This window comes from Urocitellus parryii, chromosome 12, assembly GCF_045843805.1.
Source record: "Urocitellus parryii isolate mUroPar1 chromosome 12, mUroPar1.hap1, whole genome shotgun sequence".
NCBI lineage: Eukaryota > Metazoa > Chordata > Mammalia > Rodentia > Sciuridae > Urocitellus > Urocitellus parryii.
In genome coordinates this window covers 68,436,057-68,580,235 of record NC_135542.1, presented here as the reverse complement: position 1 = coordinate 68,580,235, position 144,179 = coordinate 68,436,057, and the positions used below count along the sequence as shown (strand labels likewise).

Genomic DNA, 144,179 nt, shown 5'->3' with positions numbered 1-144,179 from the left:
CTTAAAATGACACAGTTAATGTTATCATCAAATTGCATTATTTCCATTGACTTGTCTGTTTCTCTTTCTGGACTGTCAATGTTGAACTTATTATTTTTGCGTTCTTTCCTTTTTTTTTTTTAACCAATTAGGATAATTAGGATAGTGCTTGGCTAAAGTGACAGAAGAGCTGATATAATAATGGCTTAAATAAGATAGAAGTTGGCTACTCCCTCAGGTAAGCACCATGTGGAAGTAAACAGACCAATGATGGTAGGGCAGCTCTGTGATCATCAGAGTCTTGAGTTCCTTAGTCCTGTTGCTCTGCCATCCTAACTTATGGCATCCACCTTATAGCCCAAGATGGTTGCCTGAGCCATCATGTTTACATTCTAGCTGTCAGGAAATAGAGAAGGATGGAAGGAGAAAGATGTCTCTCTTCTTTGGTTACTACTTCTCAAAAGTCATAAATGACATTGTGTGTATCCCATGAGCCAGAATTTGACTATATCTAATTCACAAAACCAAGAAAATACAGGCTTTTCTGTAGATACCATGTGACCTACTACAATACATGGGTCCTGTCAGTGAGGAATGAGTAACAGACCCTGCCATGATTATTAAACTTTGCAGTGCTGATCACAGGTGCAACATGGGCTATGAGATGGATTGTTTCCTCATGGCCCTATAGTGGGAGGCTCTTGAGTGAAGATTGGGCATGAGCCGAGCTGGGAAAGACGGGTGAGGTTTAAGTAAGCAGAGGAACTGGGCAAGGGCATTCCAGGCAGGGAGGGAACAGAGCTTCTGAGACAGGAAGCACTGAGAGTCCACTGGGCTGTCCTGACCAAGCAGTGTTGGTCAGACAGGCTGGCTGAGTCTTAAACCTGGCAGTGGGCTCAGTCCTGTGCTGTCCATGTGGTCAGCGTGGACTCATTTAACGTCCAGTTTTGGCCTCTGAAAGATGTGCTGAGCAACAGTCATACAGCGAGGATTCCATGAGATGAAGCAAGAGAAAGCCCTTTGTAACCTGTACCTTCCCACACACTTCAGATGCTCACCAAAAGACAAGAAGCATCTGTCATCATGACCCAGGCCAAGGCTTGGCAGGGAAGGCTGCAGAGTGCAGGGCTGGGTCAGCCATGGTGCAGCCTGCCACCCCACAGAGGGGCCAACGTGGATGGAAGGCTGTCTTAGTCTACTCCAGATGCTATAACAAAAGACTGCAGGTCGGATGGTAAACAGCATGGAATTCATCCTCAGGGTTCTGCAACATGGGAATTCCCAGATCGTGGTTTGGCTGATTCGGTTTCTGGTGAGAGCTCTTCCTGGTTTGCAGATGGCTGCCTTCTGGCTGCGTCCTCATGTGGTATGGCAGAGAGTGCTCTGGTTTCTCCCTCCTTATAAGGGCACTAATCCCATCAGGTGGGCTCCACTCTCATCTAAACCTAATTACCTCCCAAAGGCGCCTCTTCAGATCCTCTCCCGCCAGGGGATGGGAGACACAACCGCGCAGCTCACAGCAGACTTCTGACTCCATCTGAGACTTGCCCTGGCCCGAGGGTTCCTGTCCTGTCCCTATGCACTCAGTGTGGCTGGCAGTCTTCTGCTCTGGCCTGATAGAAGAGTTGGGTACGAGCTACACTGGGGCCTGTCTTCTGCTGGGTACACAGGGACAGTCCTGGAGGAGGGGAGCTGCCGTGGCAGGGTGGGTGACCCTGCAGCTGCATTCCAAGGTCACCTGGGCTTCATTGCACTGATGAAAAACAAATGATGACTTTTCTATTCTTTTCTTTTTTCTTCTTCTCTCCCTCTTCCCTCTGTTACCTCCTGGGAGATTGTCAAGCGGGTTCCACAGCCTGCAGGGATGAGTGCCGGGGAGATCCAGGGAGGGTCAGGAGAGACAGGGACAGGGTGGAGAGCATGGAGAGGGGCAGTGGGTGGCAAGAAGAGGGGACACAGTGTAGACCCAGGAAAAGACGAAGCCAGAGGCAGCAAACAGGGGCCCCAAGTGAGGATCCCGAGGGAGAGACAGAGAGACCAGGGGGTCTAGAAAGTGCAGCAGAGACCCCCTGTAGCAAGGCAGCCAGGCCAGGAGCCAGGGGCAGGGGACAGGAAGCAGACAGAGGCCTTGTCTGTCTCAGGGGCCTCTTGCCCCATCTCAGGCCACCCCAAGGGAGGAGGAACCACAGAACCAGGGCAGAGCCACCCACTGGTGTCTGGGTCGCCCACATTCCTATCTGGCTGCCCTCTCCTCACCTCTAGGTCAGGGATCAGGGCCAAGGGAGAGTGCGGCAGGCCCCCAGGTCCTAGCTGACAGGCCAAAGGTCCCCATAAACTGGGGATGGGGCCCCTCAGATCCCCCAGGCTGACCAGACAGCAGTGCCACATTGCCCAACACTTAGGACGCGCCTGTCACAGTGATGTGCTGCTGTAGGGAGGGAATGGGGTCAAAAGGCATAGAAATCACTCACATCCTCAGAATGTTAGAAGGTCAGCTCCGGGCACCCTCCTTTCCTGGAGTGTGGTCTTCCTGAACCAGAGGCGTGGACCCTGCTTACCCACCAAGCAAGTGCTCGCCTGACGCTTCCCTGAGAGCAAATCCCAGGCTGGCCGGAGGGCAGGGGGCAGCTCTTCTGGAAAGGGAGTTCCGTGTGCCTCTCCGTGCACCCAGGGGAGCCCAGCCCTGGAGGAGCTGTGTCCTGGACCAGGCAGGGCAAGGGACACTGTATTTGTGTATGTGGCACAGGGTTCTGGCTGTCAGGGAATCTCAGAAATGAGGACAGGAAAACCCACAGCTGGGGAGCCAGGGAAGGAGAGGAAAGCAAGCAGTCACTTGCAGACCTTTGGGGACGGGACAGGGCAGGCCTGGCCCCTTCACATGGGCTCAGGAAGGTCAGTGTCCAGAGCAAGGTCCCCTGCACAGGCCCTGAGGTCTCCTGGGAGTGAGGTAGAGGTTCCCCAAGAAGTGTGGAGATAATGGCGACGTTTTTTTAAGTGGAGATGAGAGAGCAGGAGCTAGAATGGACGGGGCTCAGGACCCTCCACCTCTGCCACGATGGGGCAGCTCGTTTTTCAAAGCATGGTGGCCAAGGGCCTTCCCTCCCTCCCCCAGGCAGGCCTTGCTGTTGGTGAGGAGGTCACCTCTGAGCGGAGCCCCTGCTCTGCCTCCCTGACCGGACTGACCCACCCGTGTGAGATTCTTGTCCTCTCTCTTGTTTTCCTCTGTTTAATCTACGCCCCCTCCTCCGCTCCAGCCACCCTCAGCTCCTGATTCCTTAGTGTGGACAGATGTGGCAAGCACGGTCCTTCCATGCCAACAGGGACATGTGGTCTGATGTGGGGGAGAATATTTTAAATCTGAGTTGTCCTGGAACATGGGGCTGCCAGAGCCACAAAAACGCTGGATCCTCAAAGAGGGGACAGGAGGTGAGGGTTGGAAAAGATGGTGAGGACAAGGATGATAACTCCACTGCCAATGTCCTAAGGGCTGGCCTTAGAAGGTTACTGCTGCCAACAACATGGGGCAGCCCCTTGTAGGTCCCAGAAGCCCCGCTTGCTGTCTTGGGACACCCCTCCCCCCCCTGCTCCCAAGCTCCTGTCTTGGCACCAACAGCCACATGTCTGTCCTCCTCTTCCTCCTAGACAGCCCACTCCGCTGCCCCGAGTGCGCCACATGCCAAATGCTTTTCTCCGTTAGGAGACACCCTGCGTGGGAGGGAGAGGCAGTCAGTTTCCTTGTCTCCACACCTTGGGCTATGGGGACAGGGAGTGGGGCAGGGGACAGGGTAGCAGGGCAATGAACTCCATAGCCATTGCCAATGTGCCAGCCTGGGCTTGGTGCCCTAAAACCTGGGCATGGCTGGCTGGGCCAGGCCCCTGACTGAGAACAGTGGCCGTTAGGGTGGCCAGTGAGTAGCCAGAGTGACAGCTTGATGGCCATCCCCACTCTGATGCAGGCCCTTTATTTGTCTAGAAGATACAGATGGAGGGCCCCTGGGTTTTCAGGCGTGGGAAGGTGGAAGGGGCTCTGCTTCCCCCGAGAGCCTGAATGAAACCCAGCGTCTTTAGGACAGCACATCCCTTGAGGTCCCTCTTTCCAAGAAGGCTCCTGCCAGCTCCCTTGGCTGGGGCCCTGGTCCCTGCTCTGATCTGCTGGACCAGGTCCTGGAGGTGGCTCTGCTGATCTCCTGACACCAGCCACAGCAATTTCATGCATGAAGAACTACTGGGGCCTCTGAAGGGTTCTGGGAGATTCCATGGGGTGACGCCTGGCCGCCAGGACCTTGAGGCAGGGTTCCTTCATTTGCTCTGTAAACGTCCATCGAGTGTCCGCTGTGTGCCAGGCTCTTTTGAAACTGGGGATGAGGAGTCCAAACCCTCAAAGAGCTTCGTGGCTGACAGGTGGCACAGAAGCAGCCCATGATTAGTCAACCATGACTTGAGCTCTACAGGGAGAAGAGGGTCTGGGAGCTCCTGGGGGTGGTGTCTGGGAAGATCCTCGGTGGAACAGGACCCCCTACCACCTACCACGCTGCCTGAGGGGAAAACTGGGAGGATCCTTCCAGGTAAAGGGACAGCTGGAGAAGGGTCTAGAGGCACTTTCTAGAAAGGATTGCCTGAGCAAGTGATTGGGGATTTAGGGGTTGGGGGGTCAGGGATAAAGCTGCAGAGAAGAGCAAAAGCTACTCCCAAGGAACCTGTGTGTTTATACCTGTCTGGAGTCTCCAGCCAGAGTTGTTCTGGGCCCTATTCCTGCAGGAAACCCAGTGGGAAATGGTTATTTCCTGCCTGAGAGCAGAGAAAAAAAAAATAGTCCCCACAAGGCCTGCCTACCTGCCTACCCCAGGGTCAGAGTCGACTCATGCTGGCTCGGGTGGCAGAGAGGAGGGCAGACTTTTCTCTTTCGAAAAAAAAAATGGCTTAGTACTTTGCTACTTTAAAAGGTAATATATGCTCTGTGTAGGAAAGTCTTAATAAGGAAAATGAAATCATATGTAATCTTCATACGGAGATGACCGATAAAACATTTCGAGTTTGTTTCCTCCAGTCATTTTTTTTTAAAAAATGTACTTTTAGTTTTGTTACATAGTTGAGATAAAACAGTACAGGTAAGGGGCTAGGAATGTAGCTCAGTGGTAGAGCACTGTCCTTGCATGCATAAAGCCCTGAGTCTAATCCCCAGCACTGCAAAACAAACAAACAAAAAAATGTGTGTGATTTTCTTACCTACCTGTTTCCTTAACATATGTACGTTTCCATGTTATAAAAATGCCCCACACTTTAAGGGCTGCATAATATTCCATCATGTGGCTATGTCACAGATTACTTAAGTTCCCTCCTAAGTACCTTCCCATGGTGGCTTGTCCTGGGGCTCTCTGGAGTTCCCTCTCAGGCTGTAAGACTCCAGGTCTCACATCACCAGGAGAGTAATGCTCCAGTCAGTTAAGATTCAGAACTATCTGGGAAGCCTGGGAAAGGCCCAGGTTTCTGGAATCAAAATCCAGATGTGGGGTTGGAGTCTGCTTTCTTACGAAGACACTGGTGCAGACCAGTATTTGGGAGGTGCTGTTAGCTCTTTCTAGAGCTAGCTCTTAGCTCTTTCTAGAAACTTCCAGAGTTGAGATGTCTCATTTTAAACTAGACAAACTAACCTGGCAGGATTGTTGAGAAAAATGATTAAAAATTTCAATGGTTAAAATCTTAATGATTTTTTGGGTCATTTAACCATTAAAGTGGTTCTTTGCCACAGAAAGCATGCGAAGAGTGCCCAGTGGCTGATCTAGGGTGTCTTATTGAATCCTCACTCAACTTCTGTGAGTCCTGAATTAGGGCCTCCATTCTCCTTTCCATGTCTCCCACCAGCACTCGTCACCCCCAATCACCCACCCAGTAAACCCACCTTCATCCCAGGGTTTTGTCTGCTAAACTTCAGCCTGGGGAGGGTGGCTCTGTTCCTGGTTCCCCTGTCCCCCAACAACCATGTGGCAGGGACCAAGGAGTCCCAGGAAAAACCCAGACTGTACCTTTTGTATGTGTTCTTCCTTCCAGAAGGTATTGAGGGTTAAATGGGGGCACAGGTATCCCCAGGAAGGTGCATTAGGGGACTGGCATGTTCCTGAGGCCTCACAGGAGGGAAATTTCCCAGGTAACTCCTGCCCTGCATTTTGTCATCATCCCTTCCCATCAGGGAGCTTCCCTGCCCATCTGGTCTCGGTCCCCACTGTTGTGCCTGACGTCCTGAGCTTCTAATCAAAGACTAGTCAGGCCCCTGCTGCATACGGAGGCTGGTGCGAGCGCTCTGGGAGCACCAAGTAGAGATACTTTCCTTAAGCACTTCTCTGATTAACTCCTGTTCTTTTCTCAGTGGCCTTGTGAGATAGGTCCTATTTTTATCTTTGTTGCAGGGGGACTCTCAAGGAGGTTACTAGATGACTTAAAATCACATGGCCAGTAAGGGAGAAGTTAGTCCCCACTTCTTGCCCTTGAGGGGCTTGCAATCTGGTGGCTTCAGCGAGACCCTGGAATCCTAGCAGTCACATAGTCCTGACTGTAGGGCTCAGGAAACCACAGGAGGAAGGGATGCAGGGGAGGAAGCCTTGGGGCCTTTAGAGGGAGGCAGTCCCTTGCAGGCCCACCCCTGGGTTCTCCAGGTTCCCTAGGAATACACCCTGCCTCCCTCCCTCCCCAGACCTAACTCCTCTCCCTGGAGCCACAGAGCAGTGACTTTTGCTTCTGGCCCATGGAGAGCTTGGAGACACGTCAGGGCAGTTCAGGTTTCACAGTGACAGGATGAGTGACTGTCACATCCCCTTCCTTACTGCCCCCTAATCTCTCAGCCTCAAACTGTATCTTTTGTACATATTCTTCCTTCCAGAAGGTATTGAGGATTAAGTGGGAAATGGCTGTGGGAGCTCTTTCCAGCTCTAAGTGGCTCCCAGGCTTGCTCAGTCTTCAGAACTTAGCTCAAGTCCACTGCCTGCAGGAAGGCCTCCCTGACCACACGGGTCCGCATGGTGCCTGAAGCCTGGAGGCGCCTGTATTCTGCAATGTGGGCATGCACTGTTCTGCTGTGTTGTCAGTCCTAGAGAGCCACGGGGATGTCAGACAGGGGCTGGCATCTGCCATACTGCCCCCAGCACCACCCCCACCCCTAGCTCATGCTGCTCCTGACTCCTGTGCTTTGGGACTTATGGTTTCCCAAATGCTTCTACTGGGATCACTGGATTTGGGGATCGACTTACCACTGAGGCTGATGGTTGGAGGAGAGGTTTTCTGTTTTGTTTTCTTTTGTTTTTGTTCTTCTTACTATACTGATGAGGGAAGCAAGAATGAGAAAGGTCAAGAGACCTGGCCAAGGTCACAGACCCAGTAAATAGATTGCAATCAGGGCTCAGCCCTGTTTTTGATGCTCCTCAGGCTGGGTATTTGCTGAGAGAGCCCAAAGAAAGTGAAACAAAGCACCATAAGTGTGTGCACTTGACCTCCCATTTGACCTTCTAAGTGGATTTTGGTCTTTGCTTCCCCCAGGTCCTCCTCCCGGCATCCCCAACCCTTCCCCAAGCCCCTGCCTCAGCCAGGGAGCTAGGCAGTGAAGCTAGCCAGAGACGCTCTGAGCAGGGATGCTAGACAGACCCTACACCCTACACATGTCTTCAGGCTCCCGGGTGGGGCTTTGCTCTTGGCAGGACAAACAGTCCTGGTTCTGAAGGCCCCAGAGGCTGGGATAGAGTTTTAAATAGCTAGTGACAGGCGATTGTGTTATCAGTGCTTGATTGAATCAGGTTTAATTGTTGGTTGGTGCTGAAATGATGAATGAGATGCGGTTTTAAATAGGAACCATAAGTTTTTCAATCTCACCCTGGGCAGGAGCTGCAGCGGTCTGGTCTCCTCCTATCCAAAGGGTCCCCTGAGGAAGAGGCAGTGGAAGGCTGCCTGGCCTGCTCCACCTGCCTCCCGGGGGTGGGAGGGGGCTTTGAGTTCCAGGATGGAGAACCCAGAAGGGCCTGATGAGGCCTTGATGATTCAGTCCATCCATCCATCAATCAAGACATCAATCAATGAATCATTTTCCTTGCTGAGCCTGCCCATCACAGGTCCCGGGGTAGATCCAGCTGCTGCCTTCTCCACTCCATTTGTACTTTCCATAGCAGAAAGTGCTTAGAAAGGAAACTGGATTCGGAATTGGAGTCCAGGCTTGCATGTCCTGGCTCTGCTCCCCAATTAGTTGTCTCCAGGCCCTCGTCTCCTCGCTGCCAACCTGAGGAAGGATTTCTCTGCCCCAGAGCGGGGCTGGGAGGGTTCATGAGATGGCCTCAAGAATATTAGTGCTGGTGCTGCTGAGGAGCTCAGGAAAGACACACTTAATTTCCTTCCCAAACATGCAGACCTGTTGGATTGTTCCAGAAAAGAATCTACGGGGGAAATGTGAAAGCTTTGGAGAATGACACCAATTCTAGCCTCCTGAAACCCTCTCCCTGGATTTCAAGTGGACGTGTCTGTGCACAGCTTGCTGAGCGACCCTCTGCTCTCCAGTAGGAGTGTCCCTGCTGAGGCATGGGCCACCTTTCTCTCTGACTCCCACCCTCCTTGCCCCTGCCCTCCAGGTCAGCAGCCCTGGATTCCCTGTGGGCCCCGGTGGTCCTTCCTGCACCCACATGCCTTACTCTTCTTGTCTGTCTTGTTTTTTTGTTTTTCCTAATTTTTTTTCAATTGTAGATGGACACAATACCTTTGTTTATTTTTATGTAGTGCTAAGCATAGAACCCAGCGCCTCATGCATGCGAGACAAGCCTTCTACCACTGAGCCACCACCCCAGCCCTGCTTGCCTTTGAGAGGTGTGCCACCCGTCTTCCGTCCTCAGCTGTCTCTTCACTTTTGCCACCCCTAGGGCAGGAGGTTTGAATCACTCTTGTAATAGTATGAAGGTTGGGAGACTCCAGCTGATCCCAGGGAATGGGCAGTGGCAAAAGATGCCCTCCTAATGTGGGGGTGAAGATCATTTCCCCTCCCCCCGGGCTGAAGGTTTGACATTGAGTCTGATGAAATAAACTGACAACAGACAGTTCCCAGGAGAGAAGGCATATGAGTTTATTATGAGCAAATGAGCTAGTGCACAGAAGTCACAAAATATGAGGCTCAGAGAAGGGCCAGATGGTTGAAGTTTAAATAGCAGTCTGAGCTTTGGAAAGGAACAGGGGCTTGGGTATCTGGGGGGAGGTGGTGACAGGGTAAGGGAGGGTAAGGAGAGGAAATGCTGCCCAGAAGGACAAAGGCTGTCCTCATAAGAATAGATGGCGGCCTGTGGCGAGTCTCTCTGGGTGAGGTATCCTTGGTCTCCATTTCCGGTGAATTGAATGCGATACCAGGGAGAGGGTCCATGACAATTCCTTCCTATGGAAGGAACTTTCCTTAGTCAGGTAAGGGAACCTCAGAGAAAACCCCTCCTTGTGCTTCAGGAGGGAAAAGGGGGGCAAGAGACAGGAGCAGCAGGTCAGAGAGACCTTGGTTCTTTTTCAGGGCAAAGCATTTGACTTGCCAAATTGTCATACTTTGGTGTCTTGTTTTCTGGGCCCCAACATTTTCTTTTTCTTTTAGCATAAAAAAGTTATTAAAGGGGGCTGGGGTCCAGAGAGATGCTTTGTAAGAGTGAAACATAATACCCCTAAAAACCTTGGGGAAAGAACTGGAAGGTCAGGAGGCAGGATCCTGAGCAGGGGAACCAGGGTGCCCGAGCTCCATTGATGCATGTGTCCCTTCCTCTGTATGGTCACTTGCTCCCCCAAACACATGAAGTTGGCACTACAGGAACACCCACCGTTGTTGGGGAAACTGAAGTAGCCCATAGAGGAGGCGCTGAAGCTTGGCAAGCCTGAATAATATTGATGACAAAACTATGATAGCTGCTACCATTGACTGAGCTGATTATGGGAGGGCACTGGGAGAAGGGCTCCTTAGAAGTCCTCTCATTGAATCCTGATCCACCCAGCAAGGTAGATATGATCAGCTCCATTTGGTGGAAGCCAAGAGATGTGTCCATGGCCCCGTGGCTAAGAAGTGGCAGGATCAGGCCTTCAAGAGCACCACACCAGTCTGGAGATAGGAACAGGGATGGCCAATGGTCATCTGAGGTCCCCTCGATGAAGAACAGACCTGGCCAAGGGCAGAGTTCCAGATTTCTGCCCTTTGCCTGGTATTGGACTGAGGACTTATGGGATCCCTGGGTAAAAGGGAGGTAAGTTCTAGCTCGATCCCCAAAACCATTTTAGATGAGACTTTCCTTGGAATTCAGGAACACCAGAGGGACTCAAACCAAGTCTAGATGAACCTGTGCTCCGAGTGTTGCTGAAGAGACCCCTCCTGTGTCTGGGAACAGAGCTTCTCAGAACTGGAAGACCATGTACAGGTTCTACTGCTGCCTTCCTTCCTCCTTGACCTTGACCAACTACTTAACCTCTGAGCCATCAGAGCCCCATTTGTAAAACTGGGAAAATGAGGCCTTTCTCAAGAGGTGGTCCTGAGGATTCTGAACTGTGAAATAAAAGGTGGGAAGCCTTGGCCCTGGGTTGGCATTTGAAGCTGGCTGAACCTAAGCCAGAAGGAATCTAAGCCAGGAGGAAACCTGCACCCGAAGGCTCTGACTGGCCCTTGCAGCTCTGCACGTCTATGACTTCAATCACCACTCCAGGTGGACGTGGGCCCTGATTGTGTGGTATCTGCCACAGGAAGCCAAATACCCAGGTGAGGAGGCCCCTCACCTCCTGGGGCTGCGGGATCAGCAAAGAGCGCCCAGGTTAACTGCAGCACGTGGCCTCGGGTCCCCTGCTTTTTGAAGGGGAGCACGGAGAGAGGAGGGGCAAATCTTCTGATCCGCCCAAAGTGGAAAGGCAAGCTCTTATCTCATTTCCTTGTCAGAGCTCCCTGGTCAGCTATGACTGTGCTCTGGACAAGCTGGGGAGAGTACTGGGGACAGACAGAGCCAGGACCACATTCTCCAGTGCTCTTCCCACAGAGGCGTCCAGAGGAGGGGAGTCAGGCCCTCTCCGGTGCCAAAATAAACTTGCATTGTTTCCAGTTCCACAAGAGGCCTGGAGTGAAGCTGCGTTTGCCAAACCCTAAAAGGAAGGCAGGCTGAGGGAGGGGAGGGGTCCTGGATCCGGAGAGCACCCTCTGCGCTTTCTCCTGACTTCCAGAAAACTCCATGTGGGCAAATTGGAAAGCAAATCCCCTGGGGCTCTGCAAGAACCTGGGCTTTTAAAGGACAAAGATGTCACTCACTCCCATTTTTTTTGACAGTTTGCTACACATTCTGTACTTTACTATAAAGTTGTGTTAGTGACCTGGGTTCCAGTTCTGACCTTGTCACTTTAACTGTGTGTCCTGGGCAAGCGAATAACTTCTCTGACCTTCTGTTTCTGGTAGGTTAAATGGAACTGATAACGGTAGCACTTTCTGAGGGTTGTTTATAAGGTATGTAGGTAAAGGGCTCCTAACATGCATGGTACACACATGTACTCGATATACATTAATTCTTATTATTTAGCTGCAATTAATAAGAATATCTTTCAAATATTTCTGACTTTCTGAGAGGTTGGTGTTGTTATGTAAATGTTGCATAATGTAAGTGTTATGTAAATGAACCTTGGAAACTAAGGCTCAAGGGAGGTGGAGGCCCCTTTTCAGGGTCTGACATTCAACAGCAGCAGGCTCAGGATTCAAACTCAGGTCTGCCTGGCTCTCAGGCCCACACTTGTCACACTTTATTTGAAAAAGGGGCCTCAAAGGGCTTCCTAATATGGATACAGGGTTGCTTCTAGGCTGAGGAGCAGGAAAAGCAGCAAAACCAGAGATAGTTGGTCATCATTTTTAGGGCCCAACTGTTCCCGAGACTTTATAGGCTCAGCCATGATCCAGCTAGACCTGCCTGACTGCTAAGGCCTAGGGTTCCCACTGCCAGACCCTGGAACATTCATCTGGAGTAAGTGCCTGCAGCTTGGGCCCCACTCTGAGCTTCTACACCATAGGACCTCAGGCTCTGCACAGCTGGCCTCCTGTTCCTGCATGGATAGCTATTGAAGCTGAGCCAAAATATCCTGGGATTTGAATCCTGGATCTGTCACTCGCTAGCTGGGTGACTTGAGGCATGTTACTTGCTTTCTCTCTGAGCCTCGGTTTTCTCATCTGTAACACTGAAGCCATAGTATGTAGCTTTCCAAGTCCCCGTGAGAATACACAAGACAATGAACATGGCAGGGTCTGGAAGGTGTCACCTCTCCCTCCTCTCCTTCCCACCCCTTGAGATGGGCGCTCCCTGACTCTCCTGCTTGCTCCTGACCATGGGACCACGGAGCCCGGGGTGGAGACCTAATTTTCATTCTGATATGTACTCTGCATGTCATCCTTAATGAAAAATGAATAACTCATGTGTTCGTTTCATTAAGTGCTGCCCCCACAAAAAGTGTGGGCTTGTGCAATTCTCCAAAGACTGTCAACTGGAAGATATCTCAGAATTCCTCGTAAATCAAAAAGTTTCATTTTGCTGCCAAGACTGTCAAGTCACTTTGTCTTGGATAAGGCAGCAGGCAGCGATGGGCTAGGCTGGCGTCAGACCTGCCCGATAGCCTGGCCTCTGCCAATTACCAACTCAGGACAGGAGCAAAAAGCTTGATGTCCTTGAGGCCTCTGTTTCCTCTTCTAAGAAATGAGTGGTGTATGTGTGTGTGTGTGTGTGTGTGTGTGTGTGTTGGGTCCTTTAGGGTTCCCTTCCTTCTCCTTTTCCAGTTTAAAAATTCTGGAACTTGATCTTTCTTTCTCCCTCAGCCTCTTTCTACTTTCTCAGCCTCCGCCTGCTGCAGCCCCTTCCCATTCCCCTCCCTCTCCTCCCACATTCTCTATCAATCCTGTCAATCAGGTCAAAGCAGCCCAGACTGGAGAGAAAGAAAAAAAAAATCTATGCATTCCTGGCAGACGACAATCTTCTAATGCCCCTTATTGCAAAAGCAGCCCTTCCTTGGGGTGAAAAGAAGGGCAGCCAAACTCTGTGTTTCTATTGTGGGGTCTAGGGAGGGGCAGGGGAACGCTTGCTCGTGGAGCTAAGGATGAATAAGTTTCAAAGTCAAAAGACGGACCTGTCTCTGGCTGCAGCTTTGGTCAAGGCTCCCAGGTCAGCCTGGGGCTTCATGGTCACCTAGTGGAGCAGTCTCCTCATCCCCCAAAGGGGTCTGTGGGCTGTAAGCGGGGTGGACAGTGCATGGATAAAGGTCCTTGGGGTGAAGGTCTGGAGGGAACTCAGTCTTCTAGAAACCACAACCAGAGCTGGCCTCCTGGGGCAGGGAGACAAGGGGAGGACAACTAGAATGTTTCGATTTCTTTTTTCACTGGCCCATCTGATGGAAAAGAAGAGAGATAAATAAGGACCAAAGAGTTACTAAGCACAGGGGTTGGGAAGGAGAGGGATTAAGGAAGAGAGGAACAAGAGCAGGGACAGAGGAAGGCTGGGGGAGAAGCAAGGGAGGCAAAAAGGGAGAGAAAAACATAGAGGAGGGAAGGAGAAAGGGAGGGAGAAAAACAGTCAAAAAGAAAGGAAAAGGGAAGGAAAGATAGTGAGGAAGAAAAACTGTTTCCCAAAACAGTCTTCACTCATCTGAGTGTTCACTCTCCATGGTGGGGAGTGGGAGTGTTCATTGAGGACCAGCCTGGAGCTGCGGTGCCTCCCCACAACCTACACTTCTAGGTCAAGCTGTGCCCACTGCTCCTACGGCCTTCCAGGCAAAGGGGGTTCAGAACCCACTCTTCACACAGTTCCTGGGGCACTGTTTACACAACACAGAGGGAATCAGTGTCCGAGAGTTTTATAAGGAAGTTGAAGTCTCTATGTGGCCGGCAGTTCCCCACAGTTTAATTAGACCGAGATGTGATGGAACACTCAAAATACAGAATGCATTGTTCTGTTCCTGAAGCCATTAAATACGCTATAAGTCTCCATTTCTATTGAGAGGCATTGAAACTATAGACAAATTTTGGGAAACTGACTCAGGCATCCATGGATATAGTATACCTCTTTATTTATGAGAGCATCCTTTAATGTCATTTAATAAAATTTAATAATTTTTATAGATCCCTAGCTAAAATTTTGTCATATACTTTATCTTTGGTTGAAAATGATCACTTTTTAAATTTTCATTTTTTCAATGGTTACTGTTCATATATTGAAATAAGCTTATTTTTTGCATGCTGATTTTATACCTGGAAATCTTGTTAAACTCTTACTTGGGTTAATACTATTTCTAAACTCTTGGATTTTCTATTCTTTCAATAATATCTGTAGATATTTAAAGTTTATTTTCTTTTTCTTGATCTTTACCCTTAAAGTCTATGTTCTTTCTTTTTTTGAAATGAGCAGGACCTCCAGTACAATGAGGACAGAAATAGCAATAACAACTAAACTTGTTTTGTTCTACATCTCAAAGACAGAAATTGGACAAGGTGATCTTGAGTCTCTTTCAATGCAAAGCTCTTGATTTTCCTTATGATCATCCTTTATGTTAAGGAAGAAAACTTTCCAGGCAAAGCTTTCTAGAATCTTTCTCCTGGTTCAAGATAAGAATCATAATTTGTATGAATTTTGATAGTTTTATGTCTGCAGCCTGAATCTAGAAGACCCTGGAGTCTTATTGCTCCAACATTTTCTATTTGTTGAGTCATTTCCTTCCCAAACTTGATTCTTCCCCAAACTCCCAAACCATTTCTGGTTCACTGTCTGAATCATGACTGATCTTCAGAAGAACTCTTATGACTAGGAGATTACTATTCATATCCCTTTTTTGAAAGGCTTCCTGACCTTTCTCAGGGTGGGAGACAGGGACGGTGCCTTTTGTCCCACATCCAAACTCTGCCTGGAAGAAGTGACATTTGCTATGCTCTATGCTGGTTTCCCTGGGTGTCTGAACTCCATCCAGGCATACAAACACCAGCTACAGCCTGACTGGTCTCATCAGGTTTAGCCTCCTCATCAGAGAAATTCCTAAAGTTCTAGCCTGGTTTTTATAGAGCATTGATGTCAATAAGGGAAGAAAGTTTGCAAAGTAAATACTGAAGATAGCATTTATCATGCCACTCAATGTGTCCTGCACAAGAATCCAAAGAATACATTTTTTTTAAAATTTAACATCAGTTTAGTTGAACTCACATGTTTCTGCAATGGGGTTATATTTCTTGTAATTATTTTGAGATAAGTTTTCATATCCTGTAAACTTTGTCCTTCTGAGTTTTCTTATAAATGTAAGAAAGAAAAAGATTTCTAAATTACTTTGACTCTCATTTAACATGTTAAGAACTAGACCTTAGCCAGGTGCGGTGGCAATCCCTCCTCGGGATGGTAAGACAGGAGGATCATAAATTTGAGACCAGCCTGGGTAACTTAGCAAAACCCTGTCTCAATATAAAATTAAAAAGAACTGGGGGTGTAGCTCATTAAGCAGAGCACTTGGTCAGTCAGCATCAACACATACACACACACACATACACACACACACACACACACACACACACACACACACACACAAGCTAGGCCTGGATAAGCAGCTCTCAACATTAGGGAAAAGCCTGTCCTTTATATCCTGGTGGAATGTGGAAAGAAAAAAGGAAGAGGAAGAGAGAACTGTCATTATCACCTACCCCATTGGTAGGTCAGAGCACAGCCTGGCAAGTTAGGAGTTTTTCTTGGAACAGAACCACCATTTGACCCACCTATCAGTTTATACTCTAAGGACTTAAAATCAGCATACTATAGTGATGCAGTCATATCAATGTGTATAGCAGCTCAATTCACAATAGCTAAACTGTGGAACTAACCTAGATGCCCTTCAACAGATAAATGGACTAAGAAAATGTGGTACATATACACAATGGAATATTCTCAGCCTTAAAGAAGAATGAATTGATGACATTTGCAGGTAAATGGAAGCAACTAGAGACTATCATGGTAAGTGAAATAAGCCAGTCCCAAAAAACCAAAGGCTGAATGTTTTCTCTGACAAGCAGATGCTGATCCATAATGGGGGGAGGGTAGGGAAGAATGAAGGAACTTTGGATTGTGCAGAGGGGACTGAGGGGAGGGGAAGGGGATGGGAAGGACGGAAGAACGAGACAGACACTATTACCCTATATACATGTATGATTATACTACTGGTGTGACTCTGTACTGTGTACAGCTAGAGGAATGAGAAGATGTGCTCCATTTGTGTAATATGTCAAAATTCTTTCTACTGTTATGAATAACTAATTAGAACAAATTAAAAAATTAAATAAAACAATGTATACATTCAGTATTCGATCAGTATACAATCAATGTATACAATCAGTAAATCTTGGGATATTTTTTGTGTTGAGCAAATGGCAACCAAAAAAAAAAAACTGATTTATTAGAATAATAAAATGTGTTAAGCTCTTTTGAAAAAAAAAAGTTAGGAGTTTTTGAAATATACAAAGCATGATGGTGACCTTGAGCATCTGGGCCAGAAGGGCTCTCACCCAGGCATGCTGGGTCTGGGGGGATCACCCACACAACGGCACATGGTGGGCAGGAAGTGGTAGGCAGAGGAGCCTGAGATAACACCTGAGCAGCTGCCAAAAGAACCAGCAGAATGGTGGTAGTGACCTGGTGACAGGACAAGTGGCCACCGGGGCAGCTGGCAGGGACCAGGGCTCCAGGGATGGGGAAAGAAAGATGGGGCCATCCCACCCAGAGTTCAGGTTCAGGGGGCAAGTTAGGTCAGCCCCCCCACAGCTGAGAGCAGTGAGGATCCAGGGTGCACAACAGGGACGCATGGACTTGTCCCTGACTGCTGTAGGAATCTGGTCATCACCTGCCACATTGGGATTGAAGATACAGAGAGCAGTCTCCAAAGGTTGAGACTTACCCGAGTCATCCAAGTTACCTAGGAAAGATGGTTTTCATTCTTCCATCAAACTGGAAATTTACCAAAGTGGGCAACATGTAGGAGTCCCCCACCCAGAGCTGATCAGAAAGATTAATTATAAAGAAAAAAAGTTAAAACTACATTTTCCCCATAATAACATTGTAGAGTAGATATGCGTGTCCCACTCCACATCCTTTGTATGAAGCTGAGAATTCCTTATCTCACCAGGGTCTCTTTCCAACTGCACAGTGACAGCAAATCTCCCTGTCCCTTTGTGCAAAGGGGACTGCTTGTCCTTCACTTGTCGGGGGACCTCTTTGTTCCTGACTGCCTCCTCTGTAAGAGGGGCTTGTTGGGCTGAAAGACCACGTGCTTGCGAATTTGACACAGGGGATGGGAAATGTTGGTTTCCTTTCTTCATTTCCATAGAGTTTGGCTCTTCTATTTCTAGTTTAGTGATCTTCCTACATATCTGGTTTTCATTGTGAGTCACCTTCAAAATTCTCTTTGGAAGTAGGTGGGGTATAAATTTTAAATAAAAATTCCTTCTTACTTCCTCAGCATTTAGCACAATGCCTGGCTCTGTGCTCTCAGTGCTTGTTTGTTGACTGTGCCGGTAAACGGCTCCCTCCCTTTCCAACCTCCGCCCACCACACTGTCCCACCCGGTCCCACGCGCTCTTTGAGTCTGCAACTTTCCTTCCTTTCTTCTCCCTTAAGATTCTTCTTTCCTCTACGGCCTGTGCCCCTCCAGCTGTCGGTGAAAAAGGCGCCCACTCACTGAGCTCCCCACAGCCCTGCCCGATCAGGACAAGGACAAGGACTGAGCCTGGCCAGTCTGACCCTGGCAGATCAGGAGGCATGAAGCCTCCGTGATTTGCAGGGGATTTCTCTGCACTGCTCCAATCAGACCTTGTAGGGAAACATCTCTGTTCCTCAAGATGTGGGCTCAGCCTCTGCCCTTCACTCCAGGAAATTTATGTGAAGCCCCCTTCCTCAACCTTCGAGAAGATGCCAGAAGTAGGGGAGAATAATAATGAGCCTCAGAGATGGAGTTTGGGGAGTTAAAATCGCATATCCACTAAGAGGGTGGAAATAGAACACATTTCCTTCACTAGCCAGACATTGGAGTTCTTATTATCTGCCAGGCACCAGGACTTGAAGGCAATAGCAGAGCACTCAAGAGTTAGTGCGTGTGACCCCTGGTCAGGCGGAGGCTGGACCAAGTGCACGCACCTGCACGCTCCGCACTGCATGGCGCATCTACTCACCGAGCACCTACTGGGCTGCGCGCTGGGAGACGGTCACGAATAAAACATCCTCCCACTTATTCGAGAGAAGATAAAAAGAAAATTGCCCCACGATGGGTTAGAAACTGTAATTTAAGAAGAGAAGCATGTGCAAGTTTATTTATGTCCTATTACCAGCTCCTCCAATCTCCACCCCCGCCCACGCCCCCTCAATCTGTTGCATTCAGGGATTTGGGGCTTTGAGCATTTGAATGAATTCAGCAGATTCAATGGAAAGACAGGGTTAGAAGGAGAAGATAGAAGAATGGGGTGGAGAGAGAAATTATAAAAGAGAGCCCGTGGTGGAAGTCAATACATGAATCTCCTGGAAAGGTACCGGGTCAGACAGACCCCATGTTTGGGGCATGTTTGTTGAGTGCTTCCAGGACCAGGTGCTATTCTAAGCCTTTTACAAATTTTAGCACTTTAATTCTCCCGATTACCCAGTGAGGCAGTTTTTAATCAAAAACTCTATATTAAGCTGGTTGACTGCCTGTAATCCCAGCCTTGGGTGGCTGAGGAAGGAGGATCACAAGTTCAAGGCCAGCCTCAGCAACTTATGGAGGAGACCCTAGGTAACTAAGTGAGACCCTGTTTCAAAAATGATTAAAAAAAATAAAATAAAAAGGGCTGGAGATGTGGCTCAGTGGTTGAGTTCCCCTGGGTTAAAAACAAAAAACAGACAAAAAAAAAAAATCTATATTACTGATGAGAAGCCAGAGGCTTAGAGGGGCAATGATTTGACTAAGGTCCTACTACCAAGAGACAGTCTCCTGCTGGGGCCTGCACTTGTCCAGTGGCCTCTGCACAGGTGCCTGTGACACTGCGGGACAGGCAAGGTCGGGTGAGCTATGCTATATGAGTATGGTTTGTTGGGGTTTAGACTTGGTGGGGTTTGAACCTTGGCTAACCATTGCTAATCCTGTGAACTTAGACAAGTTGTTTGTCTTTTCCGTGTCTCAATTTTCTCAATGAAGTGAGACTTGAAGATCTTGAAGATGCCACTACCTCATAGTGTGATCGTAAGGATTTAATATGATTTGGTATCTGAAGGGTAGATCTTGGCTGACCAGACAAGCACTGACAACTGGCAGGCAGCCCGGAGGGGATGATTTGCTTCACAGGTGAGCTCCCCACATCGCCCAGGCTTTACAGACACCCCATGGACTTAGCACTAGCTCCACATGGGCCTCCAGCCTCCGCACCCTCCAATGAGGGACCCAAATGGGCCATGCAGTGGGAACCACAGAGAGATATAACAACAGACAAGTAACTCCCTCCAGGGGGCCTGTCCCCAAACCAAATGTGAAATGTGCCTAAGTACAATTGGGCCTGACCCATGGACACCCTAGAATGCTGGAAGATATGGGCCAGACCCTGCCTCCAAATGGGTTACAGTCTGGCTGGGGATGGAAACTCCTACATGAACCAAGGAGTGGGCCAGGTGGGATCTTTCCCGTAGAGATGCAGTCCTGGCCATGGAGAGCAGAGTGACTGTTGAGCAGTGGGCCATAAGTAAGTGGGCAGAGCAGACAGGGAGCAGGCTGAGGGGCGGTGGGAGGTGACATGCATGTGGGGTGCTGACTCAGCTACTCCAAGAGCTGGTTTCTGGCCCCTTCCTGACTGACAGTCAGAACTCCGTGCTGTTAACCAGGTGTGAAAGACCCTCTCTCCCTTTCCTCCTTTTGGTGAGGGGCAGTTCTGTGGCCAGGCGGGAGGTCTTCCTCTGCAGAGCTGCTCTGGGCCGGGCTGACTCTGCAGCATGTGTGTGTGTGCAGAGCGCATCCTGCAGTATGCCAAGAAATGTGCCAATGAAAAAGACCTTTCGAGATGTGCTCACGCAGCTGATTCTGTCCCACCTGTCACAGGAGGCACAGCAGCCATCTGGTAGATTTGCTGTTGCCACCCCTCCCATTTCATTTTTAACCACAGATTTTCACAGTTTGCCTTACTTATTTAAATCTGTTATTTAGGAGGACACGTGTGTTGCTAAGTAAAGAAATGGTGGCTTTTGCCCATTGAAGCCTGTTCTTTCCGTTCTCTGTAGCTAGCTGAGCTTCCATGAGGGGCCTTCGGGGGCAAGCCTGGGTATCCATTGACCAGGCTGGATTTAAGATTGGGTCCACCCTGGGTGCTCAATACTTGAGGTGGGACTCAAAAATAATGTGACTTGTCTTCAAGAGTAACAATGTGACCCCAGTTTTGGATCTCTGCCACAGGAGATATTGCTCCCAGCTGTAACCTGGGAATGGCACTGTGTTCAGATGCGATGTTCTTGAGGTCATGCTGCATAGCCAGACTACTGATTCAGTAATTCAGCACCTTTGCCACCCACTATTCACTGGACAACTGGTGATACCTTGGGATGGAAGATGAAGTCCCCACGTTCATGGGACTGACACGTTAGTGAGGAAAGATGGACCAGAAAAACCACTGACAACTATTAGGTGCTGTGAGAGAGGGAGACAGAGAGTGGAGGATAGAGGCAAGGACCTGGGGACAAGGAGGGCCTCTACAGAATTGATGCAAATCTGGAAACTGGAGGGGGAGGGAAAGCTGTGCAGCCTGGTGGGAGGAGAGCCTTATGTATGTGGGGAGCAGGAGAACCTGGCCCTGGGCTCCATCTACTCCCTGCCTGCAGGACCTGCCTCCACCCTGGACCCATCCTCTCCTGCCTCTCCAGTGCCTCAGGAGTTGGAAGGAACAGGCCTGGTGTCCTGTGCATCACCAGCAGGTGTCCTGAGGGGTCTGGGTCTGCCTGCTCATCCAGCCATTTACCTGGTCAGAGTCTTAGAGGAGTTCCAGATCCTCCCCAGCCCCATGTGCTCCATTTCACCTTCCCCTGCCTTACTCCCAACCCCACCCCGCAGCAGAACTCATGGCCTGCTGTCCCCTTCATGGTCTCTGATGACCTTGCTGTAGGCTCCCCATCCTGATCATTTCCACTGAAGCCACAAATACCACTCATTGCCTGGCCACACCTCGGCCTTCAGCTCATGGTCAGGGATGTCCCACTGCACACCCTCCTCTCTTCCCGGAGCATCTGATGACTTTTTAAGGTCTGTTGGAATGCTTTCCTTCCTCCTTCCTCTGCTCCTGGCACTGTACAGTCATGCTTATCTGTTGCTATTTGAATGTTTTCTTGGTTTCGGGGACAAGGTCTGTCACCTTTATGTTTGCATCACAGGAGCTAAGGCAGAGTGAATTTTCAATAAAGGTCGTTGAACATATCGTCATGAGAGCCTTAGAATAAGGATCTCCTTTATTTACTAGTACTTATGAAAGCTCTTTAAAAACACTGTCCCATTTTATGCTTACAGCACAGTATAAGATTAAGTAACGAATTGCTTCACAGGTAGGAAAATGGAAATAGGTTACAAGATTTATTCTCAATCATACACAGATTGGTAGGAGAGCTGGGGCATAGTCCTAATGTCCTCACTCCTGCACTCTTCATCAACCTGGAGTTAGAGAAAAACCAAATTTCTCAGTAATATCCCTTAAGGTGTAAGTTGAGTGTGCACACCTATTATGACATAACTTTTAAAAGGTGCATCTTAAGATGTGGTGTAAGAGCCTTTTGGCCATTTATTCACAAAGCTTTTGTTGAGCATCTGTTGAATACTGAACTCAGCACCTGGAAGACATCAAAAAATTACAAGTTTCTCCTTTGTAGTGTTTACAATTGTTCAGAGCAAGGGACCCAGCATAACACAACAAATGGAGAATGGGAGTCAATAGGACATAAGGCACAACTGTGTGGTAAGAGCAGAAGCCCTGGGTGCAGCAGGGTCGCTCCAGGAAGGCCCTGGGAGGAAGTCCTGGGAGGTCACTGCCACCGGAAAGGAGGAGTGAGGGCCAAGAGGAGTGGGAAGGAGAAGCAGGGGATGGGAGGGTGCAGAGGAAACAGGGTCAGCCAGGGTTGGAGAGGAAGGCTTATTGGGGGCCCTTCTCTACTGCCTCTGTCAGACCCATGTTCCAGGCAGGGCTCAGCTTCTCTCCATTCTGTTCTCAGGCAGCATGAATGCATTTCAGCAGCTTGTTGACCTCGGAGACCTGCGGGTCAGTGTGAAGCCGATCATGCCAGAACATATCTGGATGAGAACACTGGCCTCATCAAAATGCCCTTTGACTTGCTCATGGCTTGTAGAGGCCATCAAGTGAAAGATCACCAAGTCTCACTTTCCCCCTCATGGGCCAGTTCTGGAGCTGGCCCAAGCTTGTGAAAATATTTATTATATTCCAACAGATTTTCTGGGGGAAAGGTTTCCACCCCTTTTCATCGGGTCTTTCAATGTCAGACAGCCCTTATTCAGCTCTAGCCTGAATGTAACCTCCTGCTACAGCATGAGCCAGTTGTCCTTGGTCTGATCCTCAGACAACCCATTGAGTGAGATTCCAGGCTGCACAGCATCATATTGAGAGTGGGTGAGTGGAGGAAAGCAGAGACAAAAGAATGGGGCAAATTCCAACAATTCCTGCAAGACCCACAAACAGATTGTGGTAGAAATTACAATCACATGACAGCCACCACTTGGTGAGCACTCACTCTGTATTAGGCATTCTGTATGTACTTAGCAATGTCAAGTCTCATGATAGGCAGGCGTCAGTATGCCTGTTATACAGACTAGGAAACTGGAGGTCAGAGACAAGTTTCCTTGCCTGATGTCACAGAGGTCAAGGGTCAAGTTCATATCTAAATGGAGGTTTATGATTTCAACTTTATACTGAAAAACCAGCCTCTGTCTCAGAGCAAAGCCTGTCCAAGGAAGGGACGTCACCTTTGTCCTTGGAAAAACCCACAGAGCATTCCTAGGCACATTCCCACCCTGCTAAGTTGTTTATCTACAAATAACAGGAGAGATCTGCTGGGGCAGGTGTCCCTGACTCAGTCAGGCTAGGTGGGGATCCATAGCAGCCCCCTAGCAGCCACCAATCAGCATGAGACTGGGAAATACCTGGGATGCCAGATAACCCTCCCAATGGTTTATGGTGGTTGATAACGTGTTGGGAAACCATGTAGTTCAGCACGTATACCCCTCTTGGCTTAAACCAATCAGTTCAAATGAATACCCCTTTTGTACTGACCAATCACCCCTACCCAACTTGTTCCCACCAGTGAATGTGCTAATCATGTTTTAGAGTTGTTATTTGATTTTCCCACGGTGTGTGATGATTTGCTATGATGTATGTGAAGTCCCTGCCCTCTCCAAAGAATGTATAAAACTGCTGCAAACCCTGGGCTCGGGGCCTCTCAGTGTCACCAGTTGCTGTGTGTGTGTGTGGAGGATGGAGCTAGCTCGCAATAAACACCTCTTTGCTGCTTACATCGATCTTGGGTCTCTGGTGGTCTTTGGGGGTCCCGAATTCGAGCATAACAATACTTTTTTATCTATTTGAAAGGCATTGGCAGAGCATCTCCTATGTGGCAGGCACTGTTCTACCCATCGAAGACCCACACAGAGACAAACACTTGGGCAAGTATCTCTGCCTCACTCGTTTCACAGAATCACAGCCACAGTGGAGATGGAAGAAATGTGCCCAGATGGGTAAGAGAGACCTAGAGACAATTGATAGGCTCTTGATCACTGGGGAAACTGACAGTCAGCACCAGGTATCCTGGCTCTTGACCTCTCTTTACTATAAGAGCATCTTTGAAGGTGACCCTTTCCTAGGCAGTCACAAGACCTTTTTGTTTTCTAAATTCCCTAGCCAGGAAGTCCTTCTCACTGCTTTGGAGGGGTTTTTCTTCCCTGGGGGGACCCTTGAGAGTCTGCCCTGGTGCACAAATCTTGCAGAGAGGTATGCTCCTGGACCTGGAGCTTCATCTTCTGCAAGTATGTAAATGCACAACATTGCTATTTTTTTAAAATGCATGATTATTTATGAGGGATTTTCCCCCTGGGGTTGCCCCATGGTCTGAAATGTGAACATGGCAGCAGGATTGGATAAATGTTTAGAACTGTAAGTACAACCAGATGTGTAGATGAGGGTGAAGAAACACAGCAAGCTTTTGTGAAGGATGCAAAGCCTGGATACCAGTCTATTTTTTCTCTCTCTGGGGAAATGAGTTTACTACTGGGAAAAAAAAAAAAAAAGTGCAGGTGACGGTATTCCCTGAAAAAGAATACCGGGTCCATGAACCCTGTGTGAAACTGGGAGCTTGGTCCCACACCCATTCACCCAGCTCTCAGTGACAGCTGATGTCAGTCAGGCACTCACCATCTCCCTCCACCGATCACACTCAGGAAACTGATGCAAAAGCCAAGGCTCAGTTTGACTGAGTAACTTGGACAGAATTGTACAGGTAGGGAGAGGCAGGCTTGAGATGCAGACCAAGACAGTTGGGCTTCAAAGCCCACTTCCCTTCAAGTCACCACATTATTTCTATAGAGCAGTCTCTATGCCCCAGGAGCTGGCTGGCCAGGGGCAGGAGGGAGACCTGCAGGATTTCTGGAAAGCTGGGAGGCTCCATCCATGGCAGTGGACCATAAGAAACACCTCCTGACAGCGTCAGCAGCCAGTGATGAGATTTCAAAGTAATATTCATCCTTGATGGATTCAAAGCAAGATGCAGATGCTTTCAACAAGATGAGCATTGCGTGTGCCAAAATACATCCTTGCTAAGTTCTCGAGAAATAAGCGGTGGATGCTTTAAGAATTCCAGACTGTTACCTGGAGGAGCCTGGAAACCATTCAGGCTGGAGGAGTTTAAGTTGTACCTTGGAAGATGGGAGGGATTTGGAGAGGAAGTTGGGGTGAGAAGCATACAGGGCTGGGTGTGTAACGAGAGCAGGATGCAGAGGGAAATTAAAGAAGTTGTGTTGGGGAAGGTAAGAAATAACGTTTGTTCAGCACTTTTGTGCCATGAATAGCGTTGGGGGACCTGCACATATTATCTCACTTATTTAAATCAACTACTTTTAGTTCCAGTTTACATATAAGAAATGCACATATTAGTGCACGGTTCAGTGAGTTTTTAGTAAATGAATATATCTGTGTAATCATTGCCACAATCAACGTATACGTTTCCATCATTCCCCAAAGAGCGCTCAGTGTTTTTTTGCCGTCAGTCACCTGCTCCTTCACTCCAGCCAGCCAACCACTAATCTACTTTCTAGCCCTGTAGATTAGGTTTGCTTTGTCTAGATGTCATGTAAATAGAATCACCCAGTAAGTGTGAGTAAGTGCTCGGTCTTTTACCATTACAGATGATGTTAGCTGTGGGTTTCCCTAGACATCCTTTATCAGGTTGAACAAATTCCTTTTTGTTCTCAGTTGGCTGAGAGTTTTAAAATGAATGGTGTTGAATTTCATCAAATGTTTTTCTGCATCTATTTGACATGACTGTATGATTTTTTTTCTTTTTTTTACTTTGTTAAGATGATGAATTCGTCAGTTGATTTCTTTTTTTTTTTTTTTTTTTTTTTTTTAAAGAGAGAGTGAGGGAGAGAGAGAGATTTAATACTTATTTTTCGGCGGACACAACATCTTTGTTGGTATGTGGTGCTGAGGATCGAACCCGGGCCGCACGCATGCCAGGCGAGCGCGCCACCGCTTGAGCCACATCCCCAGCCCTCGTCAGTTGATTTCTGAACCTTAAGCCAATGCTGCTGCGTTCCTTGGATAAACTCCACTTGGTTACAATGTATTATGCATTTTTATATATTGCTGGATTCTCTATGCTAAAATTTTGTAAGGATTTTCGTGTCTGTACTTATTAGTGATATTGGTTAATAATGATCTTACAAAATCTTTTCCTGGCATTAGTTATTAGTAAACCTAGATTCAGAAAACGAACTGAGAACATTCCCCCCTCCTTCATTTTTTGAAATAGTTGTGTAGTATTTCTAGTGGTTTCCTCCCTCCCTCCCTCCCTCCCTCCCTCCCTTCCTTCCTTCCTTCCTTCCTTCCTTCCTTCCTTCCTTCCTTCCTTCCTTCCTTCCTTCCTTCCTTCCTTCCTTCCTTTTTCAGAGCTGGGGATTGAACCCAGGGTCTTGAACATACTGGGCAAGAGCTCTACCACTTATCTGTACCTCCAGCCCACAAATTTAATTTTCTATTTCTTCTTGATTTGATGTTGGTAATTTGTGCCTTGCAAGAAATTTATTATTTCCTCTTCATTGTTAAATTTATTTAAAATTGCTCACAGTATACCCTTAATGTTCTCTTAATTTCTGTAGGATTCCTGATACTGGTCATCTGTGTTTTCTCTCCTTTTTTTCTTTATCAGTTCAGTTAGAAGTTTACCAACTTTTTAAAATTTTTTTTTAAATTTGCAGTTGGACACAATACCTTTATTTTATTTATTTTTATGTGGTGCTGAGGATCGAACCCAGGACCTCGCATGTGCTAGGTGAGCACTGTATTGCTGAGCCCCAGCCCCAGCCCAACTTTTAAAATATCTTTATTAGTGCATGATAGTTATACATAATAATGAGGTTCATTTTGACATATGTATACATGCATGGAATGTATTTTGCCCCATCTCAATCCCTAGTACTTCCACTTTCCCTCCTCTCCTTCATTCTTTTCTGTCTTGCTTCTCTTTATTTAGTTTTTTTTTTAAATTGATGCCTTACAGATGCACACAGAGGTGGGATTCTCCGTGGCATATTCATGTATGTACATAACGAGTCACTTTTTCTCTGCAATTTCTCCTTTTTCCTGTTCCTCCTCCCTCCTTTTCAATCTCCTTCCTCTACTCCAGGGTTCTCCCTCTGTTTTCATGGAATCCCCCCCTTTTTTGTTTCCTTAATTGGCTCTAGCTTCTGCATATGAGAAAAAAACTTTCAACCTTTGACTTCCTAAATCTGGCTTATTTCACTTAGCATGATGTTCTCCAGTTCTATCCATTGACCTGCAAATGCTGTGCAAATTTATTGATATGTTCAGAGAATACTTTAGGTTGAATATATTCTATTTTTGTATATTATTTTAAAAAATTCTTTAATTTTTTTTTTTGGTATTTCAATACCTTTACTTTGTTTATTAATTTATTTTTATGTGGTGCCGAGGATCGAACCCAGTGCCTCACATGTGCTAAGTGAGCGCTCTACCAATGAGCCACAGCCCCAGCTCTCTAAAGTAACTTTTGAAACTACAAATATCCATCAAGCACTACTTAGTTGCCTCTCACAAACTCTTTATAGGTGTATTTGAATTTTCATTTAGTTCAAATAAATCATCCTTGTGATTTTTCTTTGACCTATGGGTTATTAGAAATGAGTTTCAATCTTATTTTAGCAGGGCACACCTGTAATCTCAGCTACTTGGGAGGCTAAAGCAGGAGGATCACAAGTTTGGGGCCAGTCTGGGGACCTCAACAAGACCCTTTCTCAAAATAAAAAAAATTTTAAAAAGGGATGGAATGTAGCTCAGTGGTAGAGTGCTTACCTAGTATGTATAAGGTCCTGGGTTCAATCCCTAGCTCTGAACTTTCAAAATTTCCAAGCATTTGCATACTTTCTATATGTCCTTACATTATTGATTTCTAATTTAATTTCAAATTGTGATGGTCATTCACATTAGTATTATTAATACTCTGGATTATTGAATCCTTTTAAGTTTTTCTTTTTTCTTTTAAAGGTTTATTTATTTCTGCTATCAAAGAACAGAATTATGACAGTGTAATTTAACAATCCTAATTGGCTTCATTTTAAATTTTAAAATCAGGTTAACACTTCATTCCATAAACAGAATCAGTTTTCCTATGAGCTAAGCACTCATCAAAAATAATTTGATGAGTTAACATCAGATTATTTATTTTGCTTACACAAAATAAGGACAAGGGGACTTCATTATTTTGCCAGTTGAGAATGGCTGTTCTCCTTCCAATCCAGATTTCTCTTGGAGGACCAGATGTATCAGCTTGGTTTGATTGACTCCACGTTTTGTTTTGTTTTGTTTTTCCCCTCGAATATTGTCTCTGTTGAAAAAGTGGCTTCACCAAGAAGGTGGCAGCAGGAAAATTTCAGAATCCAAAGCTTAAAAATAAGTCTTGGGCAGTGTGGGGTTATTTTCTGTCTCCGGGGGAGGATCATCCTGTGTCCGAGGCCTAGGGACAGAGGCAAAGTCCCCAGCCGCCCATCTAGGAGATGTCACTCTCAGTAGCATCTGGTGTCCTGACCTGTGCTTGCCCAGGATGACAGTGGGTAAGGAGCAGCAGGTCACAGGGGCCCCCTGCCCTCTGGGAGATAGAGCTCTCCCTGGGCAGACCCCCGGGCTGAGGGTCAGCGGTCACGGGAGAATCAACAACTGTTCCTGTCTGTGGTCCCTGAGGTCCTGGGGCAGGGATGCAGGAGGCAGCCAGTGTCACAAGATGTCACCATCCCCAGCCAGGCCGGGTACCTGGCTAAGCGAGGAGGAAGATGGTGTCCCTCCTCAGGGCCTGGCCCCTGCGCTGGTCTCACTTCCTCCTCTGCACTGCCTGGAAGGGGAGGAAGTGACACCCAGGGGAAGGCCAGGAAGTGAGGCCACCTTTAAATTCAAGTTCAGGGTATGACAGCTCAGTCTGCCTCCCAACAGGCCCCATACTCAGCTCCCCTTCATGGGCCACAACCCTTCTGAGAGTCACGCCCTGCCCTTTATAGGCACAAGGACCCAGAAGTTCCAGGGACACATCCATGTTTAGGCCCTTGGATCTGGAAGTTCCTCAGGCACACGTCCATGTTCAAGCCAGGATACGGAAGTTGATGGGTGCACATCCATATTTAGGCCCCAGATCTGGAAGTTCCTTTGGTGCACTTCCATGTTGAGAATCTAGGATTCAGAAGTTCCTCAGGCGTCCATGTTTAGAAGCCTGGATCCAGAAGTTTGTCAGGTACACGTCCATCTTTGGGCCCTCAGATCCGGAAGTGCCTCAGGCGTCCATGTTTAGGCCATAGCATCCGGAAGTTCCTCAGGCGAACATCCATGTTTAAGCCCCTGGATCCGGAAGGGCTTCTGGCGTCCATGGTTAGGTCCCCGGATCTGGAAGTTCCTCAGGTGCACGTCCATGTTTAAGCCCCAGGATCCGGAAGTTCGTTGGGTGCACATCCATGTTTAAGCCCCCAGGTCTGGAAGTTCCTCAGGCATCCATGTTTAGGCTCTAGGATCCAGAAGTGCCTCAGGCGTCCCTGTTTAGGCTCCCTGGTCCAGAAGTTCCTTAGGTGGGCGTCCATGTTTAGGCTCTAGGATAGGGAAGTTCCTCAGTCCTCCATGTTTAGGCTGTAGCATCCAGAAGTTCCTCAGGCACATGTCCATGTTTAAGCCCCCAGGTCCGGAAGTTCCTCAGGCATCCATGTTTAGGCCCTCAGAAGTTCCTTAGGTGCACATCCTGTTTAAGCCCCCGGATCAGGAAGTTCCTCAGGTGCACATTTAGGCCCCCGGATCTGGAAGTTCCTCAGGTGCACGTCCATGTTTAGGCTCTCTCTCTCTCTCTTTTTTTTTTTTTTACCAGAAATTGAACCCAGAGGCACTTAACCAATGAGCCAGATAGATCCCTAGCCCCCCCCCCCCCACTTTTTTTTTTTTTGGTGAGATGAGACCGGGTTTCGTTAAGTTGTTTAGGGCCTCACTAAGTTGCTGAAGCTGGCTTTGAATTTGGGATCCTCCTGCCTCAGTCTCCCAAGCCGCCTGGACAACAGGTATGTGCCACTGTGCCCAACCCTTTTAAGTTTTTTGTGACATACTTTCTGTCCCAGTATATGTTCTATTTTGGTAAGTGTTCCACGTACACTTGAAAAAGTACATGTTCTGTTGTCAGGTGAACCATGTCAAGTTCACCGATAGTGTTAAGTCTCCTCTGTTTTTCCTCATTTACTGATAATTTGTTCTATGGGTTGCTGAGAGAGGAATTTTTAAATCTCCAACTCTCATTGTGGATTCGTCCATTTCTCCTTTCAGGTCTGTCAGTTTTTGCATCATGTATTTTGAAGTTGTCTTATTGGGGACATAAACATTTTGGATTGCTTTGTCTCCTTGATCAGTTGAATTCTTTATTATTATGAAATCTTTCTCCTTTTTTTTTTTTTTTTTGTACCCAGGGGTGCTTAACCACTGAGCCACATCCCCAGCCCTTTTTATATTTCATTTAGAGATAGGGGATCTCGATAAATTGCTGAGGCTGGCTTTGAACTTACAAATTCTCCTGCCTCAGCCTCCTGAGCTGTTGGAAGTGTTTCTCTTTATCCACAGTCATATTCTTTGATATTAATATTGCTGCTGTGGCTTTTTTTCTGATTAGTATTGTGCCCAGTATTCGTGTATAGTACATCTCTTCCTATCCTTTTCTTTTAACCCAAATTTAAGTTGATTTCTTGTAAGAATTATATAGCTGGGCCTTAATTTTATATTCAGCCTGACAACCTATGCTTATGAATTAAGAGTGTTTAGATAATTTACATTTAATGTAATTATGGAGACATTCAGGTTGATAGCTAACATCTTCTTGTTTTCCATTTGTCCCATCTATTCTTTGTTCCCTTTTTATTCTTTTTGGGTCTTCTTTTGCATTAATTGTGCCTTGCGCTCTACTGCTGAGGCACAACCTCAGCCCCTTGCATGAAATTTTTATAATAGCTATTTTTTTTTACCTCTACTATTGAATTGATGACTCTACACCTTGTTCTGTTTCATTTTTTAGCCCTTGCTCTAGGGCATAAAATATGCATCAGCAATGTATCACAGTCCCCTTTCTAATCTTATACTAATTCACATGCAATATTAAAAAACCTTCCAATATACTTTCATTTTCCCTTCACATACTTTGCATTTTGTCATATACTTTACTGCTGATGTGTTCAGAACGCCAGAATACATTATTTTTCTTTAAATAATTATTTTGAAAAGAATTTTAATCCGGGGGTGGGGAATACCCACATATTTATGACTTCCTGATCTTTTTGTTGATTCGAATTTCCATCTGGCATTATTTTCCTATTGCCTGAATAACTTTAATATTTTTAGGTCCAGACCTACTGGCAACAAATGGCGCTCATCTTTTGACTGTCTGAAAAAGTAATCATTTCACCTTCATTTTTAAATTATATCTTTGCTAGGATTCTGGGTTAATATTTTTTTTTCTTTTAACACTTCAAAATGCATTCCATTGTCTCCTGGGTTGCCTTGTTCCCCATGAGTCTGTAATAAGTTTTATCTTTGCTCTTTTGTAAGAAAAAAAAAAGTGTCTTTTGTCTCTGGATGCTTTAACGATGTTCTCTTTGTCACCGTTTCTAGCTATTTGATCATACCGCATTGTAGGGAAAGACATTTGAATCTATAGATTTTTGTTGTTCTCATCAAATTTGGCAGGGAAAATTGGCCAGAATTTCTTCAAATACTTTTCTCCTTTCTCCTCTCTTTTATTTTTCTGGAACTCCAATTTCATGGGCACTAGACTGCTTGACATTGTCCCTAAGTCACTGAGGCTAGGCTGGTTTTTTCCTTTCTTTCTCTTATTCAGTTTATATAGTTTCTAAAAATATATTGATATGTCCTTAAATTCATTTCTATTTTTTTTCCTATGGTGTCAAATCTGCTGTTAACCTCAACTAGGAAACTTTTCATTTCATATATTTCTCATCCTTTGAAGTCATTTGGTTCTTTTTTATCTTCCATTTCCTTCTAATGTTTTTCTTTAATTGTGTGAACTTTTTAAAAAAACTTTTTTGTTTCTTTAGTTGTAAATGGGCACAATACTTTTATTTTGTTTATTTTTTTATTTATTTTTATGTGGTGCTGAGTGAGGCTCGAACCCAGTGCCTCACACTTGTGAGGCAAGCGCTCTACCAGTGTGGCAAGTGCTCTACCACTGAGCCACAACCCCAGCCCCTTTCATGAACTTTTTATAATAGCTATTTTATGTTTCCTGGGTGCTATGTTCATCACCTCTTGTCCTTTATTGACTTATTTTTATGTCTTCATTATGGATCCCATTTTCCATTTCTTTGCATATCTCATCATATTTTATTGGGTGCTGGATGTTGTGGATTTTATTTTGTTCCATGCTGGATTTTGTTATGTTCTTTTAAAGAACATTTGTCTTAGTGCTAGCAGGCAGTTACATTAGTTTCAGATTAGATTGACCCTTTGGAGGATTGTTGTTTTGTTTTTGTACTGGGGATTGAACCCACAGGTGCTCAACCACTGAACCACATCCCTAGCCCTTTTTATATTTTATTTAGAGGGTCTCACTAAGTTGCATAGATCCTTGCTAAGGCTGAGGCTGGCTTTGAACTTGTGATCCTCCTACCTCAGCCTCCCCAGCTGCTGGAATTATGCCACCGTGCAGGCTGGAGGATTGTTTTTAAGCTTTGATGGCCTAAGGCATGACCCTTCTGTGGTTTCTACTGAATGACTCAAGAGGTCACTGTGGACTTTCTATTCTGCATGCTTGAACTCAGATATCTTCTAGTCTGGTGTGGCTTCAATCTCCCTGTCCTTCTTTACTCAGTCCCATGGAGTGCCACCCTATACTCAGCTTAGTGTTCAGAGACAAATCCAAGACTCTGCAATGTTTGTCAGCATATCTTCCTCCTCTCCAGCATGTTGTCCGGCAAATTCCAGCTGCCTCAGTCTCCTCCACTCTAATCTCTGTCTCCTCAACTCAGTGAGACCTCTGTGCTCTCCCAGGATCCCCCTCCTGACAACAGGGTCCCAGAAGTTGCCTCCAGGCAGAAACCTGAGGCAACCACAGGGCTCACCTCACTTGTTTCTTGTCTCAGGTACCATAGTTCTGTGCTATTGCCTCATATCTAAGCACAGTTGTTTACAGAGTTGGCTCATTTTTGCAGTTGGTTATGGTGGGAAGCAAATTTTTTTCCAAGTTTCTTCCACAGGACCTTCATTATTTTTAAGGAAACCAAATATAAGCACATAGAAAAGTATGGAGAAAATTCAGTCAGTCAGCATGTTTAAACTTTTCAATAGGTGCTTCGGATATTTCTTTTGAAAAAATAAAGTATTCCAGCTAGGCATAGTGGTACGTGTTTGTAATCCCAGCAACTCAGGAGGCTGAAGCAGGAGGATTCCAAGTTTGAGGCCAGCCTCCACAACTTAGTAAGACCCTGTCTCAAAATGAAAAATTCAAAGGACTGGGCATGTAGCTCAGTGATAAAACACTCTTAGGTTCTTATCTCTAGTATCAAAAAAAATATTTCAGATCAGCTCAAGTGCTCTAAAAGTCTCTTTTAATCTTTATAACAACCCTGCCAGGAGGGGATAATTGCTTGAATTTTATTCAAGGACAAAGAAACTTTTTAAGGATGGCCCAGCTGGTCATCGGCAGAGCTGGGCATTGACCTATTTAGGCCATCTTCAGGCTGCAGAGATAGACTGGCTTGAGCTGTGTGCAGGAGCAATAAAGCATCTGTGCCGACGGGGAGCCGAGGAGGGTTCACCCAGGGCAGTGAGAGAAACCACTGTGGATTAGCTGGGTAAACCCACAGTCTTGACAGGCACACGGGAAACTGGCTTTCTTCTCTGAGTCAATGATGAGTGAACCTCTTGAATATGCATATGACTGGGCTTTTGAAAGGAACTCCAAAGCAACTCTGCTTAGCCAGGGCCAGATGGCTGTGGAAGGACGTGAATAGCCAATAGGTACGAGTGAACTCATTTCAGCACAGAGGATTTTCGCTCCATGCAGACGGGAATCAGGTTAAATAAGGTTCCCTGAAATGCAGTCCTACCATTAACTGAAGTGACCACTTTTAATAGGTGTTTTAGTCAACTTTTTCACGGAGGTGACTAAAGGACCTGACCAGAACAATTATAGAGATGGAAAAATTTCTTTAGGGGCTGATGGTTTCAGAGGTCTTAGTCCCGTAAAAGGCGGGCTGCATTCCTCAGGGCTTGAGGTGAGGCTGAACATCATGGCAGAAGAGTGTGGCGGAGAGAAGCAGCTCACAGGATGATCTGGAAGCAGAGAGAGACTCCACTAGCCAGATACAAACATGTACCCTAATTCCCACCTCCTCCAGCCTCACCCTGCCACTTCAGTTACCATTCAGTTCATCCTTATCAGGGGATTAATTCACTGATGAGGTTAAGGCTTTAACTCATTTCTTCTCTACCCCTTCCTGCATGGTCTCACATGTGACCTTTTGGGGGACACCTCACATCCAAACCCTAACAGTAGGTATCTGTGCCACCACTGTAGAGTGGTCGCTGATCCGGTGACCATTTGCTTTCAAAAGGTCATCTCTCGGCTCTCAGGTCTATGATGGGACTTATTTTATTTATTTATTTATATATGGTGCAGAGGATAGAACCCCGGCCCTCACACATGCCAGGCAAGCGCTCTACCACTGAGCCACAAGCCCAGCCCCAAGAGATTGTTTTATTATCAAATTCTAGTAGTTGGGGAGGAGGTGAAAGTTATCATGCAGGTGTGCAAGGTCTCAGCAGTGCACAGGAGGTGTCATCTGGAGCCCTCCCTGTGTAGCAGAACAGTTCTTTTTAACCATGGATCCTGATTAAGCAAATGATGCCATGGTTTGGACATGGGCTGTCCCCACTAAAACTCATGTTGAAATTTGATTGCCATGGTAAAGGTATTGGAAAGTGGGACCTTGAAGAGGTAATTGAACAATGCAGGCTCACACCCTCTTGAAAGATTGGGTTGTTCTCTTGAGCCTGTATTTGAGGAATGAGTGAGTTCTCTTGAGAGTAGGTTGCTGTGAAGCCAGCCTGGCACCTCCCCTCATCTGCTCTCTCTTCTGCATGTGCACACTTGTCCCCTCTAGAGCATGCTCCTGCTATCTGATGTCATATGCTTTGTTATGCTGCAGTATGGGACACTTGCCAGGGGTGGCTGCCTGATCTTGAACTTCCCTGCCTCCAGAACTGTGGGCTCAATAAACCTTTCTTATTTATAAATTATCCCATCTCAGGTTTCAGTTATAGCAACCTCAAATGGACCAAGATAAATAATAGTCATGGATATTAAGGAAATATACTGGTTTGTCTCACGGTCCCTTCCCTATTTTCCAGGAATCATATCTTTCTCTCACTAAGCAGTTTCCAGGTGAGCAGCCATATTCTCATGTGGCTTGGCTCTCAGTGGTTGGAACAGTGATTGTTTCAAGCTGAGTCATGACCCTTCTTCAGGACTTTTAGATATGAACTAGAATAACATTCGTGTCTCTCTGGGGAAGGAGCTGTGGGCTGCCAATCTGGTGGCTGCAATCTCCACATTTCCCTCTCTGAAGAAGCAGAGAAGGTTGGCAGACAGAAAGATGGTACAAGTACTTTAAGAGGTGCAAACATGAAAGATGGAGAGCCCACACTATGGCCAAGAGCCTGCTTTACCTGCTCCCAAAGCCCAGTCAAAGGCTTGTCTCTGGGTTCTATGAGACATAGCAGGATGGGTTTTGTTTGTTTGTCTGTATTTTGGTCTAGAACTTGAACCACTGAGGTACATCTTTAGCCTCCCCTTCCAGGGAGAAGCCCCCACCTTTGTTGGAGACAGTCTCACTAAGTTGCTGAGGCTGGTCTCGAACTTTTTTTAAAAAAATATTTTTTAATAGCTGTAGATGGGAGCATACCATTTATGTATGTATGTATGTATGTATGTATGTATGTATGTGGTGTTGAGGATTGAACCCAGTGCCTCACTCATGCTAGGCAAGCACTCTGCCACTGAGCTATAGCCCCAGCCCCTGGCCTCGGACTTTTGAACCTCCTGCTTCCTGAGTAGCTGGAATTATAGGCATGTACCCCCATGCCCAGCCACCAGAATGATTTTTTTTTAATCCTTATTTTGTGTAAATTAGTTCCATGTGAAATTGCAGTCAGGTTTCACTATCCATGGGCTCTGTATCCCTACATTCAACCACTGCAGACAGAAAATGTTTGGGGAAAAAGTTGTATCCGTAGTAAGCATGTGCAGACTTCTTTTTCTTGTCATTATTTTTCTAAACAATATAACAATTATTTACATAGTATTAGCAGTGTTGTTAGGTAATATAACTAATCTAGAGATGATTTAAAGAATATAAGATGATGTAGGTTATATGTAAACGGTATACCATTCTGTATAAGAGACTTGAGCTTTCAGGGTTTGGGGCATGGTATGTGTGGGGGGCAGTTCTGGAATCATTTCTTCTGTGGATACCAGGATGACTGTATTTTTTTTTCATTTTATTTTATTGGTTGTTCAGAACATTACAAAGCTATTGACATATCATATTTCATACATTAGATTGAAGTGGGTTATGAACTCCCAATTTTACCCCAAATGCAGATTGCAGAATCACGTCGGTTACACATCCACAATTTTACATAATGCCCTATTAGTAATTGTTGTATTCTGCTACCTTTCCTATCCCCTACTATCCCCCCTCCCCTTCCCTCACATCTTCTCTCTCTACCCCATCTACTGTAATTCATTTCTCTCCTTGTTTATTTTCACATTCCCCTCACAACCTCTTATATGTAATTTTGTATACCAATGAGGGTCTCCCTTCATTTCCATGCAATTTCCCTTTTCTCTCCCTTTCCCTCCCATCTCATGTCTCTGTTTAATGTTAATCTTTTCTTCCTGCTGTTCCTCCATGCTCTGTTCATAGTTGTTCTCATTATATCAAAGAAGACATTTGGTATTTGTTTTTTAGGGATTGGCTAGCTTCACTAAGCATAATCTGCTCTAGTGCCATCCATTTCCCTGCAAATTCCATGATTTTAGGATGACTGTATTTAACAAAAATAAAATCCTATCAGGTATTCCTTATGGATCACATACATAATCTCACCTAAGTCTCATGCAACTCTAGCAGGAGATACCAGGGGCTGTTCAAAGAATCCCCAGGGGGCTGGGTTGTGGCTCAGTGGCCTTTGCCTAGCATGTGCGAGGCACTGGGTTCAATTCTCAGCACCACATATAAATAAATAAAATAAAGATCCACTGACAGCTTAAAAAAAAAAAAAAAGAATCCCTGAAGAAGGTCAGACAGTTTTCCTGGGGCGGGGACTTTAAAAGCAGGGCCAGTTTAGCTGGATTTGTCTGGGATCAGGGATGCCTACAGGCAGAAGGTAAGTGTGTCCATTCCTTGATGCATTAGTTTTAGCTTTGGAACTAATGAATGTGACTGTTAAAACATCTAGGTTGTTCTTACTGGGGTATTTCGGATAACGCAGAACTGTCCAATGGAAATACAGCATGAGTCACATATATAATTGTAAATTTTTAAAGTATAAAAAAATAAAGTTAATTTTAATAATATATTTAGTTTAAATTGAAGTACCCAAAATATTATCATTTCAATATGTATTTAATATACAAAAATTCTTAATGGGGTATTTGGGATATTTTATCTTTTTTCTTTTCTTGTCTTCAGTCTTCGGGATGCACTATGTTATTTTTTTTTCTTTTATTTTTGTTATTGTGGATTGAATCCACTGGTGCTTTACTGAGCTACATCACCAGCATTTTTGTTTTTTATTTACAGACAGGGTCTTGTTAAGTTGCTTAGGGGCTCACTAAGTTACTGAGACTGGCCTTGAACTTGCAATCCTCCTCCTTTTGCCTCCCAAGTTACTGGGATTACAGGCATGCACCACCATACCTGACCTCAGAGTGTATTTTATACTTAAGCCATTTCCATCTGGCCTAGCCACATTTCAAGTGCTTGAAGCCATACTTGGGGGCTGGGCATGCAGCTCAGTAGTAGAACACTTGAATAGCATGAGTGAATGCCCAGTACCTTAAAAAAATAGTAAAAAGAGAGCCATAAGTGATGAGCCAGCTGCCATACTGGACAATACAAATGTCTAGCATTGTCCTTGGCTTGCCCTTGATGAGCCAATGGGGCTCAGAAACAGTTTCCCCCTTGAGTTGGCTTAGGAAAGGGGGATTTTGTGCAAGAGTATATTAAAAGGAGCCAGGTGTGGTGGCGCATGCCTGTAATTCCAGTGGCTCAGGAGGCTGAGGCAGGAGGATCTCAAGTTCAAAGCCTCAACAATTAGCAAGGCTTTAAGCAACTTTAGTGAGACCCTGTCTCTAAAAAAAAAAGGGCCTAGAGATGTGGCTCAGTAGTTAAGTGCCCTTTAGTCAATCCCTGGTACAAAAAGAAAAGAATATATTAAAAAGGATGGAAACCCAGAACAGGCTTTGGCCTAGGTGGCTCTAATGAGTTGTGACTGAGATAGGAAAGCTAGGGCCACATGCCCATCTTGCCAGAAACCCATGTCCCATTATCCCTGCTCTCTAGGTGTCTGCTCCATCCTTCTCTCTCTGCCTCACACTCCTCCATGCCTTGGGCTGCATGTGACCATCATGTGATTACCTGCTTTTCTTAGTTCCTCCCCATTTCCTGCACCGTGGCCTTTTGCTCCCACTTCAAATGTCAACAGCCTCTTAGTTTCCTGAACTTACATCCTGAAGGAGGAATCTTAGAAGCCTAGGTACACTAGCTCAGTGGCCTTGCAAGAGGTGTACCCTGATTTGTTAGTTGTAGCTGAGACGGGAGGAGGGGCAGATTCTCTAGAGGACTGGCTATGGGAAGATGAAACAAGGTCAACCTTCTTCTCACATCTGTTTTCTCAGTGGGAATACAGAGGAGGTGAAAGCCATGTTTTTGAGGATTCAAAGATGGCCTTTCTCAACACTATCCAAAATGTTGTTATCTCTCAAGACTAGATTAATACAGTAACAGAATATTAGCGAATTCACAGAGAAGTAGTTTCCATGGGGTACCAGCTGGACTCAGATTTGGGAGTTTGAAAAGAAGCTAAGAGACGTTCATTTCTAGGTCATCTCTGCCCTCTTGGATGCATGTTCCTTGACATGCAGTCTAATAACAACTACATATCGTTCATAATTTGTTTTGTTGAATCCTCACTTTTTGGGGAGGATGATGGGAAGGTTAAAGTGAAATGCCAGTCAGGAAGGGTGGTAATTCACTGGAGGTGTTGGATACCACAGAGAAGCAGGCATTACCCTGCTCCCCAATCAGGAGACCACAGGCCCACCTCTGTGATACTGAGTTTCCCCATCCACAAGCAGGCCCTGCTCCATGAGGAACTGAGCAGGGAAGGAGTTGGAATTCACCATAGATGGGGCAGGGCCCCTGCTTCCAGCTCCAAACATAGTCTTGCCAGGAAGGCTTGGAGCCACTCCCTGGCCTTGGAGCCACCCTGGGAAGCAAGAAGCAAAAGGCTCTGAGTCAGGGCATCCTAACTGCTGGAGGGTATCAGAATTCTGTGAGAGCTGAACCTGACATGGGAGAGAGTAGGCCACCTCACCCAAGATCAAGGAAAGGAGGAAGCCCAGCCCTGGTCATACAGCATCAGCGAGACCAAACTTCATTACTATTGCTTTCATCATCCTAACCAAGGAATAGCACACGAGACATCCTCAATTACAATTTGAAGCCACAGTAGGCTACAAAAATACACGTCAGTCAGAGTTGGACAGTTGTCCAGGCCTTAAAAGGTTCAGATGCCTTTCACACCTGTGAGGCACGTGATCCTGAGCTCAGCCCCACGTCACCAAGTTGCCCTCCTCACAAAGAGCTGAGCACTGAGGCCCTGATTTCTTAGGCACCAGCCAAGTTCCAGTGTTCTATCCCAATGTCCCCATCTCTACAGCCACCTGAAAGAATTCGAACTGAAAATCTGCTAAGAGCTTTCTTTTGGAGAGTCTGGTCAGTTACAGTGGGTACCAAGAGGACAGCAGCCCATGGACAGAAAGTATGCATCCAGGTGCTTGCTTTCTGCCACTCCAGGGCCAGCCCAGACCACTTTTGGAATGGTGCTGATTTCCCCAGCAGAAGGAGGGCACCCTTGGGGTCCCGCTGACCTCCCCTATGCTGTTCTGCCACAGGAGTGAAGCCATACCCATGCTTGTAGGGTGATCCCACAGCGGGGTCACCTAGGGCACATTAGCCAGCATCTCACAAGTGGGAATATTAGCTCTTGCCTTTGGTATGCACAGGCTATTAGATCAGTACAAAATGCAAGAGCCATGTAGGAGGCTGGGCACTGAAACTGTAATGACAGCACTTGTTGAAAAGCCATTTAACCTGGAGAACATATTTTATTGCCCACAAAAGTCTGGTCTTCTCTCAGGAGTAAGGACAATGGAAATTCCTGAGCAAAAATGTGAAACAAGAAATACCAGACCCACAGCAAGCCAGTAAATGGCATTTCCAATTCCACCCTTAAAAACCTTGGCTGAGCTGATGGGTGAACGTGGCCTTGCTGGCACCTGCTCTGTGGCCTGCTGGCCCAGTTCCCTTTGCTGACAGAGGCAGGTTCCCAGTCCTGATTCCTCCCCCTCCCCCCACAGGTGCCCACTGTCCTCACCCTCCCTCTTCTTCCTGGATACCTTCCATGTTAGGCTCCTGTTATCCCCTGCCTGAGTCACCAGATGAGCATGGGGTTGTGCAGTGGCTTGATAGACCTCTGTATTAGGATTCTCCAGAGAAATAGAACCCGTAGGAAATATATAGAAAGAGCTTTATCACGAGGGATTGGCTTATGGGATTATGGCAGCCACAAAGTCCCATAATCTGCCATCTTCCAGCTGGAGGCCAAGGAAGGCCAGTCCAGCCTGAGACCAATGGCCCAAGAATCAGGGGAACCAATGGGGTTAGTCCAGTATGACTAGGAAGGCCCGAGAACCAGGAGGTCAATGGTATAAGTCTCCATCCAAGATGGAAGGCCTCCAAACTAGGGCTCTGAGAAGAAGATGTAAGTCCCATCTCAAGCAAAGAGCAAATTTGCCATTCCTACACATTTTTGTTCTAATCAGGCTCTCAATGGACTGGATGTTGCCTGCCCATGTTGGGAAGGCAGATCTTTACTCAGTCTACTGATTCAAATGCTATCTTTTCCAGAAACACTATCACAGACTTACCCAGAATTCATGTTTTTCCAGCTACCTGGACCCAGTTGAATGGACACATAAAATTAACCATCACAACATGTAAAACCCTTGCAACTATGGTATAGATCCGTATCCCTTATACCTTTATGCTACAGTTGCTATATATTGTATATCTGTCTATGTTATAAATCTCATAAGACAATATTATTATATTTTAAACAGTCAAATTATAAATTCAGAGGAAAAAACCCTTTTTAAAAATTCACCTACTTACTCACTATTTCTAATGCTCTTCGTTCCTTTCTGATAATTTAAATTTAATGGATATCATTTTCCTTCTGTCTAAAAAAAATGTCTTTAGCATTTGTTTACACAGGTTTGCTGGTGAAAATTTCTCTTTGTTTTCTTTTACCTGAAAATGTCTTTATTCTGCATTCATTCTTAAAGGATATTTTTTCCTAGGCATAGAATTCTGGGCTAACATGCTTCTTTTTACCTCTTCAAAAATATTGTTCTACTCCCTGGCCTTCATGCTTTCTAATGAGAAGTCACCCATTGTTATTGAGAGGTCATCTTGCTGTTCCCCTGTAGGTAATATGTTGTTTTTTTTCTTTCTAGTTCTCCAAAGTTTGTCCTTTGAATTGGCTTTTGATAGTTTGCTCATAATGTATTTTAGCATATTCTGCTTTATGTTCTTTGAATACTTTGAATTTATAGATTTATAATGTATAGATTATTTATAGATTTCACAAATCTATAGATTTGTAGATGTATGAAAGGTCAAATTTAGGAAATTCCCAGTCATTGTTTCTTTCAACTTTTTTTCTGCCTCATTCTCTCTCCTTTCCTTTTGGAATTTCAGTTGCACATATTTTAGATTGTTTGATATTATCTAATAGATCCCAGAGATCTTCTCTGAGGCACTGTTGAAAAATTTCTATGGATCTATTGTTACAGAATATATATATATTTTTGTTTGTCTATATTTATTAGCTGAAATTTCCTGTCTTGGTTCATTGGGAGCACATTTTCTTTAATTTCATTGAGGATAGTTACTTAAAACGATGACAGCTGCTTAAAATTCTTCTCTGCTCCCAGAGCAGTGGCGCATCTCTGTAATCCCAGTGGCTCAAGAGTGAGGCAAGAGGATCACAAGCTCAAGTACATCCTGGGAAATGTAGCAAGATCCTATCTCAAAACAAAAAATAAAAAAAATAAAAAGGACTGGGGGTATAGCTCAGTGGTAGAGCACCCCTGGGTTTAATCCCCAGAACCAAATAAATTAAATTAAATTCTGGTCTGCGAATTCCACATCCAGTTCATCTCCTGTTTGTTCTCAGTGAATAATCATTTCTTTAGAAAATGTGTTCCATTTTCTTGATTTTATATATGTCGGGTACTTTTGGATCATATCTTGGACATGAATGTCAATTAAGTCATACAGATTGTGGAATATGTTGGTTTTCTTCTCTGAAGAGTGTTTTTTTTTTTAAATATTTCTTTCTCCTTTTTCACCCCTTTCTTTAAAGCAGGCAATTATTTTACTTGGGCTCAAACTGTAAAATTTTGGCTGGCACCTGCAATCTCAATCCAGATCTTCTGTCCTCAGCTGAGCTACTTTGAGTCACTCCACATATGTGTGGCTTAGGGGTCAAAAGAGACAAGGGAAGGCAACTCGTTCCCTTCTGGGGTCCCCTCCAGAAGTTGTAGTCCCCCTGTATCCAGTCTTCTGCTTTCTTTGAGAGAAGGTAGCTGTCCCCCTGCACTTCCTTGCAAGGGCCACACTGACTCCGGGCCCCAGTCTAACACTCCCCTCTTCTAAGCCTGGGCTCCCCACAAAAGCTGCCTGTTGACTGCCTGCCTCTCTCCACACTCTAGGCACTTCAGTTAGCTGTGTTAGTTATTATTTTTATTCTGTTCAGGATTTATAGTTATTCTCTGCAGGAGGATTGGTATGGTAGAATCAATATCAGAAGTGGAAGTTCTTGAGCTTAATTTTTAGCCCAACTTCTAGCTTTGTGACATCAGGCTAGCTGGTTAGCTTCTCTCAGCCTTAGTTTAGATGTCTGTAAACTGGCCCAATAAGAGCACTTACCATGTAGCATGTTATGAGGATTATGGGCTGACGTGTGAATTTGGTGCAGAGCAATAAAGGGTTGATGTTTGTGGACTCTTTGTGTGCCCCATGGTGGCAATTCAGTGTAAGAAAACACCTTCTGCTCTAATAGGATGCTCACCTGTGGAGCAGCTGCTGCGTACCCACATGGAGACAAAGGTGATAGCAGAGACCCTGCTCTCAAGGGGCTCGGTTCTAGGTGAAGCCCACAGGGTGGGGAGCAGCACGTGCCTTAGGAAACAGACAGTGAGTGCGCACAGAGAAGAGGGGGAGGGAACTCACACTGCAGCACACACCTTCCCTTGAGAACCTCACAAATGCCTTTTCCTGTATCTATAGGCGATTTTACTATGAGGTTTTCAAGAAAAGGCTCATGCGGCATGAATTGAATAGTTTTACACTCTGACAGCACATATGTGTTGCATGAATTCTCAGACACACTTTCTCACACCTCTCGTGCTTCCTAGGATTAGTGAAAGGCCTTCTTATCAGCCCTTCTGTACAACCATTGGACAATAGGCAAACATCAAGTGCATGGGTAAAACCTGTAGGTAAGGGAGCCAAATTCGGCTTCATACAGCACTTAATCCCTGACTTTTACTACTACCCTTCCTACCCCAGAGTCCAGAACATGCTTGGTTCCCAGAAAAGAGTCAAACTGATTCCCTTTTTATCATCTGGGAGTCAGACTTAATCAGAAGCTCTGAGCAGGGGCCCCCCAAACTGTGTACCCTGAGTTGAAAGCTTCCAGATCTACTCCCCCCACCCCCATCTCTTTCCACTGTCCTGAAATTCAGTTACTGCTGGACTTGAAAACAAAGGTATAGCATTGCCTGTTAATAGGTCCATTTATTAATCCAACACAGCTTTAGTACTTCTTTTTTAGGTGCTGGGTATTATGGTCAGCATATGATTTACCTGGAAACCATTTTTCAGACCTTTCCCATTGTTGGAGATGTTTTGGCCAGAAGAAAGATATTACAATAAGCAAACAAACAAAATAAGACAGATATAGTCCTTTCAGAGGACTCGGGGAATGGCCAGGGAAAGCCATCATTCAGCTTTCTACATGCAGGACTATTGAAGCCTACTGGGTCAGGCATCATGGTGGATGCTGGAGATACCAAGATGAACACAATACTGTTCTTGTCCTCAGGTATTCACAGCCGTGAAAACGGCATGAACCTTGAATGGGCTATAATGCAACAATAAAAGTTATAATGGAGGTATGTATAGAATATTGAGGGAACCCAGAGGGCTTGGGGTGGTGTCTTAGAAAACAAGAAAAAGGAGGTAACGGAGGTTTGAAAGGCAGATGGAGGTGGGGTGGCAGGCTAGGAAGGGAGAGAGCAATGAGCACAGAGGCAGAGATCTGAGAAAGTGAGAGGTATGTTCAGGGACTGTGGGAATCCTAGAGTGTCTGGGGCACAGGGTGCCTGGGTGGAGAGTGTCTAGAGGGGAGGTGGTCATTGGCCGGCCCACAGTGTCCCTGTGTGTCAGTCTGCATCTGGATTGTATTTTGAAGTCCCAGGAATCTATGGGAGCAGTGCCTTGTAGAAATGGCAAGAGGGGCAGGCTGAGCAAAGGGCAGGCCTGGGCAACCAGGGCAGGGCAGAGACAGAAGGTGGGAGAAAACCAAAGATGGCTTCCATTGCCTTCCAACCAGGCCCTCCACCTGGAGGCACAAAAGGAACTCTTGTCTTTCCTGAAGAATTTTAGGGTTGGTGGTGTTTTATACAAAACACCACCCTTTACAGCAGGAAGTTCTTTGCAGCTGGGGACTGTCTACTGACCATGCTTCCCATGGAGAGATGGCAAGTCCTTTCTGGGAGGGGGATCTAGACCATGTGCCCCAATATTCCTGGTCACTTTATTTTGACCACCTCTTTCGGCTGACCATGACTCACCCTGGAGTTTCCCTCCTGCCCCCACTCCTTGGTCCACTTTTCTATCCTCGCTAAATTAAAGGTAACTTGAAGGTAAGAATATGAAGAAAAAAAAAAAAAAAAGAACCATCCAGTCCTTTCCCTTCAACTCTCCAGCTCTGGATACAGCTGTCTGCACAGCCCCAGCCACGATCCCTGGAGCTTAACTCTACCCTCCTCCAGCTTTAGTGCCCTGTCCAAACCACCAATTCCAAGGAAGAAATCCTGCGCCCTGTTTCTATTCAGCCTTTAAGCCCTTTAAAGTCTCATCTTTTCTGTGAAAACCTAAAATTCCTTCCCATATCCTATTCTTACTGTTCAAAACCTATATTCAAGGGCTGGGATGTAGCTCAGTGGCAAAGCGTCTACCTTGCATTCACAAAGCCCTGGGTTTGACTCCCAGTTCCAAAAAAGACAAAAAAAGAACTCCCCCCCCCCAGACACACACAAAAAAAGATTTTTAAAATCCTGTATTCAAGCATTGGATTGCATTATTTAACTATACTCTTTCCTAAATTCTTTGATTCATGCAATAAATCTTGCAAAAAAATAGTCACCAAAGTGTAGGGATATGTATCTTTTGCATTCTCTGCGGTATCTAGAGAGTGTTGGGTGCATGACATGTACTCATGTATTTTTGCATTGAACCAAAGGAAATATCTTTTATCAGAAATATTCAAAATGTAAAGTGATTAAATTCCGACCGCAGACAACAGCTCCTATTGCCTACACTTTCTTCTTTGAAGGAAAAGAACTGATCATGAAATGATCTAGACGAGCAACACCTGGGAATTTAAATTCATTCATCAAACAGAAGAACAGCTATTTCTAGTTGTTAATGAGGACGAATGGGCTTCCAGAGCTGTACTGCAAAAGTGGAAGGATTTCATGGCTCCAAGTTAGAGTACCATTGTTCTTGAACTGTTAATCCTGGGACCTATCAACTATCTTATTTCATCCAAAGTGCAGGCAACTCCTGAAGTCTAATTTTAGGATCTAAAAGGTACACTAAATGATGGCAATGTAATAGACCCTTCCCTTGGTATATTTGAGAGAATTTAAACTCATTGAAATGGATGACTTCCTGGACCATTGAATTATCAAGTGTAGTCTGGGGACTCCCTCTCAGGAGATCTGTGTGGTCAAAACTATTTTATATTGAGGCTAAGACATCGTTTTTGTTTTTTTTTTTTTTTTTCACTTTCCCTCATGAGTGTAGAGTGGAGTTTCCTGAGGCTGCGCGGTGTGTAGTGACATCATTGCATTGGCAACTAATGGTACATGTGCTTTGTGTACTCTTGTTTCCTGGAATTTTTCCAGATGGTAGGGTTAGGATATAAACACATGTACTTTCAGAGGTTAACTCACTTTGCTCTTAGTACTTTGGCAATGTTCTTAACTATCTTTCACTTTACCTGCTAACATTTCTGTAACCTCACTCTTGTTTAATATATTATTGTTTTGAAATTCCAAAGCTTCCTGGCATCTATTTGTAAACTCAACAGGAAAAAGTATACTGTTCTTTGTTTCTAAATTAATACCTTTAAGTTTTTAAAAAACTTAATAACTCAGGGCTGAAGATATAGCTCAGTTGGTAGAGTGCTTGCCTTGCATGCACAAGGCACTGGGTTTGATTCCCAGCACCAAACAAACAACTTAAAAACTTGTCTAAAATTATTACTTTAGATTCGGTATTTTATACTAAGATAAGAAAGAATTATATACCGCGTATTTTTCTTATCTTTAAGACTGGACCACTGCCTTTGAAACAAAAGAAAAATTACTTTCTAAATCTTCACCTACTTTTTCCTTGACTCGTGGAAGGTGGATCAACTTCAAGAAACTTTGTGAAGAAATAAAAATACAATGAAAGAAATCTCCTCCTCCCCTTTATTGATGATAGTAATTCCCCTCATTGGGGCTTATGCAACAAAACCATTTAAAATTGTCATCTTGAGACTTATCAGAGTTTCAAGAAAAAGGAATATTTTAAATTGTAGACATGATGAGTTCTTCAAAGGCTAAAAATTACTTCAGGTTTTCAAACTAGAAATCAAAAGGATACTGAAGATTCTTACAGGGCAAGTTTCTATATTGCATTGGCTGGAGAAGGAACATGCACTGGCTGAGAAAACGAAAGACTCTGCCTGGTCAACACAGTTGAGTGCCTGCTGGATGGAGAGTTAGTGAGAGAAACCAGTGCCAATTTCCCCAAACACAGCGACTTGTTAAACTTTAGATTTCATTGTAAGCATGAAGACTAAGTTAATATACCATTTACACATTTGCACTGGTGCCTTAAAAATGGACAAAGCTACAGATGTGGCTGAATTTGCTGCTGTGTTTATATCTGTTCAGATTGGCACAAATTTTTTAGTATTTTTTTACTGTATGAAATAGTCAAAACATTGGGTAACTTTTTCAAATTCTATGGCTTATTCTAACACAACAGTGTTGAAGTTTGCATTGATGGTGCCAAGGCAATGATGGGAAAAAAAATACCTTAGCATGATCCAAGGCAGTGTGCTAGGGGTTAGGGTACTGTTTGCTGCCATGTTGCAGCAAAAACACAAGAAAGTCAGCTTCTCTTAAGACTGTCCATGATAAAGCTGGAAAAATGACAGACTTCATTAAATTTCAACTCTTGAGTATGCCTCTTTCTAATATTCTGTGTGACAAAATGGGAAGTCCACATAAAAGTACCCTGCAGCATCCTAAAGAACAATGGTTGATGCTAAGAAAAACTCTTGTGTAATTGAGTTGCAAGGGAACTAGCCCCTTTTTAATGGATCACCATCTTTATCCGAAAGAATGGATGAGAAGATCTTATTCCAACTTAGGTATTTTGGCAGACATTTTCTTGAAAATGCCACTTAAGGACAACAACTGGCAGTATAAAATGATAACATTTGAGCTTTCAAGTACAAATAAGAATTTTGGAAAGATTTTTATCCAATATTATGAGTTTCTCAACATTCAGGGATGAGCTCAGTGGTACTATTATCAAGTGGGATTTTCATGTTGTATACTGAAAAGAGTAAAAATTTGGAAAAACTGCTTAACTCAGTGCACTAGTAGTTTCCAAATGACCTGTGTATGACACTACAAAAATGTATTCAGATTGCAAGACATACTAGTGGATTTTAATATAATACATTTTCAAAGCTCATTGAAAGGGTTTCAAGTTCTACTTTGCAACCAGCCTGTAAGCAAGTACCATTTGCCAAGATTTGTTCTGGTATCACTGAAGAATATCCACAATTATTTAAAAAGGATATTAAAACACTCTTCTTCTTTCCAACTACATACATATGTGAAGCCAGGTTTTCTTCATATTTTTTTTTAACCAAAGCAACACACTGGAACAGATTGAATGCAGAGGCAGATAAGAATATCCAGCTGTCTTCTATTAAGCTAGACCTTAAAGAGATGGGCAAAGATTAAAACAATGCTGTTCCTCTCGATGAATTTTGTTTTACAAAATATTTTCCCTCAGAATGTTATTTGTTAATGTATGATGGGTTTACTTACTGTTGGTTTTAAAATAACAAATACATATTGTATAGAACAAATGTATATTTTCTCATTTGTGTTTTAATTTCTAGTATGATAGATGTTGGTGATTAATTTCTAGTAGGGTAAATTCACAAATAAAAGATTTGGGGATCATCAATAATTTTATAAAGTATCATGGGGGTTTGATACTAAGAGTTTGAGAGTGCTGCTCTAAACTAGGGAACCTAGGAAATATTGGAAATGGGCTCAAGTGACTGAGGTGTGCATTGGTTATGCATCAAGACAAAGAGGAGAGGAGGCGGACACAGGCAGAAGGCCATGTAAGTGCCACCCCTGAACGTCGACTTCTTGTTATGATCAGAGGGGACCAAGGACAGCTATTGGAAAAGCTAGGTCATGTCCTTTCTTGGAATCATTTGTTGGACCCAGACATTGCTTGGTAAGCATGAAGATATTCTTTTTCCAAGATATGGGATTCGGAGAGTCCCAAATGGATATATTTTTTAACCACTTAAATACATTTAACCAAAAGAATTTCAAATTAAGTATATTTGGGGCCATTAGATTTTATCCTTTCCTTCCATCGCAGAATAAAATAAACAGGATAAAAAAACTACATAAAGCTTTTAAACCTAAAAGAACTGGAATCGTCTAAAGAACAGATCAGTGATGAAGGGATTCCAGTTTTTATACCTTTCCTTAAAATGTTTCTGGTTTAATTATACAAATCAACATAGTATTAGGTTTCTTGAACTGAAACCAGGACGAATGATTTAAGGTAGGATTGAACTGCCCCTCTGAGGACAGGGCCAGAGAGGTGTGGTTTGGAGTTCTCTCCTTTCACCTCGACCTTCCTTCCAGAACTGACAGACCAGGGAGAAATATGTGTCCCTGCATGGAACAGCACGTGCCTTCTCACCCGGTGGGGCCCTAGGGCAGCTTGGGCAGCACCAGAACTCAGAAACCCTGGATGTCGAAGTGCTACTTCTCCTGTTTGGTCAGAGATACTCCTTACAAGTGTAACATAATTTTCAAAACATTATCTTAGGATTTTTCCAGTGCAGACCCCACAGGCAAGACCCTAAACACTTTGCCTTGGAGAATGGAAGCACCACTCCTGTATCCATCTGCTGTAAATAGAAACGCTAAGGGGTGACAGTCAGTCGTGTGGACTTTTACTTATGTCCCACTTGACCTGTCGCTTCTAGGAGAAAACCCATGTGTTAATAGGTATAAATACTTAACCTCTGTGTAGCAATATACTCCAGGTCCACTGGGTCCCTCTTCTCAATAAAGAGGAGGCCTTCAACTTCAAAGCAAAAACAACATCTTCTAAGCCTCCAGCAGTTCTAGAGTCCAAAGTTGTGCAAAGTTGTGAATGCTTAAAGGGGTACATAACCAGCAGAATAATGTGACAAGGTCCAAAAAGGTTGGGTCCAAGTTTCAAAATTAAGGTCAGGAGAGATTTTTTAAGTATCAGGTAGTCAGGTAAAGTCAGAAGGTTAGAATAAAGGAAAAAAACATTATGACTTTATTAGTTTTTGACATAAGGCAGAGAAGATGAGCAATGTTCTTTAATTCTTTCAAATAGAAGATTTAAGTTTTAGGGCAAAAGCCCATATGTTATGCTGTTTAAATATGTGCAGATACTCAAATGTTTTATTTATTTATTTTTAGAATTCTTTAATATTTATTTTCCAGTTCTCGGCGGACATAACATCTTTGTCTGTATGTGGTGCTGAGGATCGAACCCGGGCCGCACGCATGCCAGGCGAGCGCGCTACCACTTGAGCCACATCCCCAGCCCAAATGTTTTATTTTTTCAACCAGTATTTACTGAGGGCAAACCATAAGCCAAGCAACGGGCTGGATTTTAAGGATACAATAAGCACCAGAACGGCAAGGTCCCTGTCCTGAAGGGGCTCATAGCAGCAACTGGAAATTATTCAGTGTGTAACTGGGGAAGGGACAAACAGAAACTAGATGAAAAGGAGCACTACAGAACCTTTCTAGAAATCATGGAAGAACCCAAACTGCTTTCCAAAGTCTCGTGCAGCAGTTGATGACAATGCAGATTTCCCACAGGTGACCCAAATGTGATGATTCAAAAGTGGCAGTGCAAGATGGCTCCACTGCTCTTACAGCTACTGTGGCGTGTCCCTTGCTGTGTGTGTTTCCTAGTCCTACTCTCAATGCCAAGGTTCCAAGGCAGAATGGAGAAAAACAATGGAAGCTTTCTATGTTGCTGGTCACATATCTACCAGGTTGTAAAAACATGAACTAGATTTACAATAAGTTATACTTGTAATGATTCCATACGTAAATTCTTTCACTCGACGGAAAACTAAAGCATTTTAGGAGCACTGAAATAAAGATTTGAGTAGAATTATGGTTTGTTTTTTGTCTGCTTACCATTTTCTAAGAAAGAAGTTTTGTAGATTTTTTTTCCCCCATGAAGATTTGGATTACGTTTCATCATTTTAACTATGTACTTCTAGAAAATTCCACATTAAACAAACAGTATAGAGAACTGCCAGTGGACTTTACATTTTAGTTAAGCCTTCAGCAGAAAGGAAGACTGCAATTTTGGTCAGGAATCGTCTACTACACAGAGATGAGTATAAAGATAAAGAAAATAACATTTATTGGGCACTTACTATGTGCCAAGCACTGTGCTGTGCACTTCTCAAGGGTTATTCAATTTCCCATTTCCACAGCACAACAAAGTAGGTAGATGAAGAAAGCAAGCCTGGAAGAGTTAGGGAACTGACCAGTTACTAGGTTGCTGAGCTGAGCTACTACCTAGGCAGTCTGACAACAGGTACACATCTATGAAATCTGAGTGCTTCAGAGAAAAAGATTGTATAAAGAACAGCTTCTTTCTTAGCTTAAAAAATTATTTTAAGGGTTGGGGTTATAACTCAGTGGTAGAGTTCTAGTTTACATGAGGGCCTGGGTTCAAGCCCCAGCATTGCCAATAATAATAATAATAATAGTCCAAAAATTTCAGTAAATCTGCTGTTTTACACTAACTCATAGTCACAAACTACAAATGTCCTTTTTCCCAAATGCCATAAAGTTCTGAAATTAATGATTGGTGCTTTATTTGCTATTTTTAATTTGAGATAATTTCCAAAATATGATTCTGTGAGGTAGGCAGGCATTATTTTCTCAAGGATAGGAAAACACAAGGGTCAAGAGAAATTCTGATTTGACCAAGATGACATGAATGGCAGGCCTCCAATCTGAACCCTGGTCTTTAACTCTACCATACCCCAAGTACCTAGAATCTCATAATCTCATTTGATGTTTATTCAAATGTTTATTATTATTATTTGCTTTGTTTTTTGATTAAAATGATAACATTCAGTACCAGATAATTTAGGGTTGTAGTTTCATAGTTACCTCCCACCACATGAGATCACCACCTAACATTTTCCACCATTCACTTATTCTGTGTATTATCCATGGCCTCTCTATTTGCCAGAGGAAGGCCATCATGTTACTTATCAACTTGTCTCTTTTTAAAAGTTACTTGGGTGGGCAATTTTGTGCTCACACTGCAAAAGGGCACAGCACCTACCTGTATCTACATTGTGTCCATTTAACATGAGACTATGGGTCCCTGAGAGTCTCTTCACTCACTTAATAAGGAATGAAGAATGAGTAATCCTATACCTGTCCATGTCCACTACAAGTCAAGTTCAATAAACTGACACTATGATCACAACATATAGCATCATGTTGTACTCTGAGTATTTCTTCATTTCCAAAGCAGCATTCTTTCACGTTTTTACTGAAGTTCAAAGCAGTTTTAAGGTATTAGTATAAATTACTTTCTAAAAAATCTCTCTCTCTCTCTCACACACACACACACACACACACACACAGAGATGACAAGAAATTAACCGAAGAACTTTGGAGAAAAACAACAACAACAACATGCATATATTTAAAAAATATCTCTTAACATGAAAAGGAGGAAAATTATTTGGGCACTAAGTTTGAAAACAAAATTAGGGAAACAGATAAAAAGGGAAAAATAGCAGAGATGTGCCCATTTGATTTTATCATCCACAAGCATTCTGGATATTCAGGTAGAAAACACAAATCTGTATTTTTCATATGAAATTGACTCCTAAACCACTTTTTAATGTTCCAGATATGGGATATTTCCAATATTCTAATTTTAATGAAAAAAATTTACTTTCCATTATTTAAATATCTAGTTGTACTCTGAGTACATATGACAGTGTATTTTATCTTAAAGCGCAGCCTGTTCAAAAGGAATTCTTTCAAGCTATCTATCTTTGTTGGACAGCTGCGGCGTGTGTAAAGAGGATGATCCAAACGCACTGACAAAGACATCTCATCCTACTACCAGGAAAGTATTTCAACTTAAAACACACACACACACACACACACACACACACACACACACACACACAGAGAGAGAGAGAGAGAGAGAGAGAAAGAGAGTTATGTTTGAGATAAAGAGACAATGAATAAAGAAATAATAAATGATATTAATGGATGACGAGAAAGCTCATCTACCCAATCCCTATTATTACACTTGTACTTTTTTCTGAAAAAGAACAGATGCTGACAAGAAAGAATCAATGGTCTGAATTATCAGAAGAATTTCTGAAGAATCAGAAAAATAGTCACTATAAATATGTTCAAATATCCTGTCTGGATTGTCTCCCTGACCCAAGAATAAAGACTTTCCAAATAAATAATAAAAGTGGAATTAACAGAGAAGTTGGGGAAAATAAAAGGCATGCTGGAAGATGAGTGAAGTGATACCTATCTTTAAATAAGGGGAGTTGATGGTTCCACAAACTGCTGACCCAAGAACTTGACATAATCCTGGGGGACATTCTAGATAACTAAAATCAGGGCTTGTGATAATTTAGAAAAGACCGTGGTAATTTTCAGAAACCAGTATGGAGTCACCAGAACAATTTATGTCATATTAACCTGACCTTATTTTCCAGAAAAAAATAGCTAAATGAGAGATTATGAAAATATGTAGACAATCTAGATTTTACAGGGAGATTACGGAGGGTTTTCATGATATTGAAAGAGAATAGAGATTTCTATACATCCTCCATCCCCAGACCTTTTTTATTTTTTAAACTTTGAGACAGGGTCTTCCTGAATTGCTGAGTGTCTTGCTAAGCTGCTATGTCTGGCCTGAAACTTGCCACCCTCCTGCCTCAGCCTCCCAAGTGGTTGGGATTCCAGGTTTGGTCATAGTGCTGGGCTAGATTTTCTCATTTACTCATTTAACAAACACTTCCTGTGTATTAAGCACTATCCTGGGCATTGAGGATAAAATAGCAAAGACTGTCTCTAGAGGGACAGTCAAAACTGAAAACGCCAAATAAAATATTAGCAAGTTTAGTAATAAAGACTAGGAGTAATACAAAGGCAGGCAGGGAATAATAGGGGGAAAGTCTTAAATTGGTAAGATCAGGTCTCTCTGAGGAGCTGACACTTGACACTTAACTGTAGGTATAAAACAGGAGAATAATTAATCTTGCTGAGGAAGACTGGGAAGATTTTCAGGAGGGGCCACCCAGGCATAGCTTCAGGGTGCGCAAGACTGTATTGGAGTGTTTGAAAGATGGCCAGGTGACACAAGAGCAGTGAGCAAGAGGGAGAGTAGCACTGGATGAGCCTGGAGAAATGGGCAAAGGCACTCCCCAAACACCACAAGGGAGAATATAAATTAAGGAAGATTCTAGTGGCCTGTTCTTTTGACACCTTTCAATGGTTTAGAATCTATCAGTTAAACAAGCTACTGCCACCATTTTAATGGAATTCAATAAAAGAAAACAAAGGGAAGATATATTATTTTGGCTGACAGAATTGGTATCTCAAAAGCATAGTCGAGTAGATAAGAGCTTGGCTCTGGCCTCAGTTGCATGTTGAAATCTATTTCTGACATTTTCTTTATGACCTTGGGCAACTTACCTAACCCCTCTTAGCCAGGTATCAAAGACAAGTAGAAGATTAGATAGGCATAGCTCAGGGAAACCTTGCATGTTATATAATAATCAGCTTGCTGCATCAGGTTATGTGTGGCTTGCTTGCTGGACCGGGAAAGTATTCTGGCAGCTCTCCCCCAGGCTTGTCTTAAGGACACTGCCCAGGATCTGACAAAATTATCTGTAGACCAAATGTAGGCCCTTACATTTATTTTGTTTACATCATCACTGACCTGTACTGTTTCCCAGACTGACTGTTCCAAGGATTAAGAAATTTAGCAAAGTAAATTCTAGAAAATAATTTCTAACCTTTTATTTCTATTATCATCATTAGGAAAGAAACTGCTAGCAGTTAAGATGATATTTAAAAATTTACAAATTTATATCAGTCACAGGGTTAAAACTACCATATCAAAATATTTCTGTTCTCTTAATGCTATTAAAATTTAATACTGTCTTAATTATACCTAAGGACGCCTAAATATGTTTATAAAATTAGGTGATAAAGCTTTAAGGTATTCTAGTTTCATTTTTAAAGAATGGCTTAAAAGGTTTAACAAAGGTACGATAATACAGTTAACTTTGAAAAATAAAAGCAACTAAAAAGGTAGGAAGTCCATAATTATATGTACTTTTAAATGGGAAAAGAATTAACCATTCAGTATTGTAAAGAATAAAAACCTAAAATCTTGGGGTTTTGTTTAGAAAGGGATATTTAGTAAGCACATAGAAAAAGAAATGTTTGGCAATAATGTTATTGATATATATAAATGTAGTATCTAGCACTAAACAATAAAATTTCAAAGCTTTTACACTTAAGAAATTGAGAAACACTACATCAATCATATTAGCATTTGGGGGGTTAAGTTCAACTCAACTCCCTCTTAAATTTAGTTTGATACCTTTCCTCAGGATTTTTGTCAAATACATTTTTTATGTTACTTTATATTTGACCTAATTTTCCTATTTTTTCTAAGTATGACTAAGAGTGAAGTTTTTCTTATTAGATTTAATATTAATTTTTTTCTTTAAAATCTTTCAAATGCACATATCATCCATGTTTTATTTAAATAGTATATGCTATTTATATTAAATGTTTTTTAAAGGATATATCATTTATATTAAATGTGAGAAACAGCTCGGCTTATGATTTGCTTAAATTTGGAGAAATTGACAAGTATAATTGAAATATCCTGGGCAAACTGCTTGCTTTTCTTACCAAAACTGCTTTTCTTTGGTAACTTCTCTGAGATCAGTTTAAATCAGGTGACAGAACTTCCTCATTTTTCTTTCCTGATGGTTGTGTATCTTATAGCTGCTAGCATAATTTCTAATTTTGCCTTGCTTAAGAACCTAATCAGTCTAGCTGAGACAAATGCTGCAATCTGGGGGGACTCTCCCACCTCAGCCCTGCCTTCACCACCTGCCCCGCCCCTCCACTGCCCCCCTGTCTTCTCCACCATCTTCTGCTAAACCAAACTCTTCAGGCGTTCTTGATTCCACTCCAGTCACTTGTTTTTCCTCATCACAAATGAAAAGTTTTACATTATTGTTTACTTCATCTATTTCCATATATTTGGCTGTGTCTCACCAGCTTATAAACTCAACGGAGGTCACAGTCTTTACCTTCCACCGAAATTTTATTTCAAGAATCCCTTGATAAGCAAGCCTTTCATCTCATTTGTTCTGACTGGCCTGCTCATGTTGTAAGAAACCCAGGCCCATACTACACGAAGAGCCTAATCGGGACAATATCTGAGCACACTCTCAAAAGGTGACTGAGGCCTCCGTCCCTCTTTATGTATGTACATGTATATTTTCTATCTATATGTTTCTGAATCTATATTTTACAATTCTCTCCTTTCCTCTCTAAATTTGGTCTCTTAACTGTTAAAATTACTTGTGAAAACAGTGGACGAGAACAAAACAAGTGCTGATAGCAGTTACCTACAAAAAAAATTACAAATGAGCCTTGGGAAGTGCAGGGGCAGGACTGGTGGCAGTAGAGAAATTGATATTGTACACTTTTCTGCTGGTGTTCTTCATCATTAGATTCATAATGAACTTGTACTTATCCTATAAATTCATACTAAATATATAAGATACTAAGCAAATTAGAAAGTTCTGAAATTTGGTGCAAAGTTTGTGATTTCAGTGTTTTAAACATTTTGAATGACAAGTCCTATATTGAAAGTAGGTAGTTCTAAGGGAAAACCAAAACCAAACCTAATACAGAACCCTAAATTGACAAACCAAATGTTACATTACTTCCCTGAAATACTTAATCTCACGCAAAATCCCTAGCTGTTGACATCCTCTCCTATGGTGTCAAATACTATCCCTGTCTCTCCATATTTTGTTTTCTCCCCTGAACTATAATCACACATCCAATTCCCTGTTCATCGTCTCCAGTGGGATAGGAGGAATCTCAGAACTCAGCATATTTAAGGCAGGATTCAATTTACACTGTTTTCCAAAATCTCAGCTGTTATCACCATCCTTGCTCACACCAAACACTGTAGTCATTTTTTAAAAATTTCTCCTCTTTTCATATCTAATTTACCACCAAATCCTGTGAACCTTACCACTAAAGTACACCTGAACCTGACTTCTCCCCGTGACTATTGCCCCAGCTCAGGTTCCCACAATCTCTCACCTGGATGACTGCAATGATCTTTATTTTACCCCACTACAACCTATTCTTCACCCACCAGAGAAACATAAATCAGACCATCGTTATTCCCTTATTTAAAACCTTTCGGTAGCTTCCTATTACACTTGAAGAAAATCTGAATTCCTTACTAAGGATTTATAGTCATGCACGATCAAGACCTTGCCAATCTAAAGAACCTCTCCACCTACCACTCCCCACTGGACTTTTCTGGCATTTTCTTTCTTAGCATAAAAACTTGTTCCTGTTTTGGGGATTTGGGTTTTGTTGTTCTTTTCATCCAGAATACCCTATTCTCTTGACACGGGTATAATTTTTCTCTTATCATTCAAGGTTATTATTTCCCAGTGATCCTATAAAATCGTGCCCTGATAACCACATTTTGTCTTATTCAGTTTCTGGGATTTTGTTCATATTTTCTTAGCTATGAAAATGAAACAAGCTCCAAGAGGCAGTAGCCTTTTTCTTGTACCCCAATGTACACCCATTATCTAAAACAGTGACTGGCACATGGGTCTTCAATAAACCTTTGTTGAATGAATGGCTGAAAGGGCTAATATTCAATCAAGATTCTTGAACATGGAAACAGTTGCCCCAACTCATCCACACACTCCAACAACCACCTCCCACAAAAATTTCACTTCAAATCTCATAGGAATATACTATTTTTAAAAGTCTATATTCTTTATCAGTTATTGCAAAAAACAAACAAAAACATGAAACCACTTGAATCTTACATACTCAGTTTTGTAATGAACATATACCGAGTAGCATCATCCCTTTTGAAACTTTTCCCACTTTTAAGTCAGTCCTGTGTGCATTTTTATTGAATTCCATCGAAGTATAACAGCATGTGTTGGTAAGTAAGTGAACAAGCGGGTGTGATTCGCCCTTATGCTAACATACTCTCAAGAGATGGATTTGGCTCTATCTTTTACTTAGGATTCTGACTTACTCATAGGCTCTTTACTGTTACCAAAAAGCAATTTTTGTTATTTGCTATAAAAATAAGGTTTAAAGTCAGTCTCAATAAAATGTTCAGGTTAATGTTTAGTGCGCCAGGGAGCAAAAGAAGCTTTGGGATGAAAATGAATAGCAACCAGGATCAAAATGTCAACTAAAAAAGTTCATAAACTTTGGATTTTGTCAACATGAAGCCTAGAATTCAAGTATCAGTTTTCATGGTTTGAGCCATTACAATCTTATAAAAACTTTCTAAAAGACCATAAGAATATAAATTGGCTTGTGAAGAACTACTTGGGATCAACTTTAATCTAAGAAATATAATTATGACTCTTGCTATTTCTTTTTAAAATTTTTAAACTGTTTAGCCAGAAAAGAAAATCCTGATGAATTTGTTTCTCTCTCTAAGATGACTATATTACAAATAATACTACAGTGGCAAGGCTAAACTTTAGGAGGAGATAATAAGTTTTGAATGATACAAGAATATTTCCCAGGGTTGGAACTGTCACTCAGTGGTAGAATGATTTCCTAGCATGTGCAAGACCCTGGGTTCAACCTCCAAAATCCCCCGCCCGCAACACACACACAAAAAGAACATTTCTCAGACAATATCTATAGAATAAGGCCTCTAGATGATTTTGTATCAGATGACAATATTGTTGTCCAAAATAATAATACCATAAATGTATATGTATATATACATACATACATAAATGTTCACATACATATGTATACCTATATATGGAGATATGGAGGGAGAGACGGAGGGTTAAGGGAGAGAGGCGTGTGTGTGTGCATGTGTATGTGTGTAGGGGAAGGGAAATAATCAAAGAATGAGGATATCAAAGCAACTCTTCTACCCTTTCTTCATATTTCACTATGAAGATGTGCCCCAACTTCTGAAGAATTTTCTGGTTTATAATAAATTGCACTTCAAAAAGACCATAAAAACACAAATTTAGTTGACAGGCTACAATGGGATTCAGAAAAAGACACAGTGAATAGACTTAGGTGCATTTTCATGCTGGTGATTTTTCTTTTTTAAAATGTAAGCCACTAATATTTTAAGAAAAAAGTTTAACCCAAAAGTTGCATATTAATATTATACAAACTGAAACATAAGTGACTTTTTGCACAGTGTATACATGCTTACATAAACTCAAATAGTTACACATTTAAAACAATGTCCATTTAACATTATGAAAGTTCTAAAATACATAAAAGCATTAATACTTTCTATAAAACTACAATTAGAACATCAATTTGCTACAAGCATATAAAAACATCAAGTGCTTTCTTGGAGTTTCAAGTTACCTCTTCATAACACCATCTTACTTGCATATATAGTCCTTCTCCAAAAATCAATATGGACTTTTTTTTATTTTCCCTCAGAGGTTTATTTTCCAGGTACATTATAAGCTCAAGAAAACGGACCTAACAATTATGCAATATAATTATGTCATAACAACTTAATTGCACATAAGCTTTAAAGTAGGTTTGGATGAAGTTCTCAAACACTTTGGTATATGTTCTTCAGGGACTTATTAGAAATAACAAATTAAAAGTCCCTTCAATTCCCATTTTACATTAAAAATGGACAAGTCTTTGGTTAAAGTTCTATATTTTGGGCATTTATTATCAATTAAAATGGTCCCCAAACCAATAAATGGTGCTGATGTATTATTACTCTACAAGACTTCATTTAACCTGTTTCTGATGCAGCTGGATGCTATAAATATTCATTTACTATACTAAGTCATTGAGTTTCAATCTTTCACTTACAAGCAGAGAAATTGATAGGTTTATCATTTCTCTGTAAATTTTCTGTTGTAACCTAAACTGTACAGTAATTTCCAGTAACTATAGATACTGTTCCACAGTATATGTGATTATGATTAGAAAGATGTAAAGCATTAAATTTAGAGTTAGCTTATTCTGATAAGTCAATATTAGACTGTAGGTAAATCTGCATTAACTACAGCAGGTTGCCAGATAATGCTTATTTAAAAACCCCAAACCATTCCATGTACAAGAGAAACTGTTGCAAATGTATGAAACAGCAGATATACAAGGAGAACACCAAACATACTTTATTAGCACAAAAAAGCAGCCATAACAAGGCACAGCAAGCAGAAACATACATTAGCAGTCAAAAGGTTAGTGTTGCATACAGATATAGCTTTTGTTTTTTTTGTAGCCTTGGAAATAGCTACAGGGATGTAAAATAACCTTCAGTAGCAGCTGGTAAGGAAACTAAGGAGCACTCTCCAGCAGCACAGAGCACATTAACAAAAAGACATGAGAATGGGATTTGGCTACTATAGTGCAAAATGTCTAGGACAGAATTGAAAATTCGGTTCAATACTAAGAAGCAACCACTAGAACTTGATAATACTTCCCAAAGCGCTCACTCAAGTTGTATTACATACTATTCTAAGTGACAAAAAGGTGCTAAGTTATTTACAGATACAATGGTTGTACAGTACCTTTTAAATCTGCAATTTAGATTTCAAATTTTCCCATTAAGAATTAACTGCACTGAAATTCTATTAAATTATACTTAAGTGATTCAGCTATGAGAGTTTACAACAAAGATAAATACTGCCATCCAAATTATTAATTATAGTTTAACAATATTCTCAACACCAGCAACCACTGTAGTTACTATTATCTGACTTGTTTGGGCATCTTCTAGTCTCATTTTCTTCATGGTTCACAAACTCATCCTGGGCATAGGAAAAGATCCAATTTTAATGGAACAATGTTTAGACTGAACACATCAACTTAAAAAACAAAATCACACGCAGGACTACAATTGCAGCAGCTATTCCAAATGCCTGCTTTGAGTTAAAGCACTCATTTAAAAAATGAATAACTAAGGCCTTTAAACAAAATTCTACTACTAACTTTATAAGTCTGAAATTTTAAAAACAACTATTTAGAAAACCTGGTTTACTTAACAGTACCTTTTGCAGAAGAGAAAAGGAGACTGACTATAAACTATGTCAACACTTAAGTGAACTGCACTATGCCCTTGTGGCCAGAAAATTGCATTTTTTTTTCCCCTAAAAGGAAGGCAGTCTTTTATTTATTTATTTTGGACTTCCAAAGCTTGACTTATAGTAACTACAAACATCACTACTTTTGGAAGGTTATAAAAAATTCTTAGAAAAAATAATTTCAAACATTAGTCAACTGCTGAAATACTCATCTACTATTAATTTGTTCTTTAATAAGAAATAGAATTCTTCATAGCAAATGCCCCAGAGTTGCCTCCATTAGTTACTATCGCCATTAAAAACCAAACTCAACTAAATGGGCAAATGTTTTTGTAGCCTTACTGAACACCTGCAGCTCTATCCTGTTGTTTCAATAGGCACCACATTTGTCTGAGTAACAGTAGACTGCATCTGACAGAGACTAATAACTAAGCTTACACACCGTATGAAAAACCAAGCACTGACACTGTGCTTCCTATACGTGTACTGTCTGATGCACATGAAAGCAGATCTAGTTAATGCCCTTTGGGAACAGAAGAGTTTATTTCGCCTTGACTGGTTCTCGTTCTAACCAGCGAACCCTAACTTTTTGTTTATAATGATACTCTTTTAAAAAATCCTGTAACATGGATGGTAGAGGGAGACCATCAATTCCATCATATGTAGTGCACCTGCAGATCACTGCACGGCAGATATACTGCAGGCTGAAAGGAAAAGTCCTGTTCAGAGATATTGTAAGCAATGGTTCAAAAAACATGCACGAACTGGGATCTTTATAATGTTCTAGAAGTCCTGTTACAGTGGAGGAGTGAAACACACATGGGTCATGGGCATCGAAACTGAAGTTGTGGTTCCACTGTTCAATCCGGGCATGCAGGGATCTGTTGTAGCGGCGGAAGCTCACAGAGAAGAGGTAGTCCTCTTGTGCAGAGTCCCTGAGCAAAAATGTGCCTTCGGGTTTCCCTTCCAGTAGGGCTTCTGCTTCATATCGGTCCATCACACCCCAGTAACAAGGATTCCCGGTAATCTGAAGCAAATCCGGCACGAGGCAGTGAATGTAATCAATCTGCGTGTGAACTTTCCACGCTCCCTGTCTGCTAACATGGGCATGGCTATCTCCAGATACCTGACGTTGTTTCTGCCTCCGCGACTGCAAACACAGGGTGGTTGTGTCCTCTTCCGAGTCACAATTAGTTTGTGGAATTGCAGAACTGTCCCCACTTATTTCTGTCATTCCAGGAGCTAACTTTGGTCCCAGTTTATATAATGGATTAACCTGTGCAGTAGCTTCAAATGTATGTATTTGTGCATTGGGAGGGGGGTCCACCCCTTCTTCAATACTAAGCCGTCTTCTCTCTCTAAGTCTATCTTCCTCATCTTCCGTAGAAACCAAAGATGGATCAAATGTATCAAAAAATGTTGAATGTGGGCTCACAGGAGCTGTATGCTGTTTAATCAAATGCCATTTTTGAGCTAGATCTGAGCCAGCAGGAAAAGGACATTTCTCAAGCATTAATTCAGAAAGATGTATTTTTCTTTTATTGGAAAAGAGGGGCTTTGATTGCTTGCTGTAAGTTCTCATGGGAAAACACAAGCCCACAGTATCCTGAAGCCTCTGTCTCAGAGAGCGGCTCCCCAGGGTTCTGCTGGGAACACTGTCCATGTCGTGTGCAGAGCTCACTCCATAGCGCCGCTCTCGCCTTTGAAGTCCACTGCGAGTTCTACCGAACTTTTTATCAGTGTCCAATGAACTCTGGGTCTTTGTGGAACAGGAATGTTTTTTCTTCCCTCCCCATGGGGCATGCCTCGAGTAGGAATCTCTTCGTGCAATTCTTGCTCCGGGGGTGACACATGAATCATTATCTTTCTCAATGCTTATTTCAACAATTTGAGGAATTTCAGTGGCACAGTTTTGGTTTCTCCTTGAAGAATTCTTGGATGGGCTTAACCCCAGTTGTAAGGCAATATTTTCTCTCAAAGGACTGCTTTGTTGCTGAGGAATCGAGTCTCCCAGACTGATGTTTTTCTCTTTGACAGACAAACATCTGTTGGAATTCATGTCTACGCTCTCACTACGGCTTCCTCCCTCATGGCTGAAGAGATTCTGACACCTGTATTTGAAGTTATTCCACATTTTCCCCACTTTATCCATTGATTATAAGACCTAAAGACAGAATAGGAAAAGGAGAAAAACAAATTAACCAAAGTGGCATGTGAAAAGAGATAAGGCAGTAAGTACTCTATGCCCCTTAGGCAGTCAAGAATTTGCCTTACATTGCCCCTGAAAGCGATGAAGCAAACTTTCTGTTTGGTAGTAGGTAAGCCTACCAGGTCCTTCAGAGGCAAAGGCCATGAATTCAGCCAGTCATCACTTTCCATTTCCTTTCAGGTAGAATACTCAAGACTCAGATGAAAGGAAACAACTCTTCTCAATTAAAATCTGGTTTCTTTCCCCAGGCATCAACCTGATTTGATTATCGCACTAATTTTTGTCTCCCTACCTTGAGTAACTGGAATATTGTCCCAAATACTTCAAAGGGAAAACAACATTGAAACACACTTGTATTTAGCTTTTCAAAAGTCATAATTATCAGGACAACATCTGTGCCAACACATTAAAATAAGTTCCGCCAGTTGCAGTGGTAAACACCTGTAATCATTCTAGTGGCTTTGGAGGCTTGAGGTAGAAAGATTGCAAGTTTGCGGCCAGCCTCAGCAAATCAGTTTGGCCCTAAGCAACTTAGTAAAACCCTGTTTCAAAAAAAAAAAAAAAAAAAAAAAAAAAAAAAAGATCAAAAGGGCTAGGATGCAGCTCACTGGTGAAGTGCCCCAGGGTTTCAATTCCCAGGGCCAAAAAAAAGTTTCAAACCCTTAAAGTAGGAATTTTCCCAATTTCATTTATTAACTCCTTCCCTGAGGTTAGTTAACAGGTTAATCACTTGTTAAAACCCCATATCTTCCCTTCCCATTCAATAATATATCACACTTAATCCACAATTTTGAAGAAGCAGTGTTAACAGGAAAATAGGAGGAGATAGAATATTTAGGTTTAAATAGAAAGGTATCTTTGAGTTTCTAAATTTTTAAACCTGGGAGAAAAAAAATAATAAAGTAACAGAAACAGAATTATGTTATGACACTGTAGGGATTGGCAAAAAAAAAAAAAAAGCAAAACCTTATGCAATTAACAGTCTGTATTCTTGCTTCTTTTGGGGAGTGGGTGGAGCCTGAAGCAGTTTCATGGTACTTTAAAAAATGTTTTTAAGACAGGCACACACTATTATCTCATTCAATAATTGGAAAGTTGATATTTTTAGAAGAAATGGCAAAATCTAAACATATGAATTAAACATATATGGATCAACTGTTTTGTCACATCATAATAGCAGAGAGCTTTGTAAAAAGGGTAACTTAAAAAGGTGTCTAATTTGTCATTTAATAAACATGGTACAACTTTTCTGTTTTTTTTTGTTCATATTTATCCTCTTACAAGTTAGCATCAGTATTGGTAAACAATTTGAGTATGCTTCTTATATTGGCAAGTCATCAGAGCTGATGTTTCTATAATTTGGATTAATTTTCTCTCATAGATACTTGTATTTTCAAGAAGCTAACTAGAATGAAGAAAACATTAAAATATATTAAAATATATCTTTTGGTTAAATTAATATTTATTGTGACCATGTGAATATTGTACAGAGTTAAGCCATTTTCTTTTCTTATGCAATCATTTGTTTTCCCTAGAATAATTGCCTAAAACTTTTTGGTTTGCTTGCTTTTTTCTTTATCTATTGAATTCTTTAACAGAATTGTAAGATAACTCTCAATAAGGTCAAATGCTGCCTACAAAGTGCCGTCCTATGACTTTCCTTAACCATTATTCTAGCAACTCCTTTTTCTTCTCATGAAAATGTTCTATTTCATTCTCATGTTTTCTATTCTTTCAGGAAAAAAACGAGGTTGGAAATAATTTATTGTCAAAATTTTGAGGGCCTCACCCTAATATTTTCTAGTGTGGCTATTGAAAGGTCTCAGACTACACCAATTCCCACTCTTCTGTTTAATTTTCTGAAAATTTGTAGCTGCTGCTTGCTGTTCCTCCTCCTCCTCCTCCTCCTCAGTGTGGGCCTTTTCCTTTAACCACTGCCCTCCATCCTCCCTTTTCAAAGTCCTTTCCATTAGACACTACACCTCTTTGAATAGTCTTTTGATTATCTTCTATATTCTTTTCTATTTTGCATTTATTTTCCTTTTCTACATTCTGGTAAATTTCTTTCACTTCAATTTCCAACAATTCTATTTTAGTTATACTTCTTCCTGACAAAATTTAATTTCTAAGACCATTTTCTTGTTCTATAAACATTCATTTTAATAGCATCTTATTCTAGTTTCTTGGATGCAACATCTCATTTCTCTGAAGATACACACTTCTTCAATGTTTTCTTCATTGTTTTTCCTTTTAATACCTTCAATATACCCCCCCCCACCTCATTTCTTCTTAACATCTTTTTTCTCCTTGAATCTTTAGGTCTGTTTTTCATTTTAGAAGCTTCTGACAAGTGTCTGATGCTTCCTGACTGTCCATCTGCATTACAATGCTGATTAGAAGCTCTGTCTGCCTGGGTGAGGCTTCTCAACTGTTGGCTTTACTACAAAGGAAACAATAAATTGGTTTTTATATTAGCACCCCCCCCCAAAAAAAAAAATTTACTAGCTAGTAAATTAACTCAAGAGAGAAATCCTCTGATTTCCTGTATAGGTCATAGCACCTGACTACTATGTTATAACAACAGGGAAATAGGAGCCATTAGGTTTTATCCTCAATATTCAGATTTGCACTGAAATCTGTTTTTTCTAAAATTATGCATATTTTCAAAAGGTATCCCAACCTTAGCTTTGACTGAACATCTTAGATTAAATTTGCCAAGCTATTAAACCTTTAGTTTTACCCAAAGTAAAGGAAGAATAGTCTCCTGGCTGTTCAGAGTAAAAGATATGTGGGAATCTGATACATACAGATTTTCAGCCTTCCCTGACTTTATCTTTCGAGGAACTGGCATCAGTTATTGGACCATGTTTTGAGTAGCTATGGTTTAGAGCTGTGCTGTCCAATCTATGTGGCTATATTGATCCCCGAATTGTGGTTTGGTTCACATACTGAAACTGTAATAGTTTAAATAGTAATTGGCTAAACATATTGCTTTTTATTTTTACTTTTTTCATTAGTGCTACTAGAAAATTTTAAATTACACTTATAGTTTGGATTATATATCTACTGGAAAGTACTACTTTAGGGCTGCAGTCTGCAAAATACGGACTGAGAGACAATCTGGTCTACAGCCACATTTTGTGTGGACTGAAAGAATTGGGTTTTACATTTTTTAAGGGCTTAAAAACAAAAACAAAAAAAGAAAATCTGACAGAGACTACAAGTAGGCTGCAAAGCCTAATATATTTTTTATCTTGCCCTTTTCAGAAAAAGTTTACCGACACTAGTCAAGAGTAAGCGTGTAAGATAATAAACTATATACTACTCTACACGGAAGAGCCATATTCAGGAAATCCAGAAGTCTAGCTCTCTTCTCCAAGTTTATAAGATAAATTTTGTAGTTCTCCAAAAAATATTTTTTCTGATGAGCAAATTAAACCTGAAAAATGACTGTTTTAGAAAATGACCAAACATAAAACCACTCATCTTATACAGCTGTTTATAGGCAGAAAACAGCAACACTCAACCCTTGGTTCAGGTTCACAGAGTGTGACACTTAGTTATTTCTCTATTTCTAATCTGGAGATTGTTACCAGATTGCATTGTGACAACATTGTCTCATTTAAAGAAAGCCTATTATGCTTCCATACTCCTTGGGGAAAGAAAGTGGATTTTTCTTGACATGGGAATGCTGTGTGGGCAGATGCATTACTGGAAAACAAAAAATACTTACAGTGATTCATAGAATAGGTCACTTAAGAATCAAGGCATTTCAGCCATTTTAATATTTATGATTTTAAAGTTTAAGATTTGAGGTTCTTTTGTTGTTAAATTTTCAGATATGCATTGTAGGACAGAGTTAAAATCCTCTGAGGTCTAAATTACAACTCTATTACTTTATAGTTTTACATAAAATTATACCGGACTAAAAAAGAAGGGTTAAATTTCAATTGTATTGACTCTACAATGAAAGTTTACCAACCATTGTGATCTTTCACATTTCTATACAAGCTTAGCTATCCTTAAAGCTATCCAAAGCAAATTTCTAAAAGTTAAACTTTCCCCCAGGGAATCATAATTGAGACTGGTTTTATAATGCTTTTGTAAGTTAGATGACTTTTGTTGAAAAATTGTATTTAACAGGATAAGCTATAAATCAGAATTAAGGAAAATTAGAGGTCAAATTCCATTACTACACAAAATATTTAAAAGTACAGTTAGTCAATGGCCTCCTCAATGCCAAGCAGTATCTATTACAAAATTTCCACAAAACAAAATAATCGAAATATTTCCCAGTACTTCATTTCAACAGAATATAATGCAAGATTTATTGGATAAAAAGGAATACTATAACCCAATTCAAATCCTTCCTCTACTATTCAGCCCACATAGATTGCTTCACCATGGTAATATTTTTCTAATACAAAGATCTTCAATCACAGTAACAAAAATTGGGACATATGAACTGATTAAAGTATTTCCATGTCAAATTCAGGTACAAGAGGCAGTTTAGGAAACTAAAGTTTTATTGATATTTTGGTGGCATTTCAATAGTGCTTGGAAAAAGAAAACAATATTAGTAATATTAAGACTGACTTAATATTTCTTGGGATGTTTAGCCATCAGAACTATTGCTCCTTAAAAGAATTTGAAAACCATATGCTTTTTTTTTCTTTTTTTTTTTATTGGTTGTTCACAACATTACAAAGCTCTTGACATATCATATTTCATACATTAGATTGAAGTGGGTTATGAACTCCCAATTTTTACCCCAAATGCAGATTGCAGAATCACGTCAGTTACACATCCACAATTTTACATAATGCCCTATTAGTAACTGTTGTATTCTGCTACCTTTCCTATCCCCTACTATCCCCCCTCCCCTTCCCTCACATCTTCTCTCTCTACCCCATCTACTGTAATTCATTTCTCTCCTTGTTTATTTTCCCATTCCCCTCACAACCTCTTATATGTAATTTTGTATACCAATTAGGGTCTCCCTTCATTTCCATGCAATTTCCCTTTTCTCTCCCTTTCCCTCCCATCTCATGTCTCTGTTTAATGTTAATCTTTTCTTCCTGCTCTTCCTCCCTGCTCTGTTCATAGTTGCTCTCATTATATCAAAGAAGACATTTGGTATTTGTTTTTTAGGGATTGGCTAGCTTCACTAAACATAATCTGCTCTAGTGCCATCCATTTCCCTGCAAATTCCATGATTTTGTCATTTTTTAGCTTTTTAAAACAATCTATTGTGAATTATTTATACACTGTATTGGGACCTGGTCTGTATTATCCAAATTGATAGCTATTTGCCTTAATACTATTTAATATTAGAGTAAACCATATAAAATTGCTCAGGGATACACTAAAACAGTGTGCATAACATAGTAATACAGTAGACCATGTGTACGTCCACTCAGAAAAAATGTGGAATCCTGATCTAATATGCCCAGATATTTCTATTCCCATTGGTTGACTTTAGTGAGTTAGTTATGGTAGGCTCCAAACCTGTTTATGCTATTTGTATTATTATATTATTTAATTAAATGCTAATGAACATAGTAGAAAATGAGAGGGTTGGAAGTTTGACCAAGGTGAATGTCTTTGAAATAATGAAAATGGTGCCAAGTATTGAGAATAAGACAAAGAATATACAAGGATTCTACACTTGGAAAGCATCAGAAGAGTTTAAGTTCTTGTTCTACTTAAAAAAAAAAAAAACCCAAAATGGAATATTGGTGATACATTATAGGTATAGTTTCTGCAAGATAGAAAATATGAATCTGCAACTAGTAGACTTACTTTCAAAGAAAAGATCTTGGCTCCTTAATCAAGACTGACAAATGAGCAGGGTTGGTGGCGCACACCTATAGTCCCAGTGGCTTGGGAGGGTGAAGCAGGAAGATTGCAAGTTCAAAGCCAGTCCCAGAAATTTAGCAAGAAACTGTCTTAAAATAAAAAATAAAAAGGGCTGGGAATGTGGCTCAGTGGTTAAGTGCCCTTGATTTCAATCCCCAGTTTAGGGGTATGGGGGGTGGGAACTAAAGAATGAATATATAGGTAGAGAAAATATTTAAGGTATGTATTCCTTTTTATGGCTTTTCTCAACAATTATTTAATTAAAATTAAGATTAAAATTTGTAGCCAAGATAGAATAGCATAATGTCCTCATGTTAACAGGAAGACGTGACCTCTTTTGGGTTGGTGAACAAGGAATTCTCTGAGGAGGCGATATTTCAAAATTCTGTTCGGAAGAATGAGTAAAATGAATTAGGACAGAGTTCTACAGGCACAGAACAGCATTAACAAATGTCCTGAAGCCGGATGTACAAGGCTGAGTTAACTAACGCGGTTTAGGTAGGAAGGGGAAGAGCACCAAGATGAAGTTGCAGTAGGCCTTGTAACCCATAAGAGGACAAGAATGGATGTTTGTTGGCCCTGCACTGAAGACTATTGCAGAGGTCCAAGTATGAACTCAATTAAGGTGGTAACAGTAGAAATGGATATAGAGATGTTTAGAAATATAAATCTATAGGATTGATACTGACTGAAAATGCAGAATGAGAAAGGGATTTGTCAAAAATAATAGTTTGGGTAGATGCATGGACAGAGATGCTATTTCAGAGAGAGAGAACAGTGTTGGCAAGTGGGGATTTGGAGAATGAATGAACTTAATTTTTGAAATAATGCAGTTGTGGTTATCATGGGGACATCTAAGTGAATACTCATTAGTCTACTGGTATATATTCATATAACAGAATACAATATAGTAGGAATGATAAACTATAATAGCTACTTGCATCAAAACATTAACTTCAAAAACAAAATGCTTAGAGAAAGAATAATAGATGAATATATTCATTATGAATAAATCTGCTTTTAAACAAGCAAAATTCAAAGTATGTGGTTTAAATATACATACATACATAATAAAAGTATGAAAAGCAACAGACTGTCAAAAGTCATCAAACAATAATGGATGCTTCTTGTAAAGAGGGATATAGAATTAGGAGAAATACTCAGGAGAGGCTGTTTTTCTATTGTTTAGCCTGGGTAGTAGGCTCAAGGTTTTTGCCTATTAAATATTCTTTTAGACTGTCCCTGATGATTTTATCCACTCTTTCCTATATATGACACACTGCATAATAAAATTTTTACAATTACACAAGCCACACCTTTACCACAATAGAATAACCAAATATTGAACAATTACAAAAACAAAATTTAAGGAAAACAAAATGCTCTCTTTTAGAGTAAAAGGGTAACTGAACGTAAAAAGCTATTTAGAAAATAGCATATGGGTTTATTTTTCTAAATGGAAAATTTATGACAGTTAATCAAAATGTTCTTACTCTTTAACTTGGTTACTGTAAAGACAGCAATGTTAAAAAACCAAACCAAAAAAAAAAAAAAAAAAACCCACCAAAACCAAGTTGGTCATGGTGGTGCATCCCTATAAACCCAACAATTTAGTAAGCTGAGGCAGGATAAAAAATTCAAAGCCAGTCTCAGCAACTAAATGAGGTCTTAAGCAACTTAGACCCTGTCAAAATACAAACTAAAAAGGACTGGGGATGTGGTTCAGTGGTTAAGCACCCCTGGTTTCAATCCCCATACCCTCCCAAAAAAGTTCCTTGCATACAGTACAGAACAAACTATTTTCTTTTTTTTTTTTTTTAAAGGGCCAGATAGTAAATATTTTAGGCTTTGTGGGCCATATGATCTCTATGGCAATACTGAATCCTACCATTGCAGCATGAATGCAACCATAGATAATATATAAATAACTAAGTATGGCTACATGTCAGTAAAACTTCATTTCATAATTTTCACTTGTCACAAAATGTTATTATTCTGATTTGTTTTAACCATTTAAAAATACAAGATACATTCTTAACTCATGGGCTGTATAATGAGTTAAGAGGTAAGTCATATTTTACAGACACCACAGGTATAGCATAAAACCTTTGATATTATGCTTATCAAAATCAACAGTCACTCTATAGAACAGTTTGGGGATCCATACTCTAAGCTCATCTTAAGTGCATAAAGATAAAAGTGCACAGATAGTTACTAGGGCAAAACAGTGGAAAAACTGAAAACTGTTTCTTGCAAAAAAAGAAAAAGAAATACACACATTAGAGAAGAATTAAAACACCATATAAACATACAAAAAAATCTAATCCTATACTTGAAATTCCACCATCCAGAGATAATCACTGATAATATTTTGGTGGATACTCAGATGGTCTGTTTTATGCAAAAAGCTTGTAAACAATCTTCTCTTACAACTAAAAATCTTCATGTCTATCTTATCCTCCCCTGCCACCCCCGCTTTTTAAAATTTTTTGTAAAATGCCTTTTTGTGGGGCAGGGGGGCTAGCTTTGTCAGAGATGGCATTAGAAAAGTAAAAGGGAAACACTTCAGGCTTTTATATATATATTTTAAATGATAAATAAATCCAAGAGTCTCTAAACTGAGCCATAAAACAGATAAACCTTTTGAAGCTTAATCTTGACAAAAAGGAATGATGATGATGGTAGCAACAGCTGCAACGACATTTACATTCCTGGGTGCTAAGCTTGTGCCATGCACTGATAAATGCATTTTTCTTCTCCCAATAAACTTATAAGTAAGTAACTATCTCAATTTTATAGATGTAGAAACTAATATACCTGAGAGATTAATAACAACCTTGACTTCTATTTCTTGCACTATTATCAGTCTTCTCTGGTTTTCTACCTCTTCTTGAATCAATTTTAGAAACTTTATCCTAGCAATGTCATTAGCAAGTTCTTTAAAACTCCAAAGAATCCATCATTCCTATATCTTTTCAATTATTGGAGAACATAAAGACAGAATTTATCTGGAATTAGTACACATACAGAACCTCTAATAAATAATAACAATAAAATATGACAAAGGTAGCACATGCACGCTCAAAAGAAAGTCACTGGCCTATTTAATAAAAGAATATTTTGGCTAAAAGAATGCAGAGTAAAAAGTATATTCCCTTGCAGTAGCAAGTGTTTTGATTTTTACACTTGATGCCTATCTATTATGAAACCCATAATCCTTTATGTAGGCCTATATACCACTCAGAATGTTCTGGTATTGTTGTAAATAATGGATCTAACTACGTTTTACTGCTTTTCAAGAATATTACTTTTAACCACATGGTCAGTTAAAAATATTTGTAACAACATAATTTCAAGGAATGAGGTTTTAAAAAGAAGAAAATAAATAAGACATAGAAACAACTTGAGAGTCACAGTGATATAAAGATTCCATAACAACATGTTCCCCTCCCAAAAAAGGGGAAAAATTTGAGGGCTATTTTTTCCTAATTAAAAAATAGGTATTTAAATTTATATTTTCATTTCTTAAATTTTACCCACACAATTCTGACTTGCAGTATCACATAGGAGGTTACTCCAGGTCCAGCTTACATCCTATTTTTTGGCCCAAGTCCCAAGAAGGGACACTGCCTGTACTTTGCTTAGGGAAGCAGAATGAAAAGGGCACAGGCATAAACTAGTATTCAACACTTGAGGGCTGGAGGGGAGTTGATTTTAGCTTCACCACTTCAGAATGTTGTGAACTTGAATGTCTTCCTTCACATTTCTGAACATAAATTTGTTCCTGGTATAATGAGTATAATATCTACTTATAGATTATATAAAAGGATTAGAAATAATATTTATTGGCCCCCAGAAGACAATTTTTAAAAAAGTCAGAGGCTTTAAAAATGTTATCATTACTATCTAGCATCTTTAGTTTTTTTTTTTTTTTTAATAATTCTCCCTTTCAGTTCTTCTGGGTTATATCACAAATGTCAATATCTTCCTATGTACAGTACCTTCCAGATAAAAGTTCTATTGATCATTAAACTTCTATATTATTTCCTAGGAAACACAATGTTGATTTCAATGTTTCTTATCAGTTCAAGCTACAGCTAATTTACAATATAAACAAAGGATAGCTCATCTGTATAGTTCTGGGCAAAGTCTAGGAACATAGTCCTTATTCATTTGTTTCTGGCTTCAAAATCCCCTTTTAGTCTATAAAACACCGCCACAATTTAAATTTTACTCTATAATACTGTACACTAAAAAAGCATAAAATCCTATTAAAGTTATGCTTCATTTTCTATAGAGAAAATATCTTATGTAATATACTAACAAACATACCATTTACTGAAATGTTTCTTATCTGGCCAGCATTACTGGCAAACTATGGGGTATGATACACATAACATATGCTTTAGATTTAGCAGGACCTAAAATCACATTCATGCACTGACTAGCAGTGTGAGATCTAAGTCTTAGCCTTTCCATCTAAAAATAGGAACAATTACCACCTCTTACAAGGATAATGGTAATATAAGTACAGCTGAGTATATATTAGGAGCTCAAAATTGGTAGCTTCTGATATACAACCAATCCAAGACAGGGATGGTACATTTCAGTGATAACAGCAAAAAGCAAGGCTGTTTTTATGTTGGGGGTGGGGAGAGAGATTCATTATTGGTTGATTAGTTTTGCCTTCATCTCCCATCTCCAGGGAGGCAAATCAAGCAAATGTACTGAGCATTATAACTATGTGATTAGTACCCTCACTAACTGCCTCTATAGGTCATGCTTCCCAGAGTGCATCAAAGCGCATCAGGAATCTCCCTTCACACCAAAAGAGTTAAAAACAAACAAGAAAACCCAAACTACTCAGTTGTGGAACTTAGTGGGTAGCTTAAATCTGGAAAAGTCTTTCTGATTTAAGTCTTAACAGTGAGCTCACTGTGGCCTGGCTAATAATTTACAAAGAAAACAGTGAGTGAAATGTTTTCTGGACCATTTCCTTCCCTAGGAAGGATAACCATTTTATAACCCCAGCAGTTTAAACAAAATATTTCAAGAAATACAAAGACTCTAAGGACTGAAATACATTATGATAACATTTTCCTTTTATTTTCTATCTAAAACTGCATACATTTATTATTCATTTACAAACTTTAGGATACCTACTCTTTTCTAGGACAAATTTTAGGTCTGAAGTAAACTAACAGGCTTCAAATAATTTGACAGCTTGTAATGAATCAAAAAAAGGAAGGAAGAATGAGGAAAGAATGAAACAAATAGCAAGCAAGCAATCAGGACAACATCCCTTTTTCTGAGGTAGCTTTTCTACCACCATAAGAAAAAAAAAATTAACATCTCAAAATTAGTCTGTTCTATAAGGAGATACCTGAGAATGGTGCTTTTAAATCATTTAAGAACATGAATGTAAACAGAACCATGTTGGCCCAAAACTACAGACTAGAAATGAGTAATCACCTCAGTTTTCTTTTATGCATCATCATGTAACATACTAGTTTATTTTAAAATAGGACAATCAAAAATCTTTAGCTTGTTAACAGAACTGAAATAAAACCTCCCCTATCAAACACAGAGGAATAAAATGAAGAGATTTTAAAAAAATAATCATTTTAACATTTACCAAGTACCACATGTGGAAAACATTATGATAAAGTTCAAGCTCTCACATGAGAATACTTAAAGCCCTTGCTCTATGCATGTTTACTCTAAATTGGCCCATAATTTAAGCAAACTTTATTCTCTGGACACCAACTGCATAGCAACTTAGAAACTAAAAATTAGAAGGGGTGGAGTGTGGCTAGACAAAAGTGCTACATGCAAGTACACTGACCAGAGCAAGCAAAGATCAAAGAATCCTTAAGTAGTATAGTAGCCTAGGGACACAAACTACATGTTCACACAAGACATGAAAAAAGGAACACATAAAGATGTAAAGACTTAAGAGAGATTATTATGATCATTATAAGCCAGTAAGTTAAAAAAATTTTAAATAGCTAGATTTTTAGAAAAACACAAAATTACCAAAGTTGACTTGATAAGAAATAAGGAATTGACAGACCAGGCTGGGGATGTAGCTCAGTGGCAGAGTGCTTGTCTAGCATGTGTGAGGCCCTGGGTTCAAGCTCCAACATAGGGGGTGGGGTGGGACGGGGGAAGTAGGGGACTTTGAAGCAGTAATTAAAAATCTTTGCACAAGGAACACATTAACCCTGGCAGGTATTCTGGGTAGCAGAAGTCATTTTTTTTGTAACAATTGTGATTTCTAATTAAATGGCCAGAGCAAGAAGTCAAAGGTGGTACAATAGCCAGTTCAATAAGACAGGAAAAATAAAGGCATACAAATTGGAAAAAATAAAACTTTTTGCTTTCAAATAACATGATTATCCACATGGAAAACCAAAACAATTGTTTAAAAAAAAAAGCCAAAATCCCTGAACTGTATAATAAATGAGTTCAGCAGGGTACAAGATCAATACCCAAAAATCAATCACGTAACTATTTACGAATAACATGAAAACTGAAACTAAAAGAAATGCAAGGGTAAGGAGAAAGGCTGACAGGACATTTCTTTCAAATTATTCCTTTAGCAAGAGTTCTAACTTCTTTATGCCCCTAAAGGATGAGATCAAAATGGCAGGGAGAAACTGTGGTAGCTGTCTTAGAGTTACCACTGCCTGGGGAGTGGTGAACTATGAGGATATGGGTCTACAATCTATTCCACAGCATACAGGTCCATCTTCTTCCACCTCCACAGCCCGTCTCCCAGGTCCAGTCTTGTATCATCATTTGCAATGGACTAACTGCAACAGTTGCCTATACAGTCTACCTTCCTCCACTCTCACTCCCCTCTGGGACACCTTCCAGAATATTTATCCTAGGATTTCAAGCATCAAAGAAAAAGAAAAAGAAAAAGAAAAAGAAAAAGAAAAAAATCAAGGGAGTCTGTGTCTGGTTGCTTCTTCTACATTTTAAGAACTCTGCACAAAAGGAGCAAAAACAAACAAACAACTAACAGTACTATAGGAATATGAAGATAAAAAATTAAATTGAAATTCAATTACCTGGAAAATGAAAGTGACCAAATGATTGTTTATTATTAAAAAATCTTCCTCTAAAAGAATTCTGACTGGCTACTCAATCCTTCTGAAGATAATAACAAAATTCTCAGGAAAAAATTAATATTTCAAATGTTAAGAATGTAAATAAACAACCAAAAGAGATTTGTGAAGAGTCTTTCATGGGAGATGTTAAAGCAGATAAAAAATGTTCTTCCTAGCCATCCAAGGTAGTCCTTCCTCTATAGGTAACCTGAATTAGCTAACCTCAAATATCTCTGATTTTTTTTTTAATATTAGAATTTAAAAAAGAAACATAGCATTCCATAAATAGACTCTTTATTTAAGACCTAAAAGTACAACAGTGATCATTCTAATCATACTACTTTTCAACTAAAAGAGAATCTTACAATTTTAAACTGAGCTCAACACACAAACATAATTACAAATATATATTTTTAAAAAAAGACTATGGGTAGGCATATTTATAGTGCACATATTATAATGGCCAAGCATGGAACCAGCTTAGATGGCTGTCAACAGATGAATGTATAGAGAAAAGGTGGTAACTATACACAGTAGAGTTCTTTTAGCTATAAAGAAGAATGAAATTATGTCATTTGCCAGAAAATAAATGGAACTGCAGAGCATCATGTTGAGCTAAATAAGCCAGACTCAGAAAGTCAAAGAGTTTTATGTTCTTTCTCATACATGGAAGCTAGAGAGAGAAAAAAGAAATTAAAAAGGGATTTCATGAAAATATTAAGGAGAACAATAGAGCTGAGGAAGGAGATTAAGGTCAGGGAGGAGCAGAGCGCAAGTGGAAATGCTGGGGAATGAAATAAATCATGTTATGAAGCATGTATAAATATGTCACAATGAACCTCACTATTATATATAATCATAGTGTGTGCATAATCATAATATGTGTGCATGATACAAACACATACACACATAAAGATTATGAGTAAGGAATGCCAATATAGTACTCTCTGGTTAGCTTTTTATTATTTTAATTTCAGGTTTTTTTTCTGTATTTTCTAAAACATTAGACTCAATATTTATTAGTTTCCTAGTTGAAATAATATTATTTAAAAAAGAAACTGTATCTTGAAAAAGACCTACTTTTATATTATAAGCCCAAAGTTATATATGTAAAATGCAGAATAAATAAACTTTTAAAGGAAAAGGTGGGACAACAGTGAGCAAAGACAAGAAATGAGGGGTTGGAGAGGAAGAACACAATCAATGGAAAAAGAATAACAAATTCAGGTTTTTCCTGACTCTCAACTGTACTGGGGATTAGTGGTAAGTAATATTGGATTGACACATAGGAAATACACTTTTCAATAGAGTGCCAGTAGGAAGTAATGTGCATTCCTTGCATATAGAGATACTATTTATAGGCCAACCAACAGAAACAGACTATGTGATACATAATATTAACAGCTAGTACAGCTGAGCTTAGGTGACAATTTCCAAAATGTAATAAAAAGAAGAGGAAGTAAAAAGCAGTGGTAGGAATGGTGGGTATTCCATGTTATAAAAAATGCTAATTGTTAATAAAACAGTAGCTTTCTGATACGAATTCAATTTTGCTTACATGTCAGTCATTTATGAACACAAATTTATTCATTTATCAGTCTCTCTGGTTGCAAGGTTCTGACACTCAGGAGACAAACATAGGTGTGTGTGTGTGGTGGAAGAGGATGTTGATAAGCATGACTTTAATAACAAGGGGAACAGGAATTGTCATAGAAATCCAATGACAAAATCAGTAACACAAATGGGCCCGGCCCTCAAGATACTAGACCTGAGAACCTGGCCTCATTCCACCAGGACGCCCTAGGGACTGACAGCAGGAGCTACAGGAGCTGGTGGATCCTCATTCAAGAACTCTGGTCATTATTGGGTTTAGGTAACTCCCTGAGCATCAGCCTTTAGAATCTGATTTGCCTCTAGCCATCAGCTGCTATCACTGTTTCCAAGCTGTTTTCTTTTTCTATCCCACAAGAGTGCCACTTTCTTATACCTTTCACTATTTACTGATTGAGGTCCCTCTTATCTCCTCCTCTTGACTTTTCCAATTCTGCTTCTACTGCTTAACTCCTACGCTGTTTCTTTTTGTGAGTTTTATGATACATATCATTCTGTATATACTTATAGGAATCACCACTTCATCTTGTCTACCCTGAGTACATCCGGCTAAAAATTTAAATTAAAAGAAAGAGCTATATTTTGGTCAATCACAAGGCCCGTGAGAACCAAGACTGGTGAAGCTCATTGCCATATGGACAAAAGTTTCTGTGCTTGTCTACTTGGTTGGCCAGTGGCTTAACTATGATTGCCATCTGTATTCATTTGTTTATTTTTTGATTGCCATCATTAATTTAGGTATTCTCACCAGTCCAACCACCCATGGCCAAGTCAGATAAGACAGAGTATAGACACCTGGCTTCCTTCCTCAGCAAGCATTCCCCTTTCACATAACTGTGGAACAGCAGCAAAAGAAATTACTTAGTGACAACATGTAGTAATATAGAAATGTTTGATGCCTGTGGTCCTAGTTCAGCATTTCATAAACTATTTCCCCTGGAATTCTGGTATACAATAGGATATTAAGAGGCATTCTACAAATAAAGGTTTCAGTTTGAGCAAGTTCATGCCTCAGGTCTCAGACAGAATATCCTCCTGGGCATTACTTCTCAAACTTGTTTGACAATGGCAACCTTATTAATATCTCACAGGACACTTAACACTCTGTGAAGCAATTTAAAAAATGCCATCCTAGTACTACAACTACTCCCACAATCCAGAAACCACTCCAATTTAAGTGTAAAGAAAGCAGAGTCTTTTTTATCCCTATAGACTCATATAATTTTGCCAAGTGCCATGCTTGGTATATATTAGGTGTTCAATATATAAATGCTCACAAAACTAAGTCATTAACATCAGTGCTAAGGGGAAAATGGTTAATAAAAGATTAAATGGAAAAATAAAAACAAAAGGACTACTATTTCTGGTAACAACAGACCAACCCTCCTGCTGAAAAAAACTAAAAATCCTCCATACAAAAAATAAAAAAAAAACCTCAAAATAAGAAGTTGACAAGATAGTGGGAAACTGCCAAACTGAATGTTAACAAGTGGAAACCCAGAGAGGTCATGGAACAGCCCCCACTCCATCAGACACTGGCCCTGGTACATACCTGCAGATGTATTTTAAATTAAGTCTGTTTTCAATAGCCCCAGAGGATATATTAAAAAATGTCAAGGTACAGATTTCTCGAAAGCTGGAGAATTTATTTTGGATCACAGTTTTAGAGACTTCAATCCACGTGTGGCTGGCTCCATTATTACAGGCCTATGATGAGGCAACATCATGACAAGGGTCTCATGGCAGAGCATAGCTGCTCACCTCATGGCAGCTAGGAAGCAAAGACAAAGGTCACTTTTGTAAGGAAGTCCATTCTCTGAAACCCATGAAGCCATGAATTGATCATGGATTGATCCATGATCATGAGTTCAGAGCCCTCATGGTCCAGTCACCTCTCAAAGACCCCACCTCCAAACATGGCTGCACTGGGGACCAAGTCTTCAACACATGAACTCTCAGAGGACATTTAAGAATCAAACCATAACAGAACTCCTTCCCCACACTAGTTATCCCAAAGGGCTATGACCTCACGTGAGGGGAAACTATAATTAAATCGAAATCCAATGCTACCCCTAAGAGACTCCAAGGAAGGTTGTTCAAGCCCCAAGACAATCAAGAGAAAAAAGGATGAAACAAGGATTTGCAGTCTGGGTTTGCAGGGAGTTTATAACCCAGGTAACTTTAATCTGTGAAATTCTTTTAAAATATTCCTGGGCTAGTGGTTTGAACACACATTTTAGTAGAAGCAAACATAAACCATCTCTGAAGGAATTCATTCTAGGCCTCAAAGAATACCCACAGATAATTTTAAGAAAAATAAGCAAGAGAATCAAATCTTGCATACACAAACCAAATCATCATGGGTAAGAATAAGAATCCACAGGAACAGATAGATCCACAGATATTGTGGGTATCAAATGACCAGGCTTAGAGATTAACACTAAAATGCTTACCAACCATATTAAATAAAAGTCAAACTTGACAAAAATTAGTATGGAAAACATGTAAAGAACCAAATAAAAGTATCTGCAATCAAATTCTTTTCCCAAAAGAAACCTCTAGGCCTAGATTCCTTTATTGGTTAATTCTATCATCATTTCAGAAAAAAAAAAAAAGATTCCAATATACAAAGCTTTTACTAAATATTCCCCATATTATTAGTCTAGCATAACCTAATATCAAAGCCCAACAAGTACACTATGAGAAGAAAGAATACAGAATAATCTCTCATGAATACAGACACAAGTCTTTCATGTTATGTTTTAAGTAAAACATTGAAAAATTCAGCAATACATAAAAACGATCAAGCTAGATACAGCCTAAGAATGCAAGGTTGGATTAACATTAGAAAATCAACTAATGAAAATTATCAAAATGATAAAGAAAAAAAGTATAGGATAATCTCATTAGAGATAGAAAAAGCACTTGGTAAGATATGGCATCCATTTGTGATGAAAACTTTTAGGCAAACTATAGTGAAAAATAACCTTTAACTAGACTGAAAAATAACCTTTAACTAACCTGATAGAGTCTTTAAAAAAAAAAAATGTCACCACATCCTTGATAAAACAGTGAGATCACTGAGATTTAAGTGTTTCTTAAAATAAGGATGCCCCGCATCCACATTGTGATGAAGATACTAGCCAGCTTAACACAAAAATACAAAAGACACTGATTAATTTTATCCCTATAGACTCATATAATTTTGCCAAGAACAAAAATATCATTATTCTCATGATATAGTTACATATTCCAAACTCCAAAATGATAATAAATTTTAAGAACTAATAAGAATTTAGAAAGGATAATAGGCTCTAATCAATATATAAAGCATGTATTTTATTCCTATATGTTTGTAATAAAATGAAATGTAAAAGTATATATCATTTACAATAGCCTCAATGGTATGAAATATCTAGGATAAATCTAAGATCTGCAAGTTTTTTCAGGAAAAAAAGCATTATTTGTAATAAATTACAAGACATTAAAATTAAGAATTTTTGTCCATCAAAAACACCAAATATGGTCAGGCACATCCCTGTATTCCCAGTGGCTCATAGAGGCTGGGGCAGGAGAATCAAAGCCAGACTCAGAAACTTAGTAAGGCCCTAAGCAACTAGTGAGACACTCTCTCAAAATAAAAAGGACTGGGGATATAGCTCAGTGGTTAAGTGCACCTGGGTTCAATTCCTGATACCAACAAAAACAAAAACAAACAAACAAACCAAAAAACCCCACAACCCAAAAGTAGGAAATTACATTTTCAATAAAGAACTCCTTAATAAAAATCACAAAGATACAGTTCTTCTGCCCAAAATACTTAATTTTGTAACAGCAAGAATATAAAACAATAGGAATGCTCATATACTGTTGGGGTGAATATAAATTAGTATAACTGCTTTGAAAAATAGTTTGGTATTATCTAGTGAATTTGAGGATATGAAATTTTCTAATGACAGCAATTCTACTCCTGAAGGTAAACACTGGTGCCCATGTATACCAAGAAATATATAGAATAGTCACAGCTAAATGATTCAATATTATGAAATACAATGAAGAAAACGTATTGTGGCATATTCATATAAGTTCAAGGCCAGCCTCAGCTACTCAGCAAGAACCTGTCTCAAAAACCGGCTAGAGATGTAGCTCAGTGGTAAAGTGACCCTGAGTTCAATCTCTAGTACCAAAAAAAAAAAAATAAAACAAACAAAAAAATAAAACCAAAATTAAACTATATCATTTAGGGATACATTAGATGGTAAATCTTTACAGAGAAGGAAAAAAATGATTTTGCCAAACTATAAAAATGTTTACTTCTAGGCTGGGGTTGTACCTCAGAGGCAGAGCGCTTGCCTGGCATGCGTGAGGCACTGGGTTCAAGCCTCAGCACCACATAAAATAAAAAATATTGTGTTCACCTAAATATTTTAAAAAATGCTTACTTCTGAAGGCTGGGATGGAGTGGCAACAGGTAGTGTTCAACTGAGAAGGGGCAATACAACAAGCTTCTTGGTATACTCCCAATGTTCTATTACTTAATCTGGGTAGTAAATACGCCTTAAAACCGCTCATCTTGTATTCACTGTTTTCTGTGTGTGTGTGTATATATACATACATAGAAATATATATTTTACATTTTATTATATAAAGGAAAATAAAGAGGGGGGAAAAAGCATACACAAGACAGAACAAAGAGAGCAATATTTGTTGTAGGCAACAGCAAAGTGCTACTAACAATCACCTGAAGTGTTCAGTGAAGGGGCTGGGGATGTGGCTCAAGTGGTAGCGCGCTCGTCTGGCATGCGTGCGGCCCGGTTCGATCCTCAGCACCACATACCAACAAAGATGTTGTGTCCGCCAAGAACTAAAAAATAAATATTAAAAAAAATTCTCTCTATCTCTTTCTCTCCTCTCTCTCTCTTTAAAAAAAAAAAAAAAGTGTTCAGTGAAACCCAAATAATGGCCCATCCCTACACTAGACTATTATTTCTCTAATTATATGACCATTATCATTACTATAAGATATATATCTTAGGACAATCTCTAGTCCAATAATCATGGAAACATGATTGTGCCAAATTTTTTTCTACTTGACTTCAATATGGTTATACATATTTTCCCATCTACACAAAGAGGCATTCTGAGAAAGCCACAGATATTTGGCATAGACAATCCATTTGAAGGTTCCACTAAAGGAAAAAATAGAACATTCAATTATACATTGTAAATTATTTTAAATGTTGTAAAATTAAACTATGTAAGAGTTAATTCAATAACTTTCAATAAGAATATTTTAAAGAATGTACTTCTTCTTGACATATTATTCTGCTACAATTAACTATTAATTCTAAGATGTTAATCTTTATTAAAGAATCTGAGTTCTTGTCCATTTTGCACCTTACTAAGCCACATAAAGCAATTGGCTCCCTTATTTAATTTTATGAGAAAAACTTCACTTTCCTGGATGTGAATTTCATCTAGTTAACTAACCTAATTCCTTCAGTGAAGTGAAGCTAATGGAGAAAAATCTTTGATTTTAAAGAATTTTCACCTATATATAGAAGCTATGAGAACCTATGTTCTTACCTTCCCCCAAGTATTTTCTAGAACCAATTTTTACCTCCTTGAGTACAGGTGGGTGTTTATGGGAAACATACTTCTAGTCCACATTTTAAATACACTCTTTAGTTCATTAACAGCCTCAAAGTCTGGCCCACTTTGGATGTTCTCCAATGTACGTCAAATTCACTGTATTTAAAATTTAACATTTCTCCCCAAACTGGGATGTCATTACCATCTTTCTACAGAACTGCTAGAAAATATTTAGGAGTATTTTATTCTTCTTTAATATCATCATATTTAATGTTGCCTAACTCAATAGCTTTTTTTCCAAAATGTTCCTCAAATGTACCCTTTCTCTCTACCTGTAACATTGTCTAGATTTATTTTGCCACATTTTTCCATTCTAAAACACCTTAGTCTCTCCCATCTTCCCAGACTCATAACTCTGCCAGACGTATCTCCTTTCTGAACATTTAACAGCTACAGTATCTTGTACCTGTTGTTCACTTACTGCCATCTATTATTAGGCCCCATTTTATTCAAACTTAATTCTCCTTACTCTGAAGTACCTCCTCTACTCTGCCCTCCACCATTCTATTTTTAACATCTACATCAAGTTCTAATATCTACCTGTTGATTTCTCTAAAAGGGTTTACAATTAACACTACAATTGTTATAATTAACACTACAAATTGTTCTTTTTTATTCAGATCAAGTCAATTTTATCTGTACAACTGTACTTTAAGATTCAAAAGACAAAGAATGGTTTTTATATTGCTTCTTATAAGTACCTAAGAAAAGGATAAAAATTTACATTCAGATTTTTAAAGAAAAAGATATAAAGGTATAGAACCAAGGTGCTTTACTTGGTTCTGGTATTTCTATCTTGGCTCAGGCAACTGATACCTCAACAGCTGATCTGTGAGTTGGTCAGCTGAAGTATGGCTCACCATTTTGCCAAACTGACCAAAGAATTAGCTTCAATGGGAAGGCTTCTATGAGATCCTATTTAAACCACTGGATAGGTATTTTACTTAAATAGATATTTGAAAGCTTGACCAGAGAATTTTAGTAACCAAATCTGATTGTTAATTCGGACTATGTGCCCACTGAGATAGAGGTTCCAAACTAGAATTTTCTAGGTATCAGGAAAATTACTGGTAATCAAATATCTAACAATTACTATCACTACATCTACATTTCTATCTGATAACAAAGGAGGTCAAGTAGGAGGAATGGAGTTAATTTTTCTTACTCAACCCAGTGAGAACAGAACTCTTTTCTCATCAATGCTACAGAGAATTAGTGAGCAAAATCAGTAAGCTGCATAGAATCACAAGGCAGAAAGGTGGTTTCCAGAAGCTGAGGAGAGGAAGGAGAGTTATAGGCACTCACAGATAGGATTCTACTGTGTCTTTTACCATGTATTCAGGAGAGTACAAAAATCTAGTCTTTCTTCATGAAATATATTACTGTATTTACTTCTCATTCCAAACTTAACCTATTTTAATAAGAATAGACTGGTTCTATCTCATTTGCACTTTTCTTAAATTTCCTTTAAAAAATTATATAAGTGTGTGGTTTGAGTTTGGGGGTACTGATAGTGATATTACAACAGATCAAACACTACCTGAATGCTGAGAATACTTGTGGAAAACAAGCCTTCCAAAAACCAATCTAACACAGCAACCCAAGTGTCCACTAACAGATGAATAGAAAAAACTGGTACAAATAAAACAGAACATTGTTCAACTTTAAAAAAGAAGTAAATTCTAACACATGCTACCACATGGTTGAACCTTGAAAATTTTAAGCTAAATGAAATAAGTCAGTCACAGAAGGACAAAAAATATGTATGTCTCCCCTAACATGGGTCCCTTGAGTAGTCACATTCATAGAATCACAAGGCAGAAAGGTGGTTTCCAGAAGCTGAGGAGAGAAAAGAGAGTTAGTGTATAATGGGTATAGAGTTTCTGTAGGGGAAGATGAAAAAGTTTTGGTGACAGGTGGTGATGGTTGTATGACAACGTGAAGGCACTTAATGCTACAGAACTGTACACTTAAAAATGTTAAATTTCATGTCCATTTTAGTCCAATAAAAAAGTGTAACAGAAGAATTATGTGAACTTTTAAATTACTTCATGTTCTATATGATCAATCCATCTTGAGATATTTAAAAGGACAAGCCAAGTCCTTTACAACTGGCAGTATCTACTTCTCTTCATTTAATGAAGAAAAGAAAAACAAAATTTAAGTATAAGAAGTAGATACTAATGTCTACATAAGCAATGGCTTATTTAAATACTTTGGAATTTAAATATTGCTATTGGTATGTGTCTCTGATATTTTTGCTGTATTCTTCCTGAATATGTTTATTATTTCAACATGGGCCATGGACCATGTGGTAAACTTTATATACGGTGCTGGAGATAACAAGATGAAACACAGTCTCTGAGAAGTATACAATCCAGGAGAAAAGGGAAATAAATTACAATTTAAGTGTGAATTAATTAAGAGTGCCATGGGAATGCAAAGCACAAAGCAACTATCTCTAGTTGAGGGAATGTGCCAGACTGCAAGCTGTCTCCATGCCTGTTCTCCTTTTCTTCCATAATAACATAATTAACTGGCACAAAGCTACCCAGAATAAAGATTACATTTCTCCAACCTTCTTTGCAGCCATGGACTAAGTTCTGGTCAGTGAAATGAAGCACATATATATGATGGAAGCTTTAGGAAAACATTTTTTCTTTTTTCTTCATTTAATTTGTTCTTTTTAGACATACATGACAGTAGAATGTATTTTGACGTATATTATACATACACACATGGAATATAACCGATGTTCTAATTAGGATCCCATTCTTGTGGTTGAACACGATCTGCAGTTTCACTGGTCATGTATTCATATATGAAAAGAGGAAAGTTAGGCCGAATTCATTCCACTGTCTCCTATTTGCATCCCTCCTCCCTTCCCTTCATTCCCCTTTGTCTAATCCAATGAACTTCCAGTCTCCCTGCCCGCCTTATTGTGTGTGAGCATCTACGTATCAGACAGCATATTCGACCTTTGGTTAGGAAAGCTTTCTTAAGAGACCTCTGGTATAGGCCCTTCTCTCCTTCCTTTCTTTTTTTCTTCCTGTACCCTGCTGTTTAAAATAAAGACACCCAGTTTTGAACTATGAGGCCTAAGGTCAAATCTGAGACATTCTGAAGCCATGAGCTAAAAATGACTTCATGAAGCAGAGCTGTCATTTTAGCCTTACATTATAAACTCTGAACTTCTACAGTTCAGAGTTCAGAAGTTAATACTGTCTTTAGCCTGTTGGGATTTAGGAGTTTTCATAACTTGCAACATACGCCTAACTAAACCTAACATCCACAGGGAACAGGCAGGTTTTATAGACAAGAGGATCTCGAGCTGGGTTTTAAAGATTATCTGTCAGGTGGAAAGGGGCATTTCAGACAGAGACACTGCAAAAGCACAGACTCAGGAAAAGACCTGCCTTTCCCAAAGGCAGAGAGGGGTTCCAATGGCTGAAGTACAGCAGATGTACAGTAAAAGAAAAAGCAACCTGGGGCTGGGGATGTGGCTCAAGCGGTAGCACGCTCGCCTGGCATGCGTGCGGCCCGGGTTCGATCCTCAGCACCACATACCAACAAAGATGTTGTGTCCGCCGAAAACTAAAAAATAAATATTAAAAAATTCTCTCTCTCTCACTCTCTCTTTAAAAAAAATAAAAAAATAAAAAATAAATAAACATCAACTTTGATGGGATGAGTCCTTTGGCTCTCCCCCATTAAAAAAAAAAAAAAAAAAAAAAGCAACCTGAAAGGCAGAGAAGAGAGACACTAAAGGATCTTACATGTCATGCTAATCAAAGTGCTTTTATTCTTTGACTTTTGTCTTATAAGTGATTATGACTCCATAGATAATTCACTGCATGTTTTAGAAGAGCCAAACAAATCAGTCAGAAAATAAAGCAATATGAATGAATGTATGGAGGACAGGGATTAAAGAGAAAAAACTTCATGACAGAAAGGTACAATACTGTTTTAGTAAATGCAAAGAACTAGAAAAAATACTGGCATAAAGGAAAAGATTATAACTTCTAAGAAAATTAAGGTAGAGGAATATGGAAATATGTATAATTTGGAGCTGTCAAGATTAAGTAAGGATTGGAAATATCTACCTTTAAAGTAAACTGAGGTAAATGATTTATAGTGTAACTATAACCACTTCCTGATAATAAGTTTCATTTTTATACGCCCACATTCATGGTTTCTTTTCACAAATGGCTGTCATAGGTTAGTAAGTCTTAGGTGAACATTATCTATAGTAGGAACTTGGTATTTGATGACCTGATCCCTATCAAAGAGTTGCAGGCAAGGAATTTAAAAAAAAAAAAAATCAGCACTCTTGAAGCATATGAGGAATTTTAATTTTTATTTTAACAAGTAGAATACTTTATTGTTCTAAGATGATCATGTGTAATTTTTGTAACTTTTAAATTTTATCATTAAAAATAAAAATCCCATCAATGCCCAATTGTGAAACTAAAAAAAAAAAAAAAAGCAGCAACTATTGCCTCAAAGAAAATATATTGAGTCAAATTACTCTTGAGTATATAGCCTCTGTGAATCCATAACCTATTAATTACACTCTTCAGTCTCAAAGATCAAAAAATTATTTAAAAAAAAAACTTGCAATGTTTCCATTACTTTTTGGCTCTAACTGTCCCTAAATTTGAGTACTGCATTTTAGCCTTTTAACAAATATTTGTTGTGTAATAATTATAACCCTAAATACACTGTGGGACATGTGAATTAAGTACCTGGAAGCTATAGGCACGGTTTTATGTTTTAAGCCTGTTTCCAATTGGATTTAGTGTGCTTTTGGTATATTCAACCAGATTATAAGTGCCCTACTCTCTGTAACACACATCAAAACACTTGCTAAGGTACAAAATGAGAAAATTTTTTAAAGGAAGGGATATATAGCTTTCTTAATTTAGACTTGTTACTCAAATCATCTGCATCTAAATATAACTTTCACTTGAAGGAATATAGTAATAGCTTTTTTTCTTTAACCCTTGAGTTTTCTCCTTTTATTTCTTCATTTCTTATAATTTGGGAAAAAGTATGAATCTAGCCAGACACAGTGGCACATGCCTATAATTCTAATGGCTAGGGAGCTGAACCGTAAGTTCAAGGCCAATCTCAGCAATTTAGCAAGGCCTCAAGCAACTTAGTGAGATTCTGTCTCAAAATTAAAAAATGGGCTGGGGATGTAGCTCAGTAGTAAATTGTCCCCCCCCCCCAAGGTTAAATTCCCAGTGCCCCCGCCAAAGGGATTCAGTGGGCAAAGAGAACTTTGGCCCATATAATTATTTTTCAATGAATGCACCTTAAGATGTTAAAACTTCTTCAAATGATTCACCACACCACTTTTAAACACTGTAAGAATAAAGCTAATAGTGAAAATAGCTATTGTAAAGCTGGCTATAAATTCACCTGCTCATTACCATCTGCTCATGACCCCAGCTCTTAAAATCAAGAAACAGAATTACAATAACAACAATTACTAGGAACAAAGAAAGGACACAGTTGTCCGTAAAGCATTTATAGCTCTATGGAAGACACATACTTGTTCCTCCTGAGCTCCCTAGATTCTCAGACCCCAATGGTCTTCTTCAAACTACCATCCTACTGTCACCAGATAGTGCCATATAAATCATATTAGAAAATATAATTCCCGGGACTGGGATTATGGCCCAGCGGTAGAGCGCTCACCTAGCATGGGCGGGACCCAGGTTCCATTCTCAACACCACATAAAAATAAAGGCATTGTGTTGTGTCCCTCTACACCTAAAAAATAAATATTTTAAAAAAATATATAATTCCCTGTTCAAAATTCCCTGGTCTCTACACCTTCAGAGATAAAATGTACATTCTTTCAATTAGATATCTGGTCATTGTGAATTTGGCCCCTGCTTAATCATTAAGTTTTATTAACAGAGTTTCTTTTTCCTTCCTTTCAAGTTCTAACCACATACGTTTCCTGAATGCAATAGGTTTTCTTCTGTATGCCTTTCCACATGCTGTTGTTCTCTGGTATGCACTCCTTCTACATTTACTATACTTGACAAAATACCATACTCATTCCTTAAGTCTCTTCAAGTGCCATTTCCAGTGGCATGTTATAAAACAGGTCTCAGAGTGGGCTGGATGCTAACCACTCAGTTCTGCTACAATGTTGGTTTTGAAAACTCCAAGTTGTTTCAATGTGCAGGTTACTTTGGGGAACAATATGACAATAATACAAATCCCATTTGCTCATGTGTCATTAAATACTAGTTTAATGCAGAAAACTACACCCAACTGAGAGGAATATACAGCACATACACACACCCCAAACACTTCCTAGCTACCTCAGTTCACCTGTGTGTTATCAGTCACACCCATTCACATCTGGTGTTAACTCTATCTGATTTCTGACAACCTTCTACCATTTCACAGAAACCACAAGAGAAAATTTTCCCATGTCTACTTCCACAAGCCAACTTCAGGTCTTTATCAATGTGAAATACTATATTTGCTGTAATACTCGTTTTTCTTAACCATTTTAACATGTAAAACTAAGCTATCATTTTTATTAGGTTGCTATTTTTTTTTAAAGTGTAAGTTACGTCTCAATCCCAGTTTTCCTTTTATTTAGTGACTTTTAGGAATGCAAATGTTCCATTATAGCAGAACTGACTATATGCACATTTGTGGGTTTCTGTGGTGTATACACCACCAGTTGATTTCAAACTACAAACAGCTTAGCTCTGTGGGTCAGACCTGGTTCCAACATGCCACATCCACAGTACTGTGAACTTACCTTCATCATAGCAATCATTTCTTTTGCATAATAAACTGTTTTCCTGTTTATTCCAATAGATAGTAAGATTCTTGAGGGCAGGGCCCTTGTCTTAGTCTTCTACAGCTGTTAAAACAAAAATACCAAAAACTGGGTGGCTTGTATACAATAGAAATTTATTTTTCACAGTCTTGAGGCTGGAAATCTAAAATGAAAGCACCAGCAGATTTGGTGTCTGGGAAGGTCCACTTTCTGATTCCACAGATGGCCATTTTCTCATGGAAACCTCACATAGTGAAAGAACTCGAATTTCACTGGCCTCTTATAAAGGCACTAATCCCACTTATGCAGGTTCCATCCTCATGACATAATCACCTCCCAAAGGCTCTACTTCCTAATACAGCTACACTGGGGATTAGATTTCAACACGTGAATTAGGGGGAAGATATAATAACATTAATTAGGGGAAGATATAATAACATTCAGTATTCAGCAGTCCTTTTTTCCGTAACACTGCTATTCCTTGACTAGTATTAAGCAGACAGGAGGTCTGTTGCTAATGCAGAAACCATGGGGTAATGGACTTGAAATCTAACACAAATATTAATAGACTATAATCTATAATCTATTTCTATAATGTAAAATTAATATTTGATTTCCCCAATCCCATCATTAGTAAAAGATTTAGGAATTGAACACAAGTGTTTCTGACCCCAAAGTTTATAACAAGAGAAACAATACATTATAACTAACCCACACATCCTCATATACTTACTAATCTAATCCACTAACCTACATACACCTCAAGGTCTATGTGATTTATAGATTAATTAAAAAACAGACTCTTATGATAAGACTGACATTTTTGTCCTGAATGGCAAATTTACATAAATACCTTATAAGCATATGTAAATTAATCTTCTGTGCAAAAAAGAAATTATATAGAATAAGACCCATCTTCCAATTATTCAACCCAATCTTAATCTGAAAGTTAGCCTAAAATCTAGAACAAAAAATACTAACATCCTGAAATTTAAAATACAGGACAATTTATAGCATTGTAATGATCAGAGACTAAGTGATTTATTGGCCAACAACTACATCAAAGTTTAATTTCCTTATATATGTACATTCAACAATTTTAAGTTGTGGTGTTTATAATTTATTTAACGTCTCGGGTAAAAAAGAAAAGTGTGAATTTCAATCTATGTGTTAGTAATCTTGGCAATAAATTAGATCTGAGCATACTAGCATGTTTCAAAAATGGGAAAAAGCAATTTTACCTTCTATTAAAGTTTTGCTAAGAAATTAAGCCATACTGAGTGCTTGTGAAGTTATACGACATTGAGGAGTAATTCTTAAATTCAGTATGTATAGGGTATCAGAGGGCTTTTCAAAACAAATTACTAGACCCCATTCCTTGAATTTAATTTAGTAGATTTGATGTAGGGCCAAAGACTGTGCCAACAGTCATGAAGCAAACAGAATGTTTCAGAAAAGAAACGGAAGCTATGAAACACAGCAGTCACTCCTTATCTAAAGGGATACATTGTAAGAATTGCAGGTGATACCTGAAATTGTGGTAGTATTAAATCCCATATACATGCACTGAGAAACTGATAAGTCAATCCAATAAAAGACAGCTACTTGTCTAATTGACCAATTTGTTCATGGGTCAATTAATGAATGAATTAATTAGTCATTCCTTCATTATTTGACTAATGAATGAATATTAACACAAGATTCCATCACACTACTCAGTTTTAACTCAAGTTAAAATTTATGAATTGTTTATTTCTGGAATTTTCAAGTTAGTATTTTCAGACTATGGTTGACCATGAGTAACTGAAACCATGGAGAAGGGAGACTTCTATAAAACCAAATGGAAATTTTAGAACTGAAAAACAGAATAACTAAAATTAATCACTGGATAGGCTTAGTAAGTACAGTTGATATGACAAAAGAGTCAGTGAACTTGAAGACAGACTGATGAAAATGATCTAGTCTGGGGGAAAAAAATGAACAGAGACTCAAGAACCTTTGGGATATCAAAAGGTCTAATCAGTACTCTGAAAAGAAAGTAAAAGAATGCAATGGAGAAAAGTATCTGAGCAAAGAGTGACTGAAAAAACAAACCTGGTAAAAGCACAAGTATATAAGATCCTAGAAACTCACAAAAATCAAGAAGAAAACTATGCCCAGGCACACTATAGTCCAAATAGTGGCGGGGGTGGGGGCGGGGAGAAGGGTGATGAATTGCTTATAGGAGAATAGCAATCTGAATGATTAAACTTCTCACTGGAAACCCTGGAGTCCAGAAGGAAATAGCACATTTTTAAAGGGCTCCAAGAAAAGAACTAACAATTTAAAATTTCTATACCCAATGAAAATTTCCTTTAGGATTGAAAATGAAATAAAAATACTCTCAGGTAAAGGTAAAACGAAAAGGATTTATTGCCAACAGATCTGATCTAGAAGAATTACTCAAGGACAATGGGAAATGATATAAAGAGAAAACTAGAACATCAGTAATGAAGAAAGAATAAAAAAAGGTAGCCATCTTAGTAATATAATAAATTATTCAAACATGTTTGCCAGTTGAAAGCAAAAACTATGTAATTGTCTAATATGGCTTTCCATGTGTGTATGTTATAAATAAGATAATACACTTAAGAGAGGAGGTAAAGAAACATACAGTGTTAAAATTTCTGCATCCCACATAAATGGAAAAATACTTATTCTAAACATGTATATGACCCTTAGAGCAACTACACAAACTAATGGGTACTCTTACACTATGATGAGATACAATTTTTAAAAACCCACAACAGATAAAAAATAATGGAATATTAAAAACTTGAAATCTAAAAGGAGGCAGTAAGGGGATTAAAGAGGAGCAGAAAAAGAAAGAAAGCAAACAACAACAACAAAAAATTAAACATATGACTACATGTATTAAATGTAAATGATCTACAAACAAGATAAAGCCAGAGCAGTGGGCACACCTACAATCCCTGTGACTTGCTTGGGAAGCTTAAACAAGAGAATTCCAAGTTCAAGGCCTGCCTCAGCAACTTAGTGAGACACTGTCCCAAAATAAAAAATAAAAAGGGCTGGGGGTCAGTAGTAAAGCAATTGCTAGCATGCACGAAGCCCTAGGTTCAATTCCTAGCATCACACATAAAATAAAACAAAACACCGAAGATTAGATTTTCTTTAAAAAGGATGACTGGATTCTATGCTACCTATAAGAAATTCATGTCAAATATGATGAAAAGGTAGATGGGGGGAAAAACATTGCATAGAAATCTAATCAAAAGTGGGTTGAGGTTGTGGTTCAGAGCTGGAGTGCTCACTTGGGCATGCATGAAGCACTGGGTTCAATCCTGAGCACCACATAAAATAAAGATATTGTGTCCACCTATAACTAAAAAATACATATAAGAAAAAAAAGTTGGAGTGGCTATGCTCTTATTAGAGTAAATTTCAAAGCAAAGAAAATAAGCAGGCATAAAAAAGACCCAAAACATTATGATAAAATCAGGGCCAATTTACTACAAATAACATAATCCTCAATGTATTAACAGAACAAACAATTGACAGAACTTCAGAATCAGGGGCGTCTACAATGATAGTTGGAGAATTCAATGCTGTCTCTGTCTCTCAGTAATCTAAGTAACAAAAAATGTAGTACACACACAAAAAAACTAACAAGAATATAAAACTTAACACTACAACCAACTGGATCTAACTGACAATTATAGAACATTCCACCTAACAGCAGCTAAGTATTTTCTGTTTTCAAGTATACCAAAATTCACCAATATGAACATATCTTTAAGGTCATAAAACAAATTTTAACAAATTTAATAAAAGAACTAAAGTAACATAGTATATGTTCTCTGACTACAGTGAATCTACCCTAGAAATCAATAACAGAAAAACCTCTAAAAATTTATAAATTAAACAATGAATGAACTTCTAAGTAATCCACACAGGACAAAGAGGAAGTGTCAAGGGCAATTAGAAAATAAAAAAAAATGTCAACATTTATTTGATGGAGTTCAGCAATGCTCAGAAAAAGTTTACAGTTAATATATTAAATGCTTATATTGACAAAAAAAATTCTCAAAACTATTACGTTAGTGTCCACTTCAAAAAGCTAGAAGAAACGAAGAGTAAAATAATCCCAAATCAAGGAGAAGGAAGGACATTCCTACAGTTAACCTCAAACTTAATCATGAAAAAGTGAATGCTTTCCTCTGTAATTGCAAACAAATCAATGATATTTACTTTTGTCACTTGTATTCAATACTATATTTGAAATCCTAACTAATGAGAAAAAGTGTATGGGAAGGAAGCACACAGACTTGAAAGAAAAAAGTGGCTACATTTACAGAAAAATTTGTCTATGTAGAAATCCCAGAGAACCTCCCCAGCACCACCCCCCCACCAAAAAAAAAAAAAAAAAAAAAAAAACACCACTGAGAACTGAGTAAGGTTTCAAGGTTTAGGATACAGGTAAATACTAAAGTCAATCCTATTTTTATAAACTGACAATGAACAATTAGAAACTGAAATTTTAAAATACCATTTATAATGGCTCTAAAAAACTGATATACTAAGATATAAATCTAACAAAACATTTAAAAGAGTTATATGCTGAAAACTACAACACTATAAAAGAAATCAAAGATGTAAATAAATATACATCACATTTGAAGATTTGAAGACTCAACATAAAGATGTCTATTTTTCCTATTTGATCTATAGATGTAATAGGATTCCAATCAACCCCTAACCCCAGGTATATCTCATAGATGCAAACTAATTCTAAAAAGCTAAAACAAACTGGAATAGTCAAACAATTTTGAATAAAATTAAAAGAATTACACTATGTGATTTTAAAATTTACTAAAAAGCTACATCAATTAAGACAGTATAGTATTGCGGGGGGGACAGACACATAAATTAATGAAACAAAATAGTCAAGAAAGAGACCCACTAAAATATGGCCAATTATTTTTCAAACAAGTGCAAAGACAATTCAATGGAGAAAGGATAATATTTAAATAAAGTGTTGTAAAACCTGAGCACTCATCTCATATGCAAAAACGTGAATCTCAACGTAAACTTAAAACATGTGAACCTCAACATAAACTTCACACACCTCATATAAAAATTAACTTCAAATAGATTACAGATGTAAATGTAAAATGTTAACCTATAAAACTTTTAGAACCTATGGATAAAATCATCGCAACAGAGTTATGAAGATTACTTTTAGGCATGACACAAAATACCATCCATAAAAGAAAAAAAACCAAATTCAATTTCATCAAATTAAAAATTTTTTGTTCTGTCAAAGACACTGTCAAGAGAAAGAAGAACAAACTACAAACTAGGAGAAACTACTGACAAATGGCATATTCGACACATAATTTGTATCCTGAACATGTAAAGAATGCTCAAAACTCAGCAGCAAGAAAATACAAAATGAGCAAAAGATTTGAATAGAGTCCATTCACCAAGCAGGACAGATGAAAGGCAGCTGACTGCATGAACAGTTTAACACTGTTAGCCATCTAATTTGGGAAATCCTAATTAAGCCAAAATAAATTAAAAACACATAAATTTTAAAAATACTTAAAATGTTGGCAAAGATGCTGAGCAACAAGAATGCCTCTAGGTTTTAGTGGGGACACAAAATGGGACAGTCACTCTTGAAAACAATTTGCAATTTCTTATGTCAAACATATGACTTAACAATCCCAACCCTTAATATTTATCCTAGAAAAATAAAAACTTATGTTCACACAAAAACTTGTACATAAATCCTTATAACAGTTCTATTCATAATCACCCAAAACTGGCAATATTTCAAATATCTTTCAACAGGTGAACAGACAACATGTAGTACAGCCATACAATGAAATACTATTATGATAAACAGAATTAATCATTCATATAAGCAACAATCTGGATAAATTTCAAAGTCATGCTAAGTGAAAGCAGTCAGTCTTAAAAGGTAACAAACATACTGAGTGCTTCAATTTATAAGAAATCAGTGGTTATCCAGAGTTACAGCAGGAAAGCCAGGGGCTAGGAATGTGGTACGAGAGAGTACCAGGTAGTTTTTTGGGGAAACAGAGTGATTCTTTATCTTGACTGTGGTGGTGATTTTATGAATTTATGTACCAGTTAAAGTTTATACAGCAATATACTGAATAATCAATTTTACTAAAGTTAATTTTTAAATTTTAAAAGTACATAACATCAATTACCTTAGACTTTCTAATTCCTTACAAATTAAGTCTTAAAATTAAATGTTTTGAGTATGAGTGCATCAGAAAAATGGGAAAATGAAGATGCAGCACAGTAGACTAAAATTTTTAAAAGTAATTTGAGACTTAGAAACAACTAATTTCTACCTTAGGTTGAAAAAAACCCATGTGGTAATAGGCTTGGTCCTTAATTTGGTGTTAATGGAATATGAGGCCTAGTGGGAAGTTTTAAAGCAGTGAGGGCCTGTCATTGAAAGAGACTGAAGGATCTGATCTCTTTCTTTGTTTTGTTCCCTGCCATGAAGCAAACAGGCTGCCCCACAACTATATGCTACCATAGGCATATAGGATAAAGCAATAGGAATAATTGGTCATGGACTAAAACCTCCAAAACTGTAGCCAAAATAAACCTTTCCTCTTTTAAAGTTGACAAGCTCAGATATTTTGTTACAATAACTGAAAGCTGACTAATACAATGTCTCAACCAATAGCAGAGGTTATTAACATCTAATATCAAAACCAAATATTTAAACGACAGCACATAAACGATAATTTGAGACAATACAAACATGATATACACAAATATAAATTTGAATGAATATTTCACATTCATACTATATATTAATTGATATTAATTGGGTCATTGGAATACAAATAAAAATATTGTTCATTATCATTAATAAGTGCTTTTTTTTCTGACAGCAGTTTCAGATTTATACTAATTTATCCATAAATTCTCTCACCTAATTCCTTTTTTTTTTTTTTTTTTTTTGAGAAAAAGGGAAAAGGTTTATTGCTTTACTAGCAAAGGAGAAACACAGGGGACTCCTGTGCCAAAGGCTGTGATTCTGTCCATCAGCAGGAACAGGGGGCTTTTAAAGAGGTGACTCAAAACTACATTCCACTCGTTCTCTGTTGGAGTAGTAATTCACTTGTTAATCTGGGAGACAGTCATTTCTGAGATTTTCTGGTACCATCCCCAAAGTCTGGGTTACTTCCTTCCTATGGTGGGTGTGTACTCAGGAACAGATAACTCTGCCTAGGATGGGGAAGAAAGGTAATCCTGTTTCCCTTGAGATTAGGCAGAGCTGGAGAGATTAAGGAGATCAGGGAGAGAAGAAGAGAAAGAAATGTCCATTTTAAAAATAATTACAGGCTGGGGTTGTGGCTTAGTGATAGAGCACTTGCATAGCAAGTGTGAGGCACTGGGTTCAACTCTCAGCATCACATATAAATGAATAAAATAAAAATAAAGCTCCATCAACGTCTAAAAATTATTTTAAAAAATAACAATTTGCACTGGCAGGGCAGCAAGGGGAATATTCAAAGCATAAAGTGGACTACCATTACATTTCCCCACTATCAGTTTCTACAGAAAAATGGGCAATGATATCTCCAAACTGCTTCCCATTGAAAGGGGGAGATGTTGGGGGAAGTAATCCAAAACCCTTGTTCTCTATCCGGTGGGGTGTGGACAGTTAAGGGCATTCAACATCACAGGCATCCAGAGGTCCAACAGTGACAGATGGCAGGTGACTGGACAAGTCACACATCGGGCAGGGATCATGCTAAGACAACAATAAAGACAGCAAAGCACTACTTTTTTTTTTTTTTGTAAATAATTAGCACAAAACCAACTAGTATTTCAGCCAGTCTCTGAAAACCTTGAGAACAGTAACTCATAATCTTATCAGTGAAAAACAGATCAAGTTCATCACTATAGGAGGTTAGGAAGATTTGTAGTTTATGAAATCAGACTCAAATTAACTCAGGACAAATTTGTGACTCTTGTGATCATTATTATTAGGCACTCTCACACAAGAACCCCTCATTTACAGCCTCCAGCTTTACTTACTTTTGACTTTTGGTAGGGCTGACACAAAAGTGTACATCTTAAGTTCCAGTTAAATAAACCATTGTTTTTCCTTTTAAATGTCTATGTATGACTGTTCTCAGGGTATACGCTCCTGCCAGAAGTTTAAGACGAAGTTGGTCAATTCTTAAGAGTCCTATCTATTCTTAAGAATCAGCTGAGATTCCTCAGAGATCACTCTTGGGGACAAAGTTTCCTGGCTCCTTTAACTCTCCTCTACCAGTGATGCCACCTGCCAGGATGGATTCACTTAATTCCTCTTGACACCCAAAACACGCACTTCTGAAGAATGCCGACTAGGATCAAGTAAAACTGACCACAGTTGCACCACTTTGCAAACCAATCTAAGAAGGCATTAAATATTTCTTTTTTTCCCTAAGTAAATAAACCCACAGCAAATCAGTACATTAAAAGTTAGTAGCTCTCTTAGTTTGTGATTTAAAACACACACACACACACACCCCAACGAGATCACTAAGCCATTTATTTAAATGAGTGACCTACCATATTGTCCCTATCTTTCCCTAATTCTTAACACGTTAAATGTCAGTTTACTGTAGGAGCACTAGGTTCTTTGAATTAACAACAATGCCTATGTAACTTAATCTTAAATCTCCCAAAGATGTGAGCCTTAAGTAACAAAATCTGGCTTTCTCTATTTATGTTTTCTATTATGTTAGAATGTGAAATTGGATACAAATAAAAAAACTGTCAGAAATATTTACCCACTAATCAACAAGTTAATTATTGAATGTTTAAAATAGTTCATGACTTAAAAGTCATCTAAAAGAGAAACCAAAATGATACTGGCCTACTGGCCCTCAGAGAGTCAGCTAAGGAGGTAACACAGACCTGTAAGATATTTAAATACCAAATTGTATATAATAAAGTAATATACAGTATAACTAGCAAATAGCATCTAAATAGATGTCAAAACATTTCTTAATAAATCAATGTCTCTTTTAAACAGATCTCTTCCAACTGAAAAGAAATTCACCTAAAGCAGGGAGGTAATTGGGATAAGACTGAAGTCCAGAGACATGTCCCAGCTCTGCCATTAACAAACTCCTGGACGAGTTCAAATATTCTATAGTGCCCAGTAGACATGACACCTGACCCAAAAAGGACATCTGTTATTTCATCTCTGACTTGGATTTGACTAAACAAGAAAGGAGGGGCAGGCAGGGGCTCCATCCTGGAGGGACTCACTCAGGATGTTTGCACCTTGGGACAGCAGTCTTGCTACTTAAATTCAATACTACCTTCTCACAGAGATGTGAAAGAAAAGATGCTGACACTCAATAGGAAAAGTTGGCTGTTCTCCTTGCTTGCTCCAGAGATAAACACTTACATCAAGGGCCTCCCTGACCTGGGCTCAACTGCACTGGCACCTCACAGTCCCAAGGACCCCCTAGGATGTATCAGCTGTCTGGCTTAATTTCACTCTGGTTCTATCTCTATAATCCCAGAGAATTGGACCAGATCCCTTACAATATCATAATCTTCAAATATAATGAATTTTAAAACACTAACCATAGAACAAAAAACTTACAAATTTGTCAGTTATAAGTAAAAACAGCTTATTAACATAACATTGTTATCTGGACGTATACTTCTTTGTTTTACAAGAAACATCCAGTTGTTTTAGAAATACCAAATTAGAAAAGCAAGCACAACTAAATTTCTTAAAATAAAGATTCTTACTAAATATATCAGTAAAACATAATATATGTAAAAATTCATCATAATTCTTAACTAGATTGAGTAAAAATTTCTACTCCAAACAATGATACTCTTGTAAATCAAGTGATATTAGTGCCTCTGTAATACCAAAACAGTCTAGTTCCCAGAAACATCTGCAGGGAACAAGGAAAGATCAAGTACACTTTCTTAAATTCCAGACTTCAAATCTAGAAGTAGAAGAAATCAAATAATCTGAACAATGAAGAGGATATCTGCTAGGCACTGTACCAGTCATTTTACATGGATTGTTTTATTTAATTCTCAACAATTCTATAAGGTAGTTATTACTACTTTAATAATTAAAAACTTGAGGCTCAACAGGTTAAATACTTTGTCTACACCTTCAGAACCCTTCACAAAACCTAACAATAAAGTAGAATAACAAACCACTGTCTCAAGCTTTCAGAAAAGCATCAGTAAGCTCTGATCAGTGGACCCAATCACTCAAAAATCTTTTTGGGAGATACAGTCTTACAATAAAGATGTATGCCACCAGACTATCATGGCTTGTTTAATCTTAGTATAAATGTTTTTTATGTTAGTCTTCTCTGAGTTTGCTTAGACTGAAGTACATCTCCCACACCCAAATGAGTTCTGGGTCTACATTTGCTAAGGAACAGTCTAAAGAGTTTATATTAAAGTAATTCTCAGAATCGATGAATGGTGTATGAATGGTGCCTCTATGGAGTTAACTTATTTGTTCATTACTTTCTTCTCTCTGTATTTCTTTCTTTTGGGGGAGTGTGGGGGATGACCAGGGATTGAACTCAAGGGCACTTGACCACTAAAGCCACATTCCCAGCCCTATTTCATATTTTATTTAGGGACAGGATCTCACTGAGTTGCTTAGCACCCACTGATTTGCTTACTGCCTTTTTTTTGTTGTTGTTGCTGAGACTGGCTTTGAACTCCCAATCCTCCTGTCTCAGCCTCTCAAGCTACTGAGATTACAGGCTTGTGCTATAACTGCTCTTCTCTGGATTTCTAACAGGTTCTATATACAGCAAAGTATTTGAAGCTTCCTGCAGAGCACTAGGTTCATATGCTTAAGATGAAAGGGATAGCCACCAAATAAGGTATACTATTTAGAATAATACAGACTTTGACTTGTTCTTTCTTTAACATAAGGACATAAACACCTGCAATGAGGGGATTACAAATAGTGGCCAAGAAAGCAAGACCAAAACTTCTTCAAAACAGCTCTTGGTGGCGGGGGGGGGGTGGGGGGGGGCAATATTATACTTCTTCAAGTGCATAATGATGTGTCTGATGGAAATTCAATATTACAGTATGAGACATGAGAAATTGTTTTAATTTAGGAAACATTTAGGATACATATTAGATGTGTAAGAATAAATGTCTCATTAAAACTAAAAAAAAAGTTGAAGCTAAACTATCTGCAAAAGTGGAAAAAAGGCATCAAGATAATAAAAAACTAAGTTCACTTAAATTCTTTCCTTATCCTCCCAAACATTAATTTAATTTTATAAGAATTTAAATATTAAAGTATGTTCTTTGGATGATTATGAACACAGTATATGCTTATTGTGGAAAAAGTAAAAAATATTAAATAGTACAAGATGATTTAAAAAAATCTATTTAAAGTTTACATCTTACTTTTAAAAGTAAATGTTTCCTTTTAAGGATTTCAAAAGTATCAACCTACTTTTTACATTAGTGAAAACTTTATTCTACCATTAAATATCCTAATACTCATAATTTTTTAATCTTCTGACAATTATTATAATCAGTACACTTAACAAAAATTTTAAGGAATATCATTTGTAATTGTTTAATGGTATGGTTATATTGCCACAGCATAATTTTAATCATTTAAGATTAAATTTCTAATTTTTTAACATTATAAGTGCCATCGTGATGAATAAATAACACACGTATACATTTGTGTGCATCTTTTATTTCCTTAGAATCAATTCCTGAAAATGCAATTTTTGGGCAAAGAGTATAAAAATTTTAAAGGATTCTGAATACTGCCAAATTGCCATTTAGAAAGTTGTACCACTGTATGCCAACACTTGACCCTTTTTATGTGAGAGATCTATTGGAGCATGCAGTTAATGACATAATGACTTTAACCTTTTAGACTTTTTCTGAAAACTTATTTCTTAAGCTTAGAGGAAGATCTTTTAGGAAGTGATAGCTCTTTCAGTAATTAAATATTTATCTGTGGTTGAGCAATTTTTTCCAGATTGTTTCTGTTTAACAATTTACCTTCGTTAATTAAGCTTAAGTATTTTTAATAAAAATACAAGTTTCTCTTTTTAAAGTTTTAAATAAAATTACTCTTCTATGTAGATATTTTCAATAAAAAAATCTGAAATGATGTCAAATAGCTATCATAAACTCTTGTGTTTTAGAATATTTAGTTATTTTTCCTTTTTCAAAAGATTTTTTCCTCCTTTGTACCTCTCTATATTGACTGAAAATCAAATGATGCTATATTTTAAAAATCAAGTCATACCCTAAAAAGCACAAAATACCAAAACTATACCATTTTTATGAAGAAAAACTAAAATTTCTGTATTTCCATTTCAGGTTATGATGCAGTAAGTGATGCTGGGCTAAACCTGCTACTACAAACAACAATAAATGTGGGCAGTTCAGATGGTCCCCAATTTATGATGGTTCAACTTATGACTTTTTTGACGGTAGTGTGAAAAATAATGTTTCACGTTCATTAAAATCGATACTTTGACTTGATCTTTTCCTAAGCAAGGAAAATGTAGTACGATACCCTGTTGATGCTGGACAGAAGGAGAGAGCCACAACTCTCAAGGGTGAACAACCAACACTCCACAGTGTACTATCATATTCAATAGGTGAAATGTATTATATGCATTTTTGACAACCATATTTTCAATTTACAACGAGTTTACATTGGTATGTAACTTCATTGAGGCAAAAGACTTTGACTTCTGGTCATAAGGCAATAATTGTCCTCCCATTACAAGCAAGCAGAAAATTAGACAAAATACCAAATAATAGTTTTAAGACATTAGATAAGAGGCAGTGTGAAAACATAATTCCTTCCTGAAAGAAGGAAAATAAATGAAGCAATTCTATGATTTTCCAGCTTTCTGCCTGGAACCACAAGGAAGGAAGGGAGGAAAGGAGAGAGACAGGGAGAAAGGGAGGGAGGGCCAAAAAGAATCTGACCGAGTTGAGGAGCCAGAAAAGACTTTGTAGCACACTAAAGCAGCAAGAATCCACAGGGCAGAGTACCACAAAGGAAAAAGCTACACAGAGAAAACGTTTCAAAAATCTGCAAAAGAGACCTTCTTGAGTCTCTAGCCACATATACCTATCTGTGTAGGTATGCTGTGTAACTCCACAAGACTAGACAGAGAAAAATGCTCAAGAAAATAACAAATACTGGGAAGATCTCATTCAAGAACTCACAGAGTTCAAATACTGTTGGGATCACTCAGTCCCTACCAGGTAGGGCAAATAAAGCTTGACCAATACATGGGGGCAATCAAAGGAGATGCAAGAAAGGACATCGTGATCATCAACTAGTCCTAAACTAAAGTTTAGTTCTTGTAGAACTGCCCAAGACAAACAAAAATCCTTAAAACCAAAAACCCTGAAACAAAACTTGAAAATCAAGTTGATTGCCCGCCAGAACAAAACAGTAATAAAGATCAACCCACCTTAAAAAAAAAGACATCATAAATCCATGAAAATTAATAAAATATAAGAAAAAGCAATTATAACCTATAATCAGGACCCAGATATGGCAGGACCCACTACATAATCCAAAGCAGTTCACAACTTTAAAATAAGTTATCACCATAAAGCATCTGGAAGGAAACACAAGACTATTTTCACAACTGTGGGTTAATTCAGGACCCAGAAAACATTAACATAAATTATGAAAATAATAACATAAAAATAACATTAAAATGATTAAAATGAATACACAGATTTTAATTACAAAAGAGTTCAAAGACTCAAAAACATCAACATAATGAGCAACAACAAAAAGTCTCAACAGAATGGAAACTGTACATATGAAAAAGGAACCACACAATTCTAGAAGTGAAAAGAATATCTAACATAAAAAATTAACTTTGACAGGCATTACAGCAAATCAGACAAAGGAAAAGTTTAAAAAAAAATCAATGTACTTGAGAGGGCAACAGAAATTTTCTAAACCGAATGAAAGAGAAAGAGACTGCAAGAAAAATGGACAGAATCTCAGTTACCTATGAGCGGCTGCTCATATGTGGGACTAGAGTCTGAAGAGCAAAAAAAGATACTTGGAAAATAAAAAATTTGAAGACAAGGATTTCACAAATTTGATGAAAATAATACACCCACAAAAAGTACATTACATTGCTCAAGAAATTAAACAGATACACTCTGTTAATGGATTGAAAAAAAATTACTGCTTAAATGTCATTTCTCTTCAATTTCATAGTCAGTGCACCTCTATTAAAAATTTCAGTAGGTTTTTTTTAGATGTTGATAAGCTGATTCCAAAATTTATATGAAAATGCACAGTACCTAAACAATCCTGAGGGCGGAAAAAAAAAAAAAAGAACAAAATTGGAGGGTTTACATTACTCTATTTCAGGACAAATAAAGCTATGTTAATCAAGACAATGGCATGTTGGTATGAAGAAAGAAAAACTGACAAACTGAAACAAACCAAACACAGTATAGAACCAACCCAATTATTTTGTCAACTGATCTTTGACTAAAGCAACTAATTGAGAAAGGAAAGCCTTTTGAATAAATTTTTCTGAAATAACTAGCTATCTACATGGAGGAAAACATTTACCTTCAACTAATACTTCAGCCTCACTATACAATCCAAGACAGTTCATAGACCTAAGAATAAAAGTTATCACTGTAAAGCATGTGGAAAGAAACAGACTATCTTCACAACTGTGGGGGAACTCAGGACCCAGAAAATACTTGCATAAAATAGGACTTCATCAAACTCAAAATTTTGCTTATTCATACACACACACACACACACAAACACACACACACAGGATTTAGATAAAAATTAAGTAATCAGTGTTGTATACATTATGAACTATATATAAAGTTGTCATTTAAGTGCTAAATTGCTATTTAAGTTACATTACCACTTCTGTTCAGTTTAATTCTACTTATATACTAGAAGGAGTTCCAATTCCAACCTTGGTCTTCAATCATCTAACTACTATTAATTTCTTATTAATTCCAATTCAAACTGCTAGTTCGGATCCTGAATGACCCTCAAGGCACAGGTATCAAAAGGCTTGGTCCCTATGGCACTACTGGGAGGTGGTAGAAATTTTTAAGACATGGGACCTTTTGTGGCGGTCCTTCGGTCACTGAGGGTATGACCTCAAGGGAGACTGTGGGACATTAATCTATTCCTCTCTCTTCTTTGCTTCTTGGTCATGAGATAAGTAGTTTTGTTATGCCACATGCTCCTGCCATTATATACTACCTCACTCACTACAGGCCCAAAGCACCAACAAATCACAGGCTGAAACCTCTAAAACTGTGTTCCAGAAAAAACCCTCTCTTTACAAGCTGGTTATCTCAGATATTTTATTATAGTGATGAAAAGCTAACATAGCCTTCAATCATCTAAATAATTTCTTATTAATCCCAACTTAAAACTATGCATTTTAGATATGGAATTTTGTCACTAGTTCCTTTGCTTTTTTTCCTTAATGTTCTTTCTTGGTACTGTTTCCCCCACATCTTAAAAGTATCTTCCTACTTTTTTCACTGTGCAGTCTTATCTTTCTGCCTCTTTTAAGTGCTCAATCACCTACATTAGATTTTTTTCCCCACATTCCTCTCAGGACTTAAAAAAATCTTACCCTTAACAGATGAAACTGAAACTGGACATCTCATTTTAATGACTCACCAACTCCATCCCCTGGCTTAGAGAGAGCTTTTAGGGGAGAACTGCATGCCGCAGTCTGGCTGGGCACAAATCGAGAGCCACTCAAGCAGGAACAAACTTTATTGCCCAAACTCCACCAGCACTCCACGCACACTCCCGAAACTCTCTCAGCTCTCCCCAGGGCTCTGGGGCCTACCTTCCTGGATCCCTACCCTCCCGGAGAACTCAATGGGAACTCCAAAGTAGCGGGTGCCCAAGGCAGCAAGAGCTGCCCTATTGCCAGACAGTAAAGGTCTATATACAATGGCTTAACATCATCATCTCAAAGGCTCCCTGGCATCACCTCTCAACCACTCCCTTCTGGCAAAATGTCATGCGTCACCCGACTGGGCTGTGGCCCTCAACAACTGCAGAGTTACAACACTCTTTGTAGTTCTTCCTCTCATACTATCTTTACTTTTCCTTCTTCGAGTTGCCAGGGTCCTATGCTCTAAAGTGCTGGAAGGATAGGAAGGAAAGAGGCAAACAACAACAACAACAACAAAAAAAAAACACCTGGTGGGTTAAGGATGCTCTGGAATAGATTTTAAAGATGATGAAAAAGACTCTTGAGTTTCAGCCTCTGTTCAGACTACCTATACAGCCCAAGAAAGCAAATAGGAATTCTAAAAAGAAACTGCAGTGAGGAATAAGGAGCTATATTTTCTGAGCAGCCCCTGTACTGTAACTGCATAGCTACTCAGACCACCGAGGAAGGAAAACTCCAATGCACTGTTTCTCAGACGCTAAACTATTTCTGGTTTTCTGATGCATATTTTACATTTTTTTTTGTAAGGCTACATGGTAGATAATAGGTAAATACTTTCAAATGTTTACATTCTTGAAGTAAGTGCAAGAAATGCAAGTTACTTTTTGTTATGAATGCATTATAGTGTAGAAAGTTTGGTTATTATTTGTACAATTTTGTGATTTTCAACTATAAATATATAAATTCCAAATCATATATAGAAAACTGACCAGATTCCTGATATAAACCTATATATTCAATGATATCTTGGTCATACTGTTACTTATCTAAAAAGCACCATCACTCGTCAGAATTCAAATTCAGTACTCCCCTTCTGACAAATTTGTCCAACTTATCCTACTGCCAAGTGAGGGACCATAGGCTCATCCTCAACTTCTATCACCTCCAATACTAACAAAGTCTGGAGACTTAAATATCCTAAGTTTTTCTGAAGTAAGAGGTCTTGTTTCTATCTGCACTATAAATTTCTTAATTCAAATCATCTTGTAATCTCTTTCCTGAAATATGGCAGAGCCTTAAATGGCATCCTTCATTGAGATCTACCTGTCAGAAGCCAGAGAGAATTTGCCTCATTCACTCGGCCTGTGATATGTATTCTTTGTTCAATAATTATTTGGTGAGTAAATGTCCTCAATATCTTTTCCTCTAGCCCATTTTCTTTATTATGCTTATGATTACTTTTCTAAAACACAAAACTGTTTGTGTCACTTCCCCACTTACAAAACGAAATAAAAATCCAAACTCCTAGTATGGCATAAAAGACTCTTCACCATTTGTTTCCATTCTACCCTGGTCCTAATATGATTTCCTAATTTTCTTTTGCACTCACTTAGAAAGATCAAACTTCACTCTTCTCTTTAAACACACTATGCCCTTTCATTTTTAATAACCCTGAATAAATAGTAACTCAGTCCAGTTTATTTATTTTTATGAGCACCCTACTATTTAAAGTCATTAACTAACCTGTACAGAAGTAATGAGTGACGAAACAATCAGATAATACAGCCAACTCTCAATTAGCCCATACTCCTGGCCTTATTAACATGGTCAATGTAGCCTAAATGGAAAAGTGAATAAAATGTTTAAACTACCTGCTAAATTTCTTCCTTAACAGTATATTGTTATAATTCTTTAGTTACAAACGTTTTAAATACAGCAGACACAAAGCAAACTATTTTCTTCACATCTTTTTTCCTTTCATCTTTAATCACTTCTGCTGTTTCTACTCTTTTTCTTTCCTGCCACCAGTTTTCACTGCATTCTCATTGTCTACCCTTTACAAGAACAAAAGGATTTCTTTATCTCTCTCATTTGAACAGCATTTAAAATTTACAAAGAATTTCCATACATACCTACTCACTTGGTCTTTACAAACTAATTTTCTGGGATTCCAAAATATGCTGCTCTACTCTCTGCCTACAACTCTAACTCCATCACTTGCCCGTCTCTCAAGATATGGCTCAAGCATTTCTCTACTCCAAGAACAAGAATGTTATGCCTGTATTCTAATGTTTTTCACTTCATTGTTTTATACCAGTAGAAGAACCCAGGTCTCTAGACTACTACCCTGATGACTTTTTCTACTAAACAATATTTTCCTTGTTAATTAATGTTACCTTTATTAATGATTATTAATAATTCAGCATTTTGTAAGTCAGGGAGAGAAATGTCTTATGGGCAGCCAGAAATTACGTGCCAATTACAACGGGGTAAAACTACACCAAAATATCCCCAGCTTTCATTTAAAAGGAAAAATTTAAAGAATGTCTCTAAATCCTCTCCAAGTATTTAGACACTATCCTTTTGGTAACTGACATCCAAAGCTGAACACAGCAAGGAGTTAAGGAGCACGTCAGAAGTCCTAAATTAAAACTATCAGAAGTTTTAAGAGATGCCTACTAACATCCTGGGAGATGTTCAGGATTAACAATCAAAAGCCTAGAGCCCTAGTCCCTAATCTACCACATAACTGCTGACTTGGGAAAGTCACTTATTTTCCCTGAGTCAAATTTCCTCTTCTATAAAATGTAATAAGCCACCTACCTTTCAGAATTATTAAGAGAATTAAATGAAAAGACTATAAATCACTTAGCCTGGAACATAACAAATAATTAAAAATGGTAATCCTCTTTATAATTATTTTTATGTATGTACAACATCATTTGTGCTTTCAGACCCATGCCCAACCACCCTCAACAGATTCTTGGACTTTGTGGCTCAGCGACAACTACAATAAATGCCTTCAAGGTAGTCATCTACAAATTTTCTGGATCCCCTTCCTGGGTTACAACTCAGGTCCTATAAATATAATTTGGAATATCTCCTCCTAAATACATTATCTTGTTCTGTGTCACTCATCAATGGATGCTCCTGTAGCTTCTCCTTGTTGGCTTGGCTTTTAACTACCTGGAATAGCACCTGGTGTCAGCTACAAATCTGGCAACTTTCACTGCCAGTGTGTCTTTTAAATCATTTTTTAAACATTAATAAAACTGATCCTAGCATTGATCACCTGAAGGATAATGAGGTTAGACTGCTATCTCATGTAAATAGCCAAAATCAAAGACTAAATAAATAACCAAAAATCAGCTCCCCATTTGGCTACACACATACTTTAACCTTAAGAAAGTACCTGGACTTCTCCTAACAGGTTATATTTAATGTTTAGTGAGTTAATTCTTTAGCTTTAGAATCTACAGTCATCTCTTGCTATCAGAGGGGAATTGGACACTCTCCACTCCTAGGATATCAAACACTGCAGATGCTCAGGTCCTTTATTAAAATGGCATAGAATATGCAAACATAACCTACGCACATCCTCTATAATACCTAATAAAATATAGTTGTTATATGGTACTATTTATGAAACAATGACAAAAAGGGTCTATACATGTTCAGTACAGATAGATGTAACTTTCCAAATATTTCCTTTGGCAGTACTAGAGATCTAAGTCAGGGTGCTACATTGATTGAGCTACATTTCCAGCCCTTTTTATTTTTTTATTCTGGGCAAGGGTCTCACTAAGTTTCTGAGGCTGGTCTTGAACTTGGTCCTCCTGCCTCAGCCTCCTGTGTAGGGGGAATTATAGGCACACTGCTACCATGCAAGGCCCCAAATATTTTTGATGTGAGGTTGGTGGAATACACAGATGAAGAACCTGTACATAAAGAGGGCTGACAGTACATGTACATGCACTGGATAAATAGGGGTTTGGGGTTTCATGGGGGTAGGTGTCAAAAAGCCATGGGATGGGGCTGGGGATGTGGCTCAAGCGGTAGCGCGCTCGCCTGGTATGCGTGCGACCAGGGTTCGATCCTCAGCACCACATACCAACAAAGATGTTGTGTCCGCCGAGAACTAAAAAATAAATATTAAAAATTCTCTCTCTCTCCTCTCTCACTCTCTCTTTAAAAAAAAAAAAAAAAAAAAGCCATGGAATGGGGCAATGCATAGTTAATAACAGATTGGCTTGTGCAGATAAAGCCTCTCAGGTAGTTTGAACTACCCTTAAAAGAAAAGGTTAGGGCCTGTGGCAATCTCTGTCAGTAAGAGGTATAGACCTCTAATCTCTTTTCCTGTGATATGATCTTTCCTAGATTCTCCTTCAGCAGATAAGGAGACCTCAGAGAAGGTAAGCCATAGTTTACTAGTGCATATTTCCTTTCTAGATGTAAATTTTCTTTTACAAAGAACAGCTCTTCAAAACTATTTCGGTGTTTGCAGTTTCTCTAAATAACCTCTCAAAATATGCAAGATATATATATTAGGAGTGGCATATTTTGATTTCCACAGTGTTGAACATCATATAAGACCCTGTGGATATATTCTCACTATACTATATTTCTTTTCTTTTTTTTTTTTTAAAAAGAGAGAGAGAAATTTTTTAATGTTTATTTTTTAGTTTTCGGCAGACACAACATCTTTGTTTGTACGTGGTGCTGAGGATGGAACCCGGGCTGCACGCATGCCAGGCGAGCACTCTACCGCTTGAGCCACATCCCCAGCCCTATACTATATTTCTTAACAGTATCATTATAGCCTCTCTAAAATCATTATGTAGAATTTTTCACCTATATGTAAAGGCAAGCAATTAATTTCCATTTAAACTGCTTAGATGCAAAATTTATTCAACATTAACATGAGTCAACAATCCAGCTTAATTACCCTTTCAAGATTATTTTGCTCTAATCAGATACAAAATACCTTTTCCTTCCTTAAAAGTAGAATAGTTGGGACTGAGACTGTGGCTCAGTGGTAAAGCACTTGCCTAGCATAGGTGAGGCAGTGGATTCAATTCTCAGTACCACATGAAAATAAATAAATAAAATAAATGTCTATCAACAACAAAAATTTTTAAAAAAGGAAGAATAGTTGGCTAATGTAGGTGAAGAATTACACTGCACCAGGTGAATACTTCATATTTTTCCCTCTTTCATTCTCTAGGACCGCACCAAAGCTAAAAATGTAATCCACATGGTCTACATATACTCAGTCCATGTACCTCGAATAACTAATCACAATGCCTTATTATTTTTAATAAATAGAGAAAACACTAACCTAATGAGAAAATGAATAGGGGTTATATTTTAATATGACATGGTATTTCTGATGTATTCTACACTCATATTTAACTAAATAATGTATTCACATAATTAAAATATGTCACAGGCCTGAAGAAAGTATCTGCATGTCTTGGTTCTTCAAAATCTCTAAATGCATGCCATGAATCCAATAAGTATCCAATAAATCATGATAATCTCTAATTCTTATAATAATTAATCAAAATAACATCAGGAGCTGGTCATTTTGCAGTGGAAGAAAAATATGACCATATAAACCATTTATTTATTTATTTACTTAGCAGTACTAAGGACCAAATCCAGGATCTCATCCATGTGAGGCAAGTGCTGTACCACTGAGCTACATGCCTAAAGACTTTTGAAAGCTTCATGTAACTCTTAGCTCTGTTAGCATCACCTAGGACTAAAGTGATCCATACACTTATCATCTTAAGTACCACCAATGGGATGGCTGCTTGACATCCAAAACAACAAACAGTATGACTCTACTATTAGCATAACAAAGTTACTTTGGGGCTATAACTTATTTTCTGATTTTCATCCCCTCGAGTATAAAATGAACTCGGTTTGATGAAATTCCAAAAATAAGGGAAATTAAAAGAAAGTGAAAGAGCTGGGGTTGTGGCTCGGTGATTGAACACTCGCCTAGCATGCGTGAGTCACTGGGTTCGATTCTCAGCACCACACATAAATAAGTAAAAGGTTCATCACAAAATAATATTTTTTAAAAAGTGAGATACATTTAAAAATTAGCAGAAATTAATGTTCAAAAAGCCATTAAAAATTAAGCATGTGTGTAACAGATAATAAGATACATGTTGAGACAGGAGGCAAAGATGTTATCAGAAGGAAAAAGCTGCAAAAATGAATGAAAATTGAAGAGGACCACAAATGGAAGAAGAGTGCTATAAGAGCAATAGAAGAAACTGAGAAGGTAGAACTGAAGAAATCCACCATCTTAGGTGACACACAATTAAAGAATTCTGAGATAGCTAATGACTCCAACTGTCACCATCAGAAACATCTGGTAAACCACAAGGTTCTTCACATTAGTTGGACTTGGGTTACATCAAAGTAAAAAGAACTATGTTATAAAACTGGAATTACACAAATTGTATCATTTAAACCTAACAATTTAATGACTAAAGCAATCAAAACATTCACTTAAAACAAGATTCAATGATTTTTTTTTTCATGGTTCCACTGGCAGAAAAGGTGCAATCACTCACTAACAGACCTTATAAATTCCTGACTTCCTTACTTAAGCTTACCTAGCAGGCCTCTAAAACTGACTGCATTTTAACTAGAACACCTGCAAATCAACAACTAACATTTTCACTCTAGATTAATGAAAATGCAGCAAGGTCTCCCAATGACATTGTAGAAAAGAATGACATTCCCCCTTCCACAGTTTGATATTTAAGTCTATAAAATAAACTGATAATAGATTGGCATTATGAGAAATGGCATACAAAATTATTTATGTACAATAATATAATTATTAGGGCACCATACAAAACATGACACTCAAAAAAGGGCCTGAGCTGGGGGTATAGCTTAATGGTAGAGCACTTGGCTTTCATGCACAGGCCCTGGATTCAATCCCTAGCACCACAAACATTTTTAAAAGGAGCCTGATGGTTGAAATTCAAATAGTATTCTCAGCAGAAAGGAACAGGAGCCTGGGAGCCTGGGGGATGTCAAAAAAGAAGGGGCAATAATAACAACAGGTTATCTCAGGGTAAAGAGAAGAAATGCACTGGGAACAAAGATGTTGCCCCATACTCATAAAGTATCTCAGGTAAGAGCCTCAAAATAATATGTAACATTCTGTGGGAACACTGGGGTCTTAGAGGGAAGTGGGGAGTCTTATGATCTTTCCTAAACCCAGATAATAAAGCCTTACAGAAAGCCTGTTTGCAGAGCTGTTTATTTCACTAATGTGGGTTTCCTCTACAGATGCAACTCTCCCCCACAAAGGGACAGCTTTTCAGAGCTATTCTTGTGTCTCTAGCCACTCCGAATAGCCATCTGGAAATATGCCAAAGAAGCACACTTTGGTGGCATATTTTAATCTCACACAGCATTCAAAAAAAAAAAAAAAAGACACATTAACTCTAACTTGATATGCAGCTCTAATTAAGGTTCAAGGTAAGCAGAGGAAGGAGAAGGACAATAACAAAAAACCAAGAGAACATCATTTGCACTAAGTGCCCCTTAAGGCAGACAATTATTGACCATGTATTTACATGGGAATTTTTTTGTAGCCTGAAAGTGACTGAGATAACACCAAGGAAACAAATGAACATACAATGCCTACTTATACCTAATGAACCACAGAAAGTAATGTCTAGTATTTACTGTGCCCTTACTATTGCTAGGTATAATTAATCTTCACTACTATGCTATGAGGCAGGTACTTTCAATAACCACACTTACATATGAGGAAACCTAGGCACACAGTAGTTAACTCACTTGTCTGAGAGTCATGTTAAGTGGCTGAGAAACAAATCCTTTCTCTATAATAAATATGATAAAAATTATGCTTCCATAACTATCTATAATTCTACTACTGTTCTCCAGTAAGGGAGAACAGTATAAATTTAACATAACAAAACCCCACACTTACTACAAATAATAATTTTCATATAATTCACTTTAAAAATATGAAAGCCTTTGAATTCTAAAATTTTAAGCAATTAGTTTTAGCATAAAAATTTTACACTGCTAGACTACTCTGAGATGTTCATCTAGTATTTTAATCTACATGATAGTTTATCTCTTTCCAATGAGAAAACTGTCAGCATTCCCACCAACAACGCAGCAAACTGTTTTAAAATTCAGAATAAAAAGCTCATCCAACTTTACATCATTTCAGAAAGACAGCATTCTACCAAATTTCTCCATCATTAGAAGAGAACATCATCACAAATAATCCAAAAACTATTTACAGTTGGCACTAGAATACTTTAGAAATAAACAGTGTGAATGTGATAAAGCAGAAAAAACTCTTGCCTGGAGTCCAGAAACTCTGCCCACTAATCCTGGCTCCAGCACTTAACTAGCAATTTAGTCCCTTCAACTGTTCTGGGCCTTAGTTTCCTGATCTGCAAAACAATCATCTCCATGGCCTACTCTTCCAACTCTAAAAAAAATGACTCATTCACATACATCTTTTCCAAGCTTTGTATTCTCATTCTTTTTAGTTATTATCATTACTTCATAGCCAGTAAGCATTATTATTCTTAGTTCTACAACAGGAGAAAACAGACCAATTTAATCAAGGTGAGAAAAGAGTCTTCCCAACAACTGGTTTGCCACAGATAATTCTCAAGGTGAATAATGGAGGAGACATAACGTTAAAAGGTGTTAGGTTTCAATATTTTAGGCTACTGTTTTGTATGCCAGTACATTCTCCCTAAGAACAAATAGTAAAATTCAAGGACAATAGGGATAAAAAAAAAATACATGACTATTCATTAGTTATTCAGGAACTAGAAAGCCAACCAAAAACATTACAGCACCTTATTGCAGAAATGTTTTTTCTGATGAATTAAAGGGCAAAGTATGATCTAGAAATTTTTCAAAATTATGTTTAAGTACTCCCTAATCAATGAGCTTTCATTTTGTAAACTGTAGAGTATGCAACAAATATAAGGAATTAGTAATATTCATGATTAAGAGAATAAAAAATTAAACCCAGGTGCAAATGGTGATTGCTGTAATCCCAGCAACCTGAGAGGCTGTGGCAGGAGGATCCCAAGTGGGAGGCTCACCTGGGCAACTTTGCCAGGCCCAGCAAAATAAAAAATAAAAAGGGCTGGGGATGTGGCTCAGTGGTAAAGTGACCCTGGTTTCAATCCTCAGTACACACACAAATACACACAAAAATTAGAAGAAAGAAAGAAAAAAAAATTAAAGATCTAGAAGTGTAGTTATTAGCTTACTCTTTTCAGTGAAACTTAGAATCTTCTTGGACTGCCACAAAGGTAGACTCTGTGAACAGCCACTGCCTAATCTTGGTAATCCTTGCCTCTGTTCCCAGTCCATTCTCAAAAGTGTTATGTAAATGTAAGATTTTTTAAATTAAAATTATGCATTTGACATAAGAGTCCCAACTGTCAGAACTCAAGTTAATTTCTTGGTAAGCTGTTAGCTTACCAGTATCTTCCCAATTCAACACTTAAACTATATATTTCATAGAAGTTTTAAAATACTTTAATTTTGCATGACCTTGTAAAGAAACAAAAGAAAAAGCATGAATTAAACTTCTAGAATAGAAGTTAGTGGCAAATTATAATAGTACAGTTCAGACTAAACACTAAATAGGGAAGTAAGTCACTAGTATAGAGTGTCTGCTACAAGAATTTTAAGGTGTAGTTATAAGAATGTCCAGCAAAACTAGTAACTGACAAAATACCATCAAATATATACAGATAATTTAATATAAAGGATCACTGACCAAGTCCAGCGACAAGCCACCTATGGGGTTGAAATGCCAAAAGAAAATGTCAAAACCTACTCGTGATTTTGATCCCCCAAACCTTTGAAAGTTCAGAACCAAAGATGTACTTACACTGTTTCACAGCATCCTTTAAACGCAACTCCCTGTCCACAAAGTCATTCTGCTTTGGCTACTCAGATACCCAAATCCCAGCACCAAAGAATCTTAAGAGCCCAAATTGCTGCACCGGGGTCTTCCCTGCGCCCGCCTCCGCATCCTTTCCTAACCTAACCACCTCAGGTTAAACCGCCAGAGATGCTCCAGTCACTTCTCCCATCCACACTCGCTGGTTCCCTCCTTCTTCTCCCAGCGGACCTTTCCTCTTCGACCTTGAGGACTCCCCAGATCGAAGCAGTAGAGCCCAAAATGACTTGACCGGTGTCCCCTTCCCTTGAGCCCCCACTCGGTGGCCTCCCCCCGACCCGAATCACGAACACTCTCCTAATACCCGGGACGACCCCCTTTCCCTTAGGTACCCTACCTTCCTCCAAACCGAAAAGGAATTCTTCAGAAATGCATTGAGAGCCTACTACGCGCAAGCTCCTACTAGGCGCCGCGCGGTTTGCATCGGCTCACGGCCCGGGCTTGCGGTCCTCTTCCCGGCCGGCCCATCCCGGCCCCAGGGCCCGTGCCACCTCCGCAGGGTGCGGAGGCGCCGGCCGGAGGCGGACTGCGCCGGGCGCGGGCACTGGGGCAAGGAGAGGTGGCCACTAACGGCAGCGCAGGGGCCGGGGGCAGGCGGCCGGCTGGACTACCGCGGGGACACTCACCGGCCGGGACGCACGGGTCGGCCTCATCCAGGGCACCTGCGGCCAGGCAGGACGGGCCCGGACGGCTCAGTCATCAAGAGGGCGAGTCCGCTCGCCCGCCGGTGCGTCCCGTCCCCTCCGACTGCCCAGCCAGCGCAGCCTCGCTTCCTCCGGACGGAGCCCGGAGACCCCAGCTCGGCCGGATGCCCCCGCCTGGCCCCCACCCCCTTCCCCGGCCACCTCCCCCTCTTCCCTCTTTTCCCCTCCCCCATTCCCCCAACCCCCACCGGAATGGAAAATACCTCCCGGGGCTGGGGGCGGGCGGGGGCACGCCTCTCTGAAGGGCAGCCTACCGTGACCAATAGCAGGCGGGGCTTTGGTGGGGCGGGATTCCCAGCGGCCAATCCGGAGGCGTGTAGGTGAAGGCCGGAGGAGGGAGGCAGAGAACGAGAAGGGGGCGGCCCGGGAGCCTGGGAGGTCCGGCCGCTCGGGTGCGCGCTGTGCGCGGCCTCCATTTTGGAGTCGGGCAGCTGCGACGGAGGCCGGGTCCGGCCAGGGAAAGGAAGGAGCCAGTCAGGTGAGAGGGAAGCGGTCACGTGGATTGAGGGGCGGGGTAAAGCGGGCTGCTGCCAGAGGGGAGGGGTGGGTGGCAAAGAGTCATCAGGGCTGAGAGTCACGTGGATGCAGAAGGACTGGTGGTGGGTTTGGGGCTGGAAGGTCAACCTGAGGTAGGAGCTGGGGGAAGTCTTTGTCCCAGCATTTAACTGTCGTGAGGGAGGAGAGGAAAATACTGAATGGAGGGTGTGAGTGCCCGGTAGGAAAATGTGAATGAGTCTCCCTAGCTCCCTCCAGCATGGAGCCACTCAGTCACAAAATTTCAAGATCCACGGGAAACCGGGCACCTCATTTAATTGAAGTATTCCCATTCCCTCTCTCAGCCATCACAAAGATGACTCACAAATCGGTGGGAGGGGTGTTCTGTCTCCCTCTTTTTGCTTGTACTTTATGTGGAAGGCCCCCGCCCTAGAAATGGCTGAAAGGGTAGAGGAAGAGAAGCGCAGTTGAGGAATTGTAACGCCCACGGGACTCTCCATCTGGCCTTTTAGAAACCTGATCGTCATTCACAGAGTCACTGGCCACTTCTTAAGTGTTACACATCCATGGTTGCATTCCAAAGTCTCCAAACTAAAAATAGTAAACTAAAAAAACTTGCCTCTGACACCTTGTCAAATTCTCATTCTTTATTTCAGTTTGTGCTTCAAGAAGTCTGAATTATTCTACCTACTAGTCCACCGGAGAGTGCTCCTCCTAAGGCTACCCCAGTGACATCATATGGTGGAGTGCAAGGCTCACAATTTAGACTTTATCTCTTTCAGTGGATTCGGTGAACTGCATCCTTCTTGAAGGTTTTTATCTTTCCCCTCAGACCCCTTAACCTATGTGTCTTTCTCTTCAGGTAATTTTTCTCAGTCTCTTCAATCCTTAAAAGCCCAGGTTCTGATCTTCAGTTTTAGGTGGCTCACAGTCCTACTACTGCACATTAGGTAATCTAACCAATCTCCTGCTTGCAAAAGCTGAATGTACGTACATTTAGTGAGATCCAGATCTGCATATGTGCCTTTTGGACAGTCCACTTGCCTACCAACACCATGTCCAAATTGGACCTCCTATGCTTTCTGAAGTACACAAAATGTGCTCCTCTATTCCTTTTCTTCTTTGACAATATCGCTGTCCACTCACTTTCCCAAGTCTAGAACCAGGGGTAATCCACCATCCACTTCCTCACTACTTCAAAATATCTCTACTTGTAGATTGATCTGGAGTGCCCCCGAAGTCCAGTATGTTAAAACTTGGTCTCCAGCTTGGCACTATCCAGAGGTGGTAGAACCTTTAAGAGGTGCAGCCTAATAGGAAGTTTTCATTCATTGAAATTTTGCCCTCATAGGAGATTATGGAACCCTGTTTCTTCTCTTTCTCTTCCTGGTCAGGGTGTGAGCACGCTTGCTCCACCACACAGTCCCACCATAATGTGGCATCTTCATCCCCTACTAGAGGCCTAAAAGCAATAGGTCCATCCTATCATGAACTGAAATCTCCCAAAACCCTAAGCATTTTTTTCTTCATTAATTGATCATCTCAGGTATTACAGTGGTGGAAAGCAGATCAACATATACTACCCTTTCTCACTTTCTTTTTGTTTATTTTATTTTCATTTGTTCTACTTAGTTGTATATGACAGCAGAATGCATTTCAAATGCACTCTCCTGTCCATTTCCATTGCCATTTATTCATTCGGCCAATATTTACTTAAAATGTGCCAGGCATTGTTTGAGATGCTCAGGATATATTGGTAAACAAAACTGACAGTGTTACTGAAAAGGGTGAGACAAATGGTATATGAATAAATTAATAACTAAAAAAAACCAAATCAAGGTTGATAAGTGTTACGAAGACAATAAAATAGGGACATCTATCAGAACCTCAGAGTCCGTTGCCCAGCTCTTCACTGCAGTTTCCCTGCCCCTCTTCTCATTCTTTCTTATTTTCAGGATCCTTGGTCCTGATCTTTTCATCTGGAGTCTTGATTTCATTCCCTTTCATCTAAAAGGACTTTCTGGTCTTTATGTTGTTTATGTTATAGCTGCCTAAATAGCAAATCTCCCAAATAGACGATAAGCTATTTGAGATCAGAGATCATACCTTATATATCTTTGTGCCCCTGCAGTGCTCAAAGATGAGTATTAAATGAATCAGTGAGTCCCCTGACACCTGAATCAGGATACCATAAAAACAACTCCAGCCTGTATCAGAATGGGAAGATCTGAAACTCACCAATTTGATGGAATAGGAATGATACCTGGAGGCAGGGGACAGGATTATGAATGAGGTCACCTGTTTTGGTACCTTCCAGACCTGAGATTCCACAATGCTATTCATCATGTATTGCAGTAGTTACTTCATAAATACTAGTTTACTTGAGAGTGTCGAGTACATGGGGCAATTTATAAGTATTCTGTTTCAGATGATGGGCCTCAAACCCAGAGAAGTCTGGGTGAATTGCCAGGATAGGCCCTGCAGGGGAAGGTTGCAGTTGCTACTTCACTTTGTATTTCCAGGCCCTTGGGTATTGCACCCCAACAGGGAACGGGATGTTGCCAGTTCCGTCATAGTCATTGTAATTAAATCCTAGTTCTGGCAAAGGGCAGTGCATAATTATGAAGTATTATGGTTTTTCTCATTATTAGGCACCCAGCTGCCCAGCCCAGGAAACCACAGTAGTAAAACACTGAGAAGCCAAGCTCCTCTCCCAGCTGGCATGAATCAATACCAGGTGTATTGGCACATAGTTTTACAGCTCCACATTCATCAAGATGAGACCTTCTGTCCCTTCTTTTTGGCAAGATAAAATTTTAAGTAAATTGTTAGAGGAAATGTAAAGAAAGACCTTTGCCACCACTTTTGAATCAAATTAACAGCCTTTTCTCATCTACATACCTATTGCATAAACTTTTTTCAACTTTATCCTTGACCTCCTCACTTCCTAAACATCATTCTACAATGTCTCCTGACATTAAAGGGCACTCAGTTAGGGTGAGAGTATAAAACACAAGGAGTGCTTTTACTTTCAAGAAGCTTATCATGTAGAGTACATAATTCAAAAAGCATAGTCAGGTTTGACAAGAAGCCTGCCACTTACTGAACACCTACCCAGTGCCATAGTTGGCATTTTCACCTATTTTATCTGATTTAATCCACACCACTCTGCAAGGGAGGCTTTATAATCCCCATTTTCTTCAAAGTTACAAAGGCAGTAAATGACAGAACTCAAGAGTTCAACATAAATGCAGAAATTTGGCGATTGTATACTCATACTGGATTTTTCCATACTGGTAGCTGAATTTATATTCAGATTTCACCTCTTTCTATCAGATAAAAATGGTTTCTTGAATAAAGTAGATCTTAAACTGAGTACTGGAAGGATAATTCGGAAGTGATTCTGAGGGAATGGTGCCAAAGAAGGAGGCCAAATTGGCCATAAGCCTAAAATCAATCAGTAAGGGAGATTTTTTGTTCGGAGATGAGTCATATTCTTCAAGTACTTTTATTGTCTCAGCTACTCCAAATGGGGAAGTCAGTCCATGTGGTTCTGGGTTGGGAGGCAGGAGCTGAGGAAGGGTAGGCCAAGGATAGGTGTGGGTTGTTTCAGGAGGAAATATTTTGAATGGAGAACTCCCCAAATGCCGATAACTGGCATACCTAGCAAGGCTGAGTGAGGCTGATTGTTACAGGGAGAAGGACTATTTGTGTATGTGGTATTATTGGGGATCAAACCCTTACTCTTGCACATGCTGGGAAAATACTCTACCACTGAGGTACACCTATTCCTCAACTTTTGTTTAGATAACTCCAAAATCTAGATTTCCAGCCTTGACCTTACTTTCAACGTTTAGATCCCCATTTTCAGCTACCCACTTCACTTGTCAACAGGTGTCTTACAAACAGGCATCTCAAACCAAACAGGACTAGTGGCAAATGCTTTAACTTAACTATAAGAAAACTACAAACTGCCATTTCCGCTTTTTTTTTTTTTTTTTTTTTGTATTCCCCAGTTTGGTAATCATCATCTACCAAGTCATATACTCTAGAAGTTTTTCAAAAGAATCTTCTTCTCCCTCTCTTCCAGCTCCTAATGTCAGTAAGTGATTCTAAAGGACACACACTTCTTTTAATAGGTACTTCCCATTTTCACTGTCCTCATTCAGACACTTATCTCAGTTGCATGATTGCAAAAAACTCCAAACTCCTTTCTTCATGCTCCAATTCATGCACCAATCTGCCACTCTAATTTCTTTTGGAAACCTAGATCTGTATGACTTTTAATTCCCTGCTTTCGTGGGCTGTACAACTGCAGGCAAGATGGCATTAAAAATATTTTACCTCCACTCTGGACTCCTCCGCTCCCCATTACAGGGAGTCCTGTATTTATTTTCATCTTTCTGTGCTTTTCATCCACTCTTTGCCTGCATTGTGCTGCCTCTTCCTCCACCTAAACTCTCCTTTTCATTTTCCACAGGCCTGTTTAAACGACTTTTCCTCAGTGAAGCCTTTCCAGACCTCTACCATAAAAATAGTTCTTCTCCCTGTAACAATCAGCCTCACCCAGCATTGCACCATACATTTATCACACTGAATAGACACAATGGTGAAATAGAACTGGGGAGCTGAGTTAGAAGACAAAAAAATTCTCATGGGTTATTCATTGTGCCATCCAATGCAAGTCACAAAACCTCTCTGAGCCTCAGTTATTTTACTTATAGAATTGTAGTAAAAACAACTATAATTACAAAGCTGTCTTCCGATGGGTTCTAAGTACATTGAGAGCAAAACAAACATCTGGTCATCTTTCTATTCTTTCCCCAAAATAGCACCTATCTCTGCCTGTTCCATAGATTGTTTTATGATAGAAATTACTATTTTTTTGTAGAATTATATTCTCCCAATTATTCCCTCAATTATCTTAGCCTAATAATGTCTCTTAAAAGACAATCATGACATGTTCATTTCTTTGTATAATTGTTTAATGCCTTTATAGTTAAATAGTCACATAAGAAGGTCTCTGAAGGGACAAAATACATATTTTACACATGATAAATTTTAGAGGCCTTTATTTACTGGATAAAAACTTTGGAAAGCCATAACAGTGCCCTATTCTAGGCATTTAATCATATGGAAATGAAATAATAGTTCTCATAAAATATTACAGTGATGAACAATAAACATAAACCAAGATTCTAATCTATATAGTTAAAATGTGCAGCCAATAGAAGATGAGCAATTAGGTAGATGAAAGTTCAGTTTTTAGAGTTCTAGTTCCATGGCAGTCTCTGTGCTAGGTGCAGAGAATACAGAACTCAATGAATAAAATTCTTTGTTAAAAAAATTCACAGATTAGTGGAAACATTGTCTCAAAGTTTAGTAATTTCAGTGGAATGTTTAGGCACAATGACAAAGCTAAGCACAGGTTACAATGAGAGAGTATCAAGAAGAAACACTGAGGCTAGGGTTGTGGCTCATTGGTAGAGCGCTTGCCTCACATGTGTAAGGCACTGGGTTTGATTCTCAGCACCACATATAAATAAATGAATAAAATGAAGGTCCATCAACAACTAAAATATATATTTAAAAGAGAAGGAACACCTAGTGCAGCCAGCTATTTGAACCAGAAGTCCCACCTTCTTGAGAAGAGAACTACTGAACTTTCTTGACATTTATAAATACGTGTAGCAATCCACATTCTAACCTTTAATGTAATTCTTTATGAGTCAATAATTAAGTATGATCCTCCTCAGCAACATCTTCCAGGGTCTCCAATTTATTTATTTTTTTAAAAAAATGTTTTTAGTTGTAGAAGGACATGATACTTTATTTATTTATTAGTTTTTTTTTTTTTTTTTAATGTGGTGCTAGGATCGAACACAGTGCCTCACACATGCTAGGCAAGCACTCTACCACTGAGTCACAACCCCAGCCCCATTTATTTATTTGAAGAAGAAAAAAAGATGTGAAAAATAGCAAGGACACCAAAAATACTAGGCAGAAGCAAGGTTCTTGGATAAGGAGAATAAGACTCAGTATGGTGCAGACTTCTGGAGCTGCCTGCTTGAACCATACCAATGGTGTGCCTTTGGTTGAGCATTGATTCAGGGTTTTATTTTGTTTTTGATTAATAGCAACTATAAATTTTATGAAATTGCCATATGACTTCTCTCAAGCTTTTTTCTTTTTAGTATATGTTTATATTTGACCAACCAGTATACTCACGTTTCACAAATCAAAAAAAGAAAATAGGTACAGAGTGAAAAGTGCCTCTCTATCCCTACCCCTCCTGTTTGTTTCTCATTGACCCTCATACGTAGAGATAACTGTTAAGATAGTTTTCTCTGTGTATCCTTCCAATGTTTCTTCAAGAAAATATAAACAAGTCTTTATCTATTTTTTTCTCTTCCCCCCTCTTACATAAGAGATGGCATATTGTATCCCCTGATTTGCATCTTGCTTTTCCCTCTAGCGATATATCTTAAGAGTTTTTTCCTGTCAGTACTAGCAGAGCTTCCTCATTCTTTCAAACAGCTGCATAGATTGCACTGCAGGATATGCCATAGTTTATTTAACCATTCCTCCATTGATGAACACTTGGGTTGTTTCCACTCTTTGCTGTTTATTATGAACAATGCTGTGATGAATAATGAAGGCATGTATGTAAGCAAGAATATCTTTAGAATAAATTCCCAGAAGTCTCCCAAACTTTTTAATAAACTTTAATAAAACCTTCCAAGGAATGTTCTAAGACGGTGTGACTGGGTTTCCAAATTAGAACCTCAGCTTTCCAAGGATTAACTTTCACATTCCATTAACAGTAGTTCTTCATTCTTGGCCTGTAAATTACATCTTTGTATTTTTTCCAATAAGGAAACATTTTTGTATTCAATCTGCCTCTCCTGAAACCAACAATAGTTGGAATGATGTTTTTAGAGAAGGAGAAGGAGAAGGGGAAAGGTAAAGAAGACCCAAGAGAGACTAAAAATATATGATTATGCCCCAGTTAGTGAATTGAAAGCACTAGAAAATACCTGAATTTTCTTAATCCATCATACAAAAGTATCTCTGGAATGAGGTCTCAGGGATATCGGGTTTGGAGTAGAGAACTTGTAAAATGAACCCAGGCCCACAAAGTTCTAGTGCTGCCTTCACTCCAGAGTCAGGTACCTCTCTACCATTTTTTTTATTAGTATCCCTTCTTTTTTTTAACTCAATCTTTTGAATACAACTTTATTTTTTAATATTTATTTTGGTTGCAGTTGGACACAATAACTTTTATTTTTATGTGGTGCTGAGGATTAAAACCAGTGCCTCATGTGTGCTAGGCAAGTGCTCTACCACTGAGCCACAATGCTAGTCCCTTAGAATCCCATCTTACTTCCCTTAATAATTTTTTATTTTCTCATAGTGTCTTTTGGAAAATTGGCTTAAGGTTTTGAAGAAGTGGGTAGATTTTTGTAAATGTGCTTTATAACTGGGTAATGTAGAGTAAGTATTCTGTCTTTTCTTTTAATATTTATTCTTAAGTTTTAGGTGGACACAGTATCTTTGTTTTACATTTATGTGGTGCTGAGGATCGAACCCAGTACCTCATGTATGCCAGGTGAGCACTCTACCACTTAGCCACAACCCAGCCCCTAAGTATTCTATCGTTACACTAGTTTTTTCCCTACCACTGTAGACTTTCTTATTTTCTAGATTCCAGATGTATGAGACCTGAATGGAATAATCCTAGGGTACTTAATTTACATGAGATCTTTGGGAGAACGCATACAAATGCAGAAATATATACCAGGGATACATCAGTGAAGGCTGCCCCCCCTTTTTTTTAAAGAGAGAGAGAGAGAGAGAATTTTTTAATATTTATTTTTTAGTTTTCAGTGGACACAACATCTTTATTTTTATGTGGTGCTGAGGATCAAACCCAGCGCTCCGCGTATGCCAGGCGAGTGCGCTACCACTTGAGCCACATCCCCAGCCCCAATGCTGCCCCTTTAACAATTCTGTACTTCTTAAGAAGTTACCCCAGCTGGGCATGGTGGTATACACCTGCAATCCCAGCTGTGGAGGCTGAGGCAGGAAGATCACAAGTTCAAGGTCAGCCTGGGAAACTTAGCTAGAGCCTGTCTCAGAAATTTAAAAAAGGCTGGGATGTAGCTAGCTCAGTGGTAAACCATTCTCTCCGTTCAATCCCCAGTACCAAAACAAAATAAAAACCTACACATCCACAGTTCTGTCATTATTCAAAAATAAAATTATCTTTTCACATAGAATTTCTCTTTGTTTCCATCCCATGTGGATGGATTAATAATATTCTTAATACTAAAAGTCGGTGTAGACCACGTCCAAATAAGGAGTATTAAAAAGCCTTCCCTTTGGATTTATTCTTAATATTTATTATTCTCATGAGAGCATACTTAAAATATATAATATCAACTTACTAAAATGTAGGTTAAAATATCATTTGCAATGGTGCCTCTTTTAGAGGAACAAGTTTTTAGAATATTTTTTTAATTGTACATGGACACAATATCTTTATTTATTTTTATTTGGTGCTGAGGATCGAACTCGGTGTCTCACATGTGAGAGTCAGGCTCTCTACCACTGAGCTACAGCCCCAGCCCAGAGGAACAAGTTTTTTATGGGAAAATATTTATGACCTCTGAAATTAGTTCAAATTAGAGTAATAGTCTATTAATGTTTTAAGGCATTAAGACTTAAGTGAGCAGTCTTGGGATGAATTAATCTCTGGAAAATGACATCAAAATGTAGGCTCAACATCAACTGGACCATTTTTGAACTGCTTTGGGTAACCTGGTAGATATTCTTTAATATCAAGATTCCTTTGTTTCATTGTTTCTAAAATTTTTCAAAATTTCAAGGCACTTTCAAAACACTTAGCTTATTCTGGGATATTTTTTGTGAGTAGATGGTATGCAAACAAAAGGTAGAGTGACAGATGCCAACTATATATTTTGCAAAAACATCTTTCTTATGCATGTGTAAGCAGAGAATTGGATAACATGAAAAGAGATGTCTTATACAGGTGGCACATGGGAACAGGACAGGTCTTCTAAACTGGATGGGCCTATAAAAACAGGTGTCCTGAGCATGTGTACATCTGTTACACCTGTTCTTCTACAAAGAAATTCCCTCTTAAAAATATGAATAGATCTCAGAATCAGATTCCAAGTTTGGCCGAGCTTAGTTCAGTTTTCCATTAGTTTAAGAGAGACTATGGGCACCTGAATGGATTGCATATATTTTTGTGGTTCTTCTGAGACTTTAATGTTTCCCCTGGCTCTTTATTATTTAGAGTTTAAGACTTAAATCCTTTTACTTGGTCTGCAAAAATAATAATAATAATCTTATAGCATTAAATTCATTGGCAATGTGCTTTGGAAGGAATAAACTTGTGTTCTACAAAAGGGCTTGAATATACAGAATTTCAATGCTTCAAATGATGTAATTTTCTATAATATTTAGAATGCCATTTTTAGTTTAATATTGGGATAATAGGAGACTTCGAAGAAAAAGCTAAAGAGAGGCTAATTTGCCTGGTAGTGCTTCTGTTCTTTTGTTCTTTTAGAATCTAAAATTAACCAACATCTGCAGTGTCAACAAGGACTCCATATGGCATTCAAGTTTGTACTTTTCCTAAATAATGCATTTGAAGCAATGTAATCTGAGAGGAATTCTGAGGTAATAATGAACAGAATGCCTTTTATTGTGTAACACTTTATAGTTTCAAAGTGATTTATCAACTAGGATCTTATTTGATCCTCTCAACAATATTAAGAGGCCTGGAAATTAAGTATTTATTATTTCCATTGACCAGATGAGAAAATGGAGGTCCAAAGTGTTAAAGAGATATCATCATAGTCATAAACCAGGTTAAGTAGCAGCATGAGAATAAAACCCAAGCCATCTAGTTCCTAACTCAGTATCCTGTCTTCCTTAGGATCAAGTTATTGACAGTCCATGTTCTAATAGCAGTTTTCAAAATAATAGATTCCACAAGCAACTCTGTAGGAAAATAAAAAGAACTCAATATCAGAAACTAAATAATAAACATGCATGTTTACATTTCAAAAATTTAATGTATTTCATTTCCTCAAATAAGTCAATAGATGTTTTCTATAAAATTTCATTTGTTCCTTTTGTGATTTTCTACTTTACCTTCAAAACAAAACTATTTTTTCCTTGTGAAATTATACCTCATAAATTTTATTAGTCATATCTAGAAAATTCAAAAATTTTCCAGTAAGAGATGTTGCAACTAAGAGTATTTTCCTCACAGTAATAAACATAATTTATGTCTACCTGAGTTTTGAAACATTTTGTTTCAATTTTAACTTCTGTAAATTTCTGTATCTTCTCAATCATTCAGAATTTCTGGGACAAACCCCAAGGTGGTTAAAACTTAAAGAATGTATTAGAAACATAACTTGGAACTGGTATACAGTCATGAATTTAGAAGGGCCCATTTTTAGTCTAAATAATGTTATTGCCAATTCTACTTTATAGAAATTTCTAGCTGTGAAATATTACCATTTCTACTTTAAAATGTGGTGAAATTCAATGGCTTTCATTTCTTGAAAGTTTGAGTCTTAAAAATTATGAATGCTGGCATTCTTGAAATGGGACACTGTGAGTCTGTAATATCAAAAAGGTGCTGGTGTGTGTTCTCAAACATTGACAGGCAGATGTATTTCCAACAAGTGGAAACACAGGGCTACACTGGCAAAAGGAGAAGCCATCAAGAATCTTAATCATGATTTGGCCTCATCTATGCTGGTTCTGCAGAGGCTTCACAAAAGTGCATCTTTAGGAAGCATCTTCTACCAAGTGGAAAGCTGGCAAGAAGTAGCCTTAAACATTGCTGACAGAGAGAAAGCAGAGCTTATTTAAAACTAAAAAAAAAAAAAAATCTTTTCCATTAATTATTTGGATATGTCACAGGAAACTACAAACAGAAAAGCAATATTTAAATTTGATACTGTCCAAACATTCTTGCAACTCTAAAAACCTACCCCTATATCTAGGATAAGTAGAAATATACTGATCTAACCTGATGTGTTCTCTTTCTCTTACACACATCAGCACACCTGGACATAGGAACCATACAAAAAGGGATCCAGAGAAAAGGGGGCAAAGAAAATGATACGGAATGAACAAGTAAGTGGGAAGAACTGAGGTGATTTGGAAAATTGGGATCAGAAAGCCTTGGTGGTAGGATCTAAAGTTACACAAGATGACACTGGAATCTGTGATAAAGAGAGGGACTTTGTGGATTTGGGGGACTGGTAATCATTATTTAGCAATGACTTAAGAACTAATGAATTAGAATTGGAATGATGGGACTTTGTTTCCACTCACAACCAGGGACCTCTTTGTGATAAGGGAAATAACATGGTCCCTTGGCTATTCTGCTGCTGATTAATGAGCTGGACAGAAAAGTGCTGGAAAGTCTCATGAAACTTCCATAGTGGTCCAACTCTTTTCTGCTAGATTGGCTGGGGGAAAAAAAAAGCAGCTGATCATGTCAAACCAAGTTAGCCAATATCTGTATTGTCTGTCTACATTATAAAGCACAATGGTACACACTGTTATCTTGCAGTTCATTATTAGAAGAAAGAATTGGGAAAGTATTGGACCATGCCTATAATATATGAGGTAATCATACAACCCAGGGTGTTCCTGCACTGGCCATTGGTATGTGTCATTTGCACCCTGCTACATTAATGCCTATTCTCAAAATTAGACACAACACTGCTCCTTCTTCATCTCCTTGTTTACATGCTGCTGAACAGTGACACTCAGAGACCATGGGAGAAGGACATGGTCTTGCCTGCTAATCAAAACCAACCACACATTAACATGCCTTTCCCAAAACATCTAGTCCAAGAACATCATTGCCACAGAAAGAATCAGGTCCCAAAAGGTCATTCTAGGGTATCTGTGGAGGGTACCTAGATCTCTGTTACCTTGCCTTCCACCTTTTGGTGGCCATTGGGAGTCTGTGCACCCTGAGAAACCAGATTTCTCTTGTGTGAAAATATCAAGAAAGCCATGAAAAATGGAACACAATGTGATTGTTTCTGCATCCTGCTGAATATGTCCCAGGGTGGAGTGATTCTTGCTTTAACAAATAAGTCAGCCTTGAGTGAATCAACATGTTTAAAAGACGTTTCCAAATATGTCTAAAACTCCACATGCAAGGACTTAAATCTCAATTAACACAGCATATTTAGACTAGAACAGAAGTTGGAAATTAGAAAAATGAAGAGGTATTATAATACAGGAGAAAGAGCCAGTCCTATCAGTAACTAGTTGTGTGCCTTTGGTCATTATGCCCATGTCTCAGTGGCCTCAACTCTAAAATGAGCATTACAATAAAAGGAATATCATTTTAGAAAAAAAATTCTGAGAAAAACTTATTTATGTCCTTTCTCTTTTCCAAAGATGGCTCTTTCTAGATGGCTCTGTGTGTCTGCCGCCAGAGACATGCTTTGCTTCTGAATATCTACAGAGAAGAATAGGGTTTGAGGAGAGCCATATTGCCCCAAACTAGAAAGGTCTATGATTCCAGAAACAGCAAGGACAGCCTTCTACTTCTTGGCAGTACCCCTTGCTATATATGCCTTCGGGAGGCGGGATCTTTACTAGAGTCCTCTTATCTGAAAATAGCAGAGGGTAAATCCAAAGGGATCTTGAAGATTGGGACTTGCCCATGCTAACTAATGGGGAAGAGCCACCCAATGCTCTAGTTCTTCCTAAGAATGTCATGGTCCTCAGTGAGAATACAAAGATACTCCAGGAATGAACCAAATTCAATTTCCTGTCATCCAGCAGGGAAATCAAATTACCATACTCTAAAGATCTTAAAAGAGCCATGTGGTGAGATGACCATTAGTTTGATTAATTTGTCTCTTTATTACATTTTGAAAATGAGCCTAAACAAATCTTGCATACTATAGAAATGTGCTTTCTTCGAGCTCAATTCACCAAGGGTTGCTATTTGTCAGCCGTCTGTGTCATGTTTTTCCCACACCATCCCTTTGTGTGCCCTGTGTTTCCCATGGGGGTTTTTTATTGAGAAAGATTGGTAACATCTTGAAAATTATCAGGTGCCCTTTCCCAAGTCCCTAAACATTTTCTTCCAAGTTGGAAAGGAATATCTTTCATGCCCTATTTGGTGTCAGAAGAGCAACTTAGAGTTACACCACATAACCAGAGGTCTTTGGTCCTCTCATTCTCTGGGACTACATCTGTTCTTGGAGTTGATGATAAAACACAATTTTTAAAATCTCATGCAATTTTTTTATTGTTGCTGCTATGGTTTGATGGTGAAAGGCATATTTGTAGTTCCAAGACTATGTTACAGCTGGAAAACAGGCAAAATACTTAGTGCAAGGAAAAGCCTAGCACAGGCACTGCCAGCTTCTTTCATTTCTGAAAGCATTTATTTGACATTTTCTCTCTCTCTCTCTCTCTCTCTCTCTCTCTCTCTGACATAAATAATTGCCATGTTCTCTTAAGGTTATTTTCCTGCCTGTGGTTTGCTTCTCATATTAAATATTTTAGGAGAAAAAGTAATGTTTGTTTTGTTCTTCTTCTTTTTTTAATTTAGGGAGCTTGTGTTCTTGATTCAGTCAAAATAATGTTTGGATCACTGTGTTTCATGCCAAATAGGCTTTCTCAGAACTTGGAAAACGATATAAAATGCTACCCACATCTTCCCTTTTCTCTTATCTTTCTAAGATATCCCATTTAGCCAAGGCATCATCATACTGGAGGGACAAAGGCCTCTCTCTAATCCATGACCTCCTAAATCTGGTGAACCTCAGTTGTTCAATGATCTGAACTTTCTCTAAAAAATAACGCATATTGTCTTTTCCCCGTAGAAACTACTTAAAATTCTCAAATTTATTATTTCTTTCTTCATTCGATGAGAAAAGGAAATCATACAACGTTTTCAGAGAAATTACTATAATATAAGGAAGTGTAGTTCTATCCAAAAATAATTTAAAAAAGAAAGTAAAAAAAATAAATAAATGTTGAGATGGGAACAATATGAAATCTTACTCAAGTAGATCCTTATGTTCCAACCAAAAGCTAAAAAATGAAGAAGAGCTCTAAAAAGTGGTAAAGAATACAGACAATAGAGAAAAGCAGAGGAGTACAGAAAATAATCATAATATGTAAGATAATAAATCAAGAGTCTGAGATGATTCTTAATGAAATCTCTTTCAAATTGAAGTTTTTAAATAAATATGAGATTAAAGAAAAACTCATTGCTAGAAAGGGTAACGAAACAAAATCTAGTTTTCTTTTTTGTTAAAGCCAATTTTGAACTCAGAGCCTTCTGAGACAAGTTCAGCTCATTAAAAGCAACTGAAATGAAGCAAAGTGACTCAGGTGAGTATATTACATTATGACTTTGCCACATCTGCCCCATGTGCCATGGGATGCTCCCAAAGGCAAATATCTTGCTTTATGTGGTCTAATTCCAAAGGGGAATGATTGTTTAGTTAACCCTGTTACATATTTCTGTGCAGCAAATATCCCAAAACTTAAAGCTTAAAACAATAGCATCATTATTGTTCCTTTCTGGCAGGAATCTAGGTGCAGCTTAGCTGGTTTCTCCTATTGGGTGCTGAGTATCTCTTCTAAGATTGTAATCAAGGCATCAGCTGGTTGGTTAGCCACTTAGCTGGTGGGATCCATTTTGCAGCTCACCCAGGCTTTCAATCCCCCATGGGCTGTTGGAGGAGGACCTCACTCCTTCCATGGTTGTTGGCCAGAGGCGGCCACAATTCTATGCCATATGCCATGAAGTCCTCTCCTAGCTTCCAGTGCATTGCATTCAGCTTCTCTCCAAGCAAATGTGTGAGAGAAAGCCAAAAGAGTGGGCAAGGAAGATGGAAGTCACAGTCTTTTGTAATCTAACCTCAGAATTGTTGTCCGTCACTTTTTCAATGTTCTCTTTATGAGAATTTACTAGGACCAGCACACACTCAAGGGAAGGGGATCTTATAAGGATGTGAAGACTGGGAAGCAGTATCATTAGGAACCATCTTCAAAGCAGCCTACCACATCAACCTTAATTGTATAGCATATAAATAGTACACTGCCGTCTCAAGATCAGAAATATTTTCTTCAGAGAAAAATGCTCCAAAAATCTATATAATTCATGTCTTTTGCCTTCATTAGTAAATGGTTCTATTTACTTAAATGATTCATGTGCCACTGAGAGGTCCAGATCTTCTTAGCCAGTGATCAAGCCATTTTAATCAGTGAAGGAAATATTCAGTCACATGTCTAATTGGAATGCCAGCTCTGTGAAGGCAGAGACTTTATCTGTCATGTTTTCTGTTGTATCCCCAGTGCCTACCACAGGGTTTGACACATAGTAGATGTGGTTAAATGAATTGCTTCAACTCTTTTTATCATAGTCTACTATGATGTCATGTGTCACAATTGTACTTCACTCCCTTAGAAACTGAGCATCAGAAATACTTGCCTTTGTATCCAAGAGGAGAAGGAAGAGATTGGTATGACTTGGGGTTTTCCAAAGATAGTCACAGCCAGTTACCAACTTTGTAACAACCCAGGGTTTCTAATAAAAGAACCTCTAACTCCATTTTTTCACAAATGGAAAATGGATTTTTTTCTTCAACAAATCTCATTTCTGTGGCATATTACCCATGATTCAAAATGACCATAAAGGACCACAGTTTTTTTTTTAATCAAACCTGATTTTAAAAATTATACAACATGGGCTGGGGCTGTAGCTCAGTGGTGGAGTGCTTGCCTCTCATGTGTGAAGCACTGGGTTAGATCCTCAGCACCACATACAAATAAATAAATTAAATAAAGGTTTTGAGTCCAGCTACAACTAAAAATAAAAAAATATATTCTTAAGGTATAAAAACATATAAAATTATCAGTAAATTTTCTTTCTTTGACCTCAGCCCCAGTCCCACTTCACCTCCATATATAATGAATTTAACAGTTTCTTAGGTAGCCTTCAAGATATTTTCAGTTCTAATATAACATGTATTCTTTCTTTGCACATATAGTATTATAATAATGTTTTACCCCTTGCTCTTTTTTTTTTCATTTAATAATATGTTTAGGAACCCCTACAGACATATCTCAAATTTTTGGCTACATAATATTCCATCATATGGCTATACTATGATTTATTCACATGTCCTTAACTAACAGATATTTATTTTCACCATTACCACTCCAGTTATTTAGCTATTATAAATAATGCTACAGTGAACACACCCATCTTTGTGAATTTTGATGAGTTAATCTTATAGACAAATCCCTAGTGGTAGAATTGTTATGCCAAAGGATATGAACATTTTAAATCTTAAAACCTCTTTTTATTTTTAAAATAAAATACATATATAGGAAACAAAACAAAAAAAATTACAGGGTTTAAAGGATTGTTATGAAGCAGTGCTATTTTATGCATCATCCAGATCAAGAAACAGAACATGTGTCAGCCGTGTTAGAAGACCTCCGCATGCTCTTTCATGATCACCACTGTCTCCCTTCCACTGAAAGTAACCACAGTACCGATTTCCATCTATTGTTTTTGTGACTTTACTACCAGAAGAGGATCCCTAAACACTTCAGTTTAATTTTGTCCATTTTTAGAATTCTAATGTCTTTCAAATCTTGTTAAACCTACAGTTTTCCCCTCCAAAATTTCCTTTACAATTCTTAATTGTTGAAGAACCCACAACACTTGACCTAATATTTCCTGGATTGTGTTGATTGCTAGTTCCTGTCAGGGCTCCGCACATTCCTCTGCCCTTGGTATTTCCTGCAAACCAGGGACTGGAATTGGAAGCGTGATAAGACTCAGGTTTGATCCCTTTGGCAAGACAATGATGGGTGGGAGGTACCTCAAGAGGTACATGATGTCTGGTTGTCTCTCTCTGTGACTTTAGCAGACATTGGTGTTTAATGCCCAGATCTGTTAACTTAGTACATTCTACAGAATATTATAATTCTGTCATTTCTTTCTAATTTACTAGTTAGAATAGTTCTATAAAAAGATACTTCCCTTCATCTATTTATTTTTTAATCAGTGGTATAAGACAGGAAAGGCAAATTGGCTCTTTCCGTTTATTTACCAGTTTTCAAGATAATGTTTCCTGTCGTCCTACAAAAGCAACTTTATATTGGTTATTCTGAACTCATGTATGCATGTATTTGTACAAGTACTCAACATATTTTATTGTTTTGAGCCATTGCAATCATTGTCTTTATGGCAGCTCAATCTTTTCCATCTTTGGCCATGGAGAGCCTCTTCTATTAGCACTTGAATCCTTTTAATATGACTCAACATCCTTGATCTCTTCTTTATTATATTATATGACCAGATATTCTAGGCTCTCATTGTACATGTTATGTCTCAGACCTGAATCTGCTATTTCTCCAGCAAGCTATGGTTTCATTTAGTGGGACGTGATATTTCAAAAACCAGAATCTAGCTACAAAGTTATTACTACTATGTTGGTCATGACTTCTAGACATTTTCAGTGGGCAGAGGTAGAAAATACCTATTTTTAAAGATAAAATACTTTATGAGTTCATTTTGATATTCCAACTCAAATTTAATACTATTATATTTTTTTATAATTGCGAAAGTCTCAGAGCAATACTAGTAGCACCACAACCAATAAGATTACTAAGGTTACATTTTCAAAATTTGTTCTCTACATTTACCTCTATTTTTCAAAAGTAATTTTTAGCTGTATCTACATTATCAGAGTATATAGCCACTACATAGAAAACATGCTACCTTTTATTCCTCACTTAATGTTACTTCTGCAAGTACCTAGATATTTCATTCTTACCACTGGTCTTTAGGTTGATGTGTCTGGTCATTCTGAAACTTGTTTCTAACAGAGGCACAGAAAGAGTTTACAGGAACAAACTTCCCTGAGTTCTTACTTATCTGTGACAGTGTGTATCATTTCTACCTAAAGGTCCATTTTTTTTGCACATAAAATGTTCAGTTCATGTTTTCTTATGAATCTTAGATATGTTACTCCATTTCCTTTAGATATAAGTGTTGTTGTTGAAACATCAGATGCTGTTTTTCTTTCCCTTAAAAGTTACCACCTTTTAAAACTGTATGCTCAAAAGACTTTTTCTTTACAATTCAGAGATTTTATTAGAAAATGGCTTAGTATATCTCTCTAAGTCAATATCCAGGGTGCACAGTGTGTTCTTTCTATATAGTTCTGTACCCATCTCTTTTAATTTCAAGAGAGTTTCATAAGCATTTTTATAGAAATATTTGTGCTGTTCCATTACATTAAGTCTGTTGTTCAGGGACTCCTATTATAGTATGTTGGACCTTCTTTGCCACCATCCATATCTGTAACTTTCTCTTGAATCTTTTAAATTCTTTCTTCATTTTACATAGATTTTAAAGATTACATTGCTTTTACTGTATATGTATTTATTGTTGCTGTTGTTTTTTGTACCAGGATTGAACTCAGGGGCACTCAACCACTGAGTCACATCCCAAGCCCTATTTTGTATTTTATTTAGAGACAGGGTCTCACAGAGTTTCGTGGCACCTTGCTTTTGTAGAGACTGGCTTTGAACTCTCGATCCCAAGCCACTGGGATTACAGGCGTGCACCACTGCACCCTGCTATGTATTTATTATTTGTCATCTTTCTTTGCTCTTGCATTCCTTCTTTGTTTACATTTCTAAACTAAATTTTTAAAAATTTCAGATTCTTTCCTAAATTCTCTCTTCATTTCCAAGTTTTTCTACTTTTGATATATGTTCTTTTTCTAATGTCTTTTATTTCATTTTCTAAATGTATTGGTGTTGATAGCATGCAGGTCTTGTGGCTATCCCCTCTTGCTAATGTTTGATTTTGTCTGAGGATTTGCCTTACTCACTTCCTGTTCTCTTTTATCAAATAATGTTTGTGTGGGATTTGAGCTTGATACTTTAGGTTGTTTGTTTCTATGTAAAATTAATTTTCCTGAACTTTCAGAAGGCGGAATTGTTTAGAAGTCAGAAAAGGTAACTTTATAGAAGTCCCTGTTTTGTAACTTTTTAAAAAAGAGCTTTCTGGGATTTCCTGACTCTGTGTATCCTCTTTCGATCTGAAATTTCTCATGGTCTCTATTTCTCTAACTCAGCTTACTTTTGGTTCAATCCTAAAAAATTTATCCTTAATGTAGGTCCCTGACCTGGAAAGATACCTCTCGTTATCCAGTCTCAACAGTTCATAGAGGAGAGACTGTTTCAGTTCCTCAAGTTCTCACTTTGAGCTCCATGCACTCATCTACTATCAAAAAGGTCAAAATCCCTCTAGAGTCAACTGCTGCTGCTATGTTGGCCTGCTACACTTTCCAGTGGAGATCTTGGCTATTTGGGGGCTTTGCTGTACTCATATTTATTTAGATACATTCTTCCCTCTCCTTTATGATTGGTGTTGATAGCATGCAGGTCTTGTGTCTAATCCCCTCTTGCTAATGTTCTCAAGTTTATAAAACTCCTTAGTCACCTAGCTTTATCATAAATACTTCCAAGAACTTTTGGTTTTTCTGTCTGGTTCCTCTTTTTGTGAAAGGGAAATTTTGAAAGGTGCTTCCTTCTCTGCCATCATTCTGGAATTCTCCTACTCTTTTTAAAATTTGATAAATATTACTAAATTTCTTGGAGAAGGATATACTTCATGTGGACATTTGCTTGAAATTAATGAAGACTTCCTATTTCTAAACAGTAAAAGGAAAACATTGGAATATCCATGCAAGAGGCTATATACATCCCAGAATCAAAATCAAAGAATTTTGTAAATAAGGGCTTGTGGGATTTTAAATTCTTTAGAATCTTTATAGAACTGTTGTGGGCTACTCGGAGATGATTAATGCAGGTAAAGGACAGGGAGCATGCTGGCTTTTAGAGACCAAATTGGGAGGCAGATACATATTAATTCTCCCATAAGCCATAGCATCTTTGAAGCAGAAACTACAGATCTCTGTAGAGCCAAATTTGGATTCAAACATGTTGAAGAAGTTTATTTGGGCACTTCTCAAACCACAGGTCACATGTCTGTGTTTCTTCAACTTTTTACAAAAGTTAAGTCAGCTGAGAAGGACAGTTGGTTTTTATTTATTCCTGTATTTCAATAGACTTATTATTAACAACAAGGAGCTTCTGAAGGAATTTTTAGTTATGTCCTCCAAAAAAAAAAAACTAGTTTTGGACCTCATCATTTGGTTATGTGTATATACTGTAAAAAATAAATCTAAGGCCTCTAAAACTAGCAACTGAAATAGTATTGACTGATCAACTAATTCAGATGTTTAAGATAGAAGGAGGAAACATTCTGTGTTTGACTTCCCAGCTAGAGTGTAGATGGGTTCATGGTAAATGACTGAGCGCATTTATTTCAGAATATTAGATTCAGCCATCTCCTTGCTTATGCTTCGGTCAACATTTATCCCTGAGAATGTTGTGTTCACTCTCAACTCACTGAAATGTGATGCCACCTACTCAGTGGCCTGATTATGTAAAGGAGAGGTTCCCACGTACATATCTGCAGTCCTGCTGGCTTTGAAACTGTCACTAGAAACTCAGGATGAAAACTCAGTAGAGGCTTTTTTTGGGGAGTTGTAGGTCAGTGATGATTCTCTAGACTAGATCAAATGTACTTCTCCTGAGTGAAAGAGTTCAGTATTGCCATTTTCAAAGATACACAAATAAAACATCAAAAAAAGCATCATTTTGTAGAACTCGTGAATTTAATTAAATGTATATGTCAGATTCATATGAATTCTACTGATTACTATCCCACAGACCTTTTAGGTGGTCCTATAGGACAGTTACCTTCTAAAAACTTAAAACCCATACAGACCATCTCATTCCTTACTAGTCTACTACATAGTTTCCTTCCTTTCCTTCCTCCATCCATCCATCCATCCATCCATCCATCCATCCATTCATCCTTCCTTCCATCAAAAACATTTATAGAACTAACTGAACACTCACCAGACACCTGCATTAAGAAGCACAACCTAGGGCTGGGGCTGGGGCTCAGTGGTAGAGAATTTGCCTAGCACTAGTGAGGCTCTGGGTTTGATTCTCAGCACCACATAAAAATAAATAAATAAAAATAAAGAGTAATCCACAACTATTATATGAATATATACATACACACACATATATATAGTATGTTAAAATATATACATATATATTATGTATCAAAATATTTGTTTATTTGTTTATTTATTTTTAAAAGATGTACAACCTACAGGATGGGGGGACATTTCTTATGTAGTTATCAGAGTAAGAATCCATCAAGTATTTAGTAGGTGTTTCCTACATACAAAGCACCACAATAAAATCATCTCCGACATTATAGAATCTAGTTTTAAAGTAGTTAATTATTACCTAAATTCAAGTTTGGGGATTGGCATTTGTGAAGTGTGAAATGTCAAAAGCTCTGCTTTTAAGTTCCCTCCACATGAGGGAACTTAATTACTAAAATTTATTTGACTTTAAGAGACTTATTTATTTCTCCTTGCATTAGCTATACTTCAACTGGGGAAGGGAGGTATTTTCTTCTTGTTATATTTTAAATATATGGCATGTGAAGAAAAGATGAACAAGAACCCCTTCCGGCCAGAAGAAAAAATGGAGGTTAGTGCAGGAGCAGAAGCAAGTTAAAGAGAAAATGGGGATGCATAGAGAATAAGAAGAGGGTTTGCTATGTGTTGTTTTACAGGAGGAAATGTTACATTTATTTTGTGTATTGTTTGCTTATGAGAACCTAAATGAGTAACCAAGTTACAGTATATAGAAAACCCAAATGAGGGAAGAGAATGTGGCAATGAGAGATTTTAAAGGAATGTGGTAGAGAATATTTGTTGCAGTAGGGCTGGTTTATTTATTTTTGCAATTAGAAATGTCATACAGCAAGGAAATGTCTGGATAAAAAGCCTGAATTAATGATAAATGGTTGTGTGAAATGCTAAATTATTAATTATTTAAAAATTATGTAGACATCAATCCAGATATATATAGAATCACAGTAGCCTACCTCCTGCACAGGCATTGCCTACTCTTCTGAAAACCAGGCATGTCAACAAAAACATAAATAACTAGGAAAGTTCCATGAAGTTCTCAGAAATGATTTAGGGGTTGAGGACCTACTGCAGAGGGTAAAACACTGTGGGAGAAAGACTGAAAGGAACATGATTAAAGTTTATGAAAAATGAAATTTATATAATGTACAATCAGAAATGGTTCACTGCTAAAACTTAAGTAGAAGCCCTTGATCTTTAAAAGAAGTAATTTTAGAACATTAAAAAGGATATACTATCTTACTCTTGAGTTATAAATACCAACAAGTACTAGAGACATGAACAAAATAAAGCTGTAGGGATTTTGATGGCTGTATAAATAAAGTACTCACAAAGAGTTGTTAAAGGGAGTAAAGGCAGTTTTGCATATGTCCATACTTAGTAAAGCTGATGTACTAAAGATTATTTTTATCCTTCCCCCAGACATTTCTTGGTTTGTCTATCAGAGTAGTCTTCTGAATGAACTATACAAACTCTTATGCGGTGATACCCTAGCACAGTGCCTGGTGGGAAATAGACTTTTGGTCTTTGTTTAATTTGTTGAATCCTATTTATATACTTCAGAGAAGTATCACCTTCCAAAAACTGACATTCTTAACCTAACATCCTAAACTTAGTTTGGATGAGGAAGCTATTTGAGCAGTGCGGATAATTGTCATTAATAAATAAACACATGAAATGAATTGCTATTAGCAATGGGATATTAATATATACGATGCAAGACTAGGTTAAGACTGCTGGGTTGCACTGTGGCCTCTGCTACTGCCAAAGGAATGGTTCATTCCCTTTGATAAGTAAATTGACACAGATAAACAAGTCTAGACCAAGACAGACAACAGTCTTAATATAGGCCAATTTCGTATTGCTTGCACCCATCTTCTTTAAATATGTACTTATTACTTATTTAAAGACACCCTACAAGCATGGGGGAAAGAGGAGAGGATCTTTAAGAGTTTAACCGATAGGCTTTAACAGTTTAGCACTGACTCAAATATGTATCCTCTGCTCATCAGAACAAGATCTCTAGAGCCTCTTTGAAGGCAGGTATATGAACATCTGCTGTTCTTGAGCAGCTCCTTAGAAGCCTCAGCCTCCAACTACTACTCCAAGTAACTTCCTGAGAGGTTCATAGGGAATATAAACTTTTATTTTATTTTATTTTATTTTAATTCAGTATATAGATTGAGTCAATATATAATATACAGATTCTGTGTACATTTATTTATAGAATAATGCCTGGAGTTCCACCCTTAATTCAACTCTTCAGTTAAAATCAAGAGTGAGAAAAATTATTCTGGACAATTAAGATTTTTACTTAAATTATTTTCATTGAACATGGATGGTCAAGAGGTTGGCACTCCATGAAGATAGAGATTTTGTGTCGTTTCTGTATCCACAATGACTAGCTCAGTTTGGGCAAACAGTTTATGGAAATGGTTAATAGATGAGTCAAAGAAAGGTAACACTGGGTCACTCCCCCATTCTCTTGGTTTGGTCCTTAGAAACACATATGACCTCTATACTTTATTCTCATGCTCCTCATAGTGAGAATCAATTCAAGCTTATGAAAAGAAGAGGCATCCTTGGGAAGGGCTATTAATTTCATGCTAGCCAATGGCACAGGAACTTAAGTTTTTCAAGCCCAACCATTCAATCTATTCTTGTTCTTTCTGACAGCTCAACCTGCATTGGATTAGATGGCTCCATATGAAGTAGCCTATTATCAGCCATGTTTGGCTTCCAGAGAGGATAATCATAGTGGAAACTGCATTGCTGTCAGCATGGTTTGGTGGAAAGAACATGGAGATCAGATTCTGGAGTTCTGAATTCAAATCTCAACAGCACAAAACTGTGGGAAAGCCATTTTCCCTCCCCGTATCTTACTTTCTGATTCAATAATATTAAACTTGCATAGTATGTAAGGTGCATGAAACAGCTTCTGCCTTCTTTGGGCTCACAGTTTACTTGATATAAAAGTCATCTGGAAAACACTACTATTCAAGGCAGAGCATGAGGGTGCCACAGTTGCCTTTTTCTTTTTTATTAAATGGCATTCTTTTTTTTTTTTTTTAAAGAGAGAGTGAGAAAGAGGGAGAGAATTTTAATATTTATTTTTTAGTATTTGGCGGACACAACATCTTTGTTTGTATGTGGTGCTGAGGATTGAACCCGGGCCGCACACATGCCAGGCGAGCATGCTACCGCTTGAGCCATATCCCCAGCCCTTAAACGGCATTCTGAGCAAGAGAAATTACTGCCTGTTGCAATAATCCAGAAGGCAATATACAAGAGAGGACAGTTGAGCTTGGGATTAAAGAATGATTAAATTTCATTAAGCAGAGAATTGGGGGAGGGCAGTTCAGCAGTTTAAGCAAGTAACAGGGTAGGAGCAAAGGTGCAGAGCTGGAAAACACAATGCTATTTTGGTATGGTTGGACAGATGGCTCATGTGGGCGGCTGTGGGAGATAAGACTAGAAGCCTGATTTCCCATGGCATGTAGTAGGCATTTTAAAGTTTAGTTTCTGCATTGGATAAGTGAAATAAATGATTAGTAGACAGAACCCCAAAATTGAAATCAGGAATCCAAAGGTCACCTTTGTCACTGATTCTTTGGCATCCCTTGAACATGTCTTGAGGGGATTACATTGTCCTCAGTTATCAAATGGAAGAAATTTGACTAGTCTCTACATGATCCTAAGAGTTACGGAAACAAAATGAACAAAGAGAAGAAAGAGTTTCAGAAAAGAAAAACTGCTATGCCTTGTATCCTAACAGGAGTTGCTACCAGTTAAAGTTAAGTTGGGGGACTGGGGTTGTGGCTCGGTGGTAGAGTGCTTGCCTAGCACATGTGAGGTACTGGGTTCGATCCTCAGCACCACATACAAATAAACAAATGAAATAAAGGTATTGTGTCCATCTACAGCTAAAAAAAATATTCAAAAAAGTTAAGTTTTGTACTTTTGGTAAAAACCTTCTTTCTAGAGTATTTATTGCATAGTAATCTAGTCTAATATCTCAGTAACAGGCAAGAGAAGCTAGGAAAAAGCCCAGAATGTGATTATTTGGGTCAACCAAGAATATGACAGTGTCTCAGATGGAGCCATGGACAGCAACCATGTGGGAATAGCTGTTCAATACCAAATGAAATGCCCAATGACCTCATCGAAGTAGGAGATTGGATGAAAGAATTCAGTGAGCACCAATATCATCAGATAGCAGAAACCTGGTATTCTTCCAATTCTACATCATACCTTGCTCTAGTAGCCCAGGCTGCAGGTTCTGTTGCAAAGAAGGAAGAATACTCTTTTCTTTGCTAGTGACTTACCTGGAACCATACTACTCTGGCAATCAGCCATCAGGGCAGGATGATGTGTGTTTCCATGACAGCTTCTTGGATGAGTCTTGATCTTCTCAGCCAAATTTTCTCAGCTATTAGGTTCTAGGATGATTCTACCAGAAAAGTCCCACATTTTCCAAAGAAGATTTAGTTTGACAGATTCTCCTCTGCTGGCTCAAATCAGGTCACCTGTCTGCTGAGGCATTCCAGATTCTTTTAATGTTCATACTTCATAAGTATGAGTAGGCTACCAGGTGGACAGATCCCTGTGGCACCACCAAAAGCCACAGGTAGGAGCAGCAATATTCTGTGAAGTTTTTTTTGGTGGTGCTGGGGATTGAACTCAGGGCCTTGTGTATGCAAGGCAAGCACTCTACCCACCGAGCTATATCCCCCAGCCCCTTTGTGGAGTCTTTCTTGACATTCTTGATCAGAGTCCCTACCATCTGTCAGCTCAGTGACCAGATGAGCTTATTTTCCCCAGTGCAGTGAGTTGTCCTAGAAAATCTGGGCCAAACCACTATGAGGCGAAGCCTCAAGGACTTCAGTATCTGTTGTGGGAGAGCTCCCCAGATATCTGATTTTTATACAAACACTGGAATCTCCATCTTAGGTAGAGCTCACAGACAGTTTTAGGAGAGGAAATGAAAATGGGGTGCCCAAGGAATTTGGAGCTGGGAAGAGATGCATCTTTTTCTACAATGTAGGTTCCTGTTGCCTCTGTTCCCTATACAAGGTGACTTGGGGCCAAACTCAAGGTGTCTCTGGGAGATCCTGTACTCTTCCATCCAATGTGGACCATCTTATGGAGAAGCAAGAGTCACAGGGGAGAAGTCTGGCTGATAGGTAGCAGATAGATATAAGTAGTAGGAACATGAAATAAGGGCCTACGTGCTGGCCTGCCACATACTTTCTTTTAAAAAGAAATTTACCTAAGGCCATTCTGGCCCTGCTCTAGCTTAAGTCAATAGGACATTACATTCTTTGACAAACAACCTGTTACCCTTGGAGATATTCTTTGGGCCAAGGAATCTAAGTTCTCTGGCAGAGGAATTTAAGACTCCTCCCTGCTGATAAGAACACAAATCACCCTGAAGGAGGGACTTTTGTGACCTTTATATAGACCAAAGAAAGATTCCAAGACCCAAGGAAACAGAATAATTAAAAACAAAGCTCACTGTACATAAAATGTGTAAAACAAAGACAAAAAACAACAAGCAAACTCCAATTGGGATGGGTCAGTGTGGACCATTGTGAATAAAAGTTGCCTTTAAATCTTTA

At 39.2% G+C, this 144,179-nt stretch overlaps 1 protein-coding gene and 1 long non-coding RNA gene across 11 annotated transcripts; one reads left to right on the top strand and one right to left on the bottom strand.

Moving 5' to 3' along the window:
• Positions 1-57,946: 57,946 nt before the first annotated feature.
• Socs5 (suppressor of cytokine signaling 5) lies at positions 57,947-117,209 on the bottom strand. Of its 8 annotated transcripts, none has more exons than XM_026385732.2 (3): positions 116,548-117,009; positions 90,420-90,524; positions 57,947-63,344 (listed from the first exon to the last, which is right to left on the bottom strand). In XM_026385732.2, exon 3 carries the CDS (start codon positions 63,330-63,332, stop codon positions 61,722-61,724), a length of 1,611 nt encoding a protein of 536 aa, XP_026241517.1. In that variant the 5' UTR covers positions 63,333-63,344; positions 90,420-90,524; positions 116,548-117,009; the 3' UTR covers positions 57,947-61,721. The 8 variants fall into 8 exon arrangements, with proteins under 8 accessions (XP_026241517.1, XP_026241521.1, XP_077647984.1 ...); XM_026385736.2 differs by having other exon boundaries at positions 116,837-117,009; XM_077791858.1 differs by lacking the exons at positions 90,420-90,524; positions 116,548-117,009 and adding exons at positions 79,527-79,745; positions 82,716-82,821.
• A 19-nt stretch (positions 117,210-117,228) lies between these two features.
• On the top strand, positions 117,229-141,531 carry LOC113180619 (uncharacterized). Of its 3 annotated transcripts, XR_013342273.1 has the most exons (5): positions 117,229-117,392; positions 118,066-118,221; positions 124,943-125,018; positions 128,519-128,593; positions 141,238-141,531. It is a non-coding gene; the product is annotated as an uncharacterized LOC113180619 (long non-coding RNA). The 3 variants fall into 3 exon arrangements; XR_013342274.1 differs by lacking the exon at positions 118,066-118,221 and having other exon boundaries at positions 117,252-117,392; positions 124,949-125,018; XR_003300491.2 differs by lacking the exons at positions 118,066-118,221; positions 124,943-125,018 and having other exon boundaries at positions 117,267-117,392; positions 141,238-141,529.
• The last annotated feature ends 2,648 nt before the right edge of the window (positions 141,532-144,179 follow it).

What these genes read in the sequence shown, in the direction of transcription:
- Socs5 (XM_026385734.2), bottom strand. Translation starts at nt 63,332, where the DNA reads ATGGATAAAGTGGGGAAAATGTGGAATAACTTCAAATACAGGTGTCAG.